The sequence below is a fragment of the Dendropsophus ebraccatus genome, chromosome 3, assembly GCF_027789765.1.
Source record: "Dendropsophus ebraccatus isolate aDenEbr1 chromosome 3, aDenEbr1.pat, whole genome shotgun sequence".
Taxonomy (NCBI): Eukaryota; Metazoa; Chordata; class Amphibia; order Anura; family Hylidae; genus Dendropsophus; species Dendropsophus ebraccatus.
This window is the reverse complement of record NC_091456.1, coordinates 75,011,495-75,155,673: the sequence shown is the minus strand read 5'-3', so window position 1 is coordinate 75,155,673 and position 144,179 is coordinate 75,011,495. Positions and strand designations below refer to the sequence as shown.

At 40.9% G+C, this 144,179-nt stretch overlaps 1 protein-coding gene across 2 annotated transcripts; it reads left to right on the top strand.

Moving 5' to 3' along the window:
* The first annotated feature begins 38,300 nt into the window (after positions 1-38,300).
* Positions 38,301-125,327, top strand: ZNF462 (zinc finger protein 462). Of its 2 annotated transcripts, none has more exons than XM_069962015.1 (13): positions 38,301-38,686; positions 82,276-82,527; positions 83,882-89,211; positions 93,577-93,741; positions 94,308-94,591; positions 96,144-96,262; positions 97,244-97,423; positions 100,772-101,039; positions 103,871-104,007; positions 119,585-119,808; positions 120,960-121,074; positions 122,540-122,651; positions 124,234-125,327. In XM_069962015.1, the coding sequence occupies exons 2-13, from the start codon at positions 82,308-82,310 to the stop codon at positions 124,397-124,399; spliced, it is 7,320 nt and encodes a 2,439-aa protein (XP_069818116.1). In that variant the 5' UTR covers positions 38,301-38,686; positions 82,276-82,307; the 3' UTR covers positions 124,400-125,327. The 2 variants fall into 2 exon arrangements, with proteins under 2 accessions (XP_069818116.1, XP_069818117.1); XM_069962016.1 differs by lacking the exon at positions 38,301-38,686 and adding an exon at positions 60,061-60,138.
* The last annotated feature ends 18,852 nt before the right edge of the window (positions 125,328-144,179 follow it).

Below are 144,179 nucleotides of genomic sequence, written 5' to 3'. Positions count from 1 at the left end.
GAAAGGCTGTGATTGGCTGATCAGATTTGAACAGCCTATCACAGCGACCCAGGAGGGGAGTGGGGAGCGATTTCCCCAGGTCCTTGTTGATACACATGTGTGCTGTAACCCCTGCAGCCCTGGAAACGCAGGACGAACCTGTATGCCCAGGGTCGTCTGGGGACAAGTATCCAAGGCGTACAGGTACGTCCAGGGTCATCTAGGGGTTAAAGGGGTTGTCCAGCGAAAATCTTTTTTTTTTTTAAATCAATTGATGTCAGAAAGTTATATAGATTTGTAATTTACTTCTATAAAAAATGTCCAGTCTTCCCATACTTATTAGATGCTGTATGTCATGCAGGAAATGTTTTATTTTCAGTCTTACACAGTGCTCTCTGCTGACATCTCTGGCCGAGAGAACTTTCCAGAGAAGGAAAGGCTTTCTATGGCAATCCCTATAGAAAACCTCTCCTGCTCTGGACACTTCCTGTCTCGGCCAGAGATGTCAGCAGAGAGCACTGTGCCAGGCTAAAATTAAAACAACATTTCCTGTATGACATATAGTAGCTAATAAGTATGGGAAGACTGGAGATTTTTTAACAGACGTAAATTACAAGTCTAGATAAATTTTTGACACCAGTTAATTTAAAAAGAAAGATTTTTTTCGCTGGATAACCCCTTTAAATGTTAAAATTCCAGGGGTGTCTAAACATACACCGCATTTCACCTATTTATTCTTAGCAACTAAAATAACTATTGTCTTTTTTATTGAAGAAAACTACAATTTTGTTAGATTTGGTGAAAAGTTAAATTGCATTATAATTAACGATTGTCTCTATTTTATATTAAATGATAAGGAAGAGAGGTTTCTGGTTTGGCAACCCTGGAGTAGATATCTAGCCCCTGCTTCATAAGTGATCAGAAATGGCGGCCATGAGAAAAGGTGCAAGGAAGTTTTCCTGTTTTTTTTTTCCTTCATCTTTAGGCTATGTTTACACGTCAAAAATACAGAGATATTTAAAAAAAAATCAATTTTTGCTGCGATTTAACTGACTGCAATGGCAATGCATTGAAGTAAATGGGAAGACGGATGTCCAATGCACACAATGCATTGAATAACGGACGTTTTTAACGCTGACGCTAAAATAATGAATATGATCATTATTTTTGGACATCTTTTGCAAACAGCGGTCATTTTTTATTAGTTTTTTATCCAAATAGCAATTAGTAAGCCAAAACTAGAGTAATGTACAAACACCAGTCATTGCACTAAGGGGAGGCCAGACAGCTAAATGACGTCCGTTATTTTAGACTCAAAATGATTAGATTTTTTGTTTTTCTTTTTTATTGTTCTTTTTGTGCATTCTTTCTGATTTGAATAGCTTCATTTGGAAAATCCTATCTAGAAGCCTTAAAGGCTTTGGCTACACTGTTTATGCTAAACATTGTGACAGAAAGGACAAAAAAGGCATGCATGTCCCCCTATGTGTATACACTCTGATTCCCTCAGAAGGCAGCACTATGTAAGTTCCATAGGAATCACGGCCGTTGTAACAATGCCATGATTCACACAGAACTTATGTTGTGTGAACAACTAAGACTGGAAAGAATAAACCACTTCCTGCAGGACATAAAACAGCGGATAAGTACTGGAAAACATGAGATTTTTAAATAGAGGTAAATTACAAATCTGTATAACTTTTTAACACCAGTTGAGAATTTTTTTTTTTTTACGCTGGAGTACCCCTTTATCCTTTATGATGAAGCTCAAAATGGCATAAATGACAAGGCCCATTTTCAGGAACAAGTGTACATTGTGTACAAGTGCACATTGTAATGGCACCTTTAAATGCACCATAAACTTATGAGAAACCCCCAAAATATAACACCCAAAAACTTCCCATGTACTTTATGGTAAAACTGAGATGTCAACTTTATTCTATACATCAATCCGAACCCAACAATATGCAGGTTTTCAAAGCTTTTTTATAGTAAAAAATAAAAAAATAAAATATACACTACCGTTCAAAAGTTTGGGGTCACCCAAACAATTTTGTGTTTTCCATGAAAAGTCACACTTATTCACCACCATACGTTGTGAAATGAATAGAAAATAGAGTCAAGACATTGACAAGGTTAGAAATGATGATTTGTATTTGAAATAAGATTGTTTTAACATCAAACTTTGCTTTCGGCAAAGAATCCACCTTTTGCAGCAATTACAGCATTGCACACCTTTGGCATTCTAGCTATTAATCTGTTGAGGTAAGCTGGAGAAATTGCCCCCCACGCTTCTAGAAGCAGCTCGCACAAGTTGGATTGGTTGGATGGGCACTTCTGGCGTACCATACGGTCAAGCTGCTCCCACAACAGCTCAGTGGGGTTCAGATCTGGTGTCTGTGCTGGCCACTCCATTACCGATAGAATACCAGCTGGCTGCTTCTGCAGTAAATAGTTCTTGCACAATTTGGAGGTGTGTTTAGGGTCATTGTCCTGTTGTAGGATGAAATTGGCTCCAATTAAGCGCTGTCCACTGGGTATAGCATGGCGTTGCAAAATTGAGTGATAGCCTTCCTTATTCAGAATCCCTTTTACCCTGTACAAATCTTCCACCTTACCAGCACCAAAGCAACCACAGACCATCACATTACCTCCACCATGCTTAACAGATGGCGTCAGGCATTCTTTTAGCATCTTTTCATTAGTTCTGCGTCTCACAAACGTTTTTCTTTGTGATCCAAACACCTCAAAATTGGATTCATCCGTCCACAACACTTTTTTCCAGTCTTCCTCTGTCCAATCTCTGTGTTCTTTTGCCCATCTTAATCTTTTTCTTTTATTGGCCAGTCTCAGATATGGCTTTTTCTTTGCCACTCTGCCCTGAAGGCCAAAATCCCTCAGCCGCCTCTTCACTGTAGATGTTGAAACTGGTGTTTTGTGCGTTCTATTTAATGAAGATGCCAGTTGGGGACCTGTGAGGCGTCTGTTTCTCAAACTAGAGACTCTAATGTGCTTATCTTCTTGCTTAGTTGTGCAACGCGGCCTCCCACTTCTTTTTCTACTCCTGTTTGTGCTGTCCTCTACACACCGTTGTAGGAAATCTTCAATTTCTTAGCAATTTCTCGCATGGAATAGCCTTCATTTTGTAAGAACAAGAATAGACTGTCGAGTTTCAGATGAAAGTTCTCTTTTTCTGGCCATTTTGAGCGTTTAATTGACCCCACAAATGTGATGCTCTAGAAACACAATCTGCTCAAAGGAAGGTCAGTTTTGTAGCTTCTGTAACAAGCTAGACTGTTTTCAGATGTGTGAACGTGATTGCACAAGGCTTTTCTAATCATAAATTAGCCTTCTGAGCCAATGAGCAAACACATTGTACCATTAGAACACTGGAGTGATAGTTGCTGGAAATGGGCCTCTATACACCCATGTAGATATTGCACCAAAAACCAGTCATTTACCACATTAGCAATGTATAGAGTGTATTTGTTTAAAGTTAGGACTAGTTTAAAGTTATCTTCATTGAAAAGTACAGTGCTTTTCCTTCAAAAATAAGGACATTTCAATGTGACCCCAAACTTTTGAATGGTAGTGTGTGTGTATATATATATATATATATATATATATATATATATATATATATATATATATATACCTATATATCTATTGTAATAAAAAATTTGCAATACTGGTGTTTTCTTCCCTTTTTGTTTATAGTGCGGGAACATTATTGTTATATTTTAATCCCTTCAAGACAGAGCCCTTTGATGCACAAAAGTCTGGGTCAAATTAATGCAATGTTCCTCCCAGCCTTCTAAGAGCCATAGCGCTTTTATTTTTCCATCTACAGGGCTGGTTGGGGTGTCAATTTTTGTACCATGATCTCTAGTTTTCATTAATATCATATTGGTGTAACATTAAAATTTTGCAGCGGTCCCGCACACATCAAACCCTTTCAGTGTCAGGAACGTGCATATACGTTCCTGCTGCAATATGTGTGTGCAGTAGGAATGTATATCTATGTATTTCTGACATGAAGGGGTTAATAGATCGGATAATTATGCTCAATACAGTAAATAACATGTTTATTTATTTAACAATTTTTATTTTTTTGTAAAATGGTTAAGGGGTAATTTTAACTTTTATTGGGGGACGGGCTATGTCTTATTTTTTTTAAAACATTTAATTTTTTCCCCTCACTTTTAAGTCCCCCTAGGGGACTATTTCATGTAATCACTAGATTGCATACACTGGTCAAAGCTATGCCATTGTATAGCATTGATCAGTGTTATCGTCAGTCCTCACATAGAGCCTGCCTGTGGCAGTCAGGTTAAACGATCGGTAGCCCCTTAATCACACTGCGGGGGTCCCAATCATTAAGTAGCAGGAGCTGCTCAGGTCCTGAGCTAGCTTTATAGCGCCATTGGAAACAATGGTGTACGGGTATGTCATGGTTCATCTGATTGCTAAGGATGTGATATTTTCTATATTTAGTAAAGCTATTAACGCATAGCTGCACCAGGATGTTACTGAGTTCAGAGGGGGGTCGCGCGGCCATGGGACAGCGATCATAACCTGCCCGCTAATTAAGTATTTAGATGCAGCTGTCAAAGTTGACAGCTGCATCTAAATACTTTCTCTCCCTCATACCTGGTGGTCTAGTGGGGGGATCGCTATAGGCCGGGGTCTGTGCCGTAATGGCGCTGATCCCGGCTCGGCACTCTTTTGCTTTCGGCTGCAGCAGCCGAAAGCAATAGAGCACAGATCTCATTGATCTATGCAGTTTATCTATACTGAAGAATAAAGAAGAAGAAAAAAAGGTAAAATTTTAGAATGGCCAAGTCAAAGCCCTCACCCTAACTCAATGGATATGTTGTACAAGGACCCGAAACAAGCATTTCATGAGTGGAAACCAGTCAATTAACAGAGTTGAATCTGTTTTGTACAGAGGAATAGGCTAAAATTCCTCAAAGCCAATGACCTCATCAACAATTACTGGAAATGTTTACATACAGTTATTGCTGCACAAAGGTTTATAATGGATACTGAAAGCAAAGGTTCACATACTTTTGTCACTCACAGATGTAATACTGGGTAATTTTCCTCAATAAAGGTGGGTTCACACGTAACGGATCCGCAGCAGATGCGAGTTTGCAATGAAATCCGTTGTGTACCCGGATCCCGTCCGCTGCGAGTATGTAAGAGGCAGTCGCCTTAAACGGGTTATCCAGTGCTACAAAAACATGGCCACTTTCCCCCTACTGTTGTCTCCAGTTTGGGTGGGGTTTTGAAACTCAGTTCCATTGAAGTAAATGGAGCTTAATCCCAAACCGCACCTGAACTGGAGACAACAGTAGGGGGAAAAGTGGCCATGTTTTTGTAGCGCTGGATAACCTCTTTAAGCCCCCCCACGGCACAGTGCATACATTAACGGGTCCGTGCTCCGGCTTGCTTTGGGGGCTCACGTCGTCTGGACATCCCGCTCAGCCAATCAGTGCGCTGCATCTAATGTCTAGATGGTGGGAGCCCCCAAAGCAAGCCGGATCAAGGACCTGTTTATGTATGCACCAGGCCACTGGGGGGTAAGGGGGCTTCCTTTTGCATAGTCGCAGTGAGATGACAATTCTGCTGCGGGTATGTAATCATATTGAAAGTGACAGTGAAAAGATTTGCAGCGGATTTCACTGCAAACTTGCAGCATGAAATTTGCTGCGAATCTGTTACGTGTGAACCCACCCTAAATCCCTAAATAAAAGAATCCAATACTATTTCACTCATTTGATTTTGCTCTATGTAGTTTTAGGTCTTGTGTGAAAATCTGGTCAATTTGTTTTTGAAATATAGAAAAGTATAAAGGGTTCAGAAACATTTTCACATAACTTTTCATATAAACTATTATACATAATTGTTTTTTAAACTATTTAATGTTTTTCCTTGTGGATGTAAATAGTTATTTACAATATAATAGGGACCACTACGGTAAATGCGTGCTTAACCCCTTAGTGACCGCCATGCTGCCTTTTCACGGCGGTCACTACTGGGCTTTATTCCGATGCGTATGCCTTTTAACGGCGGACGCATCAGAATAAACTGCCGCCCCGCTCCGGGAGGTTTAACCTGTTAAATGCCGCTGTCAAATCATCACAGCGGTATCTAACGGGTTCCGGTATACTGATCAGAAGTCCCGCGGCAAAGTCCGGTCCCCCGACACTCTCCATGGTGATCCCGGGGTCCTAATGAAGGCCCCCGGGCTCACCATGGATATGCCTCTGCTCGGCCATACAGAGGTATGACCGTGCAGGTGCCTGTCTGCAAGTATACACAATACACTGCATTACATTGATAATGCACTGTATTGTATCAGTGATCAATGATCACTGATTAGTAGTACACTAGTGTACAGTAATGTACACTAGTGTAAAAGTGAAACAAAAGTGCGCCAAACACGCAAAACACCCCCCCATAATAAAAATGCATTACATTCCCCATACACTATAAAACGTTACATAAAACTGATCAAAAACATAAATCCTATACATATTTGGTATCGCCATGTCCCTAACAACCTAATCTATAAAACTATATCAATAATTATACCGCACGACACACACTGTAAAAAAATAAATAAAAAACAGTACTAGAATAGCTGTATTTTATCAATCCACTTTAGAAAATATGTCATAAAAGAGATCAAAAAATCATATACATATAAAACTTGGTACCAGTAGAAACTACAGATCTTACTGCAAAAAATAAGCCATAAACAAGCTCTGTCCCGCAAAAGATAAGAACGCTATGGTTCTTGTAATGTGGCAACAGTTTTTGTGGTTTTTTGCTAGGAAGATAGTTTCTATTGCGCCAAAATGGTAATAGTTAAAAAAAACTACATAAATGTGGTATCGCCGTAACCGTAGTGACCCAGAGAATACATGTATTATGTTATTAGTGACCGTCGATACGGATTTTTAAGGCCATCACTAATGGGCTCTATTCTGCTGCCATCAGCTCTTTATGGCGATGGCGCAGAATAGTGCAGCAGCGCTGGTAAGGCCCGCAGCCCCCTCCTCTCAGCTATCGGAGGTAGCTGAGGGGTTGGGGCAGAGTGTGGGGTCAGTCACGGCAAGTCCCCTCACAGCTATCGCCGTTATTAACAATATAACGGCGGCCACCGGTAACGGGCATTGCCAGCGCAGCTGAACGCTTTCATCTCGTCTCACCGTAAATCCACGGTGAGAGGAGATGAAAACATGTCCCCCCCTGTCTCCAGAATTAACCCTAGTGACCGGGTCACTGACCCTCCCCTTCCTGGGCGGCCATCTGATCCAAAATGGCCACTGCCATCACTGTGAACAGACACAGAGATGGATTCTTAAAAATGATCAAAGCTCCATTCTCTCCTCCACCGGAGGTGGCAGAGAGCATGGGGCAATAATCGGGGACCACCCGGTGTGGTCCCAGTACAAGCGATCAGCGGTATATACTATATACCACTGATCGCTTGTTCCAAATGGTGCCGACACTTTTTTACCCCTGTCACCAAAGTCAAGTGCCCCGGATTGCCCGTAACCACCCCGGACTACCTGTAACCACCCCAGATTACTCATAACCACCCCAGATTACCTGTAACCACCCCAGTTTACCCGTCACCACCCCAGATTGCCTGTCACCACCCCAGATTGCCTGTAACCACCCCAGATTGCCCGTAATCTCCTCAGATAGCCCGTATCCACTAGACAAAGTCCATGTAAGTGAACCTTAACCAGGTCAGGCCCATACAATTCCAACCACCACCGGTCATCAGTTGCACATGTTCAGTATGAATTGGAGCCAACATTTATCGTGCTTTACAGCGATTAGACGTATATAAGGTAAGAGATAGACTCACTGTTTGCTGTCTTCACATATTTTTTATTTTTCTTGCTCGATATGTTTAGGCTGCGAAGGCTTAAGAGGCATGCATCCACGGAGTTGGCGTGGGTCCCGTCTGCCACGCGACATTTCAAGGTGGATTCTTAAAAATGATCAAAGCTCCATTCTCTCCTCCACCGGAGGTGGCAGAGAGCATGGGGCAATGATCGGGGACCACCCGGTGTAGTCCCAGTACAAGCGATCAGCGGTATATACTATATACCGCTGATCGCTTGTTCCAAATGGTGCCGGCACTTTTTTACCCGTCACCAAAGTCAAGTGCCCCGGATTAGCTGTAACCACCCCGGATTACCTGTAACCACCCCAGATTACTCATAACCACCCTAGATTACCTGTAACCACCCCAGTTTACCCGTCACCACCCCAGATTGCCCGTAACCACCCCAGATTGCCTGTAACCACTCCAGATTGCCTGTCAACCTCCCCAGATACCCCGTAACCACCCCAGATAGCCCATTACCACCCTAGGTAGCCCGTAACCACCACAGATTGCCACAGACTGCCTGTAACTACCCCAAATTGCCTGTAACCACCCCAGATTGCTCGCAACCACCCTAGATTGCTCGTCATCTCCCCAGATTGCCCGTCACCACCCCAGATTGCCTGTCACCACCCCAGATTGGCCGTCACCACTCAAGATTGCCCGTCACGACCCCAGATTGCCTGTTGCAACCCCCGATAGCCAGTGAACACCCCAGATTGCCCGTCACCACTCCCAGATTGCCCATCACCACCCCAGATAGCCAGTAAACACCCCCAGATTGCCCATAACCACCCCATATAGCCAGTAAACACCCCCAGATTGCCCTTAACCACCCCAGATTGCCTGTAACTACCCCAGATTGCCCTTAACCACCCCAGATTGCCCGTAACCACCCCAGATTGGCACAGACTGCTCGTAACCACCCCAGATTGCCCATAACCACACTAGATTGCCTGTCGCCACCTCAGATAGCCAGTAAACACCCCAAGATTGTCCATTACCACCCCAGATAGCCAGTAAACACTCACATATTGCCTGTAACTAAAATGACACTCCTTCTCTTCTGAGCCCGGCTGTGTGCCCATACAGTGGTTTATGCCCACATATGGGGTACCATTGTACTCAGGAGAACCTCAGTTATTAAAGGTGTGGGGTGCTTTTTCTCCCCTGTTCCTAGTGAAGTTGAGAAATTTCAAACTAAACAAACATGTTATTGGAAAAAAAAATATATATTTTTTTTTCATTTTTACGGTTTAGTTTTGAATACTTTCCTTTAATACCTGTGGGGTCAAAATGCTCACCACACCCTAAGATGAATTCTTTGAGGGGTGTACTTTCTCAAATGGGGTGACTTTTGGTGGGGTTCTATTCCGCAGACATTACAGGGGCCCTGCAAACGCACCTGGGGCTCAGAAATTTCTTCAAAAAAATCTGTACTGAAAAGGCTAATTGGCGCTTCTGTGCCCATACAGTGGTTTATGCCCACATATAGGGTACCGTTCTACTCAGGAGGACCTGCGTTACATATAATGGGGTGAGTTTTCTCCCCTGTTCCTTGTGAAATTGAGAAATTTCAAACTAAACTAACAAATTATTGGAAAAATTCAATTTTTTCATTTTTACTGTCTAATTTTGAATACTTTCCTCCAATACCTGTGGGGTCAAAATGCTCACAGCACACCAAGATGTATTCTTTGAGGGGGGTACTTTCCAAAATGGGGTGACTTTTGGGAGGGTTCTATTCTGCTGACAAACGCACCTGACGCTCAGAAACTTCTTCAGCAAAATCTGAACTGGAAATGCTAATAGGCACTCCTTCCCTTCTGAGCCCCGCTGTTTGCCCATACAGTGGTTTATGCCCACATATTTTGGGGTGCATTTTCTCTCATGTTGCTTGTGAAAATGAGATACTTTAATCTTAACAAATATATTATTGGAAAATTTCTATTTTCCATTTTTTTTAAAGGCCTAATTGTGAATTCTTTCCTCCAGCCCCTGTAGGGTCAAAATGCTCATTATACCCCTAGATTAATTCTTTAAGGTGTCTAGTTTCCGAAATGGGGTTATTGGGGTTTCCAGTATACAAGCCTCCTAAATGAACTTAAAAAAAAAGAACTGGTCCCTAAAAAAAAATCAGTTTTGGAAATTTCATGAAAATTTGATAATTTGCTGATACATTTCTAAGCCCCGTAACACCATAAAAAAGTGAAATATGTTTACGAATTGAAATCAGAATAAAGAGGACATATTGATAATGTGACTTACTAACTCATCTTTTTCATGTGACTTTCTTTCTTTAGAAGCAAAGAATTTCAAAGTTCGTAAAGTGCAATTTTTTCACATTTTTCATGATATTTTGATGTTTTTCACAAAAAAACACACAAGACAGTGACCAAATTTTGCCACTAATATTAAGTACCATATGTTACGAAAAAACAATCTCAGAATCGCTAGCATATGTTAAAGCAGCACTGAGCTATAAGCGCATAAAGTGAGACAGGTCAGATTTTGAAAAATTAGCCTGGTCATTAATGCCCAAATCGGCTTGGTCCCTAAGGGGATAATATCCCAAATGGTCAGTTTAGGCAAAGTCGCAAAAAACTGCACCAAAACTAAGAATTATGTGGATAAACCCAAAATCCTAAAAAAAACAAAACGTTTTAGGTAAAAGAAATATCCCAAACAATTAATAGCTGATGCCTTTGATAAAGCATGTGAACTGAGCCAGAGTGAGTGTCTTGAACCCTGTGCATCCACTACTGGTAGTGATGATAGTAAGTTTAAAAATAATTGAAAACTGCAAACATAAATATATTCGGACCATTTTTAGAAAACTTTGGTCAGTTTTAGAACAGAATTCTCTTTTGAAAGGTCATCTTACAGAAACCCCAGGCTTTACTTTCCATAGAGCTCTTATAATAAAACATAAGCTGTCCCCAAGTCAATTAAAACAGCACAACAACGCAAGACCTGAAAATTCAAACCCCTTGGTGGTATCACTGCCATATTAAAGGTTGATTCTGCTGTTTATCTATTGCAGATGAGATTACCACCTTTACATCATCAGTTACGAGTGAACAGTTTTCGTTACAGTATCATCTTACTTGTCAGTCACAGTATGTGATTTATCTTATTCAATGTGTGTGTTTGCTCCAATATGTAAGGTAAACTATTCAACCTTTACATATTAGGTTAAACAGTCATCATAACAATATAAAAAAAAAGTTTTTTTAAAAACATGTATTGTCCCGTCATGTTTGTGAACAGCATGATAAAAACATTACCGCTTTCAAAATTATACCTATAGATGCAGTTCCGGAGAGTCTTTCTAACAGGTTTGTAGTACCGAAGACTCGGTAAATTTATTGGATGTACCGTTTGGACACTTTTGCTCCTAAAGGGTTGAATAAGACTGGCGCATAAATGGAAGTCGCCTGATCCTCCCTCAGTCCTAGAAGTTATCAACAGAGTAAACTCACAATGCTCCCATGAAACTTTTCTATCTCCTGTTTCCACAAAGAATATTAAGTTAATAAAACGCTGGAAACATTGGACTACTTCACCCTTTGCGAACTAATTTGTATACTGTTACATTTAATTTTCTGTCAACTATAAAAAGAAAAAAAAAAAAAAACTAAGTTTACAACTATTTAATATTGGCTAAAGTATACACATATACCTTATGTTTTATTCATTTCTTCTTTTTTTGTTGTAATGTTTTATTGTTTAGGCCAATTGTAGGCCTTGTTTGAAATATTATAAGAACCCAATAAAAACTTAAATTAAAAAAAAAAAAAAAATCATGAACACTATTGCTTTCTGAAGCACATTTTTGTTTGTTTTTTGTGTACATCTTTTTATATGAACATTTTGGTAAATATAATTTTATTGAGTATAATCTAAATATTATGTCTTGTAGTGAAGCCCATCACACGTTATGTGTGACGTCATTTCTGTGGGCTTCTTACCCGTTGAGGACCAAGCCCAAAATGACCCAGTGGACCGCACCAATTTTCATTTTTGCTCTAGAGGTAAGAGATCTAGCACTTTTATTTTTCTATTTACAAGGCCATGTAACATGTATGATGGAACCCCTGAAATATCTATATCATAAAAATCAAAGTCTGTCTGTCTGTCCTTCTGTCTGTCTGTCTGTCTGTCCTCTATAGACTTCCAAACGCCTGAACCGTTTGACCCCAAATTTGGCACACAGATACATTGGGTGCCCGGGAAGGTTATTGCGAAGGTCCCGTCCCCGCCAGATGTACAGGAGGGGAGGGGGAGGGGAAAGAGAGGCGCCCCATAGAGATGAATGGGAAAATCTCCTCACTGCAAACACAGATGATATAATTAGCTGCAGCAGACACGGCAGTTGGAGCCTTAGCAACCAATAGGATTACTGCTTTCATTTTCACAGGGAGCAACGGTTGCTAGGGAAGCTGCCTCACAACATCCACAGTAATAACTGGTAGACCCCCTACTCCCATCTATACAGTACATGTATATACAGGACCCCCTACTCCATCTATACAGTACATATATACAGGACCCCCTACTCCATCTATACTGTACATGTATACAGGACCCCCTACTCCATCTATACAGTACATGTATATACAGGAGCCCCTACTCCATCTATACAGTACATGTATATACAGGACCCCCTACTCCATCCATACAGTACATGTATATACAGGACCCCCTATTCCAACTACACATTACATGTATATACAGGGCCCCCTACTCCATCCATACAGTACATGTACATACAGGACCCCCTAATCCATCCATACAGTACATGTATATACAGGGCACAACAGGTATACCAAACTGTGACTGGGTAACACTGCTACACCAGACCTGACCAATACCGCCATACTGTGCTGGATAACACTGTCATACCAGACCTGACCAATACCGCCATACTGTGACTGGATAACACTGCCAGACCTGACCAATACCGCCATACTGTGACTGGATAACACCTCCATACCAGACCTGACCAATACCGCCATACTGTGACTGGATAACACCTCCATACCAGACCTGACCAATACCGCCATACTGTGACTGGGTAACACCGCCACACCAGACCTGACCAATACCGCCATACTGTGACTGGATAACACTGCCACACCAGACCTGACCAACACCGCCATACTGTGACTGGATAACACTGTCATACCAGACCTGACCAATACCGCCATACTGTGACTGGATAACACTGTCATATAAGACCTGACCAATACCGCCATACTGTGAATGGATAACACCGCCACACCAGACCTGACCAATACCGCTATACTGTGCTGGATAACACTGTCATACCAGACCTGACCAATACCGCCATACTGTGACTGGATAACACTGCCATACCAGACCTGACCAATACCGCCATACTGTGCTGGATAACACTGTCATACCAGACCTGACCAATACCGCCATACTGTGACTGGATAACACTGCCATACCAGACCTGACCAATACCGGCAAACTGTGACTGGGTAACACCGCCACACCAGTCCTGACCAATACCACCATACTGTGACTGGATAACACCATCATATCAGACCTGACCAATACTGCCATACTGTGACTGGATAACACCGCTATACCAGACCTGACCAATACCACCATACCGTGACAGGATAACACCGCCACACCAGACCTGACCAATACCGCCATACTGTGACTGGATAACACCCCCATACCAGACATGACCAATACCGACACACTGTGACTAAATAACACTGCCATACGGGTAAATACAACCCTGCAGGTATACAGGACACTACAGGTATACAGGACCCAGAAACTATACACTACAAGTGCACGGGACCTCCACAAAACTATATACTACAGGTATACAGGACCCCAAACTTTACACTACAGGTATACAGGACCCCAAAACTATATACTACAGGTATACAGGACCTCCACCAACTATATACCTCAGGTATACAGGACCTCCACCAACTATATACTACAGGTATACAGGACCCCAAACTATACACTACAGGTATACAGGACCCCAAAACTATACACTACAGGTATACAGGAACTCCACCAACTATATACTACAGGTATATAGGACCCCAAACTATACACTACAGGTATACAGGACCTCAAAACTATACACTACAGGTATACATGACCTACAAAAACTCTATAATACAGGTATACAGCACCTTCACCAACTCTATACTACAAGTATACAGGACCCCAAATATACTACAGGTATACAGGAACTCCACCAGCTATATACTACAGGTATATAGGACCCCAAACTATACACTACAGGTATATACAGGACCTCCACCAACTCTATACTATAGTTATACAGGACCCTCAAACTATTTACTACAGGTATAAAGGACCCCCGAACTATATACTACAGGTATACAAGACCTCCACCAATTATACACTAGAGGTATACAGGACCCTCAAACTATAAACTACAGGTATACAAGACCTCCACCAACTATACATTACAGGTATACAGCACCAACTATATACTACAGGTATACAGGACCCCCGAACTATACAGTACAGGTATACAGGACCTTCACCAACTGTACACTGCAGGTATATAGGACCTCCCTCAACTATACACTATAGGTATACAGCCCCCCCCAACTATGCACTACAGATATGCGAGACCCCTAAAAACTATACATTGTGGGTATACAGAACCCCTCCAACTATTCACTACTGGTATACACTAATTCCACTGATTAACTCAGATCAAACAATACCTTTAGCTTGGCCTCCTGGGCACCTTAGAACAAATCTAATTAACACACTCACACTTTATACCCGGGCAGCGCCGGGTACATTTTCTAGTTATTTATAAAAATATAAATTGGTGAAATTGGAAAAAAAAATGCAATATGATAATTTTTGAGGGGTTCCTGTGTCTGCATAATACACTATACAGTTTAAGAGACATGATACCATTATTCTATAGGTCAGTCCGAACACAACCATATGCAGATTCACACAGATTTTCTAATGTTTTATTTTTCTTTGTAATGAAATCTTTTTTTTTTTGCAATTAATTATTAATAAAATGTCAGTATTGTGACTCCTATAACGGTTTTAGTTTTTCACCTATGGGGCTCTATGGGGTTTAATTTTTTGCGCCATGATCTCTAGTTTTTATTAATACCATATTTATGTAGATCAGACATTTTAATCACTTTTTATTATTTTTTTTTATATAATGTGACAAAAATTCGGTAATTCTGGCCCTTTTTTACCTCTGTTTGCTTACACCGTTTGCCCCATGGGATGACAATTGTTATATTTTAATAGATAGGACAATTACGCACACCACGGTATATAATATGTTTATTTATTTATTTCTATATGTTTTATTTATACTATGGGAATGGGGGGTGATTTAAATTTTTTAGGAGGGAGGGGCTTTGGGGTATTTTTAAAAAACTTTTAAAGTCTTTTTTTTTTTTACACATTTTAAGTCCTGATTGGGGGACTTTTACATGCAATCCATACACTGAGCATTACTATGTCATAGACATAGCATTGATAAGTGTAATAGGCACTCTGCTCATTGAGCCTGCCTGTAGCCGACTCAGTGAGCAGATCGCTGATGGGAAGGTAAGAAATCTGCTGCGGTCCAACACAGTGATCGGACACCCACAGTATAACTGCAAGGGTCCCAATCGCTGTGTCGGACCACCGGAGTTGCTCCTGTGACTTACACTTAAACTCTGCGATCGCGCTGCAATTGCAGGGTTTTAGAAGTTAATGACAGGCTGCAGCGCGATCACTGTAGCCTGTCACTAACGGTGAGGACCCAGCTGCTGAATGTACCTGTACCATGGATAAGTTTGTATTTGTATGAAGCATTTTGCCTGATGAAGGGACTGTTACAGTCTTGAAACATGTCCCCTATGATGCTCCAATAAATCAGATAATTTATCATTTTTTATTTTCAATTTGCTTCACTGGACTTGCTTAGAGGAAACGGTATTCTAAACTGCACACCTCTTACCACAGTAGGTGCTCAGTGGTTAATGGTTCTGAATCACAAAACGTCAGGAACAGTAAGTAGGTAGGTAAAGCATGGCACACTTCTGTTGAGCAAGTGAAGATTATTTTTTATTTATAATGTAAAATGAAAAAAGTTTCAACCAGAATGTATGAAAATAAAGGTTATGAGACCTAAACCCTATGTGGCATATAGCAACGTAACATGATGTTTTGGTCTTTCCCGGACCTTCCTCAGGCCGAAGGGTCTTTGTACATACTGGAGAAAGAGTCTGGTCTGGTGGAGTGTGACCAGACCAGACTTTTTCTCCAGTATGCACAGAGACCCTATGGCCTAAAGAAGGTCCAGGAAGGACCTAGTTATCTGCATAACCCAGCCAGGGGTGCACGTCTTAATTCAACTGGTCTTGCTCTTCTACATCACCATCATTTGCTGCACATGAGCACTTTTTACTTTGTTTTGCAAAGTTTTTCATTGTATTAGGGTATTTGGCTGTTCAAAAATGGATTGAACCAGTCTTCTCAGAGCAGGTTGCACTTAAAGGTTAATGTGTCAGCTAGAATTTTCTTTTCCTGATTAGAGCCAGGTTCTAATCTGTTTCTATTTTCTGCCTAGTGCCTAGTTGTAAGCAAAAACTATTGTGTATACCTCTGTTAGCTATGAAGAAACAATTTCCAGCACCACAGTTTTTGCAAAATGTATCACAAATTCTTTATTGATCCAGTTACAAGTGGTAGGGACCAACACATACATGTTAGGACAGGGGTCTCACACATTTTGAGGTGATACATTTTGCAATGGAAATTTTTTCTTAATATCCTTGGACATCGCAGTTAGGGATGAGCAAATTTACAGTAAGAACAAAGGAATTGTAGGAATGGTAGCTTATCAGGCTGCTGGCTTTGAAGTCCATGCCACTCTGATCTGGGTGCTGGGTAAAGCTGAATCCAGTCCTAGAAAAGTTTCCCAGAACTGCATCCAGCATTTCTCGGCACCCGTGGAGGAGCAGCACGGACTTCAAAGCCAGCAGCCTGACAAGCTGCTGGACAATCCTAAAGAAGTGCTTCAATTTGTTTTTACTGTAAATTGTTATGAACCAAAAATACCTTTTGCTGAAAAAAGTCAAAAATTCAAAAAATCTCTCCTTATGCTCAAAAAATACAAAATTACTTATACACTACCAAAAAGACCTCCTTACAAGGAAGAAGTATTTGAGCCCACTACAAATATTTTAAACAATAATAAAGTTTATTTGAAGCAATTATTATGAACAGACATGATTAAAAGATATACATACAAAAAGGAGGATTACAACAACCGACAAGACAAACACAAGGAAAGGGAAGCCACACAACACATGCATGAAAAACAAAGAAAATGTAAGGCTTGCTTTGACCAGTTAGTATAAATTACAAAGTGCAAAAGTGCAACATGCAATATACGGTCATAACAAAGGCAAAGCATGCACATGTAATCGAATAGATAGCAAAGATTAAATACGGTTTAATAATCCGAGATGCTAAAGTAAATTCCAAAAGTGCAAAAAGTGCTTAACATTAACTGGCAGTCACCTCGGATAAAGACCAGAATCACAATGTCAACCATAAAATAGAGAACAAAATACAACCACTATGCATGTCTGCCGTGCGGCTCCCTTACCCACTAGAACACCCCATTGCTTATCCCTAATTGCTGTCTCTAACAGCAGATCCATGCACAGGCAGTTTCTTCACTCCTATGGTGAGCTGGCATATCCACTTGCCTGGTGGTGTTTCTTCGTACCTCTGTTATCTATATACTGGTCTCACCTTTTACTGCACTCCTGCGAAATGATCTGTACAGAACGGAAAGTCTCAGCTATGTGCTCTTTCACATAGTCGATGCGAGGAAATGAGTGCTGATCAGAGAGATGAGCCGATGAGTACACGTTTTCTCGTTCATTGGCTGATCGCTTTCTGGCCCAATGAAAGCTTCAAGTGGCCAGAATGAAAGCTTTAAGATCATGAAATATAGATAATAAAAAAAAATGACAAAAAACTTTTTTTTTCTTTACATTTGTTTGTGTTGTAACATTCGGTGTTCAATAAAAATATGTAATATATGACCATTAACATATGGGATGCATTAACTTACTTTTACACAACAATTACACTAAAGTAGCCACAATGGACAAAAATTTGTTTTGGTATAGATTAGTTAAGATTTGATTTGGTAAGATTAAAAAGGTGTCTTTAATAACTATTGTTTCAGCATTGAAATGTAATGATAGTAGTAGTAGTAGATAGTAGTAATTTAGTTTTTCTCTTTGGATGGCGGGTCACGAGGATCACTTTTGAATAGTTAACTAATAAATTTGTTTGAAATGTACCTGTCGTTATCACTTTCAAAATCTAAATCAACAGTAGATGTGAACTAAAGTAAGTTTGCAATTTACATTCTTTTTTTTTTAGTTCTCATGCTGTAAAACAAAGCTATACTTACCAGAAATCCAGGTCCAGTCTCCTGAAGGCAGAGTTTTAGGCTTGTGCTAGTTGAAAAAAAGAGACTAAATACTAACAAACATAAATTTTGACAAGTACAGAGTCTCACGGCTCAATGCGCCTGTCAAACAAATGACTGCCTTTTCTGTGAGCACTGTGAGTCCTGAAAAACGCAGGACTTCCTGTCTTCTGACTCTATGAAGAAGAAAAAAAGCCAGAACACAAGAAGTGTCGTGTTTTCCATGAGAATTAAAAAAAAATAATTAATTTAAATTGCAAACTTACTTTATTTCCCATCTACTGCTGATTTAGATTTTGAAAGTTTTAACGACAGTGAGACTTTAATTTCTAGTTTATTTTTACTAGAATTATTAATATAATAGCCAATAATAACAACACATTTTTAGCAATGTGACAGTCTACTAATCACAGCAACCTTTGCATCTGGAACCTTAGTATATCATTTTAGGCTTGTATAAATGTTAACTTCAAGTAGATAATAAATACAGAACAAAGGTTAAAAACATTCATGAAATTACTGAAGGCATGCCAATGTGAGACCTTAAAGGGGTTATCCAGTGTTTACATAAGCTACAGGATGTTTTTAACTTGTAGCTAGAGGTGGCATTCAAATATAAAAAAAAAAAAATCTATACTAACCTACTCTGTACCACTGCAGCTGCCATGCCAAAGCAAAAACTGCACACTCAACCAATTAATAAGCAAGGTGGGGCCCCACTATAAATGCAGGTTTGCTGAGATGGACAGTTCCTGTGGTGACAACAAACAAGGAAAAGTGGTAAAGAGTGGGGACCAGAGCATCAAGGCGTCAGCTGGGGAGGCTCAGGGTAGGTGACCGTAGCTTCCGTTTTTAATTTTTACACCACTTTTTTTAATCCCAATAAAAATTTGAAAAAGAGCAGAATTCAATAATAAGCTTGAACTCACTGCTATATTAGGCTGGGTTTACACTGGGTAATCCTTGCGGATTTTAAGGCGGATTCCGCTGCAAAATGCGTGCGGAATCCGCCCGTAATTCTGCCTGTAGGGAATGAACATTGTAAATGTAAATTGGCTTTAATGGGCTTTCTGGTTCTTTCGTATAGCATTGTTCTTGCCTTTATCACACAATATTCCTGCATTTTCTTGTATTTGCTATGTTATCCCCAATGGAGTTTGTGCTTACTTTTATGCCAACTTCATGATCTCCTAACATTTTCCTGCATTATAACAAACACAAATTGGGACATGCACAACCAAATAATAATAGTGGGTGCTAGATGGTGAGCATACAAACAATTGTAGCTATATCAAAGAGAGAAAGCTATGCCAAAAAGTACCATAGCACACCAAAATAGGTAAGGTTGAATAAAAGTACTTTATTAGAACAGGTACAATGTTAAAGACAAATGATCCCATAAACTTAAAACCAATTAAAAATGATGGACACACATGGAGGTACCCGGTATGGCACCATCCACAATGGCACCCCAATAAAGGTATAACACACACCCTGTATAAGTAAAGTGCAAGTGCAAGATGTAAACCACAATAAAGAAACCCATATATAAATATACAGCCCAAGTAATATACTTAATCAACAATATCCCAAAAATATACACGCACTATGACCAATAGTATAAACAATGATGAAAAAAGTGATAAAAAATCAAATCAGACCACAAGATGTCAACATAAGTATAGAGTAACAGGGTGGTGATGGGGTGTCAAGGGAGAGAGCCCCACGCGTTCCGTCCGCCCAACCGGACTTCCTCAGGGGTACTGTATAGAGGTTAGGGACCGTTATTTATACATAAACATAATCAATAATTAGATACAGTCTATAGATAATTAATAGTAAATAATACCTGTGGCAGGAACTGCCCACTGCTCCACACTGACTCCTAAGATGGCGCCGACGGCGTGAGTCATGCGTCAATGCGCATGCCCCAAACATGATAGGTCACATGACCCCTTCCTATGTAAATCATGAAGTCACATGACCGCTAAAGCCCATTATATTGTTAGAGTTCAACAAAGTACAATATATTCCTTTGCTAACTGTACAATTATGGTCCCATGTACCTAGCATGAAAGGATAATAAGGTATTCGCCACAATGGCGTTTCATTATGGTACCTGTAGTTTGCCGAATTACATGCATAAATTATCTGTCAAATGTGCATGTCCAAAGAGAGTCTTTGTCACATGATAATACTTATGCAAATCACAAGGTCACATGATCGTTATCATTAGAAATATGCAATCTGCAGGGCATATACCACTGTTGGTCATACAATTTCATCTTTATCTCCATAATGTTAAATGATGACAGAAGATATGCCTAGCTGGTTATTGTAGTGCTCGTAATTCGCCAGGCTATGCGCATGTGCCAGAAACCTGCATACAATGCGTATACCACAAATTCACATATGAGGCACTATATAAATGTAAGTATGCAATATATTTAATTATCTATTATAAGCACCAACAATCAGTGAAACCACAACACAGGTTTTTCGCCGAATTATGCGCATGCGCCTTTATTACTATGTACCCTAATCGGTTATGAGTATAAGAGTAAATTAAACCAACACTGTCCTAATAGGTTATGAGTACAAAAGTAAATTAGACCAGCACTATCCATAGCACATGAATGCAAACATAATGATATACATCAAAGAAACAAAAAGTAAAGGTACATATTGTTCCAAACAATTGTATGGAATAAACTCATATTGCCGGTACACAAAAGTTTGGTATCATGGTCTATGAGTGTCTGCTATCGGGGCAACATGGTCAATATGTGACCCTATGTTGCAGTCAGGCCTAGATAGTGTGTGAATGCAAATTAACATGGCGCCATCTCTAGGAGTCAGATGTGGGCAATCCCCTAAATAAATCCATAATACAAATAATATATAACAGAAATTGTATTTACATGTATGTACAGCTATTTACAGATGTCTGACGGACAAGGATGCCAAGTGAGACTAGGCATGGAGAGAAGATTCAATACTCAAGCTATTCAAAATATACACAAACATCATAGACCGAAATGAGTATCTTAGAGACTGAAGTTCCGGGTGAACAATCTGCTGTACGATTGGTTGTTCACCCGGAACTTCAGTCTCTAAGATACTCATTTCAGTCTATGATGTTTGTGTATATTTTGAATAGCTTGAGTAACCTAATAACCTATTAGGACAGTGTTGGTTTAATTTACTCTTATACTCATAACCGATTAGGGTACATAGTAATAAAGGCGCATGCGCATAATTCGGCGAAAAACCTGTGTTGTGGTTTCACTGATTGTTGGTGCTTATAATGGACAATTAAATATATTGCATACTTACATTTATATAGTGCCTCATATGTGAATTTGTGGTATACGCACATTGTATGCAGGTTTCTGGCGCATGCGCATAGCCTGGCGAATTACGAGCACTACAATAACCAGCTAGACATATCCTCTGTCATCATTTAACATTATGGAGATAAAGATGAAATTGTATGACCAACAGTGGTATATGCCCTGCAGATTGCATATTTCTAATGATAACGATCATGTGACCTTGTGATTTGCATAAGTATTATCATGTGACAAAGACTCTCTTTGGACATGCACATTTGACAGATAATTTATGCATGTAATTCGGCAAACTACAGGTACCATAATGAAACGCCATTGTGGCGAATACCTTATTATCCTTTCATACTAGGTGCATGGGACCATAATTGTACAGTTAGCAAAGGAATATATTGTACTTTGTTGATCTCTAACAATATAATGGGCTTTAGCGGTCATGTGACTTCATGATTTACATAGGAAGGGGTCATGTGACCTATCATGTTTGGGGCATGCGCATTGACGCATGAGTCACGCCGTCGGCGCCATCTTAGGAGTCAGTGTGGAGCAGTGGGCAGTTCCTGCCACAGGTATTATTTACTATTAATTATCTATAGACTGTATCTAATTATTGATTATGTTTATGTATAAATAACGGTCCCTAACCTCTATACAGTACCCCTGAGGAAGTCCGGTTGGGCGGACGGAACGCGTGGGGCTCTCTCCCTTGACACCCCATCACCACCCTGTTACTCTATACTTATGTTGACATCTTGTGGTCTGATTTGATTTTTTATCACTGTTTTCATCATTGTTTATACTATTGGTCATAGTGCGTGTATATTTTTGGGATATTGTTGATTAAGTATATTACTTGGGCTGTATATTTATATATGGGTTTCTTTATTGTGGTTTACATCTTGCACTTGCACTTTACTTATACAGGGTGTGTGTTATACCTTTATTGGGGTGCCATTGTGGATGGTGCCATACCGGGTACCTCCATGTGTGTCCATCATTTTTAATTGGTTTTAAGTTTATGGGATCATTTGTCTTTAAGGGTACAAACCCACTTGACGTATTTGCTGCATGAATCAGTCTTAAAAATAAGCAGGCAAAACGCAGGTTGGCTTTATACAATTGTTCTGCGTTAAAATACGCAATTGCGTATTTTTGAAGAGTGAAGCTTGTTGTTAGCAAAGCATCAGTTGTTAACAACCTGTGCGAAAAACGCATGTAGCTTCACGCTTCAAAAATACGCAATTGCGTATTTTAACGCAGAACAATTGTATAAAGCCAACCTGCGTTTTGCCTGCTTATTTTTAAGACTGATTCACGCAGCAAATACGTCAAGTGGGTTTGTACCCTAACATTGTACCTGTTCTAATAAAGTACTTTTATTCAACCTTACCTATTTTGGTGTGCTATGGTATTTTTTGGCATAGCTTTCTCTCTTTGATTTTCCTGCATTATGTCACCCATGCCTTGTCTTAATTCATATGCGTCTTCATGTGCGTCTTCCTGCATACCCCAATGTTCTATTCATAAGATTTCCTTTCTTCTCGCGAGGTTAATATGACCTCCCAGCATTCCCCTGCGCTATGCTACCTATACATAGACCTTGGTTCATGTGCATTTTTTTCCTTTCGCTTAAGCCAGCACTATTGCTATCACTTACACATTGAACACTCTAACTCTACAATGCCTGTTACTTTTTTATTGTTATACGCGTAACCTAATGCAAACTTTTGCAGTGTCTGTCTGTTATATGTTTTTTATGTTTATGTTGGTTTAAATCACTCCATGCATGATAGATGACCCAGCTTTTTCTATTGTATGCTCCTGCTTTATATTCACTGCATTGTACTCTATTTGGTACATCATTTTGTTGCATGATGTTTATTTGTTCACACAGCGGAATTTACGCGCTGAAAATTCCACCGCGGACCAGCTTTCCACCCGAAGAGTTCACATGTCAATTCTTTCGGCGGATTCTGCTAGAGGAAACCTATAGAAGTCAATGGGGCTTGAATTCTTCTTGAATTACGTGCTGAAAATTCCGCCGCGGATCAGCTTTACGCCCGAAGAGTTGACATGTCAATTCTTTGGGTGGATTCCGCTAGAGGAATCCTGTAGAAGTCAATGGGGCTTGAATTCTGCCTGCATTCCGCTTGAATAACGCTAATTACAAAGAGCAGAATAGGTGAGGAAATTCAAGCAGAAAACTTACCTCGCAAATTCCTCGTGAATTCCTCAGTGTGAACCCAGCCTTATGGTTTAACTGCCCAGAGTTTATGGATACTTCCTTGTCATGTCGGAGTCATGGAGTGGGAACTAGTTTTGGCTGGAGTCGGAGTCGGAGTTGAAGTCAGAAAAAATGTACCGACTCCAGCTTTACAAAAAATCTTAGAACAATTTAAAATTGAGTTTTCATATGAATTTTATAAGTTTTGCTCATCAATTTATATTAGGAGCAACATTCTAATAGGACACTGGCCCTATTAGATAAGGGTGGTCGGGCAATATATCAGTAATAGGACACTGGCCCTATTAGATAAGGGTAATTGAGGAAAAGTTGTCGGTCACTATTTGGCAGCTTGTTTCTGAGCTGGAGGAGTCCATTGTGTGGGGGGAGATCTCTGCTGTTCCCTTGCTGGATGCTGGATGACTGTACATGAGCAGCAGTGTAATATGAAGATATCCTGTGTAATATAGAGGAGGAAGAGGAGGAGGAGAAGACATAAGTAGTGCAGCAGTAACCTCTGTCCTCAATGTGGTGTTTTTCTTCAGTGTTCTATGGCAGTAGGCTGTGTGTGTGTGTGCTATGGCTGTAGCAGGCTGTGTGTGTGTGTGTGTGCGTGCTATGGCTGCAGCAGGCTGTGTGTGTGTGTGTGTGTGCGTGCTATGGCGTGCCCCCACACCCACAGTGGCCCCTTTATATCACTATGTGTGACTTCTCTATATCACTATGTGTGACCCCTCTATATCACTATGGCTGACCCCTCTATATCACTATGTTTGACCCCCTCTATATCACTATGGATGACCTCTATATTACAGGTATCTGGCATTGTTAGCAGTGTTTCTGTGTGTATGGTGAATATTTAGTTAGAAACATAGAAGATTGTCAGCAGAAAAGACCACCTGCTCCATCTAGTCTAGTTGTGAGTAGTTCAGGACATGGAGGCTGGAGACTGTCTGCATCCACTGCACACAGAGCAGAATCTGCTTTATATCTTTCCTCATTCCCTCAGAAGTCGCCCCAGGATCATGTAGGACATTAGGGAGAAGTTGCTGAGCCAGTGTGATAAATAACTCCCCTGGTATATGACTGGCCATTTATGAAGGAGCAGGAGTCGGAGTCGGTCCTGATAAAATTTAGGAGTCGGAGTTGGAGTCGGAGCTGCAGCTTACCGATTCCACAGCCCTGATAAACAGTTCAAATTGCTGCATGTAACAAGGCATATGGGATGTTCCAATGGAGATACATTTCTGCATTATTTCAAACATTAAGGCCATGTTCACATTACGCATAACACCGGCCGTTCTGTGACCCAGCCGGATCACAGAACGGCCGGTGTTATTGAAGATCATCCCGGCTGGTACGGCAGTACTGCACTGATGATCTTCACTTTTGCTGAATTCACAGCTGAATTCACCGCTGCACACAAGGTGCCGAACGCTCTATTGTGTGAGCTGACAGGTTCTCTGTGGCCGCTATTCAATGAATAGCGGACGCAGAAAACTGACATGTCAGTTTTTTGCATGGCCACTAACGATCCCGGCTGGAGTGTATACTATGTGTATACACTGCGGCCGGGATTCCCTCTAGCTGCAGCAACGGCCGTGATTAATACTGAACTTATGTTGTATGAACATAGCCTTATACAGCATTCTGTTATTCAACTTGTATTTATTCATATAATACTGTATATGTAATCAGACAAAATGAATATGCCTTTGTTAATTAATAAACATAAACAAAGCCCACACACCGGCTCAGATGGGTATGAGCATCTGAACTGGCGACAGGGGATTGTATGGTGCTCTGGGGGACCGAGAAACATTCCCAGTGTTCCTAAGTCCTGCCACTTTTGTGTAATTCAAGCTTATAAAATATGTAAATTAACTCATTAGGAGTACTGGGGGCAGGGCTGGCTCCAGGTTTTTGTGGGCTCTTGGGCGACCAAGCCTCAGCGGGCCCCTCATTTACACACTATGCACAATAACGTGAGACACCACTAACATATACAAACATACATTATTGACCTAGATACTGATCGACTGACTGACACACTCGGACACTGACACACAGCAGTTACAGCTCAGTCTTCTTCCTCTTCCTCTCTGTCGGGCTGCTCTCCACACTGAGAGGTTGAGGACCTTAAGGTCATGTGATCAGGTCCTTCACCCTTTTCTCTCTCTGTGCAGGTCCTGCTCCGTCTCCTGTGTCTTCTGATGTTCAGTGCACACCCTGGACTGCAGTGAGCGGGCCGAACATCAGAAAACCGGGCCCCTCTCCCTCTCTGGGCCCCTAGAGATGCTTTGGGCCCCGGCACTTGCCCAGGTAAGCCCTGTGCTGACGCCGGCCCTGACTGGGGGCATTCCACGGCCCATTTGTTGGTTAAGATGCTCACCTCTACTCATTCATATTCCAGCCTGCTGCTTATGGATATGCATACATAGGCGTGAGCATCTGAGTCGGCTGCGGTCAGGCTGATTGGTGCTGTGGTGGGCCGAGAAACACCCCCAGTGCTCCTTATGAGTTCATTTGCATATTTTTATGAGACCGATTTACACGAAATTGATGGAACTTACAAATTTCAGGAAAGTAAGAGGAGCTAGGCAGCTACACAAAATTGCTGATAGTTTTCCTTTAAAGTGTACCTGTCATTATAACTTTCAATATATAAATCAACAGTGGATGTAATATAAAGCATGTTTACAATTTACTTCTATTAACCCTTTGAGGACCAGGCCCAAAATGACCCAGTGGACCGCGCAAATTTTGATCTTAGTGTTTCCGTTTTTCCCTCCTCCCCTTCTAAGAGCTCCAGCACTTTCAGTTTTTTATCTACAGGCCATGTAATGGCTTATTTGTTACAGGAATAGTTGTACTTTGTAATGGCGTCATTCATTTTACCATAACATGTATGATGGAATTCCAAATATATTATTTATGAAGATATAAATTGGTGAAATCGCAAAAAAGAATGCAATATGGTAACGTTTGGGGGGTTCCTGTGTCTACGTAATGCACTATATGGTAACAGCGACATGACACTATTATTCTATAGGTCAGTCCGAACACAACCATATGCAGGTTACACAGATTCTCTAATGTTATATATTTTTTTTAAATGAAATCCTTTTTTTTGGCAATTAATTATAAATAAAATGGGACTATTGTGACGCTTATAACGGTTTTATTTTTTCACCTATGGGGCTGTATGAGGTGTCATTTTTTTCCGCCATGATCTCTAGTTTTTATTAATACCATATTTGTGAAGATCGGACGTTTTGATCACTTTTTATTAATTTTTTTATATATATAATGTAACATAAAATCGGTAATCCGCGCACTTTTTTCCCTCTTTTCGTGTACGCCGTTTACCGTTCGCAATGACGCTTGTTATATTTTAATAGATCGGACAATTACGCACGCTACGGTATATTATATGTTTATTTGTTTATTTATTTTTATATGTTTTATTTATATAATGGGAAAGGGGGGTGATTTAGACTTTTATTTGGGGAGGGGTTTTGGGGTAGTGTGTTAGTGTTTTTAACTTTTTTTTTTTTACACATTTGAAGTCCCTTTGGGGGACTTTTACATTCACTACTTTGATTTTTACACTGATGAATGCTATGCCATAGGCATAGCATTGATCAGTGTTATCGGCGATCTGCTCATTGAGCCTGCCTGTGCAGGCTCAGTGACCAGAGCGCCGATCGGACCGCACGGAGGCAGGTGAGAGACCTCCAGCGGCCCGTTTTACCGATCGGGACCCCCGCAGTCACACTGCGGGGGTCCCGATCGGTAAGTGACAGGGGACTCCCCCTGTCACTTACACTTAAACGCCGCGGTCGCGCCGCGATCGCGGCGTTTAAGGAGTTAATGACACGCGGCAGCGCGATCGCTGCAGCGTGTCATTACCGGTGAGGTCCCGGCTGCTGATTGCAGCTGGCCCCCACCTGCTATGAAGCGCGCTCCGCTCCGGAGCACGCTTCATAGCGGGGGAAACACCCAGGGCGTACAGTTACGCCCTAGGTCGTCTGGGGACAGACTTCCATGGCGTAACTATACGCCCTGGGTCGTCTAAGGGTTAAGAAATCTCAAGTCTTCCAATACTTATTAGCTGCTGTATGTCCTGCAGGAAATGCTGTTTTATTTTCAGTCTGACACAGTGCTCTTTGCTGACATCTCTGGCTGAGACAGGAACTCTTTCCCGGTTTTCTATGAACCCCAATAGAAAACCTCTACTGCTCTGGACAGTTCCTGTCTTGGCCAGAGATGTCAGCAGAGAGCACTGTGTCAGACTGAAAATAAAACAACATTTCCTGCAGTACATATAGTAGCTAATAAGTATGGGAAGACTTGAGATTTTTTTAATAGAAGTAATTTACAAATCTATATAACTTTCTGACACCACTTGATTTGAAAGAAAAAGATTTTAGCTTGATAACCCCTTTAAAGCATAATGCTGAACATTCTCCATTCTTCTATATAAGGTAGCCCACTGTTTCTCAACTTCACTCCTCAAGACTTATCAACAGGTCATGTTTTGAGGATTTTCTAAGGGCCCTATTACACCAATAGATTATCTGACAGATTTTTTAAGCCAAAGCCAGGAATGGATTTGAGAAGAGAAGAAATCTCAGTCTATCCTTTATTACCTGTTCTCTGTTTATAGACCATTCCTGGCTTTGGCTCAAAAAATATGTCAGATAATCTGTTGGTGTAATAGGGCCTTTAGTATTTAACAGGTGATATATTTATATTCATTGTATCGGGTATCACCACAGCTGTTCAGTGTATGGAATATCCTCAAAACATGAACTGTGGGTGAGTCTTGAGGACTGGAGTTGAGAAACAATGAGGTAGCTGGACAGGGCCATAAGTAACTCCTCTGTGTCCTGCAGCTTGTCCATAGGCAAAAGATTCAGGGTAGTGACCTTTTTTTTTATCTGGGGCACTAGCTCAAATCTTAATACCTAGCAATGTTTAAAGTTTACTTACACGTAGGCTAAAGTCTATCTAATAAAACTGTTTAGAATATCCACTTTGTACATGGCTCAAGCGATTTTTTTTTCAAAATAGGTTATTTAATTTTTATTAACCATATAAAATATCCAGTGGGTCAAAAGTTTACATTCACCAAGTAGACTGTGCCTTGGAAAAGCAGCTTTTAGCAGGTAGGTGTAATGCTGGGAGTCATTGTTCCACTGGACCGCCGCTAACGAAGGTGTAAGCTGCACAAGGGAGTCTAAGGAGCTGCTTGTCTTCGCCAGAGGCTCCCAGGTTGCTACTCCTGGCTTGGCTTGCTAGTGGTGGCGCGCGAGGTGCAGCTGATGACAAGTCGGCAGGACAGCAGGCAGGAACATTTCAGGCAACTCAGGCAGGACTCACAGACAGGAGCCAGAAGTCATGGGCAGGAGTCACAGGCAGGAATCACCGATGGGAAAGCTAGAACTACAATGCTAGGGCATCAATGCAGGGGCTCCAACAAGGGGTCAGAGCAGATGAGACCATTTATAGGGGAATTTTAGGTGCAAGCAACCAATTAAGGATGTACTGCCCCTTTAAATCTTACTGACCCGTCATGCGTCTTTCCTAGGAGGCGGGGATGCATGCACCGGCATGGAGAAGATGCGAAACAGGTAAGGCACCTTGCAGGGCCAAAGGGGAGGCAGCGCCGGGCCCTAGCACATGGGTTCCGGTGTCAGCAGCAGACGGGGACAGCAAAGTGCTGGCGAGGCGGTGGCTGGGAGCATGGGTCGCAGCCGCAAAAGCACCACATACCCCTTATATCCACTCCTGATGAAGTTATGGGGACATAACGGAACGCGTGGGGTTTAGGTGTTTGTGTACTGGGATCTATGCACACCACTCTGGCTAGTATTATGCTGTGGTACCCTGTGTATCTTTGTGGTTATTGATACAGTATATTTAAGTTTGATTCATTTGCATTATCTGTGATATTTTGGCTATATTATGTAGGGCCCCATTATTTGCTGTGTCTTGTGTGCATTGTATCTGACTCCTTTCCCGGTACTATGATGTCACCCCAATGATTGTGGGGGTCATCGGACTATCCATTTGACCCTTGTGGTCAATTTTTAAGTAATTTTATCTTTTTGTGGTGTCTTTTGTACTTAATAAAGATTTGCATTATTTTTATATTGTTTTTGGTGTTTGCATTCACTTATAACACATACGCTTTTCTTCTCCTTTTGACATTGAAACGATATGCTGTGGCAGGCCATGCAACCGGAAGATACGCTGGAGACAAAGGCTGGCTAAACAAAAAGTGTAAGGCAGGGAAAAGGCACAAAATGGGACATCTTGGAAAACCAGTTTGTAACCACCCAGATGACGATGTTGCCTGCAGAAGGAGAAAGGTCGGTGACAAAGTCCATGGCAATGTGCGCCTAGGGCCGATTTGGAATAAGCTAGAGCAAACTGGCAGGCTTCAAGGAAAAAGCCTTGCTTTGGACACAGGTGGTACAAAAAGCCTTGATATCCTTGGAACGACTCGGCCACCAGTAATGTTGTTAGATCAACTGCCCTGACTTTTGGATACCGGAATGCTCTGTGACAAAGGAAGCATGACCCAATTTCAGTATTCTTCTCCAAAGTGTGGGGCGAACATAGGTCTCGCCAGGAGGGACGCTTTGCAAAATTGAGGCGCCCACAGGAACCAAGTATTCTGGAGAGATGATATGACAAGGAGTGTCTTCTTGCCCCAGGACATGTGATGCCTGTGAGAGAGCATAGGCTTTTATGTTGATGAAGTCAAATTTGGAGGAGAGACCATCTGGCTTGCCTGGGAGTAGGACGTTGAGCCGTTTAAAGATAAAGGTTTTTATGATCCATATAGATGTTAATTGGATGCTTCGCCCTATCCACAAGATGAAGTTACTCCTCCATAGCCAACTTAATTGCCACAATCTCCTATGGTGTAATTACTTTTGGCAGAAGAAAAGGTCTTCGAGAAGAAGCCACATGTTCCAGTCCTCCCTGAATGATCCCTCTGGGTGAAGATGGCCCCAGCTCCCACAAAAAAGGCAAAGCACAGAAGCAAAGGCAGACTTCAATCCAGGGAAGAAAAATGTGGCATAAACCAACGGGGTGTGACCACTGATGAACCGCAGATAGCTTTGCTGGATCCATCTGCAGACCTCGTTCAGAGGCAACATACCCAAGAAAAGAAGGCTGAACTGGTGGAACATGCACTTTTCCAGCTTGGTGTTGAGGCGATTGGATCTTAGGTGCCTCAGTACTTAATATACGTGTCCCACGTGGGTCTGCAGATATGGTAAATATATCAAGATGTCATCCAGATACACAATGACACAAGAGTAGAGGAGTTCTAAGAAGATGTTAACAAATTCCTGAAAGACTGACGTGGTGTTGCATAGCCCGAAGAGCATTAATAGATACTAGAAGTGGCCATCCCTAATGTTAAAGGCAGTCTTTAATTCAATGCCATCACAAATCCAAATTAGGTTGTATGCTCTCCTGAGGTCCAGTTTTGCGAAGATCCAAGCTCCGCGAAGACAGTCAAACACTTCCGAGATCAGTGGCAGGGGATATCGGTTCTTTACTGTAACCTTATTGAGGCCTCAGTAGTCGATGTATGACCGAATAGACCCATCTTTCTTCTGTACAAAGAAGATGCCCACGCCTTGGACTTGCAGATGAAGCCCTGCTGCAGATTTTCCTTAAAGAGAACCAATCATGGCCGAAATTTAACATTTTTTTTTTTTGCTAATTAGCTGTAAATTAATATTTTATTAATATTTGTAATTGGAATTATTTACTTTTATGCCCGTGATTTTACAATATACACATTCTCTTTTCCTGTCTCGCGCCGGCTCTTTTCCGGCGCGAGACAGGAAGCTCCCGGCATGCCGAGCGGCGGGAAGGGCTCCCATGAGCCTTTGCCGCCGCTCTGTAAATACACAGTGATCCCGCGCTATACAGCGCGAGATCACTGTGTATGTCTATTCTAACTGGGCCTATTAGTATGTCCCTGAAGATACAGACTGCCTGTGCAGTCTGCATCTTATGCGTTTACCTAATCCTGTATAGCGGAGCAGTAAGGGCGGGGGCGGCCATCTTGATGACGTCACTGGTGCGTTCCAGCGCTGGAACACAAGGGACGTAATCAAGATGGCGTCCGGCTTAGCTGCACCGCTACAGAGGACTGGGTAAAGTATAAGATACAGACTGCACAGGCAGTCTGTATCTTCAGAAATAAACTACATGAAGATACAGACTGCCTTTGCAGTCTGTATCTTATACTTTACCCAGTCCTCTGTAGCGGTGCAGTAAAGCCGGGCGCCATCTTGATTACGTCCCTTGCGTTCCAGCGCTGGAACGCACCACTGTGACGTCATCAAGATGGCCGCCCCCGTCCTTACTGCTCCGCTTTACAGGATTAGGTAAAAGCATAAGATACAGACTGCACAGGCAGTCTGTATCTTCAGGAATAGATTTAGGGAGAGAGAATCTTTTATTATAGGGACAGTTAATTTTAGGTGATTGGTTCTCTTTAATGTAAGGCGACATGGCTTCAGTTTCTAAGACTGAGAGTGGATACTAGAGATGAGCAAAGCAGCTGAAAATTCGTCTTGCCAGGTTTGCGAATCTTGGGCCTTCGTAATTGGAAAAACTGGAAAATGGAAATTAAGAAAAATTTCAATGAGCCAGTTAATCATTCAATTTCTGCCATGGACAGCAGTGGACATTGGTGGATCAGCAGCGTAATATCAAATTCTTACAAGGACAGCAGTCAACACTGGTAAATGAGCGGCGTAAAATGACACTTTCTCCCAGGACAGCAGTGGACATTGGTGGACCAGTGGCATAATATCACTTTTAAATTAAGCTTTATCACAAATTGCATATGACACCAGCTGCACTTCATGGATAAAGTTTTGCATGAATAACATCCACACATCTGCACATCTGTGACGTTTTGAGGAACTCCACCCTCTTTCTAGAGCAGATGCAGAAGAGAACTCTCTCCACCTGCATGGGCTCCTCGGACGTTTGCGGTGATGAAGAACTGGGTGGCTTCAGGAATGCTGGTGCTAGCTGGAACGTGTAGCAAGGATGGAGCAACTCGCGTTCTTGACGGACCTCCTCCTCTCTCTCTGAGAAATGGACGTTGATCTAAGTGGCTAATTGGCCAGAGTGCTGAACTGTACCACGTAGTCACTAATAGAAGAGTTCCCTAGTCACCAATTGTATGGTCCTCGCAGAAGACGCTCCAGCTGGCTCCTCAAACATACACCAGTACTCCAATAGGAGGGCCAAGAGATTAGTGTTGACCAGATCAACCTGATTCCACAGTGGTGTTGCCCAGGCCAAGGCATTTCCCTCAAGGAGACTGATGATAAATGCCACCTTGGAACGCTCCATGGTAAATTGGTTTGCCAAGAGCTCGATGTGCATAAGACACAGAGGAACAAAACCCCTGAACATCTTGGGATTATCACCATATTTGGACGGCAGCAGCAGACGTAGATTCGGCCCTAGGGGAAATGCTACCGCAAAAAGAAGCACTGGTGGAACCTGTTGAGCTGATAGGAGCTGCTGCAACATGCCACTGATATAGCTGCTGTTACCGCTGTGCGATTTGCTAGTTCTGCTAGGTGACCACTCTTGAGATCTCGCTGACGTCAAGAACCTTGCCGACATCAATAGTTGGAGAAGTTAATTTAGATCCTGGAGGCTGCAGGGATGCTTTAGTCTTGTTAAAACTTTGGTCTACAAGAAGTTTCAAGACTTTCTATATGGGGACAAATACTTCATCTGTGATCTTTCTTGTACATGGGAATGTTGAGATAACTCCACATATCGACTTGTGTAAACACAGCTAACGATAAAGCGACCAGCGAGAAATCGTACATCGTGGTCTTTCAACATGTTCTCAAATCATCGCTGGTTGCTCGCAGATCCGTTCGTCTAAACAGTCTTTAACAGATTCACCCTAATGTGTGTGATGGCCTTAAGTGATCTTAAAATGTTTGTAATAACATTTTTTTTTAATGATTTATCTTCTTGTCTAAACACAGATCGTTATAAAAACAAAATTGTCGCAAAAAATCGTTAAAAGATTGATTAAAAAATTATGGCTGCGTGTAAAAGGACCATAAGGAACCCCTATGATTGTCATGGGACCAGATGATACAATGGGGGAAAACACATTTGAATTGAAGTGGACTCAGATGAACTTTGCAAATATGGAGTGCATCATAATTCTCATTACAACCAGTATAGGATTATTACAGCTTCTTGTGAAATAGATCTAACTATACTACTATTTAGTGTAGGGCCAGATTCCGCTAGATGTAAGGGACACCCGACCCTAGTGGCTCCTAGCAGATAGGTAGGGCATTACAGGTATACAGTACCTGAAAACTGGCCCCTTCCTACTGACTCCAAAACCCTTTTTCCTTATTTTGATGTCGACGAGAAGACCCCATGATTGTGATACTCCAGAAAAGCTGACCATGGAAGCCACAGCTTTTCTCCAGGATCCGAGTTACCATGGGCCTCCGCCCTCAACATCTCCATGCTTTTCCATTTTCTAGGGATGACAGAACACACTGCAGACAGAAAAATCGTACTAAAGACTTTCTTGTTTCATCCATATTCTGATAATTGTGCCAACAGTTGTTACTAGGGATGGTCCGAACCTGCCGAGGTTCGGGTTCGTACGAACCCGGACTCTTGGCAATGATTCCCGCTGTCTTAAACCTCCGTGCAGAGGGTGGATACAGCAGGAGGACCGCCTGGAAAACCGGGATACAGCCACAGCCATAGGCTGTATCCCAGTCTTCCCGCTGTATCCACCCTCTGCATGGAGGTTTAAGACAGCGGGAATCATTGCCGAGAGTCAGGGATCATACAAACCCGAACCTCGGCAGGTTCGGACCATCCCTAGTTGTTACCTTCTCACAAAGCTGATTTCCTATGGTCTTTTAGCTCATACTAGCCTTATGCAGGTCTACAATTTTGTCCCTGTTTTCCTTTGGTCTTGGCCATGGTGGAGAGTAAATGATTGTGTGGACAAGTGTTTGGTTTTTTATACAGGTTTTAAGGTTAAACAGGCGCAATTAATACAGGTGCAGAGTAGGAGAAGCCAGAGGAGAGAGTATGAGAGCCAGAGTTCTTGCTGGTTGGTAAGTGATCAAATACTTATTTTGTGCAATGAAGTGCAAATTATTTATGTAAAAATTATACAATGTGATTTTCGAGATTTTTTTTTTACAGATTTTGTCTCTCATAGTTGTAGTAGAAGTGTACTTACAGTAAAAATTACAGACCTCTCCATTATTTGTAGGAGGTAACACATGCAAAACTGTCAGTGTACAAAAAACTGTCAGTGTACAAATAAAGTTGTGACAATTTTACTCCATTCAAGGTGCTGGACTTTATTTTCTGTTATGCTGATCCTGTTCCTGGTTTTTCCGTGCACCATTTGTGCAGGAATGCAAGAGCATGAGATCTGACCGACAAGGGTTTGAAATACTTTCCCCACAGTACATAATGGGCATATGGATGATGTATTAACACAAAACTTTATATCTTTGTATCAATATTTCGTGCCTCCAGATATCTATTAACTTTTTAAAAATTTCTTTCTAATCTTCATCAAAAGGATCATAGGAAATCTCCTAATAAATATTTACATCTAATAATTGGTGGTTCACTTCCAGCCCCCGATGATGTCACTGACCGTGTTCATATAAGACCTAACAACCTGAGAGACATCGTCATTCACCCTACACCCGAAGATACTCCTTAGTGGAGAGAAACTAGTTGTGGTGACAGTGTCTACGCTTTAAATATCTATTACCACAGCCTAGCATATTGTAGTTAGTCTGCAGCTAACTCTATATCCACACTGAGTACCACTGGCTGATGGACTTACAGCAATATGCACTGTAGGCTGTGGTGTAGAGGCTTTTTATATTTTTCTTTTTTCACATGTCATACATTTTACCATATGTTAGTAAAAGTTATGTTTTACTTTCCTACACAGGATAATCTGGGCTTGATTGGGCTCTTGGCCCTTTGTGCTTGTGTTTTTCATTTGAGTCAGGCACATGACATTAAATAATAGAAGGAATTATTTTTAAACTAATTAAATTTTTTCCTTGTAGAATATTTTATCTCATGCCTGATTTTCCTAGGTCAACATGGGTTACTAAACATGACTTGGCCTCCTAAAGAGGGTTCCCAAATGCCATATCATAAAATCAGAGGCAAGAGATGTGACATCCTGCACAATTTTTTTTTATTCACCGAACCATGCCCATGATATGCAGCTTTCAGTATTGCCTATTCCACAATTTCAAGGGGCTGGCTGAGATGTGTGGTAGCTTCTGGGCCCTCCTATCTTCATTAATAACACATGAATGATTGGCCAAGCTAAATGTTCATGTGTACGAGAGGCTCAATTGAGATACGGCCACCATGGTGTGTATAAGTACTTTAATGGTTGCCTACTGGAGAGCTGTACAAAATATTACTATTTGGAAAAATATCACAGCAGATTTTTTTATGCACTTTTTTTTTTTAATGGGAGTGGATTCATAGAAGCGGGAAATACAAAGGAAGCATTTTCAAAAATTCATTAAAACTACAGTGGCATGTATCAAAAAATGCTGCGTGCAAAACCCCCATTAAGGTACAGCTGAACAGCTAAAAAGTTGTCTATTATTCTTATAATTGTGAATGTTATTTTTTTCTATTGTGTACCCCCCCCCCCCCCCCCCACACACACACACACACACACAAACACACATTTTGTCTTGAAAAGTTTTTGTTCCGTTTTACTTTGTTAAAAATCAAAAGTGTGGGTCTGGAAACTGGAAATCTACTAGTCAAGAGTTCTAACCAGGCTGATAGTTTTTTTCCCCAATCATTGTTGGAATGGTGGCTATTATTGCCTGGTTCCTCACCAGAGGAGAACAATTGGGAGGTTCAAAAATGACCTTGCTTGGTAGTCTTTGCAACATACTTCTATTTCAGTAAAGGGTTGCCATACTTATAAGACAGCCATTCCAAAGAAACTAAGGACCAGGTGGGGATCATGATGACCGTGATTAGCAGTGATCCTAGCTTCATCCAAAAAATAATTCATCCTTGTCTTAAGTAGCAACTCCTATCTTCCAGTTAACTCTCCAGTAGTTCTTACTGGTAGGGGTCCTAACAGTGGAAAGCTTCTTTTGCTGTCCATGTTCCTGTAGAACTGACATAGAGGGGTGGTTACCACCAACTTAACTGCTTATAGTGCAGTTGGAACAGGATTTTGGATGAAGTCTGGTGTAAAGTCCTAATACCTTCAATTAGATGATGGTGATGTTGTTGATGATGATGATGATGATGATGATGATCACCACCATAATCATCATCAATCTCTCCTCCAGACTCATGTTAGATGGTGACAAGCTCACTGGAAAATGTTATGCACCATCACAGTAATCCTAAAGGGGATCCCCACAATGAAGAGCTTGCTTTGAGGTCTCTGTGTGTGGAACTGACATGGAGGAAACAAAAGAGGTTACTGTGAATATAGGCTGTTTGATATTTTCCATGAACATTTACAATGGTAACCCTAAACCAAAATTCATGATCTTGTCATGTTTTACAGACAAAGGGCACAGAAAAACCTCTGACTTTGACTAAGAAAGTAACTTGGAGTTAACTACTGCCAAGCCAAGTTTTTGGGAGGGGCTAAGTCTGTAACCTATGAGAAGACCACCATCATCCTCATCATTATAATCCACCACCTCTGCCTTATACTCATTGTCTTCATCGTCATCACCATCCTCATCTTCTCCAGAATCCAGCAAGATGGTGACAAGCTGACTAGATGAGGTAATTGTTCCTTAAAAACTAAAATGACAAAGAAGCTTTGAAAACAAAGAGGAAACACTCTGTAAAGTGAATTCTCCTCATGAAACCTCTCCAACTCATCAGTATGAGCAATGGCTACTGTGCAAGCCAGCTGCCCTGCTCCACACCTCCTCAGCCACCATGCCTGGACTGTATGGAAGCAGTGGCTATCTGCTGGAGGTCACATTACACTAGTGAATAAAGCCCCAGCCCATGTTTCTCCAACGCAGTCCATTCCACCTCAAAGTGCTCCTTTCCCATGGTGCTGCAGATGACTCTTGCATTCTAAGCACTTCACACACAAAAAAAAAGCAGCCAGAAAAAGTTTTTTTTCCTCCTCCTCCTCCACCCTTCCCCCAAGCTTAGTCCTTTCATGTCAGCCGTGCTCTGCTGAATCTTCCTAGCAGGCGCTCCAGAGATAGGAGCCATGTCTCGTCCACCTTCCTCACTGTTAGAAAGACTTTGTGCACCCCCTGGTGCTCTAGCGTTTTGTGTGGTAGAGATTGTCTTCTCTCACTCTCCCTCTCCCTTCTGGTTGCTCATTATTCAGAGAGAGGCAGAGACACATACGCACATACACACTCAGTGAGAGAGACGGATCTTTCAGGTCATCTGCAGCTGCAGAGCAGCAGCAGCAGCCAGTGAAGGAGAGAGGAGGAGAAATAAAGCAAGGAAGATGGCAATCCTCCATTGCTGAGAGGAGCAGCAAGAAAAGAACTCCATGAGGAGAGCCACCATCTCTCTCCACCTACCTAGGCGCAAGGCTTTTATCTGAGGACAACAAGAGGCTGGAGCTGCCCGGTCCAGAGCGCTCTGTAAGTGCCCTTCCAGTCCTCCCCTAATTGCTATTGTTTGTGTCCTTCTAATACTGTGTGTCATGTCTACCAGGAGATTCCTGGAGCTGCGGGTTGGGGTGGCTTATGATCATAGTACTGGAGAGGGTGGCGTGCTGTCTGGAGAAGAAAGGAGGTGGTGGTGGTGGTGGTTGTGGTGGTGTCTATGGAAGGAGGAGGAGAAGAAGGGCGGCTAATTAATGGATTCATTAATTGACCCCCTCCTTTACCCAGCCACCCCCATGTGGTGGAGATCAGAAGGAGCTGGGGCTAACAAGGTGATGTCTGCCTGCACTTGTGTGTGTATGTGGAGGCAGCTAGTGACAGACACAGCCAGGGGTATGGAGGGGGATGGCTGTCTGCATGGCCAACAGGACAGGGTGACCTCTTTTATCAATTGTCCCCCAACCCCTCCCCATGCATGGGAAGAGGTCTCCTGCCACCCCTCCCTCACTGGCTAGGTTGACATGGAAGGTTGGATCCAGGGTTGAGGGAGGGAGGGAAGGGGTTGTTGTTCTGCTCAAGGAGGATCTGCTTGGAGGAGACTCATTGCATATACTATATGTAAAGTCTTCTCCACTTCCAGAAGAGAAGCTGGAGATTCTCAAAGCTTTGTCTGTCCTCCATTAGCTGGCTGTCTGGCTTGGTTTCTGTCCAGACTCTACCATGCTCCTGGTAACCTTCTTCTCATTACATGTCTGGAAGGCTGAGCTCAACAAAAGGTGCCCTAGAAATGCAGTGTACAGCTAGAGGGATGGTGCATGTTCAGGAGAACCCTCAAGTAGGCAGTTTCTAGCAGCAGTTCTGCTCTTCCTGTGGCTTTGAGGAAGGTCACTTGATGTTTTTGAGAGGAAGTGGCTTCACTGGAAGCCATGGTACGAATGAGGTCACCTAAGTCGGACTGAAGTTCAGCCAGAAAATGGACGACAGGAGGCTTCAAAGTACTCAAAGCTAATATGGGAGCTTTGCAAGGGAAAACATGGCCATGAGTCAACAGAAGGGTTTATCATGAGGCATACATGTTCTCCAGAATTGGACCTTGTGGATTATTTACATTTTGCATGTTTTCTAGATATTTATTACTGAAATTAAGTGTATACATGGAAATGCAACAGTGAAGACAAACATGAGCTGCATTATGTATTACCAATATTTAACCTCATCCATAAGTCCATAATGTTTTTCTAATTTTTGACTCAGTGAGTAAGGTTCTATTCTATATAACACATTTTCATTAACCCACAGGTTTTTCCTATTCTGAAAATGGATCCAGTGATTTCACACACTGGATGCAAAGTTAAAGTGGGGTCCACTCTCAAGAACCCCTCCAGCGATCATCTCTTATTGCCAGGAAAACTGGCCATAGAGTTTGGATAGTTGGGGCGTTGCAAGCTCCCATGGAAAGCTATGGTTATCCATGAGATCCGCTCTTCAGAGTTACTCAGAAAAGGTTGTCCTTTTTGGACAATTCCAGCTTTATAGTAAAAAGCGCCCTTAATGTTGTGACCCCCCTTAATCGGCTGTAATATGTGAGGAAACCTGTCAGTAAAAGTGACAATACGCATAAAATAGACTTAGGGATGGTTGAACAACTGTTGAACAAATGATCATGTGATGAATTATCATTTTGCAGATACCACAGTACACCTATTTTAGTACATATTGGCTGTTACTGTTGTTCATACATGATCAATGACAACAGGCGAAAGATGGACAATCTTTCTGCAAACATCCTGAGAACATTTTGAGACTATTTTCTCCCAAAATTTCCCTTGAATTAAAGATTTTTAAGTAAAGTATTGGCCAAACCCAGCCAACTTCTTCCAGACAATTGTTGTTTGACATGCATTGTCTAAAATAATTGTTCATTCTTACATTTCTTCCAAAGAATGGGTGTATGGAAACCTTTAGGGGGACATTGGGACATTTAGGGGCCATGCCTCCTTCTGCCTTGCTGCGCTCCCCCGCCCACCCATCTGGCGAGTGAGGGATACAGCAGGCGTACGCCAGGAAGAAGGGGCAAATCTGCACCTTCTCCCTGGCGTACGCCCTGGCCGTAGGTTTAATAAATGTCCCCCGTAGTGTTTGAAGAGTTCCTGTCATTTGCAAAAAGTTTGACATGTCATAAGTGTTCAGACCACCACTGATCTCTAGAAAGAACTGGAAGAAACACTCACCAGGTTTACTGCCATTTCATTTAACCCCAGTAGATGGGCTCCATTGTAGGTCTATGGAGCCTGTCACCTGCAGGGAGATGGAGATTTAGCAAATGTGGGGGAACACTTTAATTTTGCAGCAGCATTTAATGAACCAGTTATCTGTATAATGTGACAGGTCTTCCACAGTGAGAGACACTCTTGGTATCCATTTTTTTCCAACTTTGGCCAATCCTGAACAGAGGACCCACTCTATTAATTCAGGGGGTCCTATGAACATATATGAAAAAGTTTTTTAAAGTAGTCAACCTCTTTAAACTGGCTAAAAGAGAGAGGTTCACATCTCGCTTACTTTTATATGCCATATATGCCTACAAGATAAGGTACAGCACCTTTAGTAATGGTACTATGGCAGAGTACTAGAGATGAGCGAACCTGGAGCATGCTCAAGTCCATCCGAACCCGAACTTTCGGCATTTGATTAGCTGGGGCTGCTGAAGTTGGATAAAGCCCTAAGGCTATGTGGAAAACATGGATATAGTCATTGGCTGTATCCATGTTTTCCAGACAACCATAGAGCTTTATCCAACTTTAGCAGCCCCAGCTAATCAAATGCAGATCGATCGATTTAATGAGCTGAACCAACATGTATAAGTGAATCCAGTAGAGTACTCTGTAGAGATGAGCAAACAGGGTTCGGATGGACTCGAACCCGAACCCGGTTCGCTCATCTCTACAGAGTACTCTACTGGATTCACTTATACATGTTGGTTCAGCTCATTAAATTGCTCCTCTTAAATTGCAATACAGTGATCATGTACAGACATACAATATATACCAATGTTGTCTTCCCTATTAGCATTTGAAAGAACTGAGACAGTAGTTTCCTGAAGAAAACCGCCAGACTGAAATATGGAGCTTTATTAGCCATGCAATGTTCTGTGGGAAAATGTATGCAACGCAGATCTCCTCCAATTGGAAAAGAACTTCCTGTGCATTGCCACCAATCAGAAGAGAAGCTGCCTCCAGTAGGTGTCAATGTACAGCAAAGCTAATTTCCTTTAGGAGGAGAGCTACTTTGCATACCATTAACATTTACAAACTACAATGGGCCTATGGAATATCTTCATTTTTGTTGCGTTTGCTCTTTGGTGGAGGTTAATGTTGGAGAATAGAATGTTCCTATTTTCTCTATACACTTGGAAATAAAACATTCCATATGATGTGATGTTGACATATTTAGGTGTGTCCCAATTCCTATAGAGAACTCTCAGGCCTTAAACTTCTACCATGTGTGAATTGACTTGGCCTAATGAACAGACAAGAGGCTTCCTGCATGTAAGCACGTGTCTGCTTGTCTTTGGCAATGCATTTCTTAAGAAATAGACTGGAAGGTAGATAAGTGGATAAGTCATTTAATCAGTTGTGATCTCTAGGTGGAAATGATTGATCACAGAATAATGGTAGTTTCCTGTTAAACAAACAGATATAGACAATAATATTAATAATTCCCTATGTAATGTAGCCTCTAACATAATAGGCAGCACTGTACAGAGAGCTTGTCATCACTCACATCATCACTGTCCCCACTGGGGATCACAGTCTAAATTCCACATTAAGGGTATGTTCACACGTGGTGGAGAGCTCCACCACGGAATTCTGCCAATTTTAATCCCGCCTGCCTCAGTGTCCCATAGTGTCTCTATGGGAGGGCTCACGCGCCTCCACTCCCGCCGCTCTCTGCGTAAAGAATTGACATGTCAATTCTTTGAGCAGAGAGAGATGCACACCTAGGAGCGAAAGCCCTCTCATAGAGATACTGTGGGACACTGAGGCAGACGGGATCTCCGCCTTGGAATTCTGCCACCAGTGAGGCGCCCCCTAGTTGTTGGAGAGGCCCAGCTGGGGAGGGAGTTTTCACAAAAGTAACTATGATCTGCACAGTCCTTTTGCTGTTTGCAAAAATCTCCATTTTAGCAACATTATGAATTTATTTTGTACTTGCTTTATTAGCATATAGAGATTGGGAGACAGGTGAAAGGGTAGCCCTAGCATTATTTTCAGCTTTTAAAGGCACTTTCACCACAGATGGTGAGGCTCAGGCATCCTCTTGGTCAGTCTGGTGAGGCATAGGCATTGCCTTGGTCTGTTGGGTGAGGCTACAGTAGAAAAAGTTTTAGAAGCACTGGGTTAAACCACAAATCCCTGCTCAACCAATTACTGGCCACAGTGGTGACCCATCTCATCCAGTGACTGGCATTTCCTCGAGACTTCACTTGGAAGTGGTGAGCAGCAGCGACCTTTGCATCATAAGAACAGCATCAACAGAGATTTATTAGATGAGTATCTCTTGTTTTTTTTTTTTTTTTTCAGGCACACTGGCCACTTTCCCGCCCTGGACAGTACAAGTGGCTTAAAGGGAATGTGTAATTATTACCTATAGTTTAAATCAAGTTTATGTTTACCATTATGGTATTTTGGTAATTTGATGGTAATTTTACATTTTACTATTTATATTATTAAATTATATTGAAATCTTGAAGTTTCCATTCTGGCCACTATTCCTAAAACCAAGCTGAGATGTCCTGTTCTGTATAGATCATTTCCCATGAATGCCTTATTATTAACCTAGACAGGAGTAGAGTGAAAGGATACACCAGTATATAGATAAAAGAGGTACATACCATAGCTGTTGCTCACAACTTAGCATCCCCCTACCTGTAGAATTACATCTGTATTGGTCACTAAGTACACCCAGAAGCCTTTCTTATAAATCTTAATGGGACAGGTGTTGTCTGTTGTTGCCTAGAGTTCTCAGGGCTTGCTGTAAAGAATATTTGTAAATGCTGTTAAATAGCTCAAGCAAGATGACAGCCCTCATAATAATGTGCAAAAATTTGTCTGATCAGTAAAAAAAGATTTAGTTGATACGTTACCTTTAAGGCTTGTGTTTACACCTAAAGAACAGGACAGTAAATTTCCATGAATAATCATTTACCTTGCATGTGCATGAACGGTCAACTTAATAAACAATAAAGAATTTTTTTATTGTGCATTGTTGATTGTTTAATTAATTTAATTATTATACTGTGGTGACAAATACTTGGAACATAAATGACTTCAATGTGGCTCTTACCCCACCAGAATAAAACTTCCTTTACTTTTTACCTTGTGCTGCCATGCTTGTAGTTCTGTACGGTGGTTTTCACATGCAGCTATTTGTAGCAGTTTTTTGTCTATATTCTTGGCCAAATACAGAGGTGGATTCAGCAAGGAGTATACTCTTTCTTTTATGCAGTGGTCCAAATGGCTTCTTAGAGGCCATCCTTAGTTGAACTTATGATGATGCTCTAATCCAGTGCTTCTCAAACTGTGAGGCGGGCCTCACCAGTGAGGCGCCCCCTAGTTATTGGGGAGGCCCAGCTGGGGAGCCAGCTTTTTACAAAAGTAACTATGTTCTGCACAATCCTCCAAAATCTTAATTTTAGCAACATTATTAATTTATTTTGTACTTGCTTTATTAGTATATAGAGCTTAGGAGATTGGTGAAAGGTAGTCCTAGCATTATTTTCAGCTTTTAAATGGACTTTCATCACAGATGGTAAGGCCCCGGCATCCTCTTGGTCAGTCTGGTGAGGCCCAGGCACTGCCTTGTTCTGTTGGATGAGGCTCCAGTAAAAATAGTTTGAGAAGCACTGGCCTAATCAATATGCCAGGACATCACTTCCATGCTACCAGCCATATCAAGCACCCCCCATACTTCATGAATCAACCACACATTGAACAGGTTGAAGTAGGGGTAGCTAAAAACTTTTTCAATGTGTTTTGAGTGGGTTCAATACAAAACTGGGGCAGGGTATATATTAGAAAGTTTTATACTGAAAAAACACTGAGGCTAGCTCCCATAAAAACCATATACTTTATTGTAAAATTGTACACAAACACTAAAAAACAACAAAAGAACAGACTAGGATGAAAAGAGGCAGTGTGCAGAAATGGCATATATTACAAAGATAACATGTGCAAAATAGTAATTCATGGGGAGATAATCTCATAAGTCTCACAGTCTTGTGTATGGGTTGCTAACTGTCTCGCTGTCACCCCTACATGGAGTATTCGTACCGGCCTCCCAACACACATACGTAATTTAAAGTAAAGATCATGAAAGCTCACCCATTGTGATGTAAACCAATGCCACCGCCACCAGGTCCCCCTCAACGCACGTTTTGCGTCTATCGCTTCCTCAGGAGGGCGTGGCTTAACTGATGTCTCGGCCTGCTATTTATATGGTGCCTACGGATGACGTCGGCGCCGGTCGCTGGGTCATGTGGGTATTGCGTCATTTCCGCTTCCGGCTACTCAACGCTGGAATGCATATCCGCCGCGTGACCCGCACACGGACATATTAGAAAGTTGTTTAGACCATAGGCACCGCATATTAGAAAGTTGTTTAGACCATAGGCACCTTTTCATTTAGGCCTAAGTAAGATAGTGTTTCCCATGGTTCTATGTTTTTGCCCTATAAATCAAATATTTATTTGACTCAGTGATCCTTATACAGTGGTCCTCGAAAGTTTGTGTACCCTTCATAGTTTTCCATATTTTTGCAAAAAATGTAACTATAACTAGAAACATCAGATTTTCACTAAACGTTAGAGACGAGCGAACCTCGAGCATGCTCGAGTCCATCCGTACCCAAACTTTTGGCATTTGATTAGCGGTGGCTGCTGAAGTTGGATAAAGCCCTAAGGCTATGTGGAAAACATGGATATAGCCATTGGCTGTATCCATGTTTTCCAGACAACGTTAGAACTTTATCCAAGTTCTAAGCCCCCGCTAATCAAATGCCGATCGTTCGGGTTCGAATGAACTCGAACCCAAACCCGGTTCACTCATCTCTACTAAAAGTAGATAAATAGAACCAAACAAAGCAAGTCAAAAATATTAGACATCTATTAGACTTTTATTTATTAAAAAATAATCCAATATCACATGCCCGTAAGTGGCAGAAGTATGCCAACTTTTGCTCTTAGTATCTGGACTGACCCCCTTGTGCAGCAATAACTGCATTTAGGGGAAACTAACAGCAAGTTAGAAGACTTAGGAGATGAGCTGAGAATAAAGAAAGTTTCATAAGCATCATTTCAGTGCAATCCTGTGTTTTGTCAATATTTAAATTAAGCAGTTTAGTGCACTTGGGGAAGAACTGGGGGGAGTGCACTGCTTCTTTCTACCTGCTGCCTCCTCATGAATATTGAGGTGACGCTCAGAGCACCAGATCAATACTCGTGAAGAGGGGTGGACAGATGGGAAGGAGAGGTGCACTGAGGGCTGTAGTATTGTCCCCAGTGCTTTGAACCGCTTAATTTAAATATTGATAAAACACAGGATTTCACGAAAATGGAGCTGGGGATGATGGTAAGAAAATTACCTTTATTTTAAGCGTCCTGGACCCTATGGGAACATAACAGCAGGTTAGGTCATTTTAAGCTGCTGTTAGTTTTCCTTTAAAGGACAACTCCCGCGGGACCCCCAAAAAAAAAAAAACACAGACACACACAGACACCATACTCACCATCTCTCCGGTGACGATCGCCACTCGATTCGCCCGCCGTCCGCCTCTCCGTCGCCGCCGTCCGCCATCCAGCGATGTCTCCGACTTCCGGGTCCAGGGGATGGAAAAGGCTGCCAGTGCGCTTGCGCACCGGCAGCCTTTTCATTGGCTGGAGCGCATCACATGGCTTCCAGCAAGCTCAGCCAATCAGGGCTGAGCAAGCTGGAAGCCATGTGATGCACTCCAGCCAATGAAAAGGCTGCTGGTGCGCATGTGCACCAGCAGCCTTTTCATCCCCATTCACTTTGCATGAAGACGCCGAGGAGGAAGAAGACCCGGACCGCCCCTCGGCTCTGACGTCGTCGTCACCAGATGCCGCCCCGGAGAAGAGGACCGTGACGATCGTAATAGGTAATGTATACATTCCTTAACTTCCGGGGTGGGGGGTCGGGGGTCCGAAAGTGGGGGAAGGGGGCCAGGCCGGGTATTTAACCACATTACAAAGTTATATAACTTTGTAATGTGTGTTAAATGAGCAAAAAAATTTTTTTGTGGGAGTTGTCCTTTAAACATCTCTGGTTTGACTGTTGATTAATCCTGTGCATAATCTTGCAGGAATGTATCCCATTTCTCTGTACAAAACAGAATTGGTGGGTTTCTGTTCGCCTTAGGTCCTTCCATTACATTTCTGTTGAGTTAAGATCAGGACTTTCACTTGGCCATCCCAAAATTTTAACTTTATTGTTGCTTAGCCATTCTTTGGTAAAATGACTTCTGTGATTAGGGTTGTTGGACAGATGTCCTGACTAGGGATGGTCCGAACCGAGTTCGTACGGAGTTCGTACGAACCCGAACCATCCGCAATGATTACCGCTGTCTGCCCGCTCCGTGCAGTGGGCGGATCCAGCGGGAGGAACGCCTGGAAAACTGGGATACAGCCAGGCGGTCCTCCCGCTGTATCCGCCCACTGCACGGAGCGGGCAGACAGCGGTAATCCGATGCCGAGCGTTCTGGTTCAGGCGAACCCGAACCTCGGCGGGTTCAGACCATCTCTAGTCCTGACACTTTCCTTTGGAATCTGCTGGTATCATTCAGAATTCATTGTTCCATTAATGATAGCAAGCCATCTTGGTCCATATATAGCAAAACAGGCCCAAACCATGATACTACCATTACCATGTTTCATATATGGTATGATGCTTTTATGCTGTAATGCAGTGTTTTACTTTCTACAAATATAATGCTCTATTTTGGTCTCATCCATCCACAAAACATTGTTCATTGGGCAGCAGTGTTTTTGTTTTTAAGCCTCTTAATTTTTCCTGCAATCCTGCCATGCACATGATTGTTGTCCAATGTCCTCCTAATGCGAATTTATTAACATTAGCTAATGTAAGTAAGGCCTTTTTGCTTAGAGCCTATCTTCGGTCGTCCTTGATTCATCCACTCTTGATGAAGCTAATATTGAACTGCCTCCAATTGTACGCAGTCTTTCTATGGCGTAGTGGAGTCCAGTTTCTTTAGAGATGGTTTTGTAACCTATCGAGCCTGATGAGCATGAAAAACGTCAGAAAAGTGCACCCTCAGCATTCAACTCCTGGCATCTGGAGAAATTGTATGTCGCTAAAAATTTAAATATGCAAAACAGGAGTCCGTGGAGCCTCGGTTGCGAGTCTCAAAACACGGGATAGCCAGATATCTCTCGCCTGTTGCCACGGGGTGCCTCCATGATAGGGAGAGCACCACACCACCCTGATAAATAGCCCCTTAAGTCCCACTCGGTTGCGAGTATTGGAACATAAATAGGGAAACACCAGGGTGGCCCCTTTTTTTTTTTTTCACTGTTCTCCTTGAGTTCAGTGATAACTGTGTTTTGTTGGTCGAAATTGTATGTCGCCCCAGGGTGTCCTGGAAAACATGGAAACAGTCATAGACACTTTTCTGATGTCTGCTCATCACTAGTACTCAGAAATCTCCTTTGTTCTCCTTAATACACATCCACAAACGTACTGTGATCACTGGATTTTGATCCCTGTTCTTTAATATAAATCACCCACTCACACCTTGTCACCCCATCAATTAATTTAACCATTTTTGCTTTATCTCTAACTAAAAAAAAAATAAACATGAGGACACATCCTAGAAGTTCACATACTTTTGCCACCCACAGACATTGTATCATTTCCCTCAATAAATAAATGACTAGTCTAATATAAGTCTAATATTTTTGACTTATGTGATTCATTTTGTTTTCTTCATCTACTATTAGGACTTGTGTGATGTTGTTTTAGGTCACAATTTAGGCAGAAAAGTAGAAAATTCTGAAGAGTTCTCCAACATTAGAGCTCCAGTGTAAATGTCATGTCAGCCTCCAGTCTTTGTATGGCTTCATTGTTTCTGTTACAGTATACCAGTAAAGGGTTTACCATCACTCCACTACGTCCAGGAATCTAGTTTTAACAAGTTCGCTTCAACACAAAACCCACATCCCTTAGTATAGACGTGTTCACCTCAGTGGACCTTTGTGTTAGTTTACTGTAGAGGTGATATTGAGCCAGTTCTTTCTTAAGCTTGGTATTAATAACTACAATCATGTTTACAATCTGTTATTATAATCAATTCACTTTTATGTAAAAGTCAGTGTGCATCCAGTTTATTAGCCGTGCGCTAAGTTGTTATTGTTGAAAGTAAACATACTGGGGGAAATTTATCAAACATGGTGTAAAGTGAAACTGGCTCAGTTGCCCCTAGCAACCAATCAGATTCCACTTTTCATTCTTCACAGACACTTTTGAAAATGAAAGGTGAAATCTGATTGGTTGCTAGGGGCAACTGAGCCAGTTTCACTTTACACCATGTTTGATAAATCTCCCCCACTGTGCTTCAAGAGAACCAATCACGGGCGAAAATGAATTTTTTTAATTCCCTAATTAGATGTAAATCCTGATTTTAACAATATTTGTAAATATAATTAATTAATTTTAAAGCTGCGTTTTTTAAATATTCCTGTTTTACTTTCCTGCCTCACTAGGATTAGGTAAGTATAAGACTGTAAAGGCAGTCTGTATCTTCATGAAGTCTATATATGAAGATACAGACTGCCTTTGCAGTCTGTATCTTATGCCTTACCTACTACTCTGTGCCGGTGCAGCAGGGCCGGCGCCGCCATCTTGATTACGTCTTTGCGTTCCACCGCTGGAACGCAAGTTACGTCATCAAGATGACGGCGCCGGCCTTGCTGCACAGAACAGAGGATTAGGTAAAGTAGAAGATACAGACTGTAAAGACAGTCTGTATCTTCATAAAAAGACTTCATGAAGATACAGACTGCCTTTACAGTCTGTATCTTCTACTTTACTTAGTCTGTTCTGTGCAGCAAGGCCGGCGCCGCCATCTTGATGACGTAACTTGCGTTCCAGCGGTGGAACGCAAGGAGGTAATCAAGATGGCGGCGCCGGCCCTGCTGCACCGGCACAGAGTAGTAGGTAAGGCATAAGATACAGACTGCAAAGGCAGTCTGTATCTTCATAAATAGACTTCATGAAGATACAGACTGCCTTTACAATCTGTATCTTCTACTTAACCTAATCCTCTGTTTCTGTGCAAGCAAGGCCAGGCGCCGCCATCTTGATGACGCAACTTGCGTTCCAACGGTGAAACGCAAATGACGTCATCAAGATGGCGGCGCCCGGCCTTGCTTACACAGAAACGAAAGAGTAGGTAAGGCATAAGATACAGACTGCAAAGGCAGTCTGTATCTTCATAGATAGACTTAGGGAAAGATATACTTTAATATTAGGGACAGTGAAATTTAGATGATAGGTTCTCTTTCAGTTAAATGTAGATAGAACAGTCTGCAGATTTAGCAAAGTTCCTTTTTCCCTGTTTCTAAGGTCGCAGCCCTTTCAGTTTTTCGAGAAAACTAACTCAATATATATTTATACCAGACAAAGATAAGGACCTAAACAGGTAGACAGTCTTCATGAGATTAAATGTGCAATACTTTTGCCATCAGAAGTTCAGGTATCCATGGAGGCGACCACGCTGGGCCTATACTGCGCGCAACCCACATTCTGATCCAGTTGGGATCACACACATTACCAACCCAGTGTGGTTGTTTCTATGGATACTTGAACCTCTGGTGGTAAATGCAGGGCCAGCATCAGCACAGGGCTTACCCGGGCAAGTTCCGGGGCCCACAGTGCCTCTAGGGGCCCAGAGAGGGAGAGGGGCCTGGTGTTCTGATGTTCAGCCCCCTCACTGTAGTGCAGGGTGAACAGCTGAAGATCAGAAAACAGAGAAAGAGCAGGATCTTCCAGCCTCCTGCAGAGAGAGGGATGAAGGAGCTGATCACATGATCGGAAGGTCCTCAACCTAATTACTAATTAAGAAGGGAGAAGACAGAGCTGTAAGTGCTGTGTGTCTGTAAGTCAGTAATGTGTGTTTGTCATTTAGTAGTGTGTGTGTGTGTGTGGATTATACACTGTGCCCGGTCTAGACTTTTGTAATAAGTACACTTTAAAGCTGGTCATTCGTTGCAGTTTTATACAGGTGAAAAAATTGGTATAGACTGTTTTCTTCGTTTTTTTTTTTATGTTTTCTTCACTTTATGGTTACAAAGTTACTAATATTAAACCAAAGATGGACCTCTCATCAGTAGAAGCCCACACCACAAATCATAACAGAAGACAATATTTGGTGTTTTTTTTTTCTTTTTGCATTGTTATCTAGGATGTTATCATTTACAGACCAACCATAAACATCAGGTGTACGGCCTGCGTAGTATACATCAGTGTACAAAATTTTTACATTATTCAGTAATTTTGTCCTCTTATTTTATCATTTCTGCTTGCAAGTTGCACCGATCTAGATTGGTTACCAATTTTCTCTGTTTGCTGGATAATTTGGTCACATGGGTTGTCTTCTTTGGGAAAAATCCTTTTTTGTTAGGATGCCCTGATAACAAGTTGTTCAGAAAAGAATTAGGGTACATACAGTAGTTCTCATTAAAGTCATTGGGCTGCTGGTGTAATTTATGGACGTGCTAGATCCTCCAGAACAAGAAGCACTCTTTATAATCATCCCATGCTAATGCTAATTGATGTGGGTCCTGAATAGAGGAGACAGATCCCTTCTATTATCTCATTGAAAGTGTTTCCTTTTAAAACCAGACAACCCCTTTAAATGTGTGTGTTGTTTATTTGTTAGAGATTGTTTATTTATGGTTTGTCAATGAAAGTTGATTACTGACAAGTTAAAAAAAAAAGTTTAGGTATTAAATTCCATTATGTCAGTACTTAAAGGGAATATATCACCTAGATTTTCTTTTACTGATTAGAGTCTGATACTAACACATGGTATTTTATTCTAATCTCTTTCTATTATCTGACTGTAATTCTTTTTATTTCTCTTTTTGTATGTTGTTATGGGGGCTGCCATCTTGCCGGAGCTGTTTTTGACTGAGTTTAGTGACATGCTTTCCAGACTCATGGACATAGACCGTAATAGAGAGAGCCTGCCCCTTGAGATAAATGTGAAACATTACTGAGTGTACGATGTGACCTTTGAAGAGGTGATTTCACTGGGAGCTGTTATTGTCTTATATTGATGCTATCTACTGGTGTCACCCGATGCTGTAATGCTGTACATATCCCTTTACAGAGGCCTCTTCTTATCAACATAGAAAGAACAGGAAATTTCATCTTAGTTTTTAGCCCCAGTGGTGAAAATTAAAACTTCAGGATTTTAGGATTATTTTACAATGTAGAGAGTAAAATGGAAAATTAGAAGAAAAAAAAACATACAGAAAATTCTTTAAAAAATATGTTTAACATAAAGACGTTATTTAAACAATAAGTTATATTCTGATGACACATTCCCTTTACGTTCTTAAAATATACTGTATTATTACATATTGGAAAAATTAAAGAACATATTGTATTTACTGGAGAATAGTGGAAAAATGGAAGGAATGGCTACTTTTTCATATAAATGAATAAAAAGTTCCCTGTTCTGTCCCTTAATGGTTTAACTTGTTATATTGTTGGATAAAGTGTTATGTTAAGGATCAAGCAACAATTCAGAAAATTTGATTTGTGGTCTGTCAATTTGGACCAGTTTGAATGTTTGTAGGCCTCCTATGTTTGAAAGTAGTAAAGTCTGTGATTTTTCTACTTTATCACTCAAAAAAAATCCATCTAGAAGCAAATTAGCAAGAAAATAGTCCACTGCTTCATGGATGAAGTTAAGTTGCCACCCTTATAGATTGAATGTGTTGTCTAAACTGGATAACTCTTCCATTGGTTGATCAGTGAGAGAATAGTCTTTCTAGCACACACTTTCTAAAGCTTTACAGTTTACAGTTTACAGTTCTGTGATATCCTTAAACCCTAGCAAGTAATTTGAAAAGGTGTTATCCATTTCAGCAACACTTTAAATGAGCTTGTAATATATTAGAGAACTATTGCCAAAGTACCATAGGGATGCAAAATGTGAGGCACTATGATGAGCATTCATTTTGTTCTCCTCTGTTCTTCATCCCCCTATCTGTTAGTGGATGTCAGACAATAAGGCTTCTGTTGCACGAGTAGACCACTGCCTGATACAAGCATGGATCGAGTTTACCTAAATTTGTTAAAAGGAGGCTTTACACTGCCCTATTGTTGTGCGCTAATTGCATAAACAATCATTGGCTTTTCGTGAAGCTGTTAACTTGCATTATTGCAAGTAGTGCATCCCCTGTCTACACTGGGAGAGGTGCAGCCAAAAAGGAATGCTTTTTACAGAAGCATAAAAGGCATGATTTGCCAACAAATAAGCATTTGCCTGTTCTTCAGGTGATTACTCTGTTAACTCTGTCTTTTACACTGGACCATAAGGTAGTTCTTTCAGCCAGAAAACGCTCTGTGTTAAAGACCTTTACATTTAAGTGAAAATGTGAGGTACTGACTTTATTTAAGATAATTCTTTTTGACTTGGAGGCAGTTTGCTGTAGCAGAAGACTTCAAGGAGAAGTCTGGCGATTAGCCGGCAGGGGGAAAATAATAAACAATCACTATTTACCTTTCGTCGTCCATTTGCATCATTGTCTCACCGCTCTTGGGACTCCTGCCTGACTGGGATCTCCTTCAGCTGCAACATCACAACCTGGTTGATGGACTGCCCGCTCAGCCAGTCGTTGACTGGCGCGGAACACCACTGCAGAAGCTGGGTCGGGTATTTTCCACCCAGTTGTGGTGTCCCGTAGCCTGTGACATGGTGCTTCGTGAGCATGGGGAGAGGTAAATAGTGATTGTTTATTATGTTTGCCCATGCTGGCTGATAAATTTTTAAAATCGTTGGACTTCTCCTTTCATGATGTACAGCGGAGACTGTGAAAGCCACGGTCTGCCATATTAGCCAAATCATGCCATGGCACTAGAAGGTTAATGAGCTATTTTTTTCTTCCAGATTTCTTCTACAGTTCCAAATTTTGAGTCAGTCATATATTTTCCTACCCTTATGTCCTAGGTGCCCAGTTTGATCCTTGGAACTCCCAATTTACTTTCTACTACAATCATAGTAACTTTTATATGTATTTTAAGTCTACTGTGGTTCTTTTGGACATGAAACAATTTTACATAATAAGTTTATTATTTTGGAGTCTTTGAAAGTGGAACCTTTACTAAAGAAAAGGAGTAAAACATTAAACATTTAAAAGTGGTGGGTTCCATCGCTTATTCTGTATGTTATTGCTACTCCAAAACATGGCAGTTGTTTAGACATCTATATTGTGACCTTTTCTTTTTCACAGGCCATAATTTTAACACTAAGACTTGATGTGCACCAAATTTAAGAGTGGTAATGTGTCGCGAAAATCTTTGTGATGTTAACTACTTTTGTGTAAAATAGATATAAGTATTCTAGAAGTGAACTTTATTGGCTAACTGAAAAAATATATTTGTGAGCTGCCAGAGCACAGAAGCCTTTTCATCAGACGAGGTTACAAATAAATGAGTGAGAGAACAACATTTATACATGAATAAGATGAGCCAAAGCAATAAAACTATGTTTTATTACAAATGGAAGGGCAATAGAAGCAAACAAACAAAAAAAAAATTGTGTGGTATTCTGTTAGGGGCCATTAATGTCATGTTTTCAACATACACCACAGCATTGCTATGCCATAACCATGCCTGCGTCTACATTTGTTTTATGCCAGTGTTAGAGTGCACTTTTGTGTCCTACATACATAAATTTCTTACAAAGTCTCTAGTGATGAGCGAGTACTAAAATGCTCGGGTGCTCGTTACTCGAGACGAGTATTTCCCGATACTCGAGTGCTCGTTTCGAGTAACGAACCCCATTGAAGTCAATGGGAGACTCGAGTATTTTTGCAGGAGACTCAAGTTCGGTAGAGGGAAGGTCGTGTGAAAACCTGTTAACCTCAGAAATTGATGGAAACACAACGGAAATGGACAGGAAAAAGCAGGGGCAGCATGTATGCATGCCTCTGAGGCTGCCTAATGGCACCATTATGCCTAATTCTGTGCAACAGCCTGGTTAAAACAGAGGGACAGCAATGCATTCTGGAACCTTTAGTACTGAGTACATCTGCTCAACCAGGAAATACAAAAACACAAAACAGAACAAAAATACAAAACAAATGGATTTTTGATTTTTGCATCATAGTGTAAATGTTTGGGGGGGAAAGCACACATCCTTCTAAACTATCAAAGTGGTAAAAGTGAACACAAACTGTGCAATCAAACAAAAGCAACCAATGAAAAGTGAGATAAGTGCAGAACTTTAAACTTTTACAATGTAAACTATGAACTGAAAACAGTCACCCAACAATAGTGACATCCCATTCCCTAGTTGACTAATGTGACAATTCTAAGTGCTAACTGGTTTAAGTACTAACAAACAAGCATGAGCACAGTCAGATAGATTTCTCTCTCATACTGTGCAAACTTAGGCTGGGTTCACACTACGTATATTTCAGTCGGTATTGTGGTCCTCATATTGCAACCAAAACCAGGAGTGGATTGAAAACACAGAAAGGTTCTGTTCACACAATGTTGAAATTGAGTGGATGGCCGCCATTTAATGGCAAATATTTGCTGTTATTTTAAAACAACGGCTGTTATATTGAAATAATGGCAGTTATTTAGTGTTATATGGCGGCCATCCACTCAATTTCAACATTGTGTGGACAGATCCTTTCTGTGTTTTTAATCCACTCCTGGTTTAGGTTGCAATATGAGGACCACAATACTGACTGAAATATACGTAGTGTGAACCCAGTAACAATGTATATATCCCAACAAATTAAACTGAAGGGTAACCATCATTTCCAAATTTCTGACATGTTACCAAACTTATTAGGGTCGAAGTGCTGACCCTAACCCTACTTGCTTAAAGGAAGGGGCAGAGGGCCCTCAGCAGAGTGCGGCATCTGTTCCTTCCTGATCATCACTTCTCGCATAGACAAACAGAAACAAAAAGGTGACGACCTGACCACCTCTGCCCTATTTTGGCAACTGTTGGGGGTAAGGAGGCTGACATGTCAATATGAAAGTTATAGTCACGTCAATCATTCTATAAAGTGATAGTAACCCTCCCCTTTATGGCACAAACAGCATTAACAAACTATTAACTGTGGCGGTGTGTATCCTAAACGTCATTTTTGTCAACTCCATTTCCTCCTTCTCCTCCTCTCTTTGAGTTACATCCATGACAACAACCTCACTGTCTGACAACCGGGTCTCATCGTCATCATCAGACACTTTTCCAACCCCGCTTGCAAGTCCCCACTCTCATCACCCACTGACTGTGTGAGCTGCACAGTTTGGGCATCAGGACAGATCGACTGCTCCGGTTGCTCTGACTCAGGGAAGGGTCCAGAAAAGAGTTACTGGGGGCATGGTGGTTGATCTGAATCCCTTCTTTCCCTGGAGGGGCCAGGCTGTGGGGAAGGAGGCTGAGCTAATGGCTGGACCTAGATACACGCTGTGATAACCCCTTACGATGAGCAGTGAAGTTCTATGCAGGTGTACTACAAATCCCAGCAATCCAATGTAGTACAGCAGGACCACCAGCCCTAAAATAAAAAAAAGAGTACACTGAGCACTTCTTAGGGGTCTGTATGCAACACCTAATGTCCCCTTTCTGCCAGCAGCCGATCACCACAGTGTGCTGCTGAAATCGTGGTAGCAGCACTGGAGCATATACTTCACCTGGTCCCCGCTCTGGCTTGCTGAAGACACTGGGAACTGCTGAAGCAAGCCAGAGACGGGATCAGGTAAAGTATTAGCTCCGGCGGCCGAGGGTTTAACGGGGCGGGCTGCGGACAAACTAGCAGCAGGGATGTACATCCCTGCTGCGTGTTTGTCTGCCATTAAAAGTATAGGGTCGGGATCCGCAGCGAGTCTCGCTGCAAATACGCAGCGAGGGGACTCGCTGCAGATCCGGCAAGTGGGTTTGTAACCTAAAAAACGATTTGAAGCCCTGAAAAGGGCTGTTTGTTTGTATTGCTAGTATTCCCTGCCTACTGAAACGCTAAATCCTACACTGACACTCTCACTGAGAAGCAGCAGCTCTGTCCCTGATCTCTCACAGCATGCGTCTGAAGCGAGTACTGCCGGCTGCGCGTTTTATATGGCTGAGTCATCTGATCTGGCCAACCAATCTCTGCTATCGACATGTATGGGTCCCACGTGATCGCAGGATGTACCAAAGAGTCTCCTGCATGTTTATTGGCTGAGAAACAGCGCCCAAACTTACAGGAAACGGATGATGAGATTTTCTCAAGTATCGCGAGATTGCATGCTCGAGCATGCTCACTCATCACTAATAGTCTCCTTTTTCTCAAGTCTGATTTCCTTGCCTGTAATTTTAGACCCAATGCACTGAATCCTTGATAAGCTTTTGCTTTTATATAGAATCAAATCTTAACAGTCAGAGCATGTACCTATTGGCTTAGGTTTCTGAGCGCTATTGTTTTTTTCTGTTTTACCCCATTCCTCTACCGTGGATATCTGCCCCAGGCATTTGTTTGAGCGCCCTTCGATTATGGATGTTCTTTGGAACGGGAACCTATACCAGTTTAAGTAATACTAACGTGGATCTAGGTGGAGTGGGTAGGAATCATTTCCATACCCACACACATCGGGTGAGTCTATATTAATCATAAGTTCTGGATAAGCGTTGTCCCTTGCCACTGTTTGTAACAGTCAGAGCTTCAAGGTATGGAATGAGTTAAAGAGAAATCGGCTGAAAGTCGAAAGGCCTTATTACACAAAGTGATTATCAACCATATTCCACCATATGATAATTGTTTTGTGCAATAGAAGACAACGATCAGCCAACATGTACATCGTTGTCTTTCAACAGGCTGAAATGCCAACAATCAGCCTGGTAATGATCTGCTGCCATCGCTCCGTGTAAAAGGAGCGGTGGCAGCAAACCACCACTGTCTCTTATGGGCTGCCTGGACGATCTGACAGGGAGGAGCAAGTGAGCGCTGACCTGACAGTGCTCTCCACATCGCCCCTTGTAATAAGGGCTTAAGACAGACGGTTAGTTCCCTTTGAACAGAGCATTGAAGATTATATTTATTCTAAACTTTGTGGTGTTGTAACTGTTTGAGAACAGAAGCAGTTGATTGCAGTAATCTTACAGTTATGTCACAAATTGGTGTCAGAATTACATCATAAAATAATATTTCTGCATAAGGAAGACTGGCCAGGTGGTATAAATATAGCCCTTTGGTTGTACTTCAAAGACAGTACACAAAATAATATGATAGTACAAGAGAAAGACATGATGACTGTTTCTTAAGCTATGTTTTCATCCTACTTTTATTATGATTTTCCTGTAAAACTGAAGTACAGTATATGTAGAAGACATGTTGTCTAAAGTTACCCATACACATTCAACTTAGTGTAAATGATTGGTTTCAACCAAGGTTTTCTTGCGACAGTCATTAAGGTTATCTTTCCAGACCATGCTGGTTTAAGACATTGGAGTGGCAACTTCAGGACTCGTAGGTAAAAGAGGCTGGTACCAAAGAGTTCTACCCTCGCTGCTCCAATGTCTTCATCCAGCATGGTCTTGCAAAAAGACCACGATCAAGCGAGATCATGCTGCACAGCAGGGCCAGTGAGCAACCTCACGCTGATAGAAAAGCATCACATGATGATCACTAAATGATACCACCGCCTGTAGAGAATACCAAATCTTCACACCACCTTGGCTAGCCAGGGGTTAATTCATATTATTGTTCTTTATACTGCATCTGTGTTCTTTAAAACTTTTGACTGATAAAACTAAAGACCTTTATTTTGTCCTAAAACACTCTTTCACGCAATAATTTTCTCAGAACATTCCCAAAAAGATCATATGTCCTTTGCCCAGTTAAACAACTATAATGCCCATTATAGACTAGAATAAGTATGGATACATTGGTGGAACGTTTGCTCAACTGTTGTTCAAATTTCATCCTACTTCTGTCTAGTGTGTACGACCACCTGAAGGTTCCATTTATATGACTTAATATAGTGAAGGTTTTTTTTCTTTACTGTATACCACTGTATGGATTAGCATAGCCAACTATGTTAATAAAGAGGTATTCCCACCTAAAAAAGTTAGCCACTATTCACAGGATTGGTGGTGTTCCACTAATCTCAGCAGTATTTGGTGACCCCATAGACAATGAACAGAGCACTTAACAAATTCTTCCTATTCCATTGTGCCAGTGGTCAGACTGTCACTCACAGCTTATAATCCCCTGTTCTGTTGATAAGAGATAAATTCTTTACATGGGAATACTTCTTGAATTACCTTTATTTAGCATTATACCAAATAGAAGCCTTGGATAGGCTTATGTACCCTTATGAACATCTTTAGAAGGCATTTTGGGAGTATTTCAACCAAAACGAGTAAAATTTACACCTCATCTGTGGATCACTGGTCCTCAAAGTTCCTAAGGCAATGTAATATGGACATATCCTTACAAACATTGAGGAACAAAGTGATCTAGAGCACCACGTTGGAACATTTCATTCCTTGGCAAGCACATCAGTAAGTATTGTTAAAGATCCACACCTAAATTTTAATTTATATCCATATAGAGTCTATGTTCCATGCCAGTGATGTTCTGCCTGTTAGAGTTGGTCTACTTTATCTGAACCTATGTATTTGAATGCCCTTCTGGAGGTTTTTTAGTGTGTGAAGTGCTGTAGAACATCATTAGAAGCAGGTAGGTGGTGTAGAAACAGGTCAAGAACCAAAGGTCACACCATATGTTCCAGAACGAGACCATAGTGATTTGTTTTTGTGGTTCTCTTTGCAATTTATACTCTTACAGCTTTATTGCTATATATGCCATATATTTAGATCCACAAGTTCTCCAGCAGTGTATCCTACCCATGAAAGAAGAAGAAGAAGAAGAAGAATTCAATTCATTTTCCACAAGGGTTTTGTTAAGGTTTTCCTTTCTGAAGGCAATTGGTTTTCCTCCCAAGGCTGCACAATGCGTTTTTTCAGAGAACCTTCCTTGTAAAGGCCACTTGAAGGCTTTCTCTTGAAGGGTGTGTCTGCTGGCAGTGTTTGCTAATGCAGACAGACTGCTTAGTGATTAACAAAGGTCATTTAGACTTTGGAATCCAGCAGCCAGAGGACTCTGCAAAGAGATAATTCCCATGTCAGCTGAAGAATATGGACATGACTTGTTTTCTTCTCAGGTTAGCCCTTATGTTTCTCATTTGCTTTCTTAGTTTAGATCTTTTGAATGACATAAGATCTTTTTAGTACATGTCTGAAGGAGAATGCAGAAGAACATGCTTCAGTCTTGTGTTTTAAACATTGTCTTCCTAGAGAAGGTTAAACAGTTTCTCTTCCTGAGAACATGCGTCAGTCCTTCTTCTTTACTCCTCAATGAGTTCACTTGTGTTAGGCATTTCTGCATGAGCAGTGTGCTGTGTCCAGATAAGGCTGGAATGGTCTGAAGCCATGTTGTGTAGAAGATCTGCATGTAAAATGGCTGCTTCTAATGAAGCTCTGTATCTTCTGCCTCTGGAACATGTGCCAGAAGTATTCAGCAGAGCAGTGTTTCCTGTAGCTGAGAAGAAAGGTCTAAGCTTGGGGGATGGGGAAGCAAACTGGATGATCTGCTTTCTGAGAGGTGGTTAGAATGCAGGAGTCATCTACACCATGGAAAAAAAAAAGCGTTTGAGATGTATTAGACTGTGCTGAAGAGACATAGGGTGGGGCTTCATGTGCTGCTGTAATTTGATCTACAGCAGATAGAAACCTCTTCCACACGGCTCAGTCTTGTGCTCTGCAGTAAGTTTGAAGCATCTTAATCCTAATAGCTCGTCTCAAATTATGGCTAGTGCAGAACCACTCATTGATGGGGGAAAAGAGAAGCCGAAGCTGAAGAAATGACACATAAGCTTTTCAGTCTGTTTCCCAGCACAGTGAAAAAGAGAACACTTCCAATATCATTTTTTCCTTTTTGCAATCACTCTGGGCACCTTAAGTGCAAGCATGCATCTTCAAATTGATATCAAATCAGATCCAGTAGAGCTTTTAATACTTATTATAGCCGACAGCACACCAGCCCCATTGTACGATATGTTTCGAGTGAGAACAGTCATTGAATTATTTTATAATAAACACAGGGCATCGGTTTCCAGGTAATTATTGAGCAAGCTTTTTCATTTTATCTCTTATTTAGTGTGTGGAAGAAGAGTAACAATGATGTTCAGTTTTCATGCCTAGCCAGATGTATGGATTTGGAATGGTATAGTCAAGCTAGATTCACTAATAGTAGATTACTGTCTTGTACACCTCACATGATTGGTGCAATTTAGCTATTCCGGGTTACTGTACCTACAAATGGTGTCTACTGATAATTAGCTGTCTAAATGGAGTATAACACTTTTGCCAGAAATTTTGAAGACATTAACTGTGGTTGGTGTTGCCACATGGATATATCATCCATCTCTTTTTTAGTTTCTTCCAAAAAAGCATGTGAACTGTATTCTACTGGAATAGCCTAAATTGAAGGTTGGCTGAATTTATAAAAGGTGCCACAATTGAGTCTAGTAACCACGTTTGGTAACTTTAGCGATTTGGCACCAGGCCAAATATGGTAAAACCTATTTGAAATTAGCATCCAAAACAGCATCAAAAACTGGTTTTCTTACGGGGTGGTCAAAGAAAATAGCCAAATCTTGTTTGGAAAAGAAGGTAGTCTTCTCAATACAATGATTTCAGGTAATGGTTGCTTACTGTTAAATGAAGCTCTGTTATACAATGACATGCCATTTCATGGACGTTGACTATCTAGGCATCAAAACACTGTCACTCATTGGATGGATTGAAAGTGTTTGTGAATGTTGTCATATATGGACATTGATGAGCTGTGATTGGTTGCTGCTGGGCCTATGAGTCTGGTGTATTTAGGATGTGTGTGTCCTCACATTGACTGACGGGCTGCTGTGTATGCAGTTGCAAAGTAGTCAGCCATTAATCTTTGAGGTTGTATGAATGATCCCAGGGTACTCTTTTAATGCACCTTAAACCTTATACTTTAGACGGCTTTACCCGCCGTTTGAGGGGCTCTCCCAAACATCCACCAACAGGTGAGGGTGGTGGTGTTAGAGGTTGGATGTGATGGAAAAATCACTGCCTAACCCCATTGTTCAGGCTTACCCCTCCCATAGAGAACACAGGAGCATTCCTGTGTATGGGAAAGGTGGGCAGCGCGTTGGAATCATAACTGACGGCTGAACAACCATTAGACTGTTGAAGATGTATGGCCACCTTAAAGGACAACTCTGGCGCTGATAAAAAAAAAATCTGAACTGAAGCTCCAGTTAGTGTCTTCATTTTTTCTTCACTTCCTGGTTTGGGCTTTCCTATGATGCACTTTGTCTCCTGTGATGTTTAACTGACTCTTGTTTATTCTTAATCAGTAAATGTCTGTATGTAAACATTGAATATTGGTGGACGATGAAGCTCCAAGTGTAAGGGCCCTATTCCACGGGTCGAGCAACGATGGAAACGAGCGCCGATCTGCTAGATCGGCGCTCGTTTACTGGGCCTATTCCACGGCCCCGATGAATGTGAAACAAGGGCTGCAAGGATATTGTTACCGATGTCCTTGCAGCCCTTGTTTCATACATTACCTGTCTGGGCTGCAGGTCTTCTGTGCCCGGTCCCGCGTGGCAGCATCGGCTTCGGAGCGGGGCTGTCTGAACTGACAGACCGCTCAGCCAATCACTGGCCGCAGCGTTTCCGGCCAGTGATTGGCTGAATGGTCTGTAAGTTCAGGCAGCCCCGCTCCGAAGCAGATGCTGCCGCGCGGGAGCAGGAGAAAAGAACCTGCAGCCCGGACAGGCAATGTATGGTTCTGCTGAAATCGTCGGTCACCGCTGCACACAGCTATTCAACCGTAGCGATGCCCTGGTGGTGAACACCAATTTTAGGTCTGAACCTAAATGAACGATCAGCCGATGACACAATCATCGGCTGATCGTTCTCTCTATTCCATCGGCCAAATCAGGCCGAATGGGGCAATTCGGCTGATTATCGCTCCTGTGGAATAGGGCCCTAAGCTTGGTCTTTTTTAATTGAAATGGGGTTTGCCACCAACCTAATGAGATTACCCTGTGTAATGATGTTTGATGTGTTAACTGCTTTACAATATAGGTGTATACATGAATTCTTTTACATAGTTCTAACACCTTCAAGATCTTTAGAGTAGGTGTGTCTACTGACTGTAGAACAAGTACTATAGGTTCTGCCAACCGATGTGGATGAGCAGATATTAGAGGAAAAGGTTATGTTGCTACCCATATCCAAGTCCAACACCTGCAGTAGAAAAGCATTTAGAGGTTCTTAAAATGTAGTTTCTAAAGCTGCAGCTTAAAGAACAGGATGGAGTTACTTAAACTGATTAGGCAAGTATTATTGGAAAAGTTAAACATTTTGAGGAAGTGAAAATAAGCAAAACTCAAAGTTTAGGGTTAAAAACTACAGACATTGTACAACTTTTGTTGGTACTGATGATCTTATGCAAAATAGTAATGGTTAACAGAACAGGTTTTATCCATTTCTTAACAATTTAAGGTCATTGAACGTGCTCTGCTACAAGTTGAATTCTCATTTTAATATCATAAGTAAATACTATGGACGTCACACAGATTCAGCATTGAGCCTGATGTTATCAGATATGGAGTGCCTCTTACCATTTTCCTTTGCATAGGGGAATATTCCATATGGTGAAGAAAATCTAACCACCTTTTATTTCATGGTTTTAGTATAACTTTGAAGATTATTTGGAGATGTATATGCACATTTCAAGACCTTGTCACATTTTTGACTTCTTTGTACTCATCAAGTATAATCCCCTAGCTGCAACGTTAAATACACATATAAAAGGCCATGATGATCAAAGTAGTCTATCCAGTTGATGACCGACTTTTTCATATTCTGTGTAAGAGTCCAAGGGACACTATCTTGTCAAAAAAAATTACTTTTTCCCATAATTCCTTCCTTTCATCTTCAGCTTGAGATTTCCATTCATAGATCGGTCCAGCTTTATTATTGTTGACTTAATTGTTCTTCTGGATCCATATCCCACGGAAGCGAATATTAAATGTTCTCCTTGACACTTGCTTCCTTTTGCTGTGCTGTCAATCACCACACTCATCGTAGAGAGACTATAGTAGTAAGCATGTGATACTTAGGGACTAGCTACAGGAAATACTAGACTGTACTGTCAAGTACTATGGAACTAATTTGCAGTACCTTTTAGATGGAATCTTAGTAATTTTTTGGTATGATGTTAACAATTGTAGAACAGTAGATGATAAGCATTGCAAAGGAAGACTATATGGGGAGCTGTTATTGACTCCCGAGCTATACAAGAGGTGATCTAGAACTTAAATGTGTGGCCTGCATGGTAGTGGCATAGGTGTACAAGAATGAGGCTCCTGTTCCCTGGTAAAGAGGGTACAAAAAACAAGAAACCAGTTAGAAAGGTAGTTTGACTAAAGACACATGGATCTGAGCAAACCGAAACCGAGCACCATTTATTTACCACTCCGTTCTTTGGTAAAAAAAACAAATACATTAATAAAATATCATGTTTTACAACATTTATGTAGAAAATATTTTTCATCTTAGATAGCATTTCATAAAATGAACTCTTCTTCATAATGGTCCCATTAAGTAGTTTTATGCCCAGAGCCTTTTATTTAAAAAGAAAAAAAAACTTTTTTGGCCATAGCCAATTAAATACTTTGCACAATGGTTTATATTATTGCTGCAAAACAACCCATTGCTCAATTCTAAATCTCTGGTTTCCGGAACCTGTATTGTGTTCTGCATCATTGTTACATGTGGTGGTGTCTGCAATGCTGGTTGGCTGGAGGCATTGTGCTCTCCTGGACAACAAAGCTTTCAGAGAACCTTTGAGTTGAGTTCTTTGTGCTGGAGGGTGTGTCGGTCGGCAAGGTTTGCAGACAGATAGGCTGGTGACTAACAAAGGTCACTTAGACTCCAGCATATAGAAGAGGTCCATTCTGTGTACGGCAGGATAACCCCCCATGAAAGATGACAGATTGTGACCTATCTTTTCACAAACGTGACCTGTTTCTAGGAGAATGAAGCCAGGTGGTTTCACACCTATTGATGACTTTTTTGTCTTTGTTTTCATGGCTCCTATGCAATCCACAAATACACATCATCTTCCAAAAAACAGTAAAGATGTGTTTGTGGTTTTTGCATTAGCATGGTGTTGGGTCCAGATAAGACAGGAATAGTCTGAAGGCTTGTTCTGTTCAGATTCTAAGCCTTTTGTGCCTGCAAGCATTTCATTAAAATGGCTGCTTGTGAAGCTGTAAGTATAGCTTCTGTGAAGCAGTGTCTCCTCTCCCTGGAACATGTGCCAGGAACATTCAGCAGAGCAGTGCATCATTTAGCTGAGAAGAAAGGTCTAACCTTGGGGGATGGGTAGAGGGGAAAATAACTGGATGATCTGCTTTCCTGTGTAGTGCTTACAAAGCAGGAATCATCTGCTCCTTGGAAAATAAAATGAGCCGTGGATTGTGCAGTGGAGAACTGGGGTTGGGATTCATTTGCAAGTGTAATCTGATCTACAACAGGTAGAAACCTATTCTACCAAATTCAGACTTGTTCTCTGCTAGACTAATCTAGTGAGAACTTGATTTTGTGGATGGAATATGGAATTAGCATACACTGGGAGCTAATGTATCCTACAGATTAGGTGAATACTGTATGTTTCTCACAGGTCGTCTTCATGTTAAACTTAGTCTTGAGCTGTGTGCAAGCTGGATTATATTTAACTCTTATCAGACCAAACAAATCTTGAGTATGTGTTTATTATCTTCGTGTTCCAGGTACCACACCTTTTGGTCTGTATTAGCTGAACATTTGCTGCCAAGACATGCAACATCAAAAGTATTATAGTACCATAATTTTAGTGTATCCATGACCAGTCATCCATTTTTTGGGGTGTTAATAGTGAAAAAAAAAGCGTGTTTAAATTATCCTAGCTCCATCATGGTTCTAGGACAACAGTGAAGAAAAGTTTGGATGTGGGTTAACTGTGAGTACGTAGAGTAGTGTTCTATGTCATTGATCTTTTGTCTTTTGACCATTATTATTTAAGTAATATTTATTATTTCTAAGTTTATCTACCATAATCTTTAAAATGTCTTTTTCTGGAAGTCACCATGAAAGCTGCTTGTATATTTCTGTATAGTATAATATAATAAGATGAATGATATGCTTTGAGAGGAACATTACAGATGAGAGGTTACAGTAGCTTTTAGTAGAGTTTAATTATATTTTAGAGGAAGTGGCAACACCAACTGCTGTAGTATGCTCTAGCTCAGTCACATAACCCTTTATCTTCAGAAGAAAATGATACTAGGAAGATTTCAAAGCAGAAACATCTCTCAGATGTGGACTTGATCTACTATTGGGCCTTGTTCACCATTCTTCCAGTTGTCCCTTGTCTGTGGTACCTGATTGTAGCCAGAAATGGCCATGGATGACCCCAGATGTCAAGAGAGCATTAAGGCTCTATGTGTGAGGGACGTAACGGGGTTGTTTAGACAATAAGATGACCACTAGCTTCGCCCTGCCGACACTCCTACTAATCTGCTGTAATCTGTGTTTGGATTACCCTGCAGTGCCACATCAGGAGAAATTAAGTATTACACAGTAGCCATTCGAATCCTTGAGTTATCTGTGTAATGCACAATGGGACAGGGCTTTAGGGCGAGCAACTCTTTTGTAACTACTCACCAGTCTGGCCAAGAGATGAGGATCCTGAACAGAGGAAGCCCTCAGAACTCCCTAATGCAGCTATGAGAGTGAGTCTTCTCACATGCCCTCGTATTAAGGCAGCTTAGAGGTCGATTGTAAATGCTATAACACATATTGGCTACTTAATTGCCAGCCAGGCTTTTTTTTATTTTTAGGGTACCTGGCAAGCATAAGCAGCTACACCAGAGAACCCTAAACAGACTCTATTAGTCTAATAGTTATGCTTTAACTAGTGGAGTAGCTAGACCTCTTTGTTGTCCGTAGACTGTTCTCTATTGCACACATCCTGACTTCTTTCTTTCTGAGATTAGTAAACTGGGGGTGATCAGTCATGAAGCATAGACTGGCTGTTTTATTTTCTTTCTACCTTATATAACTCTAGTAAATCATTTGATATGAAGACACGGTTGAGAGAAGATGTGGTGAACAAACGCAAAGGACATTGTTCTCTAGCATTCCCCCTATTGATATGTCCATGCTATACGTAATCAGTTCTTGCAGAGAAGGCTCATCTTGAAATATTAGATGACATCAGACTGGGAGTTGTAGCAGAACATAAGAGGTATGCATGAGTTTTTATTCTTACACCATCCTCAGTCATATATATAGAACTATTTTTGTTCCCAAACGACAACCACTGTAACTCTGAGGTTTTTATGGCTTATGCCGAAAAAACAAAGGGGCAGGACAAGATGTTAAAAAAAAAGAAAGAGAACAAAGAAAAAAACTACTCACTTTTTCAATTCCCTGTTCATCTTGCATATAAGCTTTATCATTACTCCTCCATTGTTTGTTTACAAGCAGCTTGTGTTCACATGCCATACATACTGGCATTGGTAACGGAAGCACAGCACTTGACCATGGAGGACATTGATAGACTGATGGTAGCTTGTAAGCAAACATCAATTGGAGACTGTAGCAGTATCTAGGCTGGATTGGTGAGGCATTATGAAGGTGAATATGTTTTTTTCTGTATTTAACAAATTATGCTGCTTCACTTTTTTTTAAAGCATTGGACAACTTCTTTAAAGGGAACTGGTCATGTCCCTCACCTTGTGTAAACCTTTCCCAGTACTTATAGCTGGCGTGCAAAATGTTCAGATGCTGTGCCTGGTATTCTGCTGCAAGGCTTTCCCCTCCTTCTAGACACTTAAGGTGGTATTACAAGGGATGATTATCGTTCAAAAAACAATTAAACGACCAAGGAGAAATTATTGATCGTTTGATAGAATCTGCACCTATCTTCACATATTGATCAAACCCAGTTCAGTGTAATAACACGTTCTATGGGCGTTCCCTGATCTATCAGCCAGGAAATGACGAGCGCAATAAGGACTGTAAGTAACGTTCATCATCCTGTGTAATAGGGTGAATGATTTAAGATTGTTAAACATAGCGGATGTTTAAGATCGTTTAGTCTTAATCGCTGAAAAATTGTCCAGTGTAATACCACCCTTAGGCTTTATTGACACCCTGAGTGCCAGGCTTTGCATGAAGTTCCCAGCACTCAGTGTGTCAATCAAGCCTAAGTAGCTAGGAGGACTACACACTAATGTGTTAAAGTTCATAATTTTAAAATTGTTGCCTTGCAGCAGACGACCAGGTACAGTGTCCAACTGCTGTGCCCGGCAGCCTGGCAGCTACAAGTTCCAGAAGAGATTATACATGGTATGTGACCAGTTGCCTTTAAAGAAGTTGTCTGAAGGTTGTTTTTAAAAAGAGGAGCAACATAAGCTGTAAAATAAAAAGAAAACAACTGTATTCATCCTCACCTCTCTTTAATGTTACTTTTATGTGAGGAATACTAAATGTTGTATAGAGACTTGCGTGAGTACTGCTTGGGACTATGTTATGGTTCCAAGGTGTCTGAAAATAAATAGAAATACAGAGAAACATAACCATTGAGACATATGTAATTTATGAGGTTCATATATTAATAATTCTTCCATATTATTCAGAGAATTGTTGAAGAGTTTGATTTCCTGTCCACCTGGTTTGGCCCATGTCACCAAAAATTGACAGGAAGTGGTGGACACTATGAAATTTTCTCTCGAGCGTGAAGTGGCTGTGTCATTCTAGTATGTGTTCCAGGAAGTTGCACCATTCATTCTTTTGAGCCATTCTATGAAATGTGATTTATTAGACTACTGAGTATAGGTTCAGGTCATGTGCTAATTTTATTAAAAGAAAAGGGCCCAAACAACAACTTTGACCACCGTACATACAGTAGTTAGTACCTAGTGGCACCACCTTTGTAGCCAGCCAAGATTCTTTAATTCTTATTTAAGGGATTTTCCTAATTCTTCCCTGCAAAAGTCTCAATGTTCTGTGAGATTCCTGGGCCGTCTTGCATACACAGTTTTGTTTAGGTTTTTGTCTAACTACAGTTTTTAATCATGTTCAGATCAGGGGACTGTGTTGGTTGTGGTAAAATTTACAGTAGCCAAACGGCACCAACACGGGGATCCCAGTAGCGTGGTCATTTTTTTAAAATGCTGCCCGGTTTGCGGGCTCAGCGCCATTTGTTTCCTATGCATTGGCCTAGCTCTATGCACTGGAGGCGGGCCTGCTGCCCCCAAGTGTCACCATATCCCCTCCCCTCTGTTACTTGGTTCCATTGATTTTAATGGAGGCGTACAAATCATGTTTGATCCATAATTGATTGGTTGGGTGTTCTTCTGGGCACTTTTTTCTCCAAACATACCTTTGCTCATTGTGGCCAGAGAGTTCTGTTTTGGCCCTTTATCGGTTTACAGGACTTGTTTCCATGATGCATCAGGGTTGTATAGATGTTCTTTAGCAAACTTCTGATGCTGCATTTTCTGTTTAGGACAGAGGAGAGGTTTTCTTCTGATGACTCTTCCATGTAGGCCAAGTTTCTGCAGGTGTCACTAAACAGTAGAACAATGTACCACAACTTCAGGGTCTGCTAAATTTTCCTAAGGGCCTTTTGCTGTTGGATGGGGGTTCTGATTTGTCTTTCTAGCAATCCTATGAGCAGCTGTCTCTGAAATTGTTCTTGTTCTTCAAGACCCTTTCTTAACCTCCACTGTTCCTGGACATTTCTTAATTACCTTTTGAATTTAGGAAGTAGCAACCTGAAAACATTTTGCTACCCTAGATAAGTGCAATATAAACTAGTGACAGAGCTGCTGAACAGGACAATGTGTTACTTATGCCTTTCTATTCAGCTGTTCTCCTGATCTGATATGCCGGAGAATGGGCTTTGTTCTTTGGCACTCATTCTTCCCTCTATTACACGTAGAGCAGCCTCCCAAACTCCCACACACCATGCATTAAAAAATAAGCATTCTTGTCAGCCTATAAGCTAAGAGTTTTCAAGTGCCCCCCTCCAAGGCATTGTTTTTTTAATAAAGGGAATATGTTGCATATAACTTCTTTTACTGATTAGAGTCTAATAATAAAACATGCTCTTCTTTTCTGTTCTTTTTCTATTTTCTGATTGTAATTTTATTTAGACCATCATTTGTACATTGTTATGGGGGCTGCCATCTTGCCTTAACTGTGTTTAACAGCATTTAGTGACATACTTTACGGCAAGCCTTATAGATATAGACGATAATAAACAGACTGTCCCTTTGAGAAGGGACATGTGAAACATTACTGAGTGTGCTCTGTGACCTTTGAAGAGGTCATTCCACAGGGAGCTGCTATTGTCTCCCTTATCTACAGGTGTCATCTGGCACTGTAATGCTGTATAGATCACTTTACAGCAGCCTTTTCTTATCACCGCAGACAGAACAGGAAATCTTAGCTTAAGGCCCTATTCCACGGTACGATTATTGGCCGCATTGGCCGTTACAGTGGATAACTGTTACGTGGAATAGAAGGCAACGATCAGCCGACACCGTTCACTTCGGCTGATCATTGCAGTCGTTTGTTTTTCAAACATGTTGAAAAACAAGCAACTGTGATAGCAGCAATCTGCTGCTGTCTCTCTGTGGAATAGGAGTGGCGGCAGCAGACCGCCACTATCCCCTATGGGTTGCCTGGACAATCTAGCAATCACCCAGGCAGCCCTCCCACAGCTCCCCGCGGCCCCTCCCGCACTCACTTGCTCGCTGCTGCCGGGTGTAATGGCAGCGAGCGGGGAACGAGGAGCAAACGAGCGCTGCTCTCCTCAGCCTGTTAAATAGTGGCTTTAGTTTTAGACCAAGTGGTGAGAATAAAAACTGCAAAATCTCAGGACTATTTTATAATATAGAGAGAAAAATGGAAAATTAGAAAAAGCATCAACAAGAATTCTTAAAAATATGTTTAATAAAAAAAATTAATTTAACCCCTTAACGACGCATGACGGGTATACCCATCATGCGGCCGTTAAGGGTGATCGGAGAGGGCTCCCGGTGTGAGCCCTCTCTGCAGCCCGCAGTCCTTGGTTGCTATGTGCAGCCAGGGACCGCAGTTATAAGCCACCGCGGACGGCTAATTAACTATTCAAATGCAGCTGTCAAAGCTGACAGCTGCATTTGAATAGTGGTTGTTCTCCCTGTCCCTGGTGTCTACTGGGGGATCTGATGGATCATTGCTCTATTATATACACAGCACTGATCTCAATGGGAGATCAGTGCTGTATATAGAAGTCCCCCAGGGGGCTTCTTATTAGTGTATGTGAAAAAAAATAAAGTGTTTTATTAATAAATAATCCCCTCCCCTAATAAAAGTTTAAATCACCCCCTTTTCTCATTTTATAAATAAAAATAAATTAATTAATTAAAAATTTAACACATTTGGTATCGCCACGTGCTTAATCGCCCGAACTATTAAATTATCACATTCCTGGTCTCGCATGGTAAACCGCGTAAGTGCAAAAACCCACCAAAGTGCAAAATTTCACATTTTTGTTTACATCAAATCCGGGAAAAAAGTAATAAAAAGTGATCAAAAAGTTGCATATACGCAAGTAAGGTACCCATAGAAAGAACAGATCGTGACGCAAAAAATTACACCTCACAGAGCCCCATAGACCAAACAATAAAAGTGTTATAAGGATGGGAATAGAGCAATTTTAAACACATTTAGTTTTTTTTAAAGGGTTTTAATTTTTTAAAAGCCATTAAATAATATAAAAGTTATGCAAGTTACATATTGTTGTAATCGTACTGACTTGAGGAACACAGACAACTTGTCAGTTTTACCATAAGGTGAATGGCGTAAACAGGAAACTCCTCGAAATAAAAGGAATTGCACCGTTTTTTCCAATTTTACTGTACATATAATTTTTTGCTGGTTTTGCAGCAAATTTTATAGAAAAATGATGTCTGTATTTGCAAACTATAATTAGTGTCGCAAAAAATAAGGGCTCATGTGGGTCTGTAGGGGAAAATATGCAGGCGCAGTGACCTTTTAAACATGTGGAGGAAAAAACTAAAGCGCCAAAATGAAAACTGGCTCTGTCCTTAAAGGGTTAAACAATAGGTCATTTTCTCATGACACATTCCCTTATATATGATGCTCTTATAAGCTGGTCTTATATTATTAGGCTATGTTCACACTGCGTATGAGTCCGGCCGTAGTGTGAACCGCAAATATACGCACGTAGTTTTGAGGTTGATGCGTTTGCTTGAAAGTATACGATATACGCCCGCACAATGCACACTACGTATGAGCTTACGGCCGGATCGTATGTGGTGCCGTGAAAAATGTTGAAACTCACGGCCGTGGATTTCCATGCGGTCCCGTACGAACTACTTATTTCAGCCAAATTGAACTTGATTTTTTGATCCAAAAGGTTCTGTGTGGTTTACGGGGCTGGGCGAAGATTTCCAAGTAAATGACCTGCCTCAGATGGCTTCGAAACAAGCTAGGGAAGCATAACTGTACTACGGGCGTATGTTCGCGGTTCGTGCGCATCCGGCCGCATGTCTACTTTTCCCACCGCACATGTACAGCGGCGTATGAAATGCGGCCGGACTCAAACGCAGTGTGAACATAGCCTTATTTTGAAAATTTTCCTGCAATACATCTATTAAATATATGTTTATTCCCCTAATGCTGGTTTCACACACTGCAGTTTTTTTGAAAAACTGCCACTGCAGGTTTTGTGCCAAAACCAGAAGTGTATTCAACAGGAAAGAGAAGTACAAGTCATACCTTTAAATTTTCCATCCCATTTGAATTCACTTTTGGCTTTGGCACAAAAACTGCTGTGGCAGTTTTCCAAAAAATGTGTGAAACCAGCATAAATGTCAAAGATTTTTTTTTTGGTAAGTTGTCAACTTATTGAGCCATGCCATATTTCTAGGGGATACTCATTTTGTCCTCATGCCATACCTGTAATAGGCTCACATTGTCCTCATGCCATACCTTTAATAGGCTCAGGAGATTATAGAATGATTATAGCATTTACTGTATAAGTTTCAGTACAGGGCAGTTAGCTTATTGAGAAACACAAGTATGAACGATACTTAAAACCAAGGGTGGTCACAGATAATACAGATTTTTAACCTCAGGTTTTACTCTGATGGTGTCACAAATGGCACTTGCCAGGAAAAAATTTTGTGGAGCTGTCTCTATTCTTTCACACATGGAACAAGTATGGTTATATACATGTCCTCCATGTTTCCAGTTGATGACTGTTAGAAGAGCACTGTCTGCTGTGTTATTTTGTCCAAAAAGGCACAAAAGCCTGACTGATCTCACTATAAATCCTATTAAAAACCAGTGGATTGCTCAAGCAAAGGCCTTGATCAAACGTGTCAGATTTTGATGCAGATTCATTTTTTTTTGAACTTTTATAAACCAGCTTATATTATGCTATTTGTATACTGATACGACAAAATGAGAGACAAAGGTCATGTAATAAATTGTTGACCACATTATATCTAAGAGAAAAACTCTAGCATCTTCCAATACTTATGGCTTGGAATTTCTCCTTCTACCTGTTCAGATATTCTTGCAACCATTTTATAATATATGAGATATAGAAATGGAGCGTATATATTTTCCTCTCCTGACATTCCCATTGTTTAAGAACGTTATATCAAGTTTTTTCCTTTTAAGTGCAATGTATGATAAATCCAAAAAGAGCAAAAAAATATATTTGCAGCGATAACAGAAAGCGATTTGATGCAGACCATAATAGTTTATATTGATTTTTTTATGGAAACATATAAAACTTCAATAATATTTTATGGAACCAATTCATTACCATCTCATATAGGTCTTACTTTCCTAGAATTGAGAATGTAAAAAATACACAATGAAATATTTATGTATGTTTATTGAGTCTATGACATTTCATATAGTGTATTTGTGTTTTTTTAATCTGGTTTTAGATTATCACTATCTTTTTGGAATTCTTTATAATTTATAATATATTAGGATTGGTCAGCATCTATCAAGACAACAGCAGTCCCCCTTATGAGGGGTACTATCTCATCTTTCTTATAGCAATGGAAGAGAATGATAGAGTGGGCACAGGGGTGCACTTCCACTCCATTCATAAGCTGCACTTAGGAAATGTATTATTTTGACCGGCGCAGTCCTGTCAATTGTACATTTATTATATATTTTAACCACAGCATAGGCGATAACTGCTGTTAGTGGGCTGCAAGTTGGCCACTTTAGTTTTTGGTGTTTTTTTTTAGAACAATCTTTTATTGGTAATATAATGTCACTTAAAGTGATACTGTTACCTGTGTATTGGCTGCTGCACATTGCACAAATACCTGTGTTAGAGTGGTTTGGGCTTCTTTTTGCTAAAAAAACATTGCCACATGCAGGATGACAGTGTCATTGAGGTGGAGCTTCTCTGCTGCTGAGTCCCCTTTCTTGACCTCAACTCTTGTTTCACTAGGATCAGGCCACCTTCCCACGCAATGTCACAAGGGCCGAGGGGCCTGAATTACAGTGCCAGATCGAGGAGGGGAGAGGTGATTGAGTGGCAGAGAAGCCCCGCCTCGGTGACATTGTCATCCCGGTTGCACCAATATTTCAAATAGTTTTTGAGCAAGGAGAAGCCCCAGACCTTCCCAACACAGATATCTGTGCAAAGTGCAGCAGCTGCAAAAGCTGTGAACGTCACCTGTATGATTACACGGGTGACAGTATCACTTAGATTTTACACAGTTCCTCTTAGTAATGCTGCATTATAAACCTCTGTAACCCAGCCAATCTGCTGGCCCTGTGTGTGTGGCAGAATGGAGCTCCTGTCCATAGATGTACTGCCATGGAGAAGGCAGAGTGATCTTGTACCCCTTCATAGGATGCCATCTATGGATGGGAGCTCTGTGCTGCCACATACTCGGCAACTGAGCCATAGATTGTATTACTAAGCAGAGGAGAGACTGAATAATAAGTGATATTATGTCACCAATACATTGTTTTTCTGAAAAAGAACTAAAAGGTGACCAACCCCTTTATTCAACATTTGTATTGGCCTTTTCCACAATCAGGTACTCTTTTTAGTTTGTTCCATTATCTTGCATTTTGCCAGTTGACTCGTTCGAGTATGAATTTCAAATGTTTTATGTTACTTGTTGCTTTTTAACGGGTTAAATTCACAATTGGCTTGTATTGCAGCATTTCAACTATATAGAGGTTGAAAAGTGAGGTACCTATGGGATAATGTTTTACCCAGAATGTCTTAACTTTAGATATCTGGTAAATGTCTCTCTATATTTCCACTAATAGACGTTTATATATAGACACAAGAAGGAAAAAGGAAATGCTGAAGACTTTACTGCTTAGTGAAGAGAAAAAAAATCCCAGCACACAATAAAGCATCCCAGAAATCAAATGGCTGAGACGTTCTTAGATGTTTATATACATATATACTTAATTGCCTATTATTGATAATTGTGTATTTACAGTGTATTAACCGTAACCTACATTTGACTTCAAAATACAATATATATATATATATATCAGCTATTATCTTTGGTTTGGAAAATTTATCAATTTGGAACAAAGCTGACCATGGACATATAGTTGATGGAAATCATGGCTCTAATTTCTATGATCTCAAAGTCTCTCAATGACTGCTGTCAAAAGAAACAGCAGTCAGACAGTTTTGATCTCTAATAACAAGATTTGGATGCAGCTCACAGGAGGTATAAGGCCTGGTCTTTCCCGGTCTTATTCCAGTCCATTAAAAATGATCGGTCTGGTGGTCTAGGATCTGACGCATTTTGGGCTAGTACACTCTTAGTTGTGGTCTAATGCCAAGATTGTAGAAGCCCAAAACATGTCATATCCTAAGCCACCAGACCTATTGGTTTTAATGACTTGGAATGACTGATTTCAATAAATGTCCCATCAGTAAGATAACTGGCTGTGGGTGGCCAGCTTACCAGTTGGTAAATCTTTAACATTATCATTCAGGGCGTTTCAGTATATTACTGCAAGATCGTCATTGAAGTCCCTAATGGTGGGAAACATCATTATAACATTGTTATTTCTGGCAGGGAAGTTATGGAATCTGATATATTTTGGGACCAAAGGGATACTAATTCTCCTCAAGAAGGGGGTCATAAAGACGTATTTTAGAATGGTCCTTACTAGAAATACCAGTGAAACCTTAGAAACAAAAAGTGGATTTCTTTTTCACTTTTGTAAGACCAGTTCTGTCACTGATACTTGTACACGTAGAAGCCAGTTCTCTAGCAGATATGGTTTGAAGCAACAGATCATGTTCAAGAGTGGAAAATTCCATTGGCTTCCTTGCAGCTCTTGGACAGATTTTATACCCTGACTTTTAAGAGGGATAAATGTATTTCGAAATCCATCTACATGTCCAGGTTGCCTGTGGTGTTTTCTCATGCTTTTTTTTTTTCTAGTATGAAAGAGACCTTCTAATGTTCATTTGATTAACATTAGGTTTTCATTACTAATGTATTGCCTTATTTACTTAGGTGTACAAGAGTTTACTTTTTTATATTGTACATTATTAATATTTATTGATGTACTTTTTATTTTTTATGTACGGACTTTAGTTTTTTTACCTAAAGAAAACTGATCTTATACAATTGCCTCAGTGAAGCTAATAGAATAGATCAGGTGCTTGTTATTTATGACATCATCTTCACATTGTTGTACATAGAATGTGTGTTTCTCGATCTGTGTTCCTAGCGGGATCACCTTAAAGCTGCACATACATGCTGGAGTCAATTGCATAGCTGGTCAGTTAATGTAAGCATGCATTTGGTGTACCCATCGCAAACCAAAACAGATCCCTGGAGAGAGTTTATGTGTTTATTTATAGTTTTATGTATTTATTTTATAGTTTTATTATAGTACTTATATTTTTACATCAGATTTCTATTACATGTAAAATGTTTGGGCATTAAAAGTCTTCACTGTCCACGCAGACTGCAGCCGCCACCACTTCCAAGACAAACTTGTCTCTAGAGTGACAGCCCACTCAGTCAATCACCGGCCATGGCACTATCCCATCTTGCCCAGGTGGGGTTACATGGGAGACATGGAGGTCAGCGCAGACATGGGAGAATATAGATCTTTATATCATATTTTCATCAAAGTAGTCTATGAAGGGTGATAGAAAATGCAGAGCTGCTACAGTATACTTGTTTCAAGAGTTATGATAGACTTGTATTTTATTAATGTTTGTTGCTGGAATACCACTGAAAGCTTTAGAACAGAGGTCCAAAAGGAAAGCAGATGGTGTGGTTATGAAGGCAAATGTGCTATATGGAAATCTTAGATCTGTCGAATTTTAAGCTTGTTTGCTTTAGAAGTAAACTAACATGAAACATGGAGATTATTCAAGAATTACTGAATGTTGTCATATGCTCTTTTCCACTAAAGTGAATGCACCCCCCTATTATTTTTGATCCCCTTACTTCATAAGAATAGTTTGCCTTCAGGTTTATACTGGTGTCTTTTTAATCTGTTGGGGTTTTTTTTTTCCCTTCTTTTTTTTACTCTGAGAAGAAAGGCAAGTATAGTACGCATTATCTCTTAACAGGCGAAAGGGTAATAGAAGATGATCAGTGTTGTTCAGTCATAAAGCTTTTGTGTGTACTGTAACTGTGCATTTACATAGAAATTGAATATTTTGGTATATGTTTTCCCTTTATTAAGTTGGTAGGAAGCAAAAGAGATTAAGACTGATGACCTTGGACATGTAACCTTGCTGGAAAACTTTACTTCTCCTGTACTGTAGGTGGTTTAATGATATCAGGAGCTCATACGGCACCATGATAGGATTACAGCACAGTTGCTCAAATGAACTTGCACACAAGTCCATACCCTTCTCTACACAAACGACAAAACACAGAGAAGTTGGCTGTGCTTACATGTAATTTATTTTTGTTATATATATATATATATATATATATATATATATATATATATATATATATTCTGGTTCAATCTACCTTAATTTATTATATGCAATTATATTATATCCTATAGCCAACCCATAGGATTTGTAAAATTTAGACTCAAGGGCTTAAGAAATGCACCATTTATACATTGTTAGCCACAAAATTTGGTGCATCTTCAGACAACCTAGTATAAGTATTAGACAGGAATACTAAATCTGCCTGTGTCCCTTATCCCAAAGAAACTCAAAAATGAAGTAATTTTCCATTTATTGCCTTATGTAGTCTAAGGGCCTTGTCTGATGATGCTGCTACAGTAGTATTACCTCTTTTGTTGAATCTTTACACATCTCAATTACTTTTCAGACACCATTAGTGGCTGCACCATTAATCACTAGATCACTTTTTACAGCCAACAAATGAGGAATTTTTAATCTGCTAAAGCAATACATTCAGCCAGTAAATAAGTGTTTGCTTGTCCACCAGCTGATCACTGGTAGGGCAACATTGGCCTCCAGTTACCCAGTGTAGTAGAGGCCTAAGCCTTGCATGTAAACTGTAGTGAGTTGTGCTGTGGAGGAGATCAGGAACGTTATGTGTTATGTGTCAAGCATAGGCAGGGGAACTGATGGCATATAGCACTTTCATCAGAATACGAAGTAGGTACTGTAGGAATCTTCTGCAACAGTGACAGCAGTGTTCTTTAAGATGGTGGCACCAGCCCTAGCCTTTCTTGTCTAAGACCCCACAGCCTGTTCTCCTTGGTTCAAAATGAAAACCTGTCAGCTCTCTCCTCCCAAGAAACCGATGGCACATAGTCATTGTAGTACATAGTGTTACTTAGGATTTGCTGCATGCAATTGTGGAATTTTCAATGTGGTGCAACAGACAAGATAGTTCAGCAATTCTTTTTTGTTTTTAAGAGCCCATTTGTACCTAGTTTTGAGATACTTCAGATACTAGGGCTAGACAACGTGGCTAGGATTGGGGTTAGGTTGAGGGTTGAACATTTAGGGTGTTGGGTAGTAAGCATAAATCCTAATACTAAGCGTTAGGTCTGGCACTGAGACAGGCACTGATTTTGTACTGTTAGGAAGCCTGCACTGTGACCAGCCAATCATGTCCTCCCATGAGTTTCTCTGCTTCTGTGACCGCATGATGTCCAAGCGTGCCTCCAACCAGCCCATACATTTTAGGTCCATGCCTTACCATTAGAGCTGGAGGAAGGATTTTTCTTTTACCTCTATCATGTCATTTCTCAAGGTACATTCAGTAAATCACCTAAAGGCACTTTTATTGAATCTTCCTTACTGGATTTTTACATGCAGCTGGAGTGGCTAGAGGAATGAGTATTTCCCTAGACTATTGTGAGAGTTAACCATATTCCTTATTACGTGAAATGTTCAGTTCAGTTTGTTTTTTGTGGGTAGTCCAAGCAGATGGATGCCCTATGATCTGATACTTATCCCCTATCCTGTGGTTTAAAGGTCATTTGTTTTAACTTGGAATACCTCTTTGAAGCAGTTGTTGGGGCAGGACTCTTTTAAGCTGTATGTCCGGGGCGGAGGTGAATGACAAAAATGTGCTTACCTCCCTGGATCCTGCTCTGCTACTGGTACTATACCTCTTTATTCCCTGCTGTGCAGCTGTTTTCAGGTTAGGGAACGTGACTTAGGTGGCTTGTGCTGCCAGTCAGTGGTTCCTGAACCATTCTGTGTTAGCCAGAATGAACTGTTACAGAACTGTGCAGATTTTCTGTAGCCCTGGAATAGACAGGCTAGCCTTTACTCCCTGTATGCATCAGTGAGCCAAGGGCACCCATGATCCTGTCACTGATTTACTAGTTTTTCCTTGGAAGTCTTTAATAATTTAGTCCTTGTCAGAGTCGCTCAGATCCTTATGCCCATTTAGTATATTTCCAACACATCGACTTCAAGAACTAACTTTATTTGCTGTCTTTTGTAGCTCATCCCTTCTGTTATTTTAACAGAATAATCATTTATTCTTATCACCCACCAGTGGTATGACATTGTTGTGTATTGTATGGCTATGTTCACACACCATCAAAATGACAGCTCTTTTTATGGGACGTCCATCACTTAATGACAAATAATGGCTGTTATATGTCGTTAAGAAGTGGTGTCATATAGAAAACTATGTCTGTAGTGATGTGTTATGTTAAAAAAAACAGAGCTATAGACTCACTAATCCCACCACCCCCATGTGCTGTTTAGATTTGTAACCTGCTACCCTTGGTTCACACCCCCCCCCCCCCACACACACACACACACACACACACCTCCATCATTTTGGTGGTTATGCTATAGGTTTTTCTATATATCAATATCAAACCGTCAATTTGTTCTACTTTGGCTGTACAGTGTTTTAGAAAACCTTGTTGAGAGTGGTGTCTTGAAGGGTATGTTTGTTGTGTTAGCAATGAAGTCACTGATTATCTGAGGTTATGTAGACTTAGTAATCCAGAAGTCATATGATGTTCTTCTGCTGAAAGAAGGGAACTCCCAAGAGAGCACCAAGAGATGAGCTACATTTTCATGTAAGCATGTAAAGTTATGTTTGATGGATAGCTTTCCAAATTCCATTTCTTTCCCTATTTACACTGTGTAATATATCATATTATTGAATAGAACCTAGTATTTTAATGAATTTACATATTCCTATATTAAAAAAAATTCTAAGGTTGTACTTTTTCATGAAATGTTCCATTTATTTGTACCTCCAAATAAAATCTGCCTCTTTGTGCCCCTTTTCATCTGTTGAGTGTTTCTGGTTACCTGGTAGTTTGAAGCCGTCTTATTTCCTAAGCTTCTCATGATTGCATTTGCAGAGTTAAAATGGCTGCTTCTAAAGCTCTGAGGACTTAACTGCCAAGTGAGCCTCATAGCCTCTGTGAAGCAGTGCCTCCTGTCTCTGGAACATGTGCCAGAAATATTCAGCAGATCTGTTCCTCCTTTAGCTGAGAAGAAAGGTCTAACTTTGGGGGATGGGGAAGGAGAAGAAAACAGGATGATCTGCTTCTCAGAAGTGCTTAAAATGCAGGACTCATACACACTGTGGAAAAATGTTTTGAGATGTAATGGATTGTGTAGAAGTAACATGGGGTGGGGCATCATTTGCTGCTGTAATTGAATCCACAGTGGATAGCCACCTCTCCTGCACAGTCCAAGCTTTCCAGCTGAAATAAGAGCTAGACAGAACTAGATTACCTCTCCTCTTAAAACTATCCAGCACAAAGGCTTTTATTGATCAGAGAAGACAGGCTGTATTTTAGATGAAAGTGTGCACTGCAGATACTGTGTCTTACCAGAGGCTTTTTGCTGCAAGATGGGATTTTTTCCATCTTTTTTTCTTCAATTTACACTTGTTAAAGTGATAAATTCATTATCCGTGCTTTATAATATATTTGCCATAATTAGTTGAGTTGTTTATGGCGATGTCTATGATGTTTTATAGTTTACATCCTACTCATATCACCATTTATTATCAAAGCATATTTAGATATGTCCATTACTGGGCTTGAGTATTTTTTGTCAAACCCATTTTAATTTAGATTATAGTAAATTCAAGTTTTTTGGCTTTTGCTTTACTGTGATAATATGTAAATGATTTGCACTTCTATTAATAAAGTACATTTTAGGTAGTATAATTTTCTGTAAGGTTTTTAAACTAAAAATTTTTGAATGTCAAAGTAACCCTACAGTTAAAATTTGTAGGATAGATAAGTAGGTTTTGGCAAAGATTATGTATTATTTTGTGTGATAGAAAGAAGTACTCTATAAAACTTTGGTTATAAACATTGTCACTTCTTGACACCAATGCTAAATATGTGTAACCTGTTTTGCATTGTTTTTTTTGGTATAGAGTATATATCATGGTAGATACTTGTGATCAAAGTATTTTAGGAGGAGTATAGAGTATATTTCTTCTGTTACCATTAACCTTAAGTACACATTGACCAGATTTTAATGGTTAAATGGATTTATTTTCTAACTAAATGTGGAGCAAAAGTAGCCAGAGGCCAAAATGGTGGGGTTACCATTGAATATTATTTGTTTTGGTATGTAAAGGAACCTGATGTCCACAATAAATTTTACTGTAAAATCCATTCTTTAAAATAATTTTGAAAATTTTAAATTCTTATCTGTCATATATAGTAATGCAACTATGTTTTACTTTATGTTTTTTTAGATGCTGCTAATGTAAAACCATAACCATAGAAAATGGAAGTTCTTCAGTGCGATGGTTGTGACTTCAGAGCCCAATCTTACGAAGAGCTGAAGACTCACATACAAGATGTTCATACAGCATTTTTGCAGCCCACAGATGTAACGGAGGAAAGTTCTAGTCAAGCTAGAACTGTGGGGACAAATTCCATTACCCAGTCAGAAGCTGTGTTTCCTTCATTGAAAGATGAATTTGTGCCTACAGAAGAAACTCATGGTGGGTCCTTTGTATATTCTGTATAGCTTTTTAGTGATGTAGACTACTTAAAACTTTACTACAAATATCACAAAATACAATTTCTTAAAACTTATCCTTTACTACTATTTATTAGATAAAATATTCCTTAATTCACTGATGTGCACTTATACAAAAAAATGTTTGCTGGTCAGGGATTACTGAAGGTATCCAAAAGTGTATCCAAAATCTGACCACCCTGTGTCAATGTTATGACGTTGAAGTGAAGCAACAGTAAGGTCCTACAAAGCCAATTTGTTGTTATCTATAATGTACGCTAAAGTGCCCTCAGAACTGCCTATCGCAGCGAGGTTGCCGCCATAGAAAAGGTGATCCCACACCTATTCTAGGGACAGAAGAGCTAGAAAGAGTCAGTAAGAGGTAACAGCATACTATATTTAATGTCAAAAGAGAAAGACAAATATTTGAACACCAAATAGTATACTGTAAGACTACTACGCAGAGTATGTCTTATGTTGTATAGTCAATATCTGATTAAGTCTACAGCCCTTAATTTATCCTATTATCCTTTATTAATTGAAATAACTTTTGATTTGTTGCACAGACATGTCAAAAGTTCTGACAGATCAGGGGTCTGTGTAGTGATCACGGCCACGCTAGGTATGAAGGATGCACGCTGGAACTGCTACAATCACTAATGCAGCCAGTAGTCACTTGAAGTCTAAAGAAAGTCCTGCAGTCTGGCTTGATAAAGACCATATGATGGTCAAAACGTTACATATGTCCCTTCTCATGTGCAAAAGGCTTTCTTTGCACTTTAAGCTAAATAATATACGTCGCTCGCATAGGCCAAGAGCAGAAAGAGAGGTGCACTGCAACTCACATCTCTCCCTGCCTATTCTCCTGATCGGTCATGGTTAGAGATGAGCGAACCGGGTTCGGGTTCGAGTCCATCCGAACCCGAACGATCGGCATTTGATTAGCTGGGGCTGCTGAACTTGGATAAAGCTCTAAGGTTGTCTGAAAAACATGGATACAGCCAATGACTATATCCATGATTTCCACATAGCCTTAGGGCTTTATCCAACTTCAGCAGCCACCGCTAATCAAATGCCGAAAGTTCGGGTTTGGATGGACTCAAGCATGCTCGAGGTTCGCTCATCTCTAGCCATGGTCTTAAAAATCAGATCTCGACCAATAAAAACTTTTGACATGTCACAGTGACATGTCAAAAAAAAAATTTATTGACAGAAATGCTTTAAATACACTAATGCACATTAAACCAGCCATTGATTTTAATTACAAGATCACTATTTTATATGTAGACATATTTAAAAGTATTTCATTAAAATATTTTATTACTTTATCCTTTCAGGCCAGAATACTCCTCAGGCACCTACTGGATCATACTACAGTCCCAGTCCTGGTTTTTATGGCCTGTCATCTGCTAGTAGTTCAAAACCAACTAATAAGTTTTTCCAGTGTAAATTTTGTGTTCGCTATTTTCGATCAAAATATCTTCTGGTGGAGCATACCAGGAAGGTCCATGGACAGGCTGGCGCAAATACGGGAGCTTCTGGAAATTATAACATTATGATGCATGATGGCTTTGGTAAAGTATTCTCATGTCAGTTTTGCACTTATAAATCGCCTAGAAAAGCAAGAATAATTAAGCATCAAAAAATGTATCACAAGAATAGCCTGAAAGAAAGTTTATCACCTTCAGTGTCTCAGAGTACTCCTACTTCCATGTCCGTTCAAGAAACATGTAAAGACCTGCCAGCTGAAGTAGTAGAACGGAGTATACTTGAATCCATGGTGAAACCTCTAACAAAGTCTAGAGGAAACTTTTGCTGTGAATGGTGTAGTTACCAAACACCACGACGGGAGCGCTGGTGTGACCATATGATGAAAAAACATCGTGGGATGGTCAAGATATTGTCAAGCTTAAGACAAGATGGACTAAACGTGTCAGATTTACAAAGCAAAGGTTCACAAGTATCTAGTCCTGGAACTAGTTACATGCCACTAAACATGACAACCCATGAACTACCTAGTGCAAATATTTCTGGCTACAGGAGCCCCATCAGTAATCTTCCAGCAAGCAATACACCTAAGTATCAGTCAATGTCATATGTTCCAGTAAAACCTAAATTTCCTTCCAATACTGGCATTTTAAATCTGTCAGAAAGGTCCCCTTATGTAATTTCAGAAAAGTCCAATTCCATGGTGGATATGGATGAGAATAGCTTACTAAATGATTCAAGTTCTGATGACGACTATATTGAAATGGATGGTGAAAATGGTTTCGGCGCAATGGACCATCATGATATGTCTGGGGAACCGTTATTGGGATCTGAAAACAACAAATTGCTGGAGACTAAGGGAATTCCTTTTAGAAGGTTTATGAACAGATTTCAGTGCCCTTTTTGCCCGTTTCTTACCATGCATCGTCGTAGTATCTCCCGTCACATTGAAAATATTCACTTATCCGGAAAGACTGCAGTTTACAAATGTGATGAATGTCCCTTTTCATGCAAAAGCCCATTAAAGCTTGGGGCACATAAGCAGTGTCACAGTGGTGCATCTCCCGACTGGGATTCTCTAAGTGCACTAAGTGAAAGTATGGCTTCACAATTAAATGATGCGTATGAAGCTGGTAATATAAATGGTAGAAAAGCTGGAAACATGTCAGAAACCTCTCAGCAGAACCCATACAAGTGTACAATGTGCAATTACTCCACAACAACCTTAAAAGGTCTGCGTGTTCACCAGCAGCATAAACATTCCTTCTGTGACAATATGCCAAACAATAGCAATGTGGTTCAGCAATTACAAGATAATGAACTAGATTCTAGCAATTCTGGGACTGTGCGAAAGAGTCAGACTTCTATTTTGGGGTTATCTTCAAAAAATAATTTTGTAGCAAAAGCATCCCGGAAAGTCACAAATGATTTTCCTTTAGATTTATCACCTGTAAAGAAAAGAACAAGAATTGATGAAATTGCAAGCAATCTACAGAGCAAGATTAGCCAAACCAAACAACAAGAAGATACTGTAATTAATGTGGAGGACGATGAAGATGAGGAGGAGAACGAAGTAGAAATAGAGGTAGAACTAGACAAAGAGGAAGATCCAACTGAACAATTGGAGGCTACTGATCCATATTCTATCCAACAAATGTGGAATCGGGATATTGGCATATCTCAGAAAAACATGAATTTTAGAAATATCCAACATAATTTTTCATCAGCCAATGGTGCAGAAATTGAATTAACACTTTCAGATGATGATGAAGATTTCTACTTCCAGTCTGTCAGCTTTAAAGATCAAGATTCATCTGTTGGTTGCAACCAGTCTAATCAGTATAGTGAAAGTGACCAGAACAATGAAAATTCTGAGTACAATGATGAGTCAGGAAGACTATACTATTGCAAACACTGTGACTTTAGCAATAAGTCTGCACGTAGTGTTAGCACCCATTATCAGCGAATGCATCCTTACATTAAATTCAGTTTTAGATATATCTTGGATCCCAATGATCATAGTGCAGTATACCGCTGTCTCGAATGCTACATAGACTATAATAATTTTGAGGATTTGCAACACCATTACACAGAACATCATCCAGAAGCAATGAATGTTCTTAACTTTGACCAATCAGATCTAATCTATAGATGTCGCTTTTGCTCTTACACAAGTCCCAATGTCCGGAGCCTAATGCCACACTACCAAAGAATGCACCCCACTGTTAAAATCAATAACGCAATGATTTTTTCGAGCTATGTTGTTGAAAGACAAGAAGAACTCAATGCCGAATCACAAACATTAAGAGAAATTCTGAATTCTGCCCCTAAAAACATGGTGACCTCTACACCATCAGGCCATGGAATCAGCAGCTCAGCCACCTTTAATAAAAGTACACCACAAGCAAGTACTACAAAATCATTTCCTACAGAAAATGATAGTCAGAAGAGCGCTGCTGTTAATAATGTTGTGGTTTATGACTGTGATGTGTGCGGATTTGCTAGTCCAAACATGCATTCTGTTTTGGTTCACTATCAGAAAAAGCATCCTGATGAAAAGGCTTCCTACTTCAGGATTCAAAAGACCATGCGTGTTGTCACAGTTGACAGTGGAACAGCTATTTCTCAACTAGCTTTTGATGGTGGATCCTCTGTCACTCCAAATTCTACCAATGTGGCATCTGCACCAGAGGAAAATGTTGAACTATACTACTGCAAACACTGCTCATACAGTAATCGTTCTGTTGTCGGTGTATTGGTTCATTATCAGAAACGGCATCCGGAAATTAAAGTCACTGCAAAGTACATAAGACAGGCACCTCCAAATTCTGAGACCATGAGAAATGCAGATCCTCAGCAATACATGCTTGGTAAACAATCTACAACTCTGTACAGCACCAAAAAAGGTAGCGTTCAACCAAAAGAAAATGAAATGTTCTTTTGTCAACACTGTGACTATGGTAATCAAACTGTCAAAGGGGTTCTTATTCATTATCAGAAGAAACACAGAGATTATAAAGTAAATGCTGATGTTATTAGACAACACACAGCTGCTATAAGGAGTCTTTGTGAGCATGGTCAAAAGAAATCCAGCACAAACACTCCGAATTTCCCAACAAATAATGAACCCGAGAAGGCGAAACTTAGAACCTTAAAATGTAGGCAGTGTTCGTTTTCAACCCCCTATGTCTACGCTCTAAGAAAGCATATGAAGAAAGACCATCCTAGTTTTAAGGCTACAGTGACTTTAATATTGAAGTGGGCCTTTTTGGATGGCTTGATTGAAGCTGGTTATCACTGTGAATGGTGTATTTATTCACACCCAGAGCCAAGCGGTCTCCTTGAACATTATCAAAGAAGACATCCAGAGCACTACGTGGATTATACTTATATGGCGACAAAACTATGTGCTGGTCCAGACCCTGTCCCTGTGCAGTCAGCTCCCGAGTTAAAGTCATATAAGTGCAGAGACTGTACATTCGAAGCCCCTTCAATTTGGGACATCACTAATCACTATCAAGCTGTACATCCTTGGGTTCTGAAAGGTGATGAATCTGTACTACTTGACATAATTAAAGAGAAGGATGCTGCACAGCATATACATTCTGAAGAAGCAACATCTTGTGACTTGCAGGTTGTTCAGAAAGGTTTGATACATGTTCAAACTCACACAGAGACTTTAGATGACCCCGGTGTACTGCAGGAGAAGCCATCACAATTGTCCTCTGCTCTGGCTTCATCACCTTATCAATGCACAGTGTGTTTATCTGAGTACAACAATTTACATGGCTTGTTAACTCATTATGGAAAGAAGCATCCAGGCATGAAAGTTAAAGCAGCAGACTTTGCCCAGGATGTAGACATTAACCCTGGAGCAGTTTATAAATGTAGACATTGTCCATATATCAACACTCGTATTCATGGTGTCCTTACTCACTACCAAAAACGACACCCGTTAATAAAGGTCACTGCTGAAGATTTTGTACACGATGTGGAACCACCTAATGAATCTGCTCAAAACGACACTGAAGAAAACAATAGAATATTTAAACAAGGATATGGTGCTTACAGATGTAAAATATGCCCCTACACCCATGGCACTCTAGAAAAATTAAAGATTCATTATGAAAAGTACCATAACCAGCCAGAACCAGACATGATTACACAAACATCTCTAAATGAAATTTCTAGTACTGAGCCAGACGTTCCAGCTGATGATCAGCCACATCAAACGATTGTTACTCTAGAACCTGGTGAAGTTACTGACATTCTAGATTTCCGGCCACGTAAGAATATGACATCTCACACAGTGTTCAAATGTCAGTTATGCAAGTATTTTTGTTCAACGAGAAAAGGGATAGCTAGGCACTACCGTATCAAACATAATAATGTTCGAGCACAACCTGAAGGCAAAAACAATTTGTTTAAGTGTGCCCTTTGTTCCTATACTAATCCAATTCGTAAAGGTCTTGCAGCTCACTACCAGAAGCGGCATGACATAGACGCATACTACACTCACTGCTTAGCAGCATCTAGAACAGTTAATGAGAAAGCAAACAAGGTTGTTGTTCCTCCACCTCAGAAAGAGGCCCCCTCTGAGCTGAACGACGACCTGAAGAAGGCAATTGAAAGAAAAAAATGTTCAATCTGTGCATTTCAATCTTATAGCAAGAAAGGAATTGTGTCACATTATATAAAAAGACACCCTGGAGTCTTCCCTAAAAAGACACATGCTAGTAAGCTTGCACACATGTTTACACCTATATACTCAAAGAAACAAGAAGTGGAAAGTGCTCCTGAGGATACGCCTGAACCAGAGGCTCTGTTTGACGATTCAGAAAGTCAAGAACCAGAACTGCTTCCATTTAGATGTATTAAATGTTTTAAGCTGTCATTTAGCACAGCTGATCTCCTGTGCATGCACTACACAGATCATCACAGCAAGGACATAAAGCGAGATTTCTCCATATTGGGCACAACTGGCACCCGTTCCTATACCACCTCATATCAGTGCAAGCATTGTAATAGCAAATTAAGCAGTATTGCTGAACTGACCTGTCATTTGACATCTCACATTGAAGAATTTCAAAAACGTGCAAAACGTCAGGAAAGACGGAAGCAACTTTTAAGCAAGCAAAAACAGTCTGACATTGTTTCCGCAGACGTCAAGCAAGAAAAGGTATGACATATGCAATTTTATCTTTTACTTTAGAGTGAAGTGTACTTTTTATAAGGCTCGGGTTGTACAAGATACCTTTGCCTTTGTTCTCACACACATGGCTTTAAGAGTGTAATAAAATGCACAGAGTAGTCAAAATTTTTTATATATATATATATATATATATATATACATATATATATTTTCCTTAATGTGTATTTTAGATGTAATATGCTCTTTCTGTCTCCTTTAAAGCAGTGTCTGTAAAGGGGATCTATTGAGTGTACCCTGGGGGTGGCTATCAAGGGAAAAGAGGATCGGGGATTGTGTCAGTAGATAAATCGCTGTTAGAAGTGTTAAATAGTCCTTTGTCTTCCCATTGAAATAAACATCGGTTCAGTTTGCCTATTTAAAGGGTGGTTGCAGTGAGTTTAAAATTTTGACCTGCTGTCATGTTTCCATATCGCATGAAATGCTGAGAATGAAGGTCATTTTCTTACCTCCATCCTCAGTGTTGTTTTTGCTAAATCGTTACTTTGATATTTAGGCGGTTTGGGGGACTCTACAATCATAAGCGTCTAAGTCACTGCAGAGTCACTGCACAGCGCCACCTCAGTTTTAATGAGGAGGAATATTCTGGCACGTTGGAGCAGTGCACCAAACTGCCTCATTTACTTATTATTTAAAGTGAAGATTTCGTGTAAATTCCGCAGCTGAGGAGCAAGCAATTATGTGCTTGTCAGCCACCGGCCCAAAGCTGATGAGAACACGGGCTACATCACTAACAATGTCCCTGTAGCAATGTCCCTGCAGCCCTGCCCGCACCATTATCGAGCCCTGTAATAGGGTTTAACAGGGCCTTAACGGACGTACACACAATAGCTGTTGCACACAACCCAGCATCTTCTCCCAGTAGACTGATCTCTGTAAAGGTCACTTAACACACCCAGAGGCCATTCTCATTCATTCTCAATGGGACAGGTCCTGTCTATTGTGTCCTAGTGAAACTTTCATTCTTCACGGGCAGCAGGATACACTGTCAAAATCCTACTGCTTTGCTCCCTGTTTAGGGGCGCGCCAGAGATGGAATTTTTGCAGTGTGCGGTGCTGCTGGAAGAATTCCATCTCTGGTGCGCACCTGAACATAGAGAACGCAGTGCCAGGATTCTGACAGAGTATCCTACCACCAGCGAAGACTGATAGTTACACTTTAAGGCCATGTTCACACACAGTATAACAACAGCCATTGCTAAGCAATGGCTGTTGTTATACTGCCTGTACACTGGCCGGTGTTCGTGTGTTCACTGAAAGCCGCAGAAACATTATTTTCTTGCAGCCCATTCTGGCTGTACATGGAAATCAATTGATAGATTTTCATGCACAGCACAAATAAGGGAGTCTGTCAATTAATAATGGCTGCTGTTTATGCACAGTGGGCGTTATTAGGCTATGTTCACACTACGTAAAAGTACGGCCGTTGTTGCCGTACTTAATGCGCCTGTGAACACTGCCTTTACTTCAATGGGATCCCCGCCGGAGTATATACACATCGTATACGCTCCAGCCGGGATCCTGTGCGGGGCCGGAAATAACTAACATGTCAGTTTTCTGCGGCCGCAATTCAATGAATTGCGGCCGTAGGAAACCTTGTCAGTTCACACAATGAAGCGAGCGGCTCCGACCACTTGCTTCTTTATGTGCTGTGGGAGGTTCTGATGCGTGCACGTGCTGATGCGCCCGCATCAGAACCCTTCGGCCGGAAACATGATGGAGTGATGATCTGGGCAGAGACCGGCCGTTTTCATACGTTGTGTGGTGAACATAGTCTTAATTGACACGTCAATTCTATTCACGGCTGCACCAAACAATGGGAGTTGTTCAGCGGACGTTCTTTTTTTTTTTTTAAATTACACTGTGTGAACATGCCCTAAATACTGTTCAACTAGCTCAGGCAACATGGCTGCACCCATAATAATGCACAAAAAAAAAATACAATCAGAAAATAGAAACATACAGATTAGAACTGGGGTCTGATAATTGAAAAAAAAAATTCTAGGTGGTACATTAAAATACAGAATAGTGTTTCCTGCCTACTCTGTGTCAGATCTCTAACACACTGGGCTTTTGTCATACTGGTTCTTTGCACTTATTTTGTTTTTAGGCATTGGATGTTTATACATTTGCCTGTATTAGATGGTGGGTAAGCGCCAAGGCCCTGTCAGACTAGAAATAATACGTGCTACGCCTGTGGCTTGTAGTGTTTAGAAATTTTCAGTGCCATTGTGTTAGAAAATCGTAATTTACATATCTTGCACAGCACAGGTAAATGCAAAGGCATGCAAGGCTTGTAGGTACTACTGTGACTTGGTGCCAAACATAACATATTTACATAGCTGTGTAGTACCTTGGTTATTTTACTCCCTCATTCATTATAGTGTATGTTTTTACTAGTAAGCATTTTTGGAAAATGTAAATAATGTGTGTGTGTGTGTGTGTATATACACACACACACACACACACACACACACATATCTGTACAATTTGTTAGTAAACATTCATAGCCCCTTGTGTGATTGCATTGTATCTTGTTTGTAGCCCTAATAAGAGTGTTTAATTTTTTACAATATGAAACATTCCTGAAAGGTATTTCATGTAGTAATGGTGTTATGTGCCCAGATTTTTTGGAATTTTGGAAAACTAGGTTTTATATCTGAAAATAAGAACATTAACATCTTAGGCTGGGTTTACACTATGTTTTTTTCATCTGTTTTTACAAAAAAAAAGATGACAAAGCTGTGCACTTGTTTTGATCTGTTTTCCCATTGACTTCCATCATAATAAAAACGGTCAAAATACATCCGTTCTTTTTTTATGTACACAAAAATGTGGCTGAGAATCAGTTTTTTGATCCGTTGTATTTGCAAAAACGGATGAAAATAACGGGTTGCAGAAATGTAGTGTGAACCCAGCCTTACAGGTGCAAGACTTGTATCAGAAATAATTGAACAGAACTTACTCTCATTAAACAGATGGTACCAGTGGTTGTTGGGGGGGGGGGGGGGGGTTGGCTTGGTGGATACAGTATCGCTTTAAGTCTTAGAAGACTAAAATATAATTTTTGATCATGTATTAATAATTAATTAATTAATTAATTAATAAAACTGTCAAAATATAGAGCATACCTTATTACCATTAAGCAGTAACACCAGAACAGTAACGTTTGGACCTTAAAGGGAACCAGTCAGAGTCCTAGTCATGGCTCTCTTCCTTTCAGAGAGCTCTGCGGGGATGATTGACATGTAGAGGCTACTTTGCCTTTTAATCACTCCCCCTACCAGGCATAGAGCCATGACTAGGACATGCACGCATTGCACGCATGATTAAAAAGTGATTTACTGGGACCCGAAGCTACGGAGCCTGGAACCGTTGACATGATAGAACACCGAGGTCTCGCAGCCGTTCTGGAGCCTAATCAACACAAATGGGGTTCCCTTTATTGGCTCATTTTTAAGCTTGTGCTAGCCTACACATTAGATAAGTGTTTTCCAAACTTACCAATTTTTGCAGAATCAGCTTACCATCTAGCCTGTTAAATTGAGCCTGTTGGTGGAGCAGGTGGAGTGGAGGAGGCAGGGTGATGTATAGTCACTTGCCCCTCCTTTGGCCACCATATATGTATTGGAGCTCTATTCTGCCACACTTCAATGGGTAAACAGCAGGGGTACTGTAAATCTAGGACTTAAAGTGACTCTGTACCCACAATCTGACGCCCCCCAAATAGCTTGTACCTTTAGATAGCTGCTTTTAATCCAATATCTTTCCTGGGGTCCATTTGGCAGGTGATGTAGTTATTGCCCTAAAAAAAAAACTTTTAAACTTGCAGCCCTGTGTCAAATGGGCGTAGCCTAGAGTATCCATGCCCTTGGATTGTGATGCCCCTCTGTCCCTCCTCCCCACCCTCTTCACCCTTAGGAATGCCCCTGAAACAATTTCTCCTATTCATTACCTGTCTGGTCACTGCACATGTGCTAGATCGTTTAGGCACCTGTGCACTGTTCAGACAGGTGATGAATAGGAAAAATCCTGCCCGAGGGTGTTCGTAATGATGAGGAGGGATGGAGGGGCGTCGCAACCCTAGGGCACACACACTCAATTTGACACAGGGCTGGAAGATGTGACTCAAGCTTCAGCCTGGAGATTTCACACTATAAAAAGGAATGAGTTCAGGGCTTTCATGTCATAGTGTAATATGTTGGTTTTAAGGCCTTGCAGTATAATTTAGTAGAAATCTGGAGAAACACTCTTTTATTCTTATGAACAATTACCTTTTTAGTGTCCAGTCGATCTATTTGTGATCATTTTGTATTTTACTGGATATTGTTACAGACAGGAAGTGGTCAAGAGGCAGTGCATAAGAGAGTAAAGGAAAAGCCAGTGGGCTACAAATGTAATTACTGCGTGGAAATCCATCCCACTCTTCGAGCCATCTGTAATCATCTCCGCAAACATATCCAGTATGGAAATGCTCCCCCACTTTCTCCTGAACAGCAGGTACAAACAGTATATTGTAACTTAAGGGCACAAACCTTTCATTTTGAAGCTATTCTCTTAGCTTTTACATGTTTCAGTGCAGTGGAGACTGTATAAAATGGTGCATTTTGGCTAACTTATATCCCTAGAAGTAGAAAATAAGTTTAGAAGAAGCATTGTTTTTTCTAAAAACGTAATTGACTGTTATAAGCCAAGTTACGTCTACGTGTTCCTGTGTGTTCTTTAAGCCCTTTAGTTGATGATAGTGTGCGCATCTTGGATTGTTGTTACTTTTGCAGCATTTAGGATTATTTTATGCATTTTAATTATATACTCAGAGTATGTAAGTGTGTAGCTGTAGTATATACTTACTATCCTAACAGTTCATCTGTTTCTTGCCATTTAAATTGTAATTTTAAGTGGCTTTCAAACCTTTCAAATGCTACAGTACCTTACCAGGGAAATGGCTTGGCATTTCAGAATATATGTTTAGTGCTGTACCTCAATGTAAAAATAGCATTCCTGTGATAAATAAGTAAATATTTGTCAAAGTACAAAGTATGATTTATGCTTTTTTCCTACAAAAGGATGGTACAACCCAGGAAGATGGCAAAGGTCCTCAAGAGGAGCCTGTTGACACCAGCAGAGTGGCAGGGAACGATGGCTCTAAAGTAGAACCCACACCCATACCTGTACCCTTGCCTAAACGCTGCAGGCCAGGTGGCTACCCTTGTAAACAATGTGATCGAGTTTTAATGTCCATGCAAGGCCTGCGATCCCATGAGAGAAGTCACTTGGCACTTGCACTCTTTGCCAGAGAAGGAAAATACAACTGCCAGTTTTGCTCTTTTGTCTCGGCCTTCAGGCACAAGTAAGATCTATGAGAAAAAAAATGTTTCCTGTTTGCTTTTATGTGCATGTTTTTTCACTAAATGTGTAGGGCATATGATTGTACTGATCTTGGAGATCACACCATCTCCAAGATTTGGTTCAGCAATGTTCCCGTTTTTTACTTAAAAGTTATAGCAGTGTAAGGAAATATACCTAATGTCTCAATGAATTTATAACAATCTATGGGAGACATTTATTAAATAAAGACCCGCTCCCAGATTTCCTAAGAGGCGCATGCTTCTTAGAAAATCCTGCAGGATCATGAGGCAAGAGGGGCTTCTGCCTGGTGTACGCCACAACAAAGGGACAAATCTGCCCCTTTTTCGTGGCGTACACCACAGACGTATCTTTTATAAGTGTACCCCAATGTTTATAAATAGGGTCTATATGGTATGTTTTCTTCTACAAGGCTTCTTCCTGTGGCCTTCAATACAACGCATTACTTAATTATGGCCCTAGGGAAAAGAAATGGAGTCTGTGGTTTTGAAGGGTCAATACTGCTGACAGACTCCCTTTAATGGTGCGTTCACACCTACAGGATCTGCAGCTGATTTTCTGCAGCAGATTTCATTTAAATAACTGAACACAGCATCAAATCTGCTGTAGATCTGCTGCAGATCCTGTAGGTGTGAACGCACCCTAAAGTGGTATAACAAACTTCACCTGGTCTGCCTGTGACTGCTGGAGCTGAGCAATTTGCATAAATCCCATTGTCTGTGATAGGAGTTACGTAAACAGCTTAGCTCACAGTTACCCATCTCTTATTAAGTCAATAAAAGTTACACAAATTGCATAGAATAGCTGGCTTGGCTGTATCTCAAGATGGTTGCAGATCCCATAAGTGGGGCCTGTATCTAAGGGACATTTATGCCATTCTAACATTGTCCAATATGCACATTTTTCCCAAGTATAAAGGGTCTTGATCTATAGCTTTCTTCTCTAAGATACTAATTAAGATAAAATATTAAAATACTTAAAATACAATCTAGGGCTATGTTCACACAACGTATATTATCGTAAAATTATGGCCGTTGTAAAATGGCCGTGATTATTACGAGAATATACATTGCATTGCTGTTTATGGGATCCCAGCCGGAGCGTATACACATAGTATATGCTCCGATCGGGATACCTAGAGGCGCCGCAAACAACTGACATGTCAGTTTTCTGTGGCCACTATTCAGTGAATAGCGGGCGTAGAAAACCATGTCAGTGCACACTGTGGAGCGAGCGGCTCTGGGCACTCGCTCCATAGTGTGCTGTGGGGAGTTCTGATGCGGGCAAGCACGGATGTGCCCGCATCAGAACTCTGTGGCCCGAAAGATCATCCGGCCGGTACTGTTTACACCCAGGGCATGTAATTGTTCCACAAACCACCCATTGTCAGTGATTGGAAAAGTGGTTACATATCAGTGGCCCCTTACTTTTTTGTTATGGGTGTCACTATTATTTTGTTATTGGTTCAGAAACAATGTGTGCGTTTATTTTAGTGTTCAGTGCTCCTCAGTTTTCAACTTTTTGTTTCCTTTTAGCCTTGATCGTCATATTCAAGAACACCATGGACATCACAAACCATTTCGTTGCAAACACTGTCCATTTAAATCTTCCTCCAATAGCCGTTTGAAAACGCACATTCTAAAAGCACATGGTGGTAAGTAAATGCACTGTCTGTTTTTTTCATGTTTATTTGATCTCTCTCAAGACACCTATTAAAGGGTTTATACAGTGTTGGGAAACTTACTTAACAGCTGTGGTTATGTAGAAAATAATAAAAAGAAATACGACTCTCGGGGTCACCCACTGTCTGCAGCCACTGCAAATTCTGAGACCAATTTGTCTCAGAAGTGACAGTCCACTCATCTAATCACTGGCTGCGGCACTGTCTCTTCTCAGTCAGTGATTGGCTGAGCGGGCTGTCACTGCTGAGATGAGTTCTCCTCAGAAGTGGCAGCAGCTATGGTCAACAGGGGGCACTGGGGGAGTATGGAGAGGTAAGCATAGGCTGTTATTTTTCTGTATATTTTTCTTATATTTTCTATATGACTACAAGTATGTATATCAACAGTTCTCTTACGCTGCATGACCTCTTTAAGAGGTAAAGATGTCTGTGTTATAAAACACATGGAAAGCATGTCATACACATGCTAAGCACTGCTTTTTTGTAACCTATGCAACATTCTAGTAAACTTTGTACTTAAAGGGGTTATCCAGCACTACAAAAGCATGGCCACTTTCTTCCAGAGACAGCCCCGCTCTTGTCTCCCGAGTTTGGCGGGGTTTTGCTGCTCAGTTCCATTGAAGTGAATGGAGCTTAATTGCAAACCGCACCTGAACTGGAGACGAGTCATGTGGTCTCTGAAAAAAAGTGGCCATGTTTTTGTAGCACTGGATAACCCCTTTAAAACCTTACTGTATTATGTGACCAAACCTTATATTAATATTATACATGTAATGACAAAGAGCACTTCCCTGAAACATGGTGGAAACATCCAAAATAAGCCAAAAAGAAACAACATTTCATTAGAATGATAACACTGATAACAGTGACTAACACAGCTGAAGTTTATTAGGTGAAATATTTAATTTTAGGTATTATAATAATCATACTTTATATTATTTGCCATTTTTTTAGGAGAACATGGCTACAAATGCTCATTCTGCTCAGTAACAACAATGACAATCAGCCAGTTAAAGGATCACTCATTTAAAATTCACGGGAAAGCACTTACATTGCCAAAACTACGCAGCCTGCCTCAGAACAGCCCACGTGCTAAACAAAGCACAAGGATTGGAAAAGAACCTAGACTACTTGGTAAGGACGCTCTAACGTTTCAAATGTCTCTATATAAATTTTCCTTCTTTCTGTGTATACATTATTATAACATTGGGGCATCATTCACCTGTCCAGCAACTGCTGACTGCACTATGAATGTGCATCCATAGTGTCCGCAATACACAGGCATTGACTGAACCGCGTGGGTCCGTACTAGGACCTATACTTTTTTTTTTCCAGCACAGATTTCGGCCCCGTACACACGTACGGACATGTAAAAGGCTCCATTGAAATGTATTGGTCCTAAGTGCTGTCATGCGGAAGTGTAAATGAGGCCTTACACTGTATGCTTTAAATCACAAAGTAAATGAATTTTTAAATTTTTAGGCTATCCTCACACACAGAACTTTTGCTCATTATTTTGGTCAGTATTTTTCAACGAAAACCAGCAAATAATTGTTGTTAATTCAAAACAACGGGCATTTTTTTAGATGATGGCCGTCCAATAAATTTCACCAGTGTGAAACATAGCCTTTCTGTATTTTCAATCCACTCCTTTTTTAGGTTGAAAAATACTGACCAAATACTGAGCAAAAATACTGTGTGGGAACATAGCCGTATATTGCTGCTTTTAGTAAGTCTGGATTCACAATGCGTTTTTGCAGTCTCTTATCATATCTCATATCTATTTTTTAATGGTTTCTTTTAACGTACACAAAAACGTGGTCAACCACATTTTTGTGTACGCTAAAAAAAAAGAAAAAGATACATACGTTTTGAGTTTTTTTTATAATTGAAGTCAGGGGAAAATTAGATTAAAATGGATTGCACAGAATTGCATCCGTTTTTCCATCCATTCCCCCCCCCCCCAAAAAAAAAAACACGTATATGTTAAACGGACTGCAAAAACACAGTGTGATCTAGTAGTAGAGGTGAGTTGAACCAGAACTGCCAAAATTATAATGAAATGGTTGATATAGAAGTTTGGTATCACTCCTTTCTTCTTTGTTTCTACAAGGCCCTATATGTGGGGAAAGGTAAGGAAGGAGTCATTACGATGGCATACTGCACTCCATTAATGTGTATGGAGAATTAACCATCACTGCACACACAGTATAGCAAAATTGCTGTAATTGTGTACAGGTGTAAAAGTAATTAACATGTTCACTATCTATTACCTGTTTTTATAAAGTTTAAAAGTCTCTACTTTTTTTTTACCTGTTTACACATGGCTTTATTTTAACATCCATAATACATTAAAAAGAATACAGCTCTATTTCTATCTGAGCAATTAAGAAACACCCATCCCAAAAGATGGTAAAAAAAAAGTGTTAAAAAATAGCGGTATATTATAAATTTTTATTTTTTATTTTTTTATTATTATTTTTTTTTTACAAACTACTCCCAGGAAAACAATGTGTGAATATAGCCTTAGCGTAGAAATAATTGATCCACTTTCATATAATCATATGACACGATTATCGTTGTTAATATTATTTGTATAGTGGGGGTAATGTCAGCTATTTTAGCCCTTTCATAGCAATAAATGATGGAAGCTTTGTACTGTCCTAAGGAAAGCTCTTTCATATGTTAGCAGTCGTAGCAAACAGCGTTTTTTATGCAGGTCATATCTGTACCATCAACAGAGCATTGCAAATAACTGCAATAAAGGAAGTTCCTGCAAGGAAATACTGTAGTCATACATGTTTGTTGGCATGTAAGAACTTGATTGTCTAGAACTGGAAAAACTATTGGTTTAGCTATTTTCAAAAGAACAATCAATAAAATAGTACCCTCGCTTATGAATAGAATCAAAAGTATCCTGATTGTGGACATGGACATCCTTGTTATAATTATACATTACATACATTATACATTACATTCTAGCATGGGTGACACAGAGAGGACATTAATCAGGATCTCATTTCTTGGATGCTCAGTCCAGAATATTTGCTGTAACTACATGGTATGTGTATAAGCATGGAATGGAGACCACTATAGCAGCCCAAAAGAATGAACAGTAATCTGTCCCTGACCTTGAGGAGCAGGCACCATTTCCCACAAGATTTTTCGTAGGCTGCTTGGGCTTTCTCCGTGTAATGGAAAATCCAGGGCAAGCTGATGGAAAGTGTTACAGATTCCAATACATCACATAGAAAATGAATGCTGAGTGAATATATAGTCAGACACACCCCTTTTCTCTGGTTATATAATATTAAATGTAATTCATTATTTCTAAAGCGCTGCTTTTCATATCCACTATGGAATTCCTATTGGCAATTACTGACGTGTAGACACTAATAAAATCATCTCTGTGAGAATAAAGTAATCCTTTAATTTTTTTTTTTTTTTTTTTCAAATCAGGAATCATGTGCTATTGGAAAGTTATATGGATTTCTAAATTACTTCCATTTAAAAATCTAGTGTCTTCCAGTACTTATCAGCTTCTGTATGTCCTGTAGGAAGTTGTGTATTCTTTCCAGTCTGACTTAGTACTCTCTGCTGCCACCTCTATCTGTGACAATAACTGTTCAAGCAGCAGCAAATCCCCATAGAAAACCTCTACTGTTTTGGACAGTTCCTGTCACAAACAGAAGTGGCAGCAAAAAAGCATGGTGTCAGAATGGACAGAATACACCACTTCCTGCAAGACATACAGCAGTTGATCTTTCCGTGCAATAGGGGCTAATAGTCACGAAGGGCAGCACAAACAATCCCGAGTTCGTTCAGGCGGCCCTCTCTGCCTGACCTGCAAACAATCAAATAGGCTCTGTAAATGACTGCAATCATTTACAGGGTGGCCCGGGCCACTTAATATGTCCTTTGTTTGAGAAGTTTGAGACGTAAGGTATCATGGTGTCTTTTTATGAAACTTTTCTTTTTATGAAATGCCAATTACATTGACCAGCTGTATTAACAGTTGAACTCACAAATCCTGCTATAATGTACAGAATCATGATGTATTACTGTGATTAACTACTTTCATTTTGTACTTTACTATTGCCTATAAAGTCATAACTAAAGTTCCATTTATACAAAGCAATTATCATTCACAACAGAACAATTACCGGCTTCCATTGTAATAAGGGGCACGTGCAAACCAATAAAAATATCATTCATCACTGAGCAAATAGTTCATTTATACATATAGCAATTTGTGCATGCCCAGAAGTCTTATCAGAGAGATTGAGATGGCTACTTAGCAGGTGCTTATCTACTATCATCTCATGCAAAGGTCCTGGAGAAACACGAGTTGTATAGCAAGTCTGATTTCTGTGCACTTTCTTATTTCATGATTGTAACTTGTGCTGCCTTGACGTCTGTCTTCTGATAACTTTTCATTTGTCTATGTCTATAACTTTTCAAGTTTCTTTTTGTCGTTCCCAGAATCATCCTATTCTGAGCCACCCGATGTTCAGCAGCAGCTCAATCATTACCAGTCAGCTGCTCAAGCCAGAAATAACAGCAACAATAGCCCGGCTCCCCTTCCTGTGGCCATTGCAGCCCCTGAGCTAAAAGAAGAAGCCGTCCTCAACTGTGAATTTTGTGACTTTTCTTCTGGCTACATTCAGAGCATTCGTCGTCACTATCGAGACAAACATGGGGGAAAGAAGCTCTTCAAGTGCAAGGATTGCTCCTTTTATACATGCTTCAAGTAAGGAAATAGTGCAGTGCTTTGGAGTTTTTTTCCTATCCATTTCCATTTCTGATGTTATATACGAAGTCTGGTCAGGATAAACATGTTCTTTAGGGAGAGGTTTTACTCTATATGTCTTTCTGCAATGATTATAGTTCAGTGTAGTAGAATAATATACACCTAAAATTGTATAAAACCACTAGAGATCCCTCTAGAGAGAAAGCATCACCTAACATTAAATAATACTTATATAATCCAACCCACCAAAATAGGACCATCCCGTCCCTTATTGTTGTAATGCCATCCCTGGCCCAGTTACGACAAAACAGACATTTAGGAGGGGATTTATCAAGACCGGCGTACTCGTAATTAGGCCCTTTTCCCTGGTGAATTCTGGGCAGGATTACTCCTATTCATCACTTATCTAAACAGTGCCCATATGCCTTAACTATCCAAAGCGGCACATGTGCAGTGTTTAGACAAGCAATGAATAAAAGAAATCCTGCCAGGGGCATTCCTAATGATGAGGAGATTGGGGAGGAAGAAAGGAGCGTCATTGCAGGCCTAGGGTACAGACATTCTAGGCCATGCCACATTGACTCTGCTGCAGATTAACCCTAACGAAGGCACCGGGCGCATTTTAAAAGACACGGCCAGGAAAGACTTACTCTCTTCAAACGGGCGGTACCAACAATTAGCGGGGGGGGGGGGGGGGGGTTGGTGTATACGGTGTTGCTTTAAAGGGCAGGACATTTGTCATTAGGCTACACAAGTATAGCAGTGCACAGGACTTAACTGCTTGCACAAACTTAAAGGAATTAGTCACTTTATAGAATGGTTTAGGCTATAAACCATGATTTTGTGCTGCTAACACCTTTATTTAGATTTTAAGCCAGCTTTGTAACTGAAGATCCCTTGCTGACCATGTAGACAGTGTAAAACATAATATGTGTGATCACATGATCTAGGAGGTGTAGCTTAACAGCAATGCATGTGGAGGTGCAGATAGCATAATCTCCTATTTTCACTAGATTTTTTAAAGTGTCACTGTCGTTAAAATTTTTTATTGCAGAAATCAATAGTCCAGGCGATTTTAAGAAACTTTGTAATTGGGTTTATTAACCGGAAAATGCATTTTTATCATGAAAAAGCAGTTTTAAGCTCTCCTCCCTGTCTTCATTGTTCTCCTATGGAGAGAGAAAGTAAAGGCAGCAAAAACAGGACAACAAAGAGTTCATTTACATTCATGTCCCGGGCTCTCACCTCTGACATCACCACTGAGCTATCTGACCACTAATTAGGGCTCTGAATAGCCCCCCTGCTGAGCAATCCTGCTCTCTGCTGCCGCTAATCTCCCTCCTTTCCCCCTCCCCTCTTCATAGACCAGACAGGATCCGACTGATGAAAGAGATGAAAAAACAGTCGAGATTTTCTGATTCTGAGGAGTGGACAGCAGAAAGGAGAGGAGGGGGGGACCTGGGAAAAGGCTTTTTACATGCAGATAATGGCAGATTTGGCTAATAAACCCAATTACAAAGTTTCTTAAAATCGCCTGGACTGTTGATTTCTGCAAAAAAAATTTAACGACAGTGACTCTTTAAGGTCAAGTCCTTTGATAGGCTTTACATGTTGGCCAGCCAACTTGGTCTCCGTGTTCACATACATATATAATGAAACACATATTCAGCCTGAGGATCAAATTTCAAATGAATAAAACTAAGTAGGCAGCAGATACTGCAGGTCAAATGTCCTCTATTTCATAATCTAGGGAGACCTGTATGCAATACCAAACACACTGCGGTAGTACAGTGGTTTGTACTAGGGGGCTGGGTTCACACTATGTATATTTGAGGCTGTATTTGTGAGGCTGTATAGCAACCAAAACCAGGAGTGGATTGAAAACACAGAAAGGCTCTGTTCACATAATGTTGTAATTGAGTGGATGGCCATCATTTAATGGCAAATATTTGCTGTTATTTTAAAACAACGGCTGTGGTATTGAAATAATGGCCGTTATTTACTGTTATATGGCGGCCATCCACTCAATTTCAACATTGTGTGAACAGATCCTTTCTGTGTTTTCAATCCACTCCTGGTTTTGGTTGCTATGAGGACCTGACATGAGGACCAAATACAGCCTCAAATATACATAGTGTGAACCCAGCTTAAAATGTATTTCTTTGACGACTGTACGGACCACTGTAAACAATAAATACCCAGCAGTGCTCACCCAAGCTCACCCTTTCAAAGAGCTGTTCAGTGGTTGGACCCCCGCTTATGTAATGTAGATACAGGTATAGGCCATCAACCTTAAAGGCCTGGATAATCTCTTTAACATTAAATTTACATTAAAGTCATTACAACACTGTTAGAGTGGATACTTGTGTTAGGGTGGGTTCACACACAACGGATCCGCAGCGGATTTCACGCTGCAAGTTTGCAGTGAAATCCGCTGCGGATCCCGAACTATCATTGTCATCCCGCTGCGAGTATGTAAATGCCGGCCCCCTTTACCCCCTGGTTTGCGCTCCGGCTGAATCTGAGGCTCCCTGTCCTGGCTGCATCTCAGGTCCCAGTAGGTCAAGCTAAGACAATCAGTGCATGGTCCTGCCGCAGTCACTAATTGGCTAGCCGGTAGCTGGAAACCTCAGATGTAGCTAGAGCGCGGACCAGGTACAGTATGTTCCGGGCGGCGGCGGGTTAAGGGGTCGGCATTTGCATGCTCGCAGTGGGATGACAAGCTCATTGAATATGACAGTTTGTGATCTGCAGTGGATCCGTTGTATGTGAACCCACCCTTGTGTACAGAAGCCATAGTGAGTACTCAATATTTCAATCTTATTCCACAGATCTGCCTTCACTATGCATATTGAAGCTGGTCATTCAGTTGTTCCCGAAGAAGGACCCAAAGACCTTCAGTGTCCTCTCTGCCTGTATCATACCAAATATAAACACAATATGATAGATCATATCGTCCTTCACAGAGGTAAATCATTTATTCCACCATGTATTTAAATCATGCAGATGATGTCAATTCACTAATTATTCTAACTAGTATATTTAGAAAACCAATCCTTTCTCAATTACCTGCTTTCCATGTATATATTTGTCATGAATGCGTACTTGAGGATAGTGATGAATCCATGTAAATATCATAAGCACATACTTCACAGCTTGAGTGAACGATATTCCAGTTACTTCTGCCTTTCAGGGTATAAACCCACACACCGTATATATGCAGCATATTTACTGCTGCGATACGCAGCAAACTCGCAGCCAACTGGCAGCAGATTAGATCTAAATAACTGAACACAGCATCAAATCTGTACCAACAAATCTGCTGCGTATTTGTTGCATATCTGCTGCGTATACGGTGTGGGTTTATACCCTAAGGCTAGGTTCACACTATGTAACTGTGCGGCTGTATTTTTTATGCGGCTGTAAATGTGCGGATGAAACTACGGCCGTGGGAAAAATAGACATGCGTCTGAAAACATACGGTCATTTACTTGGAAATCTGGTTCAACTAAAAATAACAAAATCTTAAAAAGTGATGCAAACACCTCTGGATGCATCTGGGAAAGCAGGGAAACAGTTTATATGAATCGCTATTACCGGGGTTTGCGATCCTCTGCAGTATGCCGATGCCTCTCATGGTTAATATATGGAATTAATAAAACACATTTTCGTTGTAATAAAGTCCCTTTCATTGTTCAATAATTAAATTTAAACGATTCCATCTTTTTGCAATTAAATATACTGTTAAAATAAATATATATATAAATAAATGTATATTTATATATACATTTATTTTTTGACAGTATATTTAATTGCACAATGATGGATTCGTTTAAATTAAATTATTGAACAACGAAACTGATTTTATTTAAATGAAAATGTGTTTTTTTAATTAAATATTAATTAGTACAGGAAGCTCCAGTAAGCCGTTAATTCATATTGCCGGCAATAGAGCTTTCTGTACTAATCATCACTTTACTTTAATTAAAACATCAAATGTTTCTTCTAATTATGTTATCACAATAGCATTATTAGAAGAAACATTTTGAATTATATGTGCGCTCAGCTGATTGGCTGATCGGCTGAGCGCACATATAATTAGCGGGTCCGCAGCACAGTGACTTCATTGTGCTGCGGACCAGCGAAGAGGACACATCGGGGTGAGTATAGAGCTCTCCCCACCCCCTCCCCAGCTCTACACCCCTCCCAGTAAGGAAGTGGGGTCACTTAACCCCTTCCTTGCTGGGATGGGTGCAGTCTGACATCAGTCTGGCCCCCAAGGGGTTAAGGGGGATACAATAGATTCTCCCTTAACCCCTTGGGGGCCAGACTGTAAGCAGCAATCTGTAAAGATGCTGCATACTGTAAGGAGCACAACACCGCTCACAATGATGGGTGTTGTGCTCCTGTTTGTGTGTTTTTTGTGTGTTTCTCCCTTTTTGTTTTTCAGATATCGGTATCCTGGGGATTACGTCGGATTCCGTGGACTACGTCGATGACCAGCGGTTGTTTGTTGTTTTTTTTAATAAAATGGTCAATGAGGGGTGTGGGGGTGTTTTTATTTGAATAAAAAAATTTTTTAACTTGTGTCTTGTCTTTATTTCTTTACTTTATAGACTTAGTAGTGGAAGCCGTCTAATAGACGGAATCCATTACTAAGTTAGGGCCTAGTGTTAGCCGGTATAAAATGGCTAACACTAACCCCCTATTATTACCCCAGTACCCAATGCCACCAGGGGTACTGGGAAGTGCCGGGTGCCAGTGGTCCCGGAGCGTCAAAATTGGCGCTCCTGGACCGGGCGGCAGCAGGCTGGTAAGATTTAGGCTGGGGAGGGCCTAAACCAATGGCTCTTCCCACCCTGGTGTTACCAGGCTGCTGTCGTTTGGTTTTTAACATGGCTGGTTATAAAAATAGGGGAGACCCTATGCGTTGTTTTTTTTAAATAAATAAATAATTAAAAAAAAACGCATAGGGTCCCCCCTATTTTTATAACCAGCCGGGTTAAAAACCAAACGACTGCAGCCTGGTAACACCAGGGTGGGAAGAGCCATTGGTTTAGGCCCTCCCCAGCCTAAATCTTACCAGCCTGCTGCCGCCCGGTCCAGGAGCGCCAATTTTGACGCTCCGGGACCACTGGCACCCGGCTCTTCCCAGTACCCCTGGTGGCATTGGGTACTGGGGTAATAATGGGGGGTAAGTGTTAGCCATTTTATACCGGCTAACACTAGGCCCCAACTTAGTAATGGATTCCGTCTATTACACGGCTTCCACTACTAAGTCTATAAAGTAAAGAAATAAAGACAAGACACAAGTTAAAAAAAAATTTTATTCAAATAAAAACACCCCCACACCCCTCATTGACCATTTTATTAAAAAAAAACAACAAACAACCGCTGATCATCTACGTAGTCCACGGAATCCGACGTAATCTCCAGGATACCGATATCTGAAAAACAAAAAGGGAGAAACACACAAAAAACACACAAACAGGAGCACAACACCCATCATTGTGAGCGGTGTTGTGCTCCTTACAGTATGCAGCATCTTCACAGATCGCTGCTTACAGTCTGGCCCCCAAGGGGTTAAGGGAGGATGTACTGTATCCCCCTTAACTCCTTGGGGGCCAGACTGATGTCAGACTGCACCCATCCCAGCAAGGAAGGGGTTAAGTGACCCCCCTTCCTTGCTGGGAGGGGTGCAGTGCTGGGGAGGGGGTGGGGAGAGCTCTATACTCACCCCGATGTTGTCTCTTCGCTGGTCCGCAGCACAATGAAGTCACTGTACTGCGGACCGGCTCATTATATGTGCGCTGAGCCGATCAGCCAATCAGCTGAGCGCACATATAATTCAAAATGTTTCTTCTAATAATGCTATTGTGATAACATAATTAGAAGAAACATTTGATGTTTTAATTGAAGTAAAGTGATGATTAGTACAGAAAGCTCTATTGCCGGCAATATGAATTAACGGCTTACTGGAGCTTCCTGTACTAATTAATATTTAATTAATAAAACACATTTTCATTGAAATAAAATCAGTTTTGTTGTTCAATAATTTAATTCTAACGAATCCATTATTTTGCAATTAAATATACTGTCAAAAAATAAATATATATATAAATATACATTTATTTATATATATATTTATTTTAACAGTATATTTAATTGCACAATGATGGAGTTGTTAGAATTAAATTATTGAACAACGAAAGGGACTTTATTACAAAGAAAATGTGTTTTATTAATTTAATATATTAACTATTAGAGGCATCGGCATTCGGCATCATTGCCGGCTATTTTAGAAGTACTCCGTACGGACTGCCTGTCAATCCACAGCCGCATTTCCAGCCGCAAACAATGGTCTTGTTCATTTTTTACGGGTCCGTTTACGATAGGGCCGTAGATTCATACATAGTGTGCACTGTGCAGCCGTATATCGTATACTTTCCAGCGTACGCATGAACCACCAAAAATACCACCGCACAATTACAGCCGCAAATACAGCCGCACAGTTACATAGTGTGAACCTAGCCTTAAAGTGATCAAACATTTTATAAAGCCACTTCATATTATACAATAACTTGTCAAACTCATTGTAAATTTTTAATATTAACAGCACAATAATAAAGGTGGCCAACAAAGATCTAGAGCAATTGTAATATTTCTGTTAGGAGGTCCAGGGTCATCTGAGTATTTTGGGAGGAACATAACCACTACTTGTAAAACAAATCTTTAATCCTGAAAGCAATCTTTAAAGCGACTCTGTACCCACAATCTGTCCCCCCCAAACCGCTATCATATAGCTGTACCATCAGATAGCTGCCGTTAAAGATCTGTCCTGGGGTCCGTTCGACAGGTGATGCAGTTATAGTCCTAAAAAACAACTTTTAAACGTGCAACCCTGTGTCAAATTGTTGTGGCCGTAAGTGTCTATGCCCTTGGTTTGCACCGCCTCTTCGCCCCCCCTCCCCACCCTCCTCATCATTAGGAATGCCCCGGGCAGCATTTCTCCTATTCATCACCTGTCTGAACACTGCATCGTTGCCTTAACGATCCAACACATGTGCAGTGTTCACACAGGTGATGAATAGGAGAAATCCTGCCTGGGGCACTTCTTATAGTGAAGAGGACGGGAAAGAGTGAAGGAGAGGCGTTGCAAGCCTAGGGCATAGACACTCCAGGCCACGCCATTTTGACACAGGGCTGCAAGTTTAAAAGTTGTTTTTCAGGACAATAACTGCATCGCCTGCCGAACAGACCCCAGGACAGATTTGGATTAAAACCAGCTATCCGAGGTTACAAGTGGTTTGGGAGCGTCAGATTGTGGGTACAGAGTCACTGTAAACCTTTCTTATACAATAAAGTGACCCTGCCCAAAGCTATAAAATATCCCTCACAACAGTCCCTACTATTACAAGGTCCTTTTTGACAGTCTGATATGAGGCCATCTATGGAATCAAACGAGTGCCGATCAGCGAGAATGGCTTTCATATGCCGTGTCTTTAGAAGACATGATCTAGCAAGCTGCACAAACGATACCTGTATAAATTTGTGCCATCATTTTAATTAATTGCTGTAGGCCGCATATCCCCTTTTTACACAGAGAGATGTGCAGCCAATAGCAATATATTTTAGCACAGCACAAAAGATGGGATCAGCCAAGGATTGTGTGTTTTTCTGCTCCTTGGGTGATCACTTACAGTACTTACAGTAATAACAAAGTGAAGCATTTTGTTATCTCTGCAATCCGCTCATCAGCCTGGTGCTGTTTAATTCACTGCTGCCCCATGCCGCTTCTTCTCGGGTGCTGGGAAAAGCTGGATAATAGGAGAATCATGAAAATATGATTTAAACTGTAGGTAATTTTTTTGATGACATATTCTCTTTAAGGCTATGTTCACACTGAGTAAAAAAAAAAAAAAAAAAAGAAAAGGCTGCTGTTTTTTCTTTTTAATGTCCAATGCACATAGTGTATTAAATAATGGACGTTGTTTGTGTGGACGTCAAAATAATGATCATGATCATTATTTTTTTTAAAACAGCAGACGTTATTTTTTTAGTTATTCACACACAGTTCTTTGTTCTTTACCGTCCTTTCTCCATCTTAACTATAAAATTCAATGAACTTTTCAATTAAAAGACACACCCAAAGGACAATTAGTCCACCTGAACTAGAATCATGTACCAGCAGCCATCATTGCACTGACAGGTGGCCAAACAGCGAAATGACTGACATCATTTTGAACTAAAAATGACAGACATCATTTTAAAAATAATTAAAGGAAAGGAAAAAAAGTACATGTGAACATAGCCTTAACACACAAGAGAAAGAACATAGTTTGCACAGCCAGTAGGAAAGATAGGAAGTAATAACTATGTACAAATATGTCTGGTAAAAAGAACCTGTGAGACGAAGTATGAAATATCACCCTAGTGTGGATGAATGTACCCCCCTAGAAAAACACGCATCCCATAGACTTCACATCCAAGTTATGATACGTCCTATTTTTTCCAGCATGTATCGTCTAAATACACTCATAGGATTCAATAGCCCTAAAATTGTCTGTGGTCGCGGAAAATAATGTCAGAAAATATCAGGGATAAAAAAAGTAGTAGAGGCTTGGAACAAACTTCCTTTGCATAAGGTTGGTAATCTGCAATAAAAGAATATAAGCATTCTGGTCTATCCAAAGATAAGAATAAAAAGAAAACAATAGATGGGCCATTCGGCTATTAATCTGCAGTGTTTCCATGCTTCAATGAAAAACAGTTACTGGAAAAGAATTGAATGCTGTCTATAGGAACACGTACATAGGTATGTGCCACAGAAATAAAATAAAAAGTTTAAAAATGTAAAGTAGATGCTAGTTGAGTGCCATGAAGTATGTAAGTATGCTTTTAGTCAAATGTTCTTTTCTGTACTACAGTATGCTTATGGCACTACCGCTGCCTTTGCAATGTTAATTCTCTACAATCCTATTAGAGCTGTGGCTTTTTGTTTTGCATACCTCTGAAAGAAGTACATGGCAGATAAAACAGGTAATCCATCATAACTTGTAAATCCATGCCACCTTTGAACAGTAAGGCAATTATTTAATTTGATTATACCAAGGGCATTAAAGGGAAAAGTTTCTTCTCGGACTACTCCTGTAGCTGTAGCATACTTAACTAGGAATTATTTCAGCTTCTATTAAGACTGCAGTAGTTATTGCAGAGTATATGGCTAATCGGATATTGATTTTTTGTTGACCACCGTTGACCACTTTTTTTTTTTAAAGATAATCCTTTTAAAGCGACTCTGTACCTACAATCCGACCCCCCAAACCACTTGTCCTTTCAGATAGCTCCTTTTAATCCAAGATCTGTCCTGGGGTCCGTTCGGCAGGGGATGCAGTTATTGTCATAAAAACAACTTTTAATCCGGCAGCGCTGTGTCTAACGGCCGGGGATTATATTTGTATATGCATTAGGCTGGCACTCCCTCTCTGTCCTTCCTCCCCACTCTTCTCATCATTAGGAATGCTCCAGGCAGATTGCTTCCTATTCCCCACCTGTGTGCATAATGAACATGGGTTGGATCGTTAATACACCTGTGCAAAGCTCAAACAGCAGTAAATGTTCCTGGAACATTCCTAATCATGAGAAGGGTGGGGAGGAAGGACGGAGAGGTGGTGCTAGTCTAATGCATATACAAATGTAAGCCCCGGCCGTTAGACACAGCGCTGCAGGATTAAAAGTTGTTTTTATGACAATAACTGCATCCCCTGCCGAACAGACTCCAGGACAGATCTTAGATTAAAAGCAGCTATCTGAAGTTACAAGTGGTTTTGGGGGGGCAGATTGTGGGTACAGAGTCGCTTTAAAGGGTACCTACCATTCTGCTCTAATGGCAGGATACCTTGTCAACACTCCAGCAGGTATGCAGTCCTCCTCTACAGTGAGCTGTCAATGGAACTGCCGGATGCCCCATAGACTGCATTGTAATACACTTCCGTTAACTGCTCACTTTAGAAGAGAACTGAGTATTTGCCAGTGTTTTGTCAAAGTATCATGTTGTGCGAGTGGAATGGTTGTTTTAAGAGTATATGCATAGCAAATGATGTAAAAAAGAGTGCTTACAAGGGTATTCCTATTTTTTTTAGATATTGCTCTCACAAATGTGCTGTAAAAATATAAAAGAAGCCATACTTACCTGCTTCGATCTCCCATAGCTGTCATTCCAATGACTTCCGATCCCTGCTGCTGTTTGCTTCCTGTGATGTGTTGTCCCCACAAGAACTGTCCGCTCAGCCAATCTGTGGCTGAAGTGGGTCATCACTACAGACAGTGATTGGTTGAGATTGGAGTTCCTGCAATGACAACATTTTATGCCCTGTGCACACGGAGCAAAAGTGGTGCCTCATCTCCTCGCGCTGAAGAATGAACATGTATAAGAGGAAGCGCATGAGCCTCCTATAGATCGTCATTATGACAGGGAGACTGGTAGCATTCCGCGGCAAAGAATTCCGCCACAGAATTCCTCCACTTTTGCTCTGTGTGCACAGAGCCTTACAGGAAACAGCCGAGAACAGTAAGGAGCAGGAGCCAGCGAAACAGCAGCTGCAGGAATTGGGGCAGGTTACTATGGCTTCTTTGCAATTTTTATAATACAACAAGTCAGATCTAAAGAAAAAATGGTGCCTTTAACTTAGATAACTATAAGATAACAGCCGATATCTAATTTTTTATGGGAAGTTTGTTATTTGAACTACTCAGACCTTTCAGTATAGCATGTTACGCACACTTTTTACTCCAGATGGGACATTTAATCATTGCTTTTGCTTTGTGATCAATTGTCAGTGAGAATGTATGCGGTCATACTAGGAGAAATGCAATATATACACCCAGTTTGGTGCATGACAGTGTGAAGCAACTGTTCAATCAATTTAGGCAGAAGAAAGTCTGACACATAAATCTTGCTGCTTTATTTCATATCGACTACAGATAAAACCATCATATTCATCTTATACTTTTCAAACCAAGTTCTCAATCATTACATTGAAGATGAGAAAGTCCATCTGTTACATACCACTCTCCTGACAAAGGGCCAGGCCAGACATTTAAAACTTAAAACTGCCGTCTTTTAGAGCCACTGAATGTTGAATATTTAGATATAACTAGAAAATGTACCCGGCGCTGCCCGGGTATAAAGTGTCAGTATGTTAATTAGATTTGTTCTAAGGTGCCCATGAGGCCAAGCTAAAGGTATTGTTTCATCTGAGTTAATCAGTGGAATTAGTGTATACCTGTAGTGCATAGTTGGAGGGGTTCTGTATACCCACAATGTATAGTTTTTAGGGGTCTCGCATATCTGTAGTGCATAGTTGGGGGGCTGTATACCTATAGTGTATAGTTGAGGGAGGTCCTGTATACCTGCAGTGTACAGTTGGTGAAGGTCCTGTATACCTGTACTGTATAGTTTGGGGGTCCTGCATACCTGTAGTATATAGTTGGTGCTGTATACCTGTAATGTATAGTTGATGGAGGTCTTGTATACCTGTAGTTTATAGTTTGAGGGTCCTGGATACCTGTAGTGTATAATTGGTGGAGGTCTTGTATACCTGTAGTATATAGTTCGGGGGTCCTATATACCTGTAGTAAATAGTTTGAGGGTCCTGTATAACTATAGTATAGAGTTGGTGGAGGTCCTGTATACCTGTAGTGTATAGTTTGGGGTCCTATATACCTGTAGTATATAGCTGGTGGAGTTCCTGTATACCTGTAGTATATTTGGGGTCCTGTATACTTGTAGTATAGAGTTGGTGAAGGTGCTGTATACCTGTATTATAGAGTTGATGTAGGTCCTGTATACCTGTAGTGTATGGTTTTGAGGTCCTGTATACCTGTAGTGTATAGTTTGGGGTCCTATATACCTGTAATATATAGTTGGTGGAGTTCCTGTATACCTGTAGTGTATAGTTTTGGGGTCCTGTATACCTGTAGTGTATAGTTTGGGGTCCTGTATACCTGTAGTATATAGTTGGTGGAGGTCCTGTATACCTGAAGTATATAGTTGGTGGAGGTCCTGTATACCTGTAGTATATAGTTTTGGGGTCCTGTATACCTGTAGTGTAAAGTTTGGGGTCCTGTATACCTGTAGTATATTGTTTTGTGGAGGTCCCGTGCACTTGTAGTGTATAGTTTTGGGGTCCTGTATACCTGTAGTGTCCTGTATACCTGCAGGGTTGTATTTACCCGTATGGCAGTGTTACTCAGTCACAGTGTGTCGGTATTGGTCATGTCTGGTATGGGGGTGTTATCCAGTCACAGTATGGCGGTATTGGTCAGATCTGGTGTGGCGGTGTTATCCAGTCACGGTATGGTGGTATTGGTCAGGTCTGGTATAGTGGTGTTATCCAGTCACAGTATGGCAGTATTGGTCAGGTCTGATATGATGGTGTTATCCAGTCACAGCATGGTGGTATTGGTCAGGACTGGTGTGGCGGTGTTACCCAGTCACAGTTTGCCGGTATTGGTCAGGTCTGGTATGGCAGTGTTATCCAGTCACAGTATGGCGGTATTGGTCAGGTCTGGTATGACAGTGTTATCCAGCACAGTATGGCGGTATTGGTCAGGTCTGGTATGGCAGTGTTATCCAGTCACAGTATGGCGGTATTGGTCAGGTCTGGTATGACAGTGTTATCCAGCACAGTATAGCGGTATTGGTCAGGTCTGGTGTGGCAGTGTTATCCAGTCACAGTATGGCGGTATTGGTCAGGTCTGGTGTGGCGGTGTTACCCAGTCACAGTATGGCGGTATTGGTCAGGTCTGGTATGGAGGTGTTATCCAGTCACAGTATGGCGGTATTGGTCAGGTCTGGTATGACAGTGTTATCCAGTCACAGTATGGCGGTATTGGTCAGGTCTGGCAGTGTTATCCAGTCACAGTATGGCGGCATTGGTCAGGTCTGGTATGACAGTGTTATCCAGCACAGTATGGCGGTATTGGTCAGGTCTGGTGTAGCAGTGTTACCCAGTCACAGTTTGGTATACCTGTTGTGCCCTGTATATACATGTACTGTATGGATGTAGTAGGGGGTCCTGTATATACATGTACTGTATGGATGGAGTAGGGGGTCCTGTATATACATGTACTGTATAGATGGAGTAGGGGGTCCTGTATATACATGTACTGTATAGATGGAGTAGGGGGTCCTGTATATACATGTACTGTATGGATGGAGTAGGGGGACCTGTATATACATGTCCTGTATAGATGGAGTAGGGGGTCCTGTATATACATGTACTGTATAGATGGAGTAGGGGGTCCTGTATATACATGTACTGTATAGATGGAGTAGGGGGCCCTGTATATACATGTACTGTATAGATGGAGTAGGGGGTCTACCAGTTATTACTGTGGATGTTGTGAGGCAGCTGCCCTAGCAACCATTGCTCCCTGTGAAAATGAAAGCAGTAATCCTATTGGTTGCTAAGGCTCCAACTGCCGTGTCTGCTGCAGCTAATTATATCACCTGTGTTTGCAGTGAGGAGATTTTCCCATTCATCTCTATGGGGCGCCTCTCTTTCCCCTCCCCCTCCCCTCCTGTACATCTGGCGGGGACGGGACCTTCGCAATAACCTTCCCGGGCACCCAATGTATCTGTGTGTCAAATTTGGGGTCAAACGGTTCAGGCGTTTGGAAGTCTATAGAGGACAGACAGACAGACAGACTGATTTTTATTATATAGATAACAGAATTTAGTATGAGGTTTCATGGGTTCCTCTCTGCTACTGAGCTATTTATGCCTCCCATTAACCAGACAACAGAATATACTGGGGGAGATTTATGAAAGGGTGTAAATATACACCTGGTGTAAACTGCCCACAGCAACCAATCACAGCTTCTCTTATATTTTACTAGAGCTGAAAGCTGAGCTGTGATTGGTTGCTGTGGGCATTTTACACCAGGTGTATATTTACACCCTTTCATAAATCTCCCCCACAGAGTACAAATGGATTACTTCCACTTCTTTTACTGCTGTCCAAAAGATCTTGCCATATATGTGCTTTCAATGCACAGCCAACTTACTAAAATTTCCATGACACGCAAGTAATAAAGTATTAAAGGGGTGCTCCAGCCAACACTCACTTACTGTGCAGCTCTGACTGCGGGAAGTATTTATCTCCTGTGACAATGCTCACGTCACGTCCCAGCTGCGTTCCATTGCCGCCATATTTTGCTGTGACATTAGCTTGGACATCTTACAGACAGCGCTTCTATGCTGTACTCTCTCGACAAACGAGAGTACAGCCAACAAGGAGTCATTGGCCCTGAGCTTTAGAAGGAGTACCCCATTAATAAGGTATTGGAATATCTGCTTTAGTACCATATGTGGTATCATTTGTAACAATTGGCAAGCTCAGAATACTTACATAGTTTTTACTAGAAAATGTACCCGGCGCTGCCCGGGTATAAAGTGTCAGTGTGTTAATTAGATTTGTTCCATGGTCACCCAGGAGGCAAATCTCTGCCCTTGTTTTGTTTTTTTAAGGGGAAATCGCCAGGAGCCCTATATATTTCTTTATACGCTATATACCCCGACAGTTCTGCACTGTTTTTGTAAATTGTAGGTTAGAAAAAAACTAAAAACTTTAAACATCCTAAATACTTAATAGCCAAACTGAGATGTCATCATGTCATCATATAACGGGTAGCCCCCATACTCTATACACTCCCCCCACTTGCAGGTAGCCCCCATACTCTATACACCCCCCTTGCAGGTAGTCCCTATACTGTATACACTCCACCCCCGCAAGTAACCCCCATACTGTATACACTACCCCCCCCTTGCAGTTAACCCCCATACTGTATACACTCCCCCCCTTCTTGCAGGTTGCCCCCATACTGTATACACTCCCCCCTGCAAGTAGCACCCATACTATATACACTCCCCCTGCAGGTATCCCCCATACTGTATACACTTCCCCCCTTGCATTGCAGATAGCCCCCATACAGTATACACTCCCCCCTTCAGGTAGCCCCATGCTGTACAAACTCCCCTCGGCATGTAGCCCCCATGCTGTATAACCTCCCCCTTGCAGGTAGCCCCATGCTGTATACACTCCCCCTTCAAGTATCCCCCCCATGCTGTATACACTCCCCCCTTCAAGTATCCCCCAGCCAAATTCGCTGCGGATCCACTGTCATTCAACCCTATGACACTACATACTCGCAGCGGGATTGACATCCTCCTGCGAGTATGTAAATTAACCCCCTTGGCAGCCGGAGCGTAACATACACTGACACTGACATACACTGCACGATCTAACAGCAGTCTGTGCGGGTGGGATGATGGGTGCCTCTGTCAGTGTAAGTTACTCTCTGGGCGCTGAGGGGGTTAATTTACATACTCACAGCAGGATGTCAATTCCGCTGCGAGTATGTAGTGTCATAGGGTTGAATGACACTGGATCCGCAGCGGATTTTGCTGCGAATTTGCTGCGTGAAATCCGCTGCGGATCCAGTAGGTGTGAAGGCACCCTTACTGTATTTATTTCTGTAGGTGTTGTGAGGCAGCTGGCCCTAGCAACCAATCAGATTGGTTGCTAAGGCCTCCAACTGCCATTTCTGCTGGAGAGCTGCAGCACTAATTATCACCTGTGAGTCCAGTGTGGAGATTTTCCCATTCATCTCTATGGGGTGCTCTTCCCCCTCCCCCTCCCCTCCTGTACATCTGGCGGGGACGGGACCTTCGCTCTAACCTTCCCAGGCACCCTATGTATCTGTGTACCAAATTTGGGGTCAAACGGTTCAGGCGTTTGGAAGTCTATACGGGACAGACAGACAGACAGACTTTGATTTTTATGATATAGATTGTCAGTGAAAAAAACAAACAAAAAACTTTTGTTACCTACCATATATGATTTGGCAAATACTAAGAGAGAATCCTACAACTATTTTTTCTTTTGTTGGCCCATTCAGGATAAGCTTTGTTGTAGTATTCAAGTCAATTATTAAGTCAAATTTTTCTTTTCAAAGTACACAAAGGGAGTTATGTGAGTAATTTCGCCATGCCCTCACCAATTCACCAACTGGCCGGGCCTGTATGGTGTGGTGTGTTAGAATACTTGGCAGTGAAAATATTTCCTTTGACCACACCTACCTTGATCAATAAATGTTTGTGATATTATATTATATAGTAGGTGCTCTGTGATTGTATAGTCATTTAACTTTACACATTTTCTTCATTATTTAAAAGACCAGGAACGAGGAAAATAACCCGTTTATGATGCATAGTAAAAGACGTTTATTACCAAGTCATAGATAAGAGAATGTATGTTTACACAGCGTATGCTGCACATATAGATAGGATTACTAGTTTAAATCAGTACAGGTCTATTCTCAGTATGTTTGCAGTGCACATTCGAATGCCTTTACCCTATGTAATTGGTCCTATTGTAAAAGTAACCCTGTGCCAGCCCTTTAGAGGTCAAAAGGGCTTCCCCAGTTAATAGAGGTCTATGGATTTATGTGGCCTTTGCACAAGGAGCTTTCCTAGCTTATACAGTAAGCCGAGCGCAGTGTGTATTCACCCTAAGCTGTGCCATGCTATTTTATATATAGTATTCGAGTTACATCTTAAAGATCACACATATCTGTTCACTTGTGATAATACAGTATTGGTGATGTACAGCCAATGAAGACTTGTCTGCATTGTCTGCCCATTTACTAAACCTAAACAGACCAGCTGTCCTATGTTGCCCCTACTCATCTCATTTCTTTTCATGGCAAAAAGTAGGGATGGTCCGAACCCTCCGAGGTTCGCGTTCGTATGAACCCGATCGCTCGGCATCAGATTCCCGCTGTCTGCCCGCTCCATGGAGCGGGTGGATACAGCGGGAGGACCGCCTGGAAAACTGGGATACAGCCTATGGCTATGGCTGTATCCCAGTTTTCCAGGCGGTCCTCCCGCTGGATCCGCCCGCTGCACGGAGCGGGCAGACAGCGGGAATCATTACCGAGAGTTCGGGTTCGTACGAACCCGAACCAAACTCAGTTCGGACCATCCCTAGCAAAAAGCCTACATGATAAACATTGTCATAGCAATAAATCATAATTCCCATAAATAACATCAGTTATGTACATATGTGTGTATGAGTGGCATCTCCACAGTGCACTGATGTTTTAGAGTATCTCAGTCCAGGCTCAGATAGTCCTACAGTAAGATTCCTGCCCCTTGCTGCCCATACCGGCCAATCATAACTTAGCTTAGACTTGCTCAGATTGGTTGCTATGGGCAAAAAAGAGAAGCTTACCATGAGACAGCTTGATAAATCCCCCTCTCCTGGAGTCCGATGGTACTTACCACACTCCATACAGAATGACTGAAAAGAAAAAAGAAAAACCACATAAAATTGGCACACAGAAGTATAGGTAAAGGTAGAGATGTGCCTCTACTGAAGCCATATTACTTCTCTGTACAAAATGTAGCCAGAATACAGTTCCTAGGCCTCTTTTACACTTAATGGCTATGTTCACACAATTACAAAAATAGAGAAAGGGCGGCCGATTTTTATATTTAAAAAAACGTCTGTGTTATTGCCACGATTTAACACTGCAAGGCAATGCATTGAAGTCAATTGGAAGACGGACGTTCAATGCATGCAATGTAATGAATAACAGACGTTTTTACCGTGGACGTCAAAATAATGAACATGATCATTATTTTCCGACGTCTTTTGCAAACAGCGGACGGTTTTTATTAGTTGTTAACACACAGTTTTCCTTTTGTCACTGTTCTTTTTCTGTTTTTACTATTAAATTCAATGAACTTTTCAATAAAGACACACCCAAAGTCCAATGAGTAACCCCAAACTAGAATAATGTACAAATACCAGTCATTGCAAGGGGAGGCCAGGCTGCTAAATGACGGCCGTTATTTCAGACTCAAAATGACGGATGTCATTTTAAACGGAGCTAAAAAAAAACATTGTGTGAACAAAGCCACTATGTTTAATCAGAATTTAGTTGTTATAAACTGTATAACTCCCTTTAAGGGGTCTCCTGCTATGTATGACATTGGTTGGTGTTACATGCAGTCTCTCTGTATTGTTAGGTACAACAGTTCTTTGCGTGAATGTTTTATAGCTGTCTTGGTTACTGATTTACCAGCTGCTTTGGATTTTCAACATTTCCGTATAGTAGGAGAGTCATAAAAATACAGTATTGCTGGCATTACTCTTGACTATAAAAGTGCTAAACAAGGACCAGTTAAACAAGATAAGGGCTGTTGGTTTGGTTTAAACTTCCCATCAGTGTAATTTTAGCTCAGGTTACTAGTTGTTTTAGCCACTTTGCTCCCTTTATGGCTACCCAAATAATTCTATATTTGATAATGTAGCACAAAATGTTTAGTTGCTGTAAAGGTAATTGGAACAGAAGGCATTGTAAGAGAAGAGAAAGGCCCCGGCATAATAGAGCCTGCATAAATATTGATGTGTAAATGTTTTCTAATTGTTTGTTTTGTGTGTGGCTTCAATGTCTTCTTTATGCCATCATTGCAGAAGAGAGAGTGGTTCCTATAGAAGTCTGCCGATCCAAGTTATCAAAGCAACTGCAAGGAGTTGTGTTCCGTTGTGATAAATGCACTTTTACCTGCTCGAGCGATGAAAGTCTGCAGCAGCACATAGAGAAGCATAATGAACTCAAGCCCTACAAATGTCAGCTGTGCTACTATGAAACCAAGCTGAACGAGGAACTAGATACCCATCTAAGAGAGGAGCACAAGGTATGAGTTACTGCATAGCTATGAAGCAGGTCTCTAGAGGGAAGCACATTAGTTAAAACCTAATTTTCTACATTTATAGCATCTGACTGGATAAATGCTTGACTTAATATTATTATAATAGTAATATTTCCCTTGCATCCATCAGCAGCGCAGTATATGGATTAATTCTCCACCGTACGAGCTGATAAGATGGGGGGGAATTATATTAGACTATAACACCATTTAAAGGTTCCCCAGCTTCATGGGGTGGGGATAACATCAGGCAAGGAGAATACAGATTGGGGCAGGCTGCCACTTAGGCAGCAAGAGACCTGGGAACTACTAAACTACTCCCCCTCTCTGCACATGACACTGACAGATGGAAGAAAAAGCAGCAATAAGTCATAGGACTACTACAATATCTGCATTTAGAGAGTTATCACTGTGTACGGTACTCTAATCGGCTGTCGCCCACACATACCCTATTACATGAAGAGATATGAGGCTGGCAGACAAAGATTTTTAAGGATATCAGAATTGAGCAATCGGGCAATGAACGATAATTGGCTTATGTAATAGCACAGATAATGTAGTAAATGATACCTGCAGTCCTATGTAGAATTACAGATAACACAGTGATAACTCTAAGCATAGAAAATGTACCAGATGTAACCAGCAGTCCTGTGTAACACCTCACATAACACATTGATAACTATGCATGCACAACATTTCCTTAAAGTGATTGTGCCACAGACCATATCTATCATCTATCCACACCCTAGGTGATAAATGTATGTTGGGGGTCAATACAGTGGTACCCCCTCCTATCACAACAATAATCAGGACTGAGGTAGCTGACTAAGCATTGTACTTGACCATCTCCATTAACTCATTGCCAGTGAATTGAGCAGCAGTCATGCATGTGCACTCAAGGCCCCAGTCTTGTAAAGATTGTTGGAGTATGAGTTGTTGAACCCATAGTGAATAAAATATATATTAATGAAAAACTCAGCATACAATTCTTTTTTGTCAAAAAATGCGTTTTGGTTTTCTTTTAGCTTTTTACTTTAAAAAAAATTGAGATTTAAACAAGAATCAGCCTTAGATTGGGAAAAAAATCCCAGAATTGCCCAACTTCAATTGACCTACACATATGGGTTTCTGTTTTACAGGTGTGCCGTAACTTTGAATTAGTTGGATTAGTTAATTTGGATCAACTGGAGCAGATGAAAGATAAAACTGAGCCTTCAAGTAGTGACGAAGAAGAAAACACAGCCAAGACCAGAGGTTGGTAACTGTTTTAGTGTACACAGTATAGTGCTTTAAAAATTCTAATCTTGGGCACCTTAAAGATCCAGGTAAGTAGCCTTTAAGGGGATTAAACCTGCACAGAATATGGAAAGATGCCACTCCGTGCATTATGTATTTCTGTAATCAGTGAAGGGAAGCATCCCTTTACTTATTCCTGGTTTGTGTAATCAAATACTTTTAGCTGTTTATTTTTAATAATTTATATAGAACCCACCTATTTTTCAACATTAGAGAGCATTTAGAGAGAAGCTCTCTAAAGTGTATTGGTTATCAGTGTTTTCTACCTAGGAGTACATAGGAAAAGGCAGAGACACAGATCTGGGTGTTTTAGACTGGGGGATGGGGTAGCAATGTTCTTGTGCCTATATTTTGGTCTAATATGTGCTATATTTTGTGACCATATTCAACATCAGTTTGCATTTGTGTTATTTTAGGGCAGGGAGGGGGATGGGTATTACTATTAGGGAGGTAACAAAACAAGTAAAATGACAAATAAATCAAACAATGGGACAAAGGAGGAAGGTTCCAAACCATAAGAGCTTACAATCTAAGTGCAGTATTAGGCCACGACCACACAACTTTGTTTTTTGGCCATTTGAAGGACATTATTTTGTGATGCGGCCAAATTCCACAAATAACAGCTGTTGTTTTTAAGTAATGGCCGTTATTTGGGCACCTAATGATGGCCATCCAAAAAAACAGTATTAGGATACCTGTACATATACTGTACTATCGGTTAAGAAATAATATTTATTTGCGTTAGGTTCAAAGTAAAATAAAAGCAAAATGCGGTGTTAAAATAGGGAAAAAAATACAACAATTGTTTTCTAATATTGAGCTACATTGTGATCTATGGAAAAATATCTATGCACACATTGTAAACATTTTGTAACAATATGTGCACGGATGACTTTACCATAGACTTTAATGTAGTGGAAAACAGCCATATTTTTTTCCCTATTTTATGATCGTATTTTGCTTTATTTTGCTGGGTGGGAACTGATACTGTTCAAAGGAACCAATCAGCATGCTTGTGCTCATATGGTTCCCAGCTGCACACTATAGACCCACTGTGCAGCTCTTCGAACATACCAGCTGTTTTATAGTGGTATCTTTACTGCAATACTTTATGCAAAGTTTTACTGCAATGCGCGAGGTCAGGAGAGGGGCAGCAACTAGTCATCTGGGCAGAGAGCCACCTGTGACTAGTCACGGCTCTCTGCCTGTCATGTACTCTCTGCCTGTCCTTCATTTAAAGGACACTATGAAGTACTCCATCAGACCCTCATCAAACTGAAAGTGACAGAATATCCCAGCCACTCACTATTTCCATTGGCTGGAAACCTGTTTTAATTGCAGTTGAAAATGAAAGTATATGAAAATAGTAATACATACATGATGCACATGGTGATAAATATCTTTTACTATGTCACTTCTGCAGAATTGTCTGACATCCAAGCTACTGTTCCGGAAAAACGTTTCCCATGTGAATTCTGTGGGAGGACATTCACACAAAACACTGAATGGGAACGGCATGTTTTAAGACATGGCATGTAAGTTAGATATTGGAATTTTTAACAGAACTATGTTGTGCATGTAAGCATGAATTTAAGCTTTTTTTTGATTATTAGACTCTTCTCACCTGCATAGGATGCTGGAAAAATAAATAAATTTTTAATGCCCAATACACATTAAAGGACAAGTGCCATGAAAAACTTTTTCCCAGTAATTGAAGCACATTATAAAGTTATATAACTCTGTAATGTGCTTCAATCACCTGTCTGCCTCCCTTCCCTGCCTTTTGCCCCCTTCACCCCCCACCAGAAAGGTGACTCAGCTTGCTCAGCTCCGATTGGCTGAACAACTGCAAGCCATCACTTGTCACATCTCACTTGCTTATCTTCCCTCCGACTGACTCCGGCACATAGGAAGCCCCCCCCCCTCCCCTCATACCCGCTCTCCTGCTGCCGTGGACTCAGTGAAGGAGTCATGTCACTGGAGAAGATAAGCTGAGCAAGCAGAGTCACCTGAGAAGGAGGGGAGGGGAGGCTGGTGTAACAGGACCTAGACCAGCCCTCCTGCTGATGACTCACAAGAAGGTGCTGCCTGGTGATGGTGACGACAGTAATCAGGTCTGTGTGAATTTAGTGCTTTTTCTGGTGGGGGGTGGAGGGGGGAAAAGACAGAGAAGGGAGGCAGATAGGTGATTGAAGCACATTACAGAGTTATATAACTTTGTAATGTGCTTCAATTACTGGGAAAAAGTTTTTCATGGCACTTGTCCTTTAAGGCTGGGTTCACACTACGTATATTTCAGTCAGTATTGTGGTCCTCATATTGTAACCAAAACCAGGAGTGGATTAAAAACACAGAAAGGCTCTGTTCACACAATGGTGAAATTGAGTGGATGGCCGCCATTTAATGGCAAATATTTGCTGTTATTTTAAAACAACGGCTGTTGTATTGAAATAATGGCAGTTATTTACTGTTATATGGCGGCCATCCACTCAATTTCACCATTGTGTGAACAGAGCCTTTCTGTGTTTTTAATCCACTCCTGGTTTTGGTTGCAATATGAGGACCACAATACTGACTGAAATATGGAGGCCTTTTGACTATCTCCCTGTAGATAACATTGGGGAAAGTGAAGGATCAGGAACATGAGAGACATCAGAGACATGTCAAAAGTTTTTTAAATTAGTTGGGTGTGAGTGTTCAGACCATCAACAATTATAGGAACAAACTGAGAGAAGCGAGCTGTGCACCATTCCCGAGCTTGCTGTGATCTCCATCTCAATGACCTTGGAGTGAAGCATATAACTACCACTGGTTTGTTTTAGAGATCAGTGAGGGCCTCAACACTCAGACCCCAACTGATATCACATGTACCGAACATTGTCTGACCTTTTCATTTATTTATTTTGGCCTATGTTTGTTGAAATGCCTTTAATTTCTGAAACGCAGTACCTATTTTATTAGTATACTACTAATTACAGGATATGTTATATTTGTTTGATAAGAAATAATATTTGATTGTATGGTGGCATCAAGAACTTAACATTGTAGACCCTACAGTGAACATAGCTGTTATTTTAGTCTTTTTTATACCATTCTGATGAGCCTTTCTATTTACAGGACTGCTTCTGGAAACCAGAACGAGAGCATGGAATTCAGAATGCCAAAAGAAAACTGTGGGGACACCTATAGGAACATGAAACATGTGGATGAAAGAACAATTGATACTTCCCAACAAACTAGAACCTCATGTTTTAAAAACTTTTTGGTGACCAAAAAAGAATAAATACTTCTGGAGATGCGACTAGGACTTGCTTAAACATTGATACAACTGGTGAAAGTACACACAAAGCTGCTTTGAACATCTGTTTTGTTTTTTCCAAGCACTGGCATTCTTTGCAGGTGTATGTATATATTTAACATGCATTTATTTAAACATGGAACTGACTTGCTCAAAGAAATCACTACGCTTCTCGTTTGTTCATACTTTTTTATGGACTATAGTAACACAGGACTAATAAAAGAACTGATGTAAAACCATGGCGTAGAACTTTCTCTTAAGAATGACTAATATGGTGTGACAAAGAAAATAGCACCATTTTCCGGACGTCTTTTAATACCAGCTTTCCATACTATTGCAATTGTTCTAGAGACAATAAAGACAAGTTAACAAATTCCTTATTTACTGCAGTGGTCACCAAAATCCCTAGTACCTCAACGAAAAAATTGTTTCAAGGGAATTCTCAGCATTTACCCACGCTGCTTTTCCAGGCGGATGAATGTCGAGGAGGCTTATGGGAATGGAGAACAAAAAAAAAAACTGAATGCGTGCAAACAGTCAAGATGTCTTTCTTGACAATCTTTACATGATTTTGTCTTAAAATACTGTGACTATTTTTTTTATATGTAAAATATTAACTAAAAAAAGCTAAAAAAAAAAAAAAAAAAGTTAAAATATTAGGGATCTGTTTGTGAATGATCACTTTTTTAGGATTCAGTAGGATATTCCGTTTTTTTTCTTTTCTTGCTATTTGGCAGGCCTGCTGAGTCACTTCTGTTTAGTACTTCAATAAACTAAAACAGCACAATTCTGAGTCAGCCAATTAGAATTCTTGAATCAATGTGCTGTAATATGCCTGTCTGACATTTTCTATGAATTCTCAGCCATTTCTACAAGTTTACCTGATACTTAAACTATTAAACATTTCTCTCTAGTGGTCTAGTACATTTTAAACTATTATTTTCAGATGGAGATAAAGCCAGACATCTTAAGGCTATGTTCACACAATGTCAAAAATGGAGGAAAGGCGCCCGATTTTAAAATTTTAAATAGCGTCCGTTATTGCCGCGATTTAACTGACTGCTATGGCAATGCATTGACGTAGATGGAAAGACGGATGTCTAATGCATACCGAGGACGTCAATGAAGATGATCATTATTTTTGGACGTCTTTTGCAAACAGCGGACATTTTTTATTAGTTGTTCACACACAGTTTTTCTTTTGTCATCGTAATAAAAAGCGATCAAAAAGTCGCATGTGTGCAATCAAGGTATCAATAGAAAGAACACATCATGGCGCAAAAAATGACACCTCAGACAGCTCCATAGACCAAAGGATAAAAGCGCTATAAGCCTGGGAATGGAGCGATTTTAAGGAACATATATTTTTTAACAATGGTTTGAATTTTTTACAAGCCATCAGATAAAAGAAAAGTTATACATGTTACATATCGTGGTAATAGTACCAACTTGAGGAACATATATTACAAGTCAGTTTTTCTATAGGACACACGGCATAAAAACGAAGCCCCCCCAAAGAAAAAGAATTGCTTTTTTTTTTCAATTTCATTGCGCATATAATTTTTTTCTGGTTTCGCAGCATATTTTATGCAAAAATCCAGCCTGTCATTGCAAAATACAATTAGTGACGCAAAAAATAAGGGCTCGTGTGGGTCGGTAGGTGTAAAAATACAAGTGCTATGGCCTTTTAAGCACAAGGAGGAAAAAACGAAAACGCAAAAACGAAAATTAGCCCTGTCCAGAGAGTGTTAAACGGAGCTGAGAAAACTTTGTGTGAACATAGCCTAAAGAAAAAAGTTTCTGTTACTGATTAGATACCAAAAATTCTAATCCAAACGCATTTTCTACCACACGCATCTTCTAAACTTAATTATATATACAGCACATACATTTTACCGAAAATGTTACAGCATTACATAAAATTCCTGTTAATCTATTTTGTGTAAAATGTAGATTTATTTTCCTTGTAATATATGTTGCACTTTTTCTTATAAATTTTTGAGGTTTTGTTTTTTATAAAATTATTATTATTTTAATTATTATTGTTATACTTCCAATTTAAGTAACATTCATCCAACTTTTAGCATAAAACTCATTCCTGAGTTCCTGTAAAATATCCCCTACCTCATTCCTTCTCTTTCAGGTTCACCCTCCTGGAATTTTTATTTTTTTAAATTGTGTTTTGGAATGTTAGCATAAAATCATTAGATCAGTTTGCTGATTTTTAAAATGAATAATTTATACCTGAGAGCCACAACTACATTGTACAACGTATAGTAAGAAAATGAAGAACTTGGTAAATACGTCTGAAGACGTGCAAAAAATGTTTTGTTAGTTACAGCAGTCTATCAATTTCTACTTTTCTAGCACACTTTTAAAAAATGATTTCCACTGCAAAAGTTTTTTTTTGCAGTTGCTTTCAGAAATATCCATCTTACTTGTGGCCTAAGGCTATATTGACTCTCGGTTAAATAAAAGCAAAATCCGACAGTAAAATAGGTATAAAATGCGGCTGTATTACTACTCTAATAGTGTGTTCATTACACTGTGTGCGCGGACTGATAATTTTTCATAGACTTTATTGTAGCACATTATTGGCTTCTAAATACAGCCGCATTTTATACCTATTTAACTGTAGTATTTAGCTTTTATTTTACTGCGTGTAAACATAGCCTAAGGGTGATCTTTGGCTGCCTCTCAACAAGACCTTCTGAAAGCAGGATGTACCTGACAACAAAGATCATTTTGTAACTGGACATTTTGCACAGAGTGTGAGTTGCATAAGAAGGCTGTTTCACACTGTATATCCTGCTTCTCATCTAGTCCCCAGCTGCACTTTTAGAAATGTTACAATGCAAAAAGGGGTTTCGGATTTAAAGCAACAATTTCAAGACAAGTTCTTATTATAGGAGGAACTTTCTTTTAACACTGAAACTTGCAACATGCTAATTGGTCTTTCTTTAAAGCTCCTTATACCTGTTGTACACTGGGAGTAGTTACCAAAAATGAGTTGTGATGTGTGTTACTCACTACTTTATTTTTTAAGTAATGTGTAAATATTGTAATCCATTGCAGTTTGCTTTGCTAACCTCTTAATTAAACTATGGGACCATTATTCTTTTCAACAAATTGTCATTTCTATTTGTATACCAGGCAGGTATGGTAAATGCTTAGTAGGGGGGGTACAAAAACATGAAACATTAGGAAGGAAAACAAGAGGAGAGGACCTTAGTGATATAGATTGGGACAGTGCTCTCAAAAATAAAAGTACACGGGAAATGTGAACGACACATACCTTATGGGAATAAATGTACTATAAACAGGAGGAAACCAATGTGGTTAACTAAAACTGAAACAAGTAGGTAGTAGGGAAGCATTGAACAATTATAGGAAGAAGAATACATTTTGTAAAAAAAAATTAAGCAAAAATTGCAACAGAAAGAATGATTGCTACAGAAAGTAAGAAGAATCCTTAACTATTTTTCACCTATATAAATAATAGGAAACTCAGAATGTTGGCCCCTCAAAAATAATCTGGGTGTAATGGTGGGGGAACATACGGAAAAGGCCAGTCTGCTAAATACATTCTTCTCTACTGTAATCACAGGGGAGAATACAATAACAGATGACATCAGTAGGGATAATAAAAATTCTCCAATAAATCTCACCTGCCTAATCCAACAAGAAGTGTGGTGCTGCCTTAAAAATATTAAAATCCACAAATCACCAGGCCCAGAAGGCATCCATCCCAGAGTTTTGCAGGAATTAAAGCGAATGTACCATCAGGTACATTCGCTTTAAGCGTTTTACATGAATAGAACATGCCGGTGCAGTAGGCTAGTGCCTTTTTTCGAACTGCCGCCCGATTCCCGTGCACAGCATTGGTCTATTATTGAGCACCGTCCCAGGCTGAAGCACTGAAGAAAACCCCCTCCCCTCTGTGACGCAGCTCCACTAGATTCAATGGAGTCACATTACAGAGTGACAGGGGTTTTCTCCCATTGGGGGCGGGCCTTCAGGACTGTGCTTGGTAACAGACCGCTGCCGTATGCAGGAACTGGGCCACGCTTAAAAAAATGGACCGTGGCACCAATTTTCCCATGGCGGTGCCGTTCTATTCATGTGAAACACTTAAAGGGGTTATCCAGCGCTACAAAAACATGGCCACTTTCCCCCTACTGTTGTCTCCAGTTTGGGTGGGGTTTTGAAACTCGGTTCCATTGAAGTAAATGGAGCTTAATTGCAAACCACACCTGAACTAGAGACAACAGTAGGGGGAAAAGTGGCCATGTTTTTGTAGCGCTGAATAACCCCTTTAAAGCGAATGTACAGGTACATTCACTTTAAGTACTGTGCTAGACAGTCCCTTATTCCTAATATTTAAAGTCTTTATTGACAGAGATTTTTCTACAGGACTGACGCATAGCCAGTGTGGTTCCAATATTCAAGAAGGGGACAAAAAGTGAGGAGGTCAGTTATAGACTGGACTTGGGGGACATTGTAAATGTTATGTACCTGGACTTTTCAGTTATACAAATCACCAATATACACTTATTACGGGAAATGCTTATAAAGTGTTTTTTTCCCTGCACTTACTACTGCATCAAGGCCTCACTTCCTGGATAAAATGGTGATGTCACGACCCAACTCCCAGAGCTGTACCTGCTGTGGCTGCTGCAGAGGATGATGGCAGAGGGATGCTCAGTGTCCCTCCAGTGCCCTGTGTCCCTCAGTGTCCCCCTGCCATAATCCTCTCTAGCAGTTACAGCCTGCACAGCTCTGGGAGTCGGGTCGTGACATCACTATTTTATCAAGGAAGTGAAGCCTTGATGCAGTAGTAAGTGCAGGGAAAAAGCGCTTTATGTGCATTTCCTATAATAAGTGTATATTGGCAATTTGTATAACTTTTGGGGGGCAATACAATACTTTACTAAAAATTTTCGCTGGACTTCTCCTTTAACCCCTTAGTGACCGCCATGCTGCCTTTTCACGGCAGCCACTAACGGGCTTTATTCCGATGCGTACGCCTTTTAACGGCGGGCGCATCGGAATAAATTACCGCCCAGCGGCGGCTGCAGGACGGGGGATCAGCGGTCAGTGTGACAGCTGACCCCCTCCTGTAACTGCCCGGAGCGGAGGATTCTCTGCTCCTGGCAGTTTAACCCGTTAAATGCCGCTGTCAAAGCATGACAGAGGCATCTAACGGGTTCCGGTGTGTACCGGAGGGCGCCGCAGGTCCACTTACATCCCGCGGCGCTGTCCGGTCCCTCCGACGTCTCCATGGTAACTCTGGGGGCCTAATGAAGGCCCCCGGGCTTACCATGGATAAGCCATCCTGCTGACAGGGGTGGCTGTGCTACTGCCTGTCAGCAGGATGGTCACATAACACAATACACTGTACTGCAGAAGCAGTACAGTGTATTGTATACTGTGATCTAAGTCTTACTCTAGTGTACAGTAATGTACACTAGTGTAAAAAAAGTGCACCAAACACAATCCCCCCAGCTCCCCCCTCCCCCATAATAAAAATGCATTACATTCCCCATACACTATAAAACATTACATAAAAGTGATCAAAAACACAAATCCTATACATATTTGGTATCGCTACGTCCGTAACGACCCAATCTATAAAACGATATCAATAGTTATACCGCACGACACACGCTGTAAATAAATAAATAAAAAAAACAGTACTAGAATAGCTGTATTTTATCAATCTGCTTTAGAAAATACGTCATAAAAGAGATCAAAAAGTCATATACATATAAAACTTGGTATCAATAGAAACTACAGATCTTCCCGCAAAAAATAAGCCCGAAACCAGCTCTGTCACACAAAAGATAAGAACGCTATGGATCTTGCAATGTGGCGACAGTTTTTGTGGGTTTTGGCTAGGAAGATAGTTTCTATTGCGCCAAAGTGGTAATAGTTAAAAAAAACCTGCACAAATGTATCGCCGTAACTGTAGTGACCCAGAGAATACATGTATTATGCTATTAGTGACCGCCGATACGGATTTTTACGGCGATCACTAATGGGCTCTATTCTGCTGCCATCAGCTCTTTATGGCGATGGTGCAGAATAGTGCAGCAGCGCCGGTAATGCCCGCAGCCCCCTCCTCTCAGCTACCGGAGGTCGCTGAGAAGTTGGGGCAGAGTGTGGGCTCAGTCCCGGCCAGTCCCCGCACCGACGATCGCCGTTATTACCAGTATAACGACAGCCTCCGGTAACGGGCACTGCATACTTTCATCTCCTCTCACAGTTAATCCACAGTGAGAGGAGATGAATGTCCCCCCCCTGTCCCCCCCGGAATAACCTTAGTGTTCACAGTGATTAATTCCTTAGGGTACAAACACACTTGCCGTATCGGCAGCGAGTTTCTCGCTGCGTATTCGCAGCGAGACTTGCTGAGGATCCCGGCCCTGTGTACTCAATGGCAGACAAAGTCGCAGCAGGGATGTACATCCCTGTTGCGAGTTTGTCCAAAGGCCGACCCGTTAACCCCCCGGCCGCCGGAGACTATACATCACCTGGTCCCGACTATACATCACCTGGTCCTTCACTGATTCCAGGCACGTCCCGCTCAGCCAATCAGTGAACTGCCCCACCGCAGCACTGATTGGCTGAACGGGCAGTGAAGACGTCGGGAGCCCCGTAGCCGGGACCAGGTGACGTATAGTCTCCAGCGGCCGGGGAGTTAACGGGGCGAGCTGCGGACAAAGTTTGTCTGCCATTAGTACACATGGCTGGGATCCTCAGCGAGTCTCACTGCGAATACGCAGCCAGAAACTCGCTGCAGATACGACAAGTGTGTTTGTACCCTTAAAAAAAGATCAAACTCTCATTCTCTCCACCACCAGAGGTGGCGGAGAGCATGGGGCAATGATCAGGGACTAGCCAATGTGGTCCTGGCACAAGTGATCAGCGGTATATACTATATACCACTAATCACTTGTTCCAAATGCCTCCGGCACTTTTTGTTCCGTCACCAAAGATCATTGGTGACGGGATAAAAAGTCAAGTGCCCCAGATTACCTGTAACCACCTCGCATTACCTGTAACCAACCTGCATTACCTGTAACCACTCCGCATTACCTGTAACCACCTCGCATTACCTGTAACCACCCCAGATTACCTGTAACCACTCCGCATTACCTGTAACCACCCCAGATTACCTGTAACCACCCCACATTACTTGTAACCACCCCAGATTACCTGTAACCACCCCAGATTACCTGTAACCACCCCAGATTATTCATAACCACTCCAATTTACCTATAACTGCTCAGATTACCCGTAAACACCCCCAGATTTCCTGTAACCACCCCAGATTGCCACAGGCTACCCATAACCACTACAGAGTACCACAGATTGCCCGTAACCACCCCAGATTGCCCGTAACCACCCCAGATTGCCCATACCCACCCCAGAATGCCTGTCACTCCTCCCCCAGATTGCCCATCACCACCCCAGTTTGCCTGTGACCCCCCCCCCAGATTGCCCGACACCACCCCAGATAGCCGGTAAACATCCCCAGATTGTCCGTTACCACCCCATATAGCCAGTAAACACCCCCAGATTGTCCGTTACCACCCCAGATAGCCAGTAAACACCCCCAGATAGCCGGTAAACACCCCCAGATAGCCAGTAAGCACCCCCAGATAGCCAGTAAACACCACCAGATAGCCAGTAAACACCCCCAGATAGCCAGTAAACACCCCCAGATTGCCCGTAACCAACCCAGATAGCCAGTAAACACCCACAGATAGCCAGTAAACACCCCTAGATAGCCAGTAAACACCCCCAGATTGCCCATAACCAACCCAGATAGCCAGTAAACACCCCCAGATTGCCCGTAACCAACCCAGATAGCCAGTAAACACCCCCAGATTGCCCATAAACACCCCAGATTGCCGCAGACTGCTCATACCACCCCAGATTGCCCATAAACACCCCAGATAGCAAGTAAAAACTCCCAGGTTGCCCGTCACTACCCCAGATTACCTGTAATCTCATTTAAAAAAAAAATTTTTAGCACCTGCGCTATTCTAATAACCGATACTAGCTGCGGTTTTGCACCAGCAAAATGACGCTCCCTCCCTTCTGAGCCCTGCTGCGTGCCCATACAGTGGTTTATGCCCACATATGGGGTACCGTTGTACTCAGGAGAACATGCTTTACAAATTTTGCAGTGCATTTTCTCTCCCGTTTCTCGTGAAATTGAGAAATTTCAAACTAAACAAACATATTATTGAAAAAATTCATTTTTTTCATTTTTACTTTCTAATTTTGAATCCTTTCCTTTAATACCTGTGGGGTCAAAATGCTCACTGCACCCCAAGATGACTTCTTTGAGGGGTGCCCTTTCCAAAATGGGGTGACTTTTGGGGGGTTTCTCTTCTGCGGACACTACAGGGGCTCTGCAAACGCACCCGGTGCTCGGAAACTTCTTCAGAAAAATCTGTACTGCAAATGCTAATTGGCGCTCCTTCCCTTCTGAGCCCGGCTGTGTGCCCATACAGTGGTTTATGCCCTCATATGGGGTACCGTTGTACTCAGGAGAACCTGCGTTACAGATTTTGGGGTGCGCTTTCTCTCCCTTTCCTTGTGAAGTTGAGAAATTTCAAACTAAACAAACAAGATGACTTCTTTGAGGGGTGCCCTTTCCAAAATGGGGTGACTTTTGGGGGGTTTCTCTTCTGCGGACACTACAGGGGCACTGCAAACGCACCTGGCGCTCGGAAACTTGTTCAGCAAAATCTGAAAAAGTTATGTGCTAAATAATAAAACACTGGGTAACACTGCTTCTGAAAAGGACCTGGGGTATTGGTGGAAAGTAAACTTTTGTGAACAGTGTAAGGCAATGGCTGCCATGGATAATAAAATAATGGGATGCATCAAAAGAGGCATAGATGCCAAAGATGAAAACATAGTTTTGCCTTTGTTCAAGTCACTGGTCAGACCACACATAGAATATTTTGTACCATTTTGGGCATCTGTATATAAGAAGGACATGGATAGACTGGAAAGGTGCAAAGGAGGGCATCCAAGGTCATTAAAGGAGAAGTCCCATGGAGAACAGTAAGTATGTTTTAGTATGTTTACACACCCCTGCCTACAGCGTCTTTTTTTTATTTCCTCTATAAGGTAATGGGTGGGCTACAGTATCAAGACAGAGGAAGTTTGAGGTTATTTAGTAGGGATGGTCCGAACCGAGTTCGGTTCGGGTTCGTACGAACCTGAACTCTCGGTAATGATTCCCGCTGTCTGTCCGCTCCGTGGAGAGGGTGGATACAGCGGGAGGACAGCCTCGAAAACTGGGATACAGCCATAGCCATTGGCTGTATTCCAGTTTTCCAAGCGGTCCTCCCGCTGCACGGAGCGGGCAGACAGCGGGAATCTGATGCCGAGCATTCGGGTTCATACGAACCCGAACCTCAGCAGTTTCGGACCACCCCTATTATTTCATTTAGAAAAAAGACGTCTCAGCAGCGATCTGATCACAATGTACAATTATATGAATGGACAGTACAGAGATCTCTTTAGTGATCTTTTAATACCTAGGTATGTAACCATGACAAGAAGGCTCTATGTCTAGAAGAAAAATAAAGAATTCTTTACTGTAAAAGCAGTGAGACTATTGAACTCTTTGCCACATTATGTTGTCATGGCTGATTTATTAAGAGAATCTGTCAGCTCCTGGGCCCTACCTGAGGTGCTGACAGTGTGCTGTAGCTGGCAGCCCCCAGTGAGCATGGTGCCTTTTTGGTAATTTTCCGTGCAGCAGATTATGTACAATCTTATGTCTTCTACTGTACTAAAGAGTCACAGAGCCGTTGTTCATGCCACACACTGGTACTCCTCCTACTCCTCCCTGTTCATGAATAACACACAGTATTTTTGCTCAGTATTTTGGTCAGTATTTTGCAACCAAAACCAGGAGTGGATTGAGAACACAGAAAGGCTATGTTCTCACACTGTTGAAATTGAGCGGATGGCCATCATTTAATGGCAAATATTGGACATAGTTTTAAAATAACAGTAATTATTTGCTATTAAATGGCAGCCATCCACTCAATTTCAACAGTGTGTGAACATAGCCTTTCTGTGTTTTCAATCCACTTCTGGTTTTGGTTGCAAAATACTGACTAATATACTGAGCAAAAGTACTGTGTGTGAACATAGCCTTAAAAATTTTACAATAATGTGAAAAAAAAAACATCTATTTAATTTCCATCAGGGGATTCGAACCAAAGAATGAACTGCTGACAGGTCTCTAGACAGGTGAGTTACCCCTAGACCACAGCTCCAACACATTAGGGAGAAGAGATTCTTATAGACAAACTGCCTACAGAGGACTGATCTGCAATCTGACAGCTGAGCGAACAGGAGGCCGGGCAGCATTGATTATTCATGAAGAGGGAGGAGGATACATGCCAGAGTTTGGCATGAACAACTGCTCTGTGACTCTTTAGTACAGTAGGAGACATACCAAAAAGGCACTATGCTCACTGGGGGCTGCCAGCTACAGCACACTGTCAGCACCTTAGGTAGGGCCAAGGAGCTGACAGATTCCCTTTATATAAGTTCAAGGGAGGCTTGGATGCTTTTCTTGAAAAATATAATACTACAACGTATGGGCACTGGATTACATTATTTAGCGAGCTGGGGAGTAAATTACACAGCCGCACACCTCTATTAGCAATATCTAGAGATTTATGTGGGAATCTTAGTAGTGAGATCTTGACTGATCAAAACTTATGTCTGCGTGATAATGTCAAAAGTGTTTTTGAATGACAGTACACTTCCATAGACGTCAATAGGATTCCCTACATTTGTTTCCTATGTCCATGGGGCTGCCAAAAAAGCAACTCTCAATACAATAAAATAATACAACACCCGTAAGTATGACGCAAAATAAAACAATGTGTGAATGGGTGGGGGAAAAAAACGGCCTTTGTTTTGCAAAGTGTTCATCAATTTTACGATGGCTGAGCAGAAAAAGTAGAGAGCAGGAAGTGCCAGGAGTTGTTGGAAAAGCAATCAGTGAAGTTGCAGCAGCTGCTTCTTTTATTCTTTATCTGCTTAGAAAGATGGTGATGTAGGTGGGAGGGGCTGGTCAGATTGTGACATCACTCAGAGTGGGGCTAGAGCTAAGAGACATATCCAGCCAAACCTCCTATGACATCAGAGGATGATGCATTGTCACGGGAGAGAAGGACGACCTGGGAACAATACAAATTTTCTAGTCCTTGTGTTTTTCATTTCATGTCAGTGGAGAAGCACAGAAAGCACAGTTCAAGGAGCACGTCACTCAGACTTCATCAGGGATCAGCATCCCTGATGAAGTCTGAGTGACTGACCGCGTGGGATGTTCTGTCTTGACCCACCATGTGATTGCCATATTGTTTGTATCATATACTTATACTTTGCACTTGCACTTTTTCTTGACTTTGTATTTGTTGCATTGGCATTCATTTATCGGGTTTAGGTCCATTGAGTAGCACATTACATCTCATATTTTGATCTGTTATTTATTATCATCATACATTGATTCATTCATTCCACTGGTGTTACTAATTATTGATTTATCATGTGATATGGCTGACACTTGAGATACTGTATTGGTGGGTCTTGGTTCACTGGGCCGCATCATGGCCAGTGAGGTTGTTGGATTTTAATTGTTTTTAATAGTTTTTTATGCTTTGCATTTATGTAAATAATTTTTTTTTTTATTTAGATCATTAGTGAGGTGCAGTCCATTCTTAGTCATTCAAGCTATGTTGACACAACATCAAAGTTGTTAGTTGTTCATACACAGTTTTCCCTTTTTTACCGTCCTTTTACCGTTTTTACTATAAATCTCAATAAACTTTTCAATTAAATACACACCTAAAGGCCAATTAGTCCACCTGAAATAAAATAATGTACCAACAGAAGTCATTGCACTGACGGGCGGCCAAACAGCTAAATGATGGATGTTGTTTTTTCTTTTTAAAAATGGAGAGGAAAAACAATGTGTGAACATAGCCCATGGATGATGTTTTAGGACATACCGTATTTTTCGCTTTATAAGACGCACCCGTCTATAAGACGCACACCTGATTTGGACCACTGAAAACAGGAAAAAAATATTTCATGCTAATTAAACTTCCCTGGTGGTCTAAGGTCATGAAGGGGATAATGCAGTGAAGGGGTCAAAGTTTATTAAAATGACAGTGCCTTGTATCTACACATACACAGCTGCTGCATGCACAACACACACTCAGCTGTGCTATATCATACACACTCAGCTCTGCTACACCATACACTCTCCGCTCTGCTGTATCATAAACACTCAGCTCTGCTACACCATACACTCTCAGCTCTGCTATATCATACACACTCAGCTCTGCTACACCATACACTCTCAGCTCTGCTATATCATACACACTCAGCTCTGCTACACCATACTCTCTGCTCTGCTGTATCATACACACTCAGCTCTGTTACACCATACACTCTCAGCTCTGCTATATTATACACACTCAGCTCTCCTACACCATACACACTCAGCTCTGCTGTATCATACACACCATACACACCCATACACACACTCAGCTGTACAAACATATCCACAGGCACACACACACAATGTTGTAACACACATACCTCTGATGCTCTGTAGTTATATTACAGTGTAGGACCTGTGGAAGTGTAGGACCTGAGGGATTTGAGTCATGTTATTAGTCGCATGACTGTGACATCACCGAAGGTCCTTCAGCTTCCGAAGGTCCTTCAGTAGGTTGCATACCCCCTCCCGATTTCTCTCCTGTCGGGTACTGATCTCAGTTACTGATCAGTACCAACAGGAGAAGGGAGAGGACTGCACAGCTTATGCAGCCTTTCGGACCATCAGGGAAGGAGTCAGGGCAGTCTGACAGTGTCGGGCTGCCCTATCTCCTGAATATAAGACGCAGGCACTTTTTAGCAAGATATTTTCTTGCTAAAAAGTGTGTCTTATAAAGCAAAAATTACAGTACTTTAAAGTACAGTATCTTTCTTTGATACTTATCCAGTAAAAGTTTTTATTAAACCTGTGATTCTGTGATATGTGTTTGACTGATGTATTGATGTGTGACTTTTTGACTATTTGTTTTCTTAGTGATAGCCTAATACAATTATTATAACACATTACTATTGGGTGTATAACCAGGCAGCACTTAATGCCAAGCCAGAGGTGCAGAAGCAAGTTAACTCACCTTGGATGAATATAATGTAGAGTAACATATTTAAATCATTTAAAAAGCCACATCCTGAATAAGGGACATTCCATATTCACCAAAGAATGTTAGCATGCAAAACATATTACTTAGCTGTGGTTGCTGGATAAATTCTCAATGCCAATGTAAGTGCAATAAGCGTTGATCTTAATTGTGCTTCATCATCATGGGCTCTATTACAACTGGGGTTAAAGTAAAGAAAATGTGTTATTTCTTTCTTTTATTGCAGCCATCCAACCTCAACCAAACCCGTTATCTTTTGGTGGGTTTAGACTTTTGGGGGGGGTCTAGATATTATCTCTCAACTAAGTTTTGAAATGAATATTGTGAGCATACATTATATAAAGCTTAAAAAAAATAAATTATGTATATATATATATATATATATATATATATATATATACACACACACATATTTTTTTTTTATAAAGTTAGCAGTTATCTAAATAGCTTATAGGTTCCAGTCTGCCTATGGAGACCTACTCAGCATCAACAAGATTGATCAACCATGTCATCACTGTAGTCTGGAGGGAAGAAGGATAAGGGTGACATGATAGAAACCTTTAAATATGTTTAAGGATTTTTCCATAAATACAAGTAATCTCCTATGCTCAGAATACGGTATAACTATTTGATCATGTGGTGTCTAACTGCTGGGATATGACCCCTTCCCCTTCTTCCAAAACTTAGAATGGGAAATAGAGTCTCCCCTGAAATGAAAAGGAGTGACAGTGCATATTGATTTTCTATGTGAACTGCCAAAAATTGCATAGTACAAAAAAATAAAAGTGAACATTCACTATGTAGTGGGGCACTGGACAGCTGACTAGCGTAGGTGTCGGAACCCTGCAGATTAGTTACAGTATAGCATAAATTTCTGTGCTATACATGTCCCCTTGTTAACAAGTCACCGCTTTCTTTGATGCCCAATACTTTTGTGGACTATTTTGGGGGGACTGCACCTTTTCCTACTTACTTTCGTATATAATAGTAGTTCCTGCCCTTCATCCTTCCCCTTCTTTCTATAATTTATAAAGTATAGAGTGCATAAAGTAGAGAAATAATATTCTTAGTAGTAATGGGGGGAAGATCTGACGCTTACATTAAAGGGGTTATCCAGCGTGGGGGCACTTTTTGGGGGGGATCAGCGGCGGGTCCCGCATCACGGCGCTCCGGGCCCCGGTTCCCGGCCGCTTCCGGGTGTCTGACGCCGCCCGAGATGCTACGTCTCAGGGCCGCTCAGCCACTCAGTGAAGGAGGCGGGATTCGTTTGAAGTCGACTCGGATCCCGCCTCCTTCACTGAGTGGCTGAGCGACCCTGAGACGTAGCGTCTCGGGCGGCATCAGACACCCGGAGGCGGCCGGGCACCGGAGCGCCGTGATGCGGGACCCGCCGCTGGAATCGGGAGGTAAGTGGACGTCTTTTATTTCAGCCATCTCCTCCCCGGTCCCCCCAAAAAAGTGCCCCCACGCTGGAGCACCCCTTTAAGGGCCCTATCTTCCAGATAAGCTTACTGAGCCTATTACATGGCTCGATTATGTGGTCATGACTTTGGATACTTTTACTTATCCAAGTGATTTTGAGAATGTTTTTTTTCGTGACACATTGGCCCAGCTTTACCAAATGTATGAAATAGAAACGGGAGACATAGACAAGTGTAAACTGCCCATAACAATCTATCACAGCTCAGATTTCAGCTCTGGTAAAATTAGTTATGATTGGTTACTGTGGGCAGTTTACATCCGTTTTTATTCTACACAGTTTCACAAATCTGGGCCATGTTAGTGGTAAATTTTAATTGATACATTCAAGGGGATATTTATCAAGACTGACATATGACTGACATATCTAAGTGTGCCTTTACACAGAGAGATTTACCTGACAGATTTTTGAAGCCAAAGCCAGGAATGGATGTGAAGAGAGGAGAAATCTCAGTCTTTCCTTTATGACCTGTTCTGTGTTTATAGTCTGTTCCTGGCTTTGGCTTTAAAAATCTGTCAGATAAATAAATCACAGCTCATGCTTCATGAATCCAGCAAATCTAAAGCTGCCGAGCAGCACTCTCAGGGGTCTGCACCAACAATCTACTATCACTATATACCTATATTATAACTGTAATAAATTAATTAAATTATTTAATTATATGACCTAACTTAATAAATCATGATGTGCACTTAGTCCTATACTACCACAGACCTAACCTTCTCCCCCGAACCCTAATAATCACCTAACCAAAAATCCAACCTAAATAATGATAACTTAAAGGGGAAATATCAGCAGGTTAGCGGAATCTTACCTGCTGACCCAGCACTGACCCATACTGAGGAGGAATCAAAGATACATACCTTTCTCCTAAAAGAACCTGGCGCTATATTGGCGCTATATCAGCAGGTTAGATTCGTCTAACTTGCTGATAGCTCCCCTTTTACCCTATATATATCAGTATATAACTATAGTATGACTTTGACAGCATAAGGCAGCTGTCGAAAAAGACGGCTGCAAAAAACAGTGTGTGAACATGGCCTAACTGTGGGACAGGACTGTCACTGTCTTTTCTCTGATCATTGTCTAGCAGAAAGTATATAACAAAACAAAGAGTATATAAATAGGTACTGTTTTCATTGTACTGATCCACATAATAAAGTTCAAGGCTAGGTCCACACACAGTTAAATAAAAGCAAAATATGAGTATAAAATAAGAAATGTGGACACATTGTAAAACCACAAACATTTTTTACGATGTATGCACAGACAGCTGTTTTTTCATAGACTGTAGCATATATTGGATTAAAAATACAGCCGCATTTTATTTCTCTTTAGCAGCCGTATTTTGCTTTTATTTTACTGTGTAGTAACCTAGCCTAAATGTAATTTTTTTTCAGTATGAGGAAAAAAATTATTGCCCTACAAAGTAGCACACTTTAATTCCCTCTATATATTAATAACTACATATGCTAGAGTATAGAATTGTCTTCCAAATAAAAATATCACTAACAGGAAACAAGAAATACCCAAGGAACTAGGAACATATGTAATATATGTAATGTGGACTTGCTGTGCTAATGAACTGGTTTGGTTTGGGCCACAACTGGGAATGGTGTCTAAGTATCCTCTAGGTCTTCGGCCTTTATGCTGCTTCAGAATGTAGAAGCTGGACTTCTGTGGCTAGAGGACACCAGGTTGTTTCACAAGTGTGGTCCCGGTGTAGGTAGTAGATAGTTCTTAGAACCAGACAGTGTTGGTGCGGAGCATCAGAGATAAGGCCAAATGTGCATAGGAAGCAAGCCGGGTTCATCAATGAGAGAATCAGCAGGGTTGAGACAATAGCATAATCAAACAGGTGCAGGACAAGGGCAGGCGGCTTCAGATGCAGGTCAGATAGTCCTGTGGGTCGATAACAGGAGAGGCAAACTGTACCAAAAGGGTCAGGAAGGCAAGTGTAATCTGAGAAACAGGCATGTGTCAGGATACACGAAATGGCAAACACATGAACGCACCTTCACGCGGGAACACAATGAACCAACAAACCTCAGGCAAGGAGAAACAGGCGGAGCAACTTTGAATAGATGCAAGGAGAACAGGGTTAGTGGAGGAAGAAATAGGTGGAGATACACTGGTCATTTAAATTACAGGCAAGCGGCTGTGCACACACTAGTGAACAGGAGTGGTATTGGAATGGTGATCACAGACAATAGTGATCACCAATGGACCTGGATCGAGTGCAGAGTGAGGTGGAGGAATGGGCAGGACCAAGCCTGAGGCAATGGGCAGCACGGGCAGAACTGGGACCAGGATGCCACTGGTGGTATCAAACACCAGTTATAACATACTTGAGAGATATAAGAAATGTGTGAACAAACTAAACATAACATGTGCTTAAATCTTTAGCGAGAATAACAGGAAATTTCCTAAACGCTAAATATGTTATTGATTGTTTTGGACCAAAAGCTGGCAGGCTAAATTATTCTTCATTTCTTAATGAACAGAACATGCCACCTTGCTGTAATACTATGGCATATCATGGTTAAGCAACCCCTTAAATTATTTGAACATATTACTTGTGTAAGATATTAGAAGATATTACCGGTAACAATATTAAAGTGTATGCTTGGTACATTGGTAATTACTTTCCTGTGACATATCCTTACTGTGATGTTTTTGATTAGCCTTCTAAAGCAAGGTTTTAACCACCTGTATGAACAAGCAGTGAATATGTATATCATAAGGCATGCAGGTTATCTAACATAAAAAACCTAAGACCACTCATTACATTGTTTAAAATAAAAGTTCAAGACCTTAGCTATATATTTCAATGTGCAAAAAAGTTATTTTTAAATACTTTCTAGTCTTTACTCCTCAGACAACATTGAAGTGAGTTTCTTATAGCAGTAAACTGACTCCATATACAATTGCATGACATTCTGACTGGCCACCAACATTAATATTCTATCATTTTTTTTAGGAAAAACCATAGATTATCCAAGGAAGATGATAGAGTGTCCAAGGGTGAATAGCTGAAACATTTTATTATTGTAGCATGACACATCATGCCTAACACATGCACAGGATACAGCTCTACTAACTTTGCGTAAAGCTGTGTACTGTAGAGTCCTGACTCTGCACCCAACCAATTAAATGCCTTTTACATATACAGTAAGCTAGGAATGCTTTATGCATCCTTAGTTTACTGTCAATAGATTTCCAGGTCCTGATCTTTAAAAAAAAAACAAAAAAAAACAGCCACATATTCCCAACCTGTGGCTTTTCACAGTAAAGGACATGATAGAAGTTATAGTTGTACAACAGTTGCAAAGCCACAGGTTGGGGGCATAGTGCACAGCTGAACAGCTGTTGTTGTGGTCATTTCATCAATGGTGCATGCGCTGATGACAGTACACACAATGAAGGCTGAGCAGTGCGCCTACTGTGCAGGCTGATGCCATTTTGGTCATGTGACATTATGGTTGACCTTTGGCTGTCCAGGCACGATGGGAATTGAGGTTTTACAGCTGCAAAGCCACACTGCACACTGCACCCCCAACCTAAAGACCTACAACTCCCATCACGCCCTTGACTGGCTATGCATCATGGGAGTTGTAGTTGTGCAACAGCCACAGGTTGGGGACACATGGTTGACATGAAAGAAGAAAGACAGCCAGGACTACCAAGGCTGCTAATGGGGTTTTCTGGGCAGGAGCAGATATTTGACACAATTTAATTAAATGGTTAGTGATGAGTCTTGGGGGTGTTATTTTTATAAAGTTTTTATTAATTGTTAACCCCTCCCCCTTATTACCCCAATATCCACTGTGACAGGTATGTGCAGGTGCAGACTATAAGAACTGGTGGTTTGTGTCTGGGGCAGTAGCAGGCTGGCATTATTAGGATATGGAGGGCAAAAATAAATGGCCCTTTCTACCCTGGTAAACGCCAAGATGCTATTGCTAGCACCTGGCTGTCAAACTGTGTGAGTGTTTGGGGGCACACTTTTTTCCATAAAGTGTGGGCTTCCCCATTTTCCATAACTAGCCAGATACTAACCAAGTAGTAGCAACCTGTCATTATCAGAGTGGGAGGTGCCAGGGTGGTTTTAATTGGAGATTCCTGGCATTATATACGGGGTATTCTGCATATTATATAATTAGGTCACAGGATTAGGAACTGAACCATAAAATACAAGGAATAATATACATTGAAGGCACAGGATCATTCATGGATTTATAACCTTTTCATGTCAGCATATTGTTAATATGGGTCTATTTCTATTTTCCTATTATACAAAGAAATTCCACATCTTCCTGGAGCTGCCTTTCTAAATACTGCATGTGTATGTTTGCATCTGCTGATGTGATTCCCCTGCAGTTTTGTTACAGATGTTTTTCTACATAGGTAAATTTTAGTTCTATCAATACTTGCAGTCCTGCTCTTTGCTCAGTAGAAACTAAAAGGGCAGTGTGCAGTGATTCCTTATTGCTGCTGACTATATAAATCTAGAAATGTGGAGATAATATATATATATATATATATATATATATATATATATATATATATATATATGTCGTACCACTTTTAAGAGATCTTATCAACACATCATAACAAACCAAATTAGTCTTTTTCTAGATGCAGGGCAAAGTTTATTCTTTGACTGGTATTCTTTCCTGGCTCTTAGGTTAGATAAGATAACAAATTCCTGGGTGAATGAAGAAGTGCTGACTTTAGTCTTCTGTTTCATATGTGAAGTGGTATGGCTTTTCATCTAATCAAGCCCATCTGACCTCTAGTGTTTGAAATGTCACATAGTCTATATTCGTGTTTTCATTCCAGAAGAGTTGAAGGCCCACTAAACCTTAAACACAAGTGTCTTTACAAAGCTGTTTAAACAATGAAAAATATGGCATGCATGCAAGATTTATGTAGTTTAAGATCTGTTTTATATTGTCACAGTGAACTACCTGGTCCGTGTAATCTCCTTACCTGGTCTGTTGCATTAGCATTTTAA

Bases quoted from the DNA above. Each gene is read 5' to 3' on its own strand.
- ZNF462 (XM_069962015.1), top strand. From the start codon at position 82,308: ATGGAAGTTCTTCAGTGCGATGGTTGTGACTTCAGAGCCCAATCTTAC. The intron at 96,263-97,243 runs GTAAGTAAATGC...CCATTTTTTTAG, and splicing joins CATTCTAAAAGCACATGGTG to GAGAACATGGCTACAAATGC. The intron at 122,652-124,233 runs GTAAGTTAGATA...TTCTATTTACAG, and splicing joins CATGTTTTAAGACATGGCAT to GACTGCTTCTGGAAACCAGA.